At 40.6% G+C, this 144179-nt stretch overlaps 5 protein-coding genes across 20 annotated transcripts in view; 1 reads left to right on the plus strand and 4 right to left on the minus strand.

Annotated features, from left to right (window-relative positions):
• Positions 1-29412, minus strand: part of map2 (microtubule-associated protein 2) — a 133058-nt gene extending 103646 nt beyond the window's left edge. Inside the window, exon 1 of the mRNA XM_053626229.1 lies at positions 29314-29412. The gene's annotated coding sequence lies outside the window, so the exon portion shown is untranslated. The remainder of the gene's footprint in view (positions 1-29313) is intronic.
• Positions 29413-36389: 6977 nt separating this feature from the next.
• kansl1l (KAT8 regulatory NSL complex subunit 1-like) lies at positions 36390-59285 on the minus strand. 2 transcript variants are annotated; one of them, XR_008386085.1, is made up of 16 exons: positions 58954-59285; positions 56398-57532; positions 51857-51998; positions 50611-50784; positions 48974-49098; positions 47076-47271; positions 46487-46619; positions 43923-44045; positions 41435-41554; positions 41177-41280; positions 40908-41017; positions 39715-39775; positions 39379-39491; positions 38187-38277; positions 37381-37627; positions 36390-37275 (listed from the first exon to the last, which is right to left on the minus strand). XR_008386085.1 is itself a non-coding variant. In XM_053626232.1 (15 exons), the coding sequence occupies exons 2-15, from the start codon at positions 57462-57464 to the stop codon at positions 37511-37513; spliced, it is 2676 nt and encodes an 891-aa protein (XP_053482207.1). In that variant the 5' UTR covers positions 57465-57532; positions 58954-59285; the 3' UTR covers positions 36390-37510. The 2 variants fall into 2 exon arrangements, 1 of the variants encoding a protein (XP_053482207.1); XM_053626232.1 differs by having other exon boundaries at positions 36390-37627.
• A 3083-nt stretch (positions 59286-62368) lies between these two features.
• LOC128608495 (uncharacterized) lies at positions 62369-75710 on the minus strand. 6 transcript variants are annotated; one of them, XM_053626246.1, is made up of 16 exons: positions 74967-75708; positions 74104-74133; positions 73512-73556; positions 73368-73412; positions 73220-73264; positions 72786-72827; positions 72536-72586; positions 71763-71801; positions 70579-70623; positions 70355-70399; positions 68228-68353; positions 64784-64843; positions 64528-64650; positions 63655-63705; positions 63314-63562; positions 62370-62944 (listed from the first exon to the last, which is right to left on the minus strand). In XM_053626246.1, coding segments are annotated over exons 2-16 (987 nt in total). In that variant the 5' UTR covers positions 74123-74133; positions 74967-75708; the 3' UTR covers positions 62370-62942. The 6 variants fall into 6 exon arrangements, with proteins under 6 accessions (XP_053482223.1, XP_053482221.1, XP_053482220.1 ...); XM_053626245.1 differs by having other exon boundaries at positions 64528-64653; positions 74967-75707; XM_053626249.1 differs by having other exon boundaries at positions 62371-62944; positions 68267-68353; positions 74967-75706.
• A 2650-nt stretch (positions 75711-78360) lies between these two features.
• On the minus strand, positions 78361-105283 carry LOC128608492 (uncharacterized). 8 transcript variants are annotated; one of them, XM_053626240.1, is made up of 24 exons: positions 105030-105283; positions 95612-95835; positions 95387-95416; positions 93566-93610; positions 93317-93394; positions 93039-93188; positions 92902-92949; positions 92702-92794; positions 92326-92448; positions 89838-89987; positions 89701-89748; positions 89523-89600; positions 86181-86330; positions 86044-86091; positions 85859-85936; positions 85590-85628; positions 83557-83601; positions 83297-83380; positions 82481-82540; positions 82219-82341; positions 81301-81549; positions 80616-80765; positions 80479-80526; positions 78361-80371 (listed from the first exon to the last, which is right to left on the minus strand). In XM_053626240.1, exons 3-24 carry the CDS (start codon positions 95403-95405, stop codon positions 80319-80321), a joined length of 1959 nt encoding a protein of 652 aa, XP_053482215.1. In that variant the 5' UTR covers positions 95406-95416; positions 95612-95835; positions 105030-105283; the 3' UTR covers positions 78361-80318. The 8 variants fall into 8 exon arrangements, with proteins under 8 accessions (XP_053482215.1, XP_053482214.1, XP_053482213.1 ...); XM_053626239.1 differs by having other exon boundaries at positions 95540-95835; XM_053626238.1 differs by lacking the exon at positions 95612-95835.
• Positions 105284-108745: 3462 nt separating this feature from the next.
• On the plus strand, positions 108746-119221 carry LOC128608494 (uncharacterized). Of its 3 annotated transcripts, none has more exons than XM_053626242.1 (15): positions 108746-108840; positions 110213-110251; positions 110373-110408; positions 110538-110582; positions 111544-111591; positions 111690-111737; positions 112234-112287; positions 112985-113029; positions 113128-113181; positions 115231-115308; positions 115473-115580; positions 116262-116372; positions 116892-117017; positions 117866-117916; positions 118016-119221. In XM_053626242.1, the coding sequence occupies exons 2-15, from the start codon at positions 110230-110232 to the stop codon at positions 118306-118308; spliced, it is 1119 nt and encodes a 372-aa protein (XP_053482217.1). In that variant the 5' UTR covers positions 108746-108840; positions 110213-110229; the 3' UTR covers positions 118309-119221. The 3 variants fall into 3 exon arrangements, with proteins under 3 accessions (XP_053482217.1, XP_053482218.1, XP_053482219.1); XM_053626243.1 differs by having other exon boundaries at positions 108753-108840; positions 116895-117017; XM_053626244.1 differs by lacking the exon at positions 112234-112287 and having other exon boundaries at positions 108753-108840.
• Positions 119222-144179: the final 24958 nt, after the last annotated feature.

Below are 144179 nucleotides of genomic sequence, written 5' to 3' on the forward strand. Positions count from 1 at the left end.
TGCCCACATTTGCTTACAGCGCATGTCTTTGGACTGGTGGAGGGAACCCGAGGAAACCCCTGAAGCGCGGGGAGAACCTGCGCACACAGGGCGGAGACGGGATCCAGACCCCCAACCCTGGAGGTGCGAGGCGTACGTGCTAACCACTAAGCCACCGTGCCGCCCCGGAATCATAAATAACATCAAATCGAAATAAATAAGTGTTTCAAAATTGTGCGACAGATAAAAACGAGGCCGATAACCTGTCTCGTAAAACGAAGAAATGTTAAACCTGACCAAATACGAATCTTCTCGCCTTGGAGAAGAGCGTCATCTCCGTACGCGTCAGTGACTGCGGCTTCCTGTCACTTCCTGCTCCAAGGCGCAGGATGTATACATCAACCCACGACCCACCCATTACACACAAACAAAGACCTCCGTTGCAGCCAGGGAATACGAGCTGTCCTATAAGACACCTCTCACACACACACACACACACACACACACACACACAACCAGCAGCATCATCATATCCATCAAATGCCTTCGACCTCACTCAGCATGACATTTGTTTTGAATTATTCATTAGGAGAATTGATTTAGGACTGGATAATGATCGGGGAACAAAAGAAAGCGCTCCAGAGATCTAAAGCTTTGCAATTATAATCTAATTAACTGTTGATTTATTGTCACAGACAAATGAATCTATTAGGATGATCAGGTCTTATCGAGAGACTCACTATTTCTGAGCGAAGAGTTAAAAAATAAATAAACCACTCTACTGGCAGAGTAGTCCGGGGTTGTTCTTTTTCAAGCTTTCTCTCTCTCTGTGTGTGTGTGTGTGTGTGTGTGTGTGTGTGTGTGTGTGTGTTTTGGCCCAGTGACATGCTGACTAACTCCTTCCACTCTCTGCCTTCATGAAGAGGTTCTTCTGCCCAGAGCCGTGGGCGGCCGAACCTCTGTTACCACGGCAACACACCCGGAGTCAGTCTCCATAGCAACGAATAATAGCATCGGAGAGGTCTTCGGGGACTGGATGGAAATTAAAGATTAGCAATCAAGAAAAGAAAAAAAACACACTAAAAAACAAAAAAAACAAAGATAAGAGGTAGACGGTTGGAAAAGACAGACAGAGAGAGAGTGAGAGAGAGAGAGAGAGAGAGAGAGAGAGAGAGAGAGAGGATGGTGACAGTAAGAAAGAAAGAAAACAGGTGAACAGGAGAAGAGAAGCGAGAAGGAAATATAGACAGAAATCAATAAAAAATCCACAAAATAATCCACACTGAGAAAAGATTTGGAAACATCTAGAATTGAGTACAGACAGAACTGCAGCCCGGAGAGAGCAGGATGTGCCTGTACTGTAGCCGGTCCTCTACCGGGACCAGCCGTATTTCTGTCCTACACACTGCTCTGTGACTGTACACACATCATACAGCTCTCTGTGAAATCTCTCTCTCTCTCTCACACACACACACACACACACACACACACACTACTGCAGCAAAGATGTTTCTGATCTTATCTGAACAGCGTGAGCAGTCTCGTCTGACTCCTACGCTTATTTACACTACAGTGTGTGTGTGTGTGTGTGTGTGTGTGTAGTAGCACCGTATAGAAAACCTTAACACTCTCTAGCAGGACAGTGAGAAGTAAAGTCCCAGACGGCACACACACTGCGTGCTACTCATCTGCGACTCCACTGCGGCACAACCGTCGTTCTGATCACGCACGTGTTAATACTAATATTCCTAGCATTCCGGAAAACTTAAACATATTCCTGATACATTTTATACAGCTTTCAACAGCTTGGACGATTCAGTCATGCTGACAAGGGGGCAGTATCTTCTGGTCTGGGATAAGAGAAGATGTGTACGGTGGTATGTATTTAAAAAATATATATATATATATATATATATTTATATATTTTAAAAATAAAAATATAATAATAATAAAAAATAATAATAAATATAATAATAAATTTTTTTAAAAAAATATAATTATATATATATATATATAACCTCAGCAGAAAATAAATGTCCCTTTTTAGGAGATTGTATTTTAACGATAATTTTGTAAAAAAAAAAAAAAAAAAAAAAAAAGAAAGAAAGAAAGAAAAAGCTTTACAGATCTTTATCGGAAAGGACATAAAGAAATACATAATAGAAAGTAGTCGAGAAAGATAAAAGAGAGAATGCGATGAAAAGCTTGAGAGAAAAAAGAGAAGAGAAGAGAGAAACAGAGAAAGAAAGCAGTGAAAGGATAAAAGGGAGTGCGAATGTGAAATAGAACAGCAGAGAGAGAGAGAGAGAGAAAGAAAGAAAGGCTGAAAGAAATATATTGAGGGAAAACAAATGAAAATGACTGAGAAGATAGATAGAGCGTGAGATAGAAAGGAGGGGGGAAATGACGAAAGAAGGTGGGACACAATAGCAGAGAAGAGAAGAGAAGAAGAAAAGAGAAGAGAAAGTAATAGAGAATGATAGAGACAAGGCAAAAGATACAATGAGAGTGAGAGGGGGAAATAGAATGGCAGAAAAAGAAAGAAAGAAAGAAAGAAAGAAAGAAAGAAAGAAATGCTCAAACAAAAAGAGAAATATTGGGGGGGAAACAAAGGACTGAGAAGATAGAGAGACAGATAAAAAAGAAGAGAGGAGAAAGGAGAAAAGAAGAAGAAAACAATTTTGAAGAGAACAAAAGAGAATAAAAGAGTAGAGGAGAGGAGAGGAAAGAAGAGAAGAGGAGAGGAGAGGAGAGGAGAGATGAGAAGAGAAGAGGAGAGGAGAGGAGAGGAGAGGAGAGGAGAAGAGAGGAGAGGAGAGAAGAGGAAAGAAGAGATGAGAAGAGGAGAGGAGAGGAGAGGAAAGAAGAGAAGAGGAGGAGAGGAGAGGAGAGGAGGAGAGAAGAGGAGAGGAGAAGAGAGGGGAGGAGAGGAGAGGAGAAGAGGAGAGGAGAAGAGAGGAGAAGAGAGGAGAGGAGAGGAGAGGAGAGGAGAAGAGAGGAGAAGAGAGGAGAGGAGAGAAGAGGAGAGGAGAAGAGAGGAGAGGAGAGGAGAAGAGGAGAGGAGAGGAGAAGAGAGGAGAGGAGATAAGAGGAAAGGAGAGGAGAGGAGAGGAGAGAAGAGGAGGAGAGAGGAGAAGAGAGGAGAGAGGAGGAGAGAGGAGGAGAGAGGAGAGAGGAGGAGAGAGGAGGAGAGAGGAGAGAGGAGGAGAGAGGAGGAGAGAGGAGAGAGGAGGAGAGGAGAGGAGAAGACAGGAGAAGAGAGGAGAAGAGAGAAGAGGAGAAGAGATAAGAGGAAAGGAGAGGAGAGGAGAGGAGAGGAGAGAAGAGGAGGAGAGAGGAGAAGAGAGGAGAGAGGAGAGAGGAGGAGAGGAGAGGAGAGGAGAGAAGAGGAGAGGAGAAGAGAGGAGGAGCGGAGAGGAGAGGAGAGGAGAGGAGAAGAGAGGAGAGGAGAGGAGAAGAGAGGAGAGGAGAGGAGAGGAGAAGAGAGGAGAGGAGAAGAGGAGAGGAGAAGAGAGGAGAGGAGATAAGAGGAAAGGAGAGGAGAGGAGAGGAGAGAAGAGGAGGAGAGAGGAGAAGAGAGGAGAGAGGAGGAGAGAGGAGAAGAGAGGAGAGAGGAGGAGAGAGGAGAAGAGAGGAGAGAGGAGGAGAGAGGAGAAGAGAGGAGAGAGGAGAGAGGAGGAGAGAGGAGGAGAGAGGAGAGAGGAGGAGAGAGGAGAGAGGAGGAGAGAGGAGGAGAGAGGAGAGAGGAGGAGAGAGGAGAGAAAGAAACAGAATGATGGAGAGAAAGCAGAAGATAAGCTGCAGTGACTGGTGCACGTGCACTACTCGGGTATCTGGGTTTACACAGATGATGATGATCTTTACGGAACCAGAAACCAATCAGATTTGCAGAAACACGAATAATAAAAAAGTGCAGCACAAAGCCATCATATAATCGCTGACATCAGACAGAGATACTGCGCCTTGCTCCAGCGTGCTGACTTACTATCGAAGACGAAAAATGACCACGTTCTTCATCAAAACCTGACTTTATTTTTATGTTATTGCAATAATGTAAATTATTCATAAGGCATTCGTCGTGTGGAAATGAAGCGGAAACTCCGAGCTGCATGAAGTGACGACAAATCTTCCAGCCAGGATCACGAAAAGCTTCCAGAAAGTTTGTTCGGTCACAAAAGTCAAGTCTGACCCAGGGTGCTTCAGACGAGAGATCCTCTCACGCTCTCTCTCGCCATCCTCTCTCACTCTGTCTTGCTCTCTCTCGCTCTCTCACGCTCTCTCTCGCCATCCTCTCTCACTCTGTCTTGCTCTCTCTCTCGCTCTCTCTCACGATCCTCTCTTACTCTGTCTTGCTCTCTCTCTCGCTCTCTCTCTCACTCTCTCTCACGATCCTCTCTCACTCTGTCTTGCTCTCTCTCGCTCTCTCTCGCCATCCTCTCTCACTCTGTCTTGCTCTCTCTCTTGCTCTCTCTCTCACTCTCTCTCACACTCTCTCTCGCCATCCTCTCTCACTCTGTCTTGCTCTCTCTCTCGCTCTCTCTCTCACTCTCTCTCACACTCTCTCTCGCCATCCTCTCTCACTCTGTCTTGCTCTCTCTCTCGCTCTCTCTCTCACTCTCTCTCACACTCTCTCTTGCCATCCTCTCTCACTCTGTCTTGCTCTCTCTCTCTCACTCTCACTCTCGCTCTCTCTCACGATCCTCTCTCACTCTGTCTTGCTCTCTCTCTCGCTCTCTCTCTCACTCGCTCTCTCTCACGATCCTCTCTCACTCTGTCTTGCTCTCTCTCTCGCTCTCTCTCTCACTCTCTCTCTCACTCTCTCTCTCGCTCTCTCTCGCGATCCTCTCTCACTCTGTCTTGCTCTCTCTCTCGCTCTCTCACGCTCTCTCTCACTCTCTCTCACGATCCTCTCTCACTCTGTCTTGCTCTCTCTCTCGCTCCCTCTCTCTCACGATCCTCTCTTACTCTGTCTTGCTCTCTCTCTCGCTCTCTCTCTCACTCTCTCTCTCGCTCTCTCTCGCGATCCTCTCTCACTCTGTCTTGCTCTCTCTCTCGCTCTCTCATGCTCTCTCTCCCTCTCTCTCGCGATCCTCTCTCACTCTGTCTTGCTCTCTCTCTCGCTCCCTCTCTCGCTCTCGCTCTCTCCAAGCCTCTGGAACACACATGTTGATAACCATAGCCAGGAAAACACACTCAGCATGTCACAGATCCACTGGCAGAACAAACGTGCAATGGCTTTACCAGGATCCAAAACAAATGGGCTCAGTTTCAGTCTCTTCAAAGCTTTGAAAGCGCTTTAGGGGATGAGATTTTTTTTTTATTATTATTATTATTATTTAAAAGCTTTGAAATCCCACATTAAAAATACACTTTTCTTGGTAACTGGGAAAAAAATAAGAAAGGGAAATGCGCATAAACCTGGCATCAAAAAAAATGGTCCACTTTCATTAGGCATAACATGAAGGCCACGAGTCGCAGACGTCTACAGTTTTTCTTTTTTTTCTCGTGGTCGTATCCAGAGCGCTACGTTTGTCGGTCCTGAGAAATGCCAATCAAGCCCAAAAAACAAAAACACTGAGGATACTGTATAGTTCACAACTTAAGCATGAAATAATGACCTCCTATAAACACGAAGCATATTTTGACCGGGTGGCGCGGTGGTACAGCGGGAAGCCTCACAGCTCCAGGGTCTCGGGGTTGATCCTGAGATTGGCTTACTGACCGTCTGTTCATGTGGGTTCTCTGGTTCCTTCCCACGTCCGAAAAACATGCTGGTACGGTAGGTGGATCGGTTACGCCAAATTGCCTCTACTTCGGAATTGATCGGCGTCCCATCCAGAGTGTTCCTGCTTCACACCCAGGGTTCTCAGGATAGGCTCCGGATCCCTGGACACCCTGACCCGCATGGAGTACCGTTTTAATTTAGCACCAGTAAGACTTGCTAGACTTTTATCTGGACGGGAATCTGACTTGAAACCAGACGGCCTTCATCGTTTTCTTGTTCGATTTTTCCCATTAAAGCAAACCATGGATTAGGAAGGAAGTCGTTGCGCAACTATAAACTGGATCACTCGCACCAAATGACTGGTCTGAAGTATCTACTATAGCCACTTGAACATTCTGTTGTTTTTGCTAACTTATGACTAACTCATTCGTACAGCACTGACTACGTTTACACGGACAGCAGTGATCTAATTATTGACCTTATTCTGAATAAGACAATATTCTGATTAAGGTGTTTACATGAGTCGCTTTTAGAATACTCCTTTCGTGTTCCCGTTTTACACGTTATAGAATATAGATCGATTACGTCCCCGCGCCACGCCGTCCGACGTTCCCGCTAGAATTTAACGTATCGACGTACAGTTGGTCTTCGTTATGGGACCGTATACAGTGTTTTTATTTTTAATTTTTACGAAAGCTTCAAGTGCGGTTAATTATTTGTGCAATCAGACGACTGCTTGAAGCCGTGGGCTGCGTCCCAAACCGAATCCTCGTACTTACCTACTATGTAGTAGCTGAGATGCATGTATTTCGCCTACTATACAGCAGGTAAGTACGCGGTTTGGGACGCAGCCGCGCTGTCTTGTTTTGCCGTAAAACGGTCGAGCGCTGCCGTGTGTGTACGTGTCCTGTCGCACAACGCGGTGAAAAATCCCACACGACGTTAATAGTGTGATTAAGGTGTGTACGTGTCTGGAACGCACGTCGATAATGCGACCAAAACAGGAGTACTGCACACGTCTTAATTCCGTTTTGTGTTTACTTCGAGTACGGCTTTAGACGGATTAAGGTCATCGATAATCGCTGCTTACGTGCTAGTTTCTTAATCAGAGTATCGTCTTAACCGGGTTCATATCGGATTATTGTTGTCCGTGTAAACGTACTGACTGAGGAAATCTTAATTCCACTACTGAACTGCATGATTTCATGGGAAATCAACATTCGGCCGGGGTCGCTTGATGGTGAGAACTTGAGGTCAGAGTAAGAACACCGATCTAGCATCAGTTCATCTTGTCCATATAAAAGCTTTGGGCTCGGGATGGGCTCGAAAGTGCTCGTGTGACATTCACACCAGAACAGTAACGTAACCATAACAACGCTCTTACCAGTACTAGCTAACATCGGTGGATGTTACACATATCCTCGTGTTCATTCACTGACCAGACTGATTTTCCCCCCGACCGACACTTTTTCCTCCGTGTTGGTTTGTTTCCGCATTTAACCTCTAACTCGACACCCGATTGGTTGAGAGGTAAAACCACGCTTGACGTCATTTTCACGTTTGCAAGCTATGCTGAAAAAAAAAAAAAAAAAAAAAAACCACAGATAGAAGTGCTTTGGAATCAGATTATATATAATGCGTACAGGAAGAATAACGTGTGTGAAATCACACGTATTCGGCAATGAGAGACATAACCGATTCCAGATCAGCCAAAGACCAGCATTACTGAGCTGCTCCATCGTTTTTTGTCACGATCCAGAGTTTCTTCCTCCTAAAATGGTTCAATTGAACAACAAAACCTCGAGTGAGAAGATGCGATAAATCACAAAATATACTGCACACTTGGTATATCCAAGTCCAACAGTGTAAAGATGGTACGATCTTAAATATACAGTAAAACATGAAAGACAGGGAGATATGGCGCAGGCTAAAGTCATGTAGTGGATACATAAGTGGAATGGAATGTAGATTATATCTGTGGTAAATCTTACTAATCCCATTGTACCGCTATCTTTTGAATCTCTCCAGACGTGCATTTTAACCGAGACGCAAAGACTCCGAGGTTATTTTTTTTTCCACCGCCCATATGTTTTTTTTTTCCCCCTTCACTGTGTCTGATTCTGCTTTGAAAAGATGTTTTCGTTGAGCTTTGATGGGCATTCGTCCAATATGTATCCAAAATAATTTGACCAACGTTTTTAACTGGTTCTCATGACGGACACTATAAATGTGCACATCCATCTAAGATCACACGCACAGACATATTTTTTGCCAGTAAACTGTATTGTTCTATCTGCCCTGAAACTGCCGTCCTTTTCCAAGTCTATCCCTGAACATGCTTCGTCAGCATTGGTTAAATATAGGAACTGGCAGGAGGAGAGACGTCTTCCCAAAGCTTTTCTATCCTTGAAGCGTTTTGGCCTGACAGCGAGTGACGCCTAAAGAAACGTGGCTGAGTCAGTCACAACAGAAGGTCTCTTTTTTTCCCCCCCATGGAGGAAATTATGCGAAGGCAAAACAAAGAGGAACGGTTAGCGGCTTTTTAACAGACAAGCAGAGCGTTCCTCGAGAATTCTGAATCAAAAATACTGCTTAGAAATCGTTCCTCTGCAGCCAAGCCAGGATTTACTGATCTTTACTCAACTTTAAATCTACACGATACCACCGTGCTGTTGAGATCTGGGATCTGATTGGACAGAAGGTGTTGATTGATTTCATATAACAGCGCAGCTTTGGTCAAATTACTGTATTTTTTAAAGAGAGGAAGAAAACGCATGCTTCTTAGATGGAAGTTTCATGGTTCTCGACATGGCTCGTCATATGTAATTTTGTTTTGAGCACCGTCCAGTTCTCAGGAGGTGAAGGTTAGATACACCAAACCACGTCTTAACAGCAGATGGTTAGAGATCCATCCATCCATCCATCCATCCATCCATTCAGGGGAACCTGGAGCCTATCCTAGGGAGCATCGGGCACAAGGCAAGGTACACCCTGGACAGGGTGCCAATCCATCGTAGGAGTTAGAGATTACAATAGAAATTAAACTTCTAAACAAGCCAACTTTATTTTCTACTCGCCAACCGGTTCAGATCTTTCTGGCAAATGAAGAAGCCATCGGCACTTGTGCATGAGAGAGGAAGCATATAGACATGGTTCCTAGATGGTTCCAGACTTCTCTACATGGTTCTAACTAGAACCCCTGGGTGTTTCCCAGGAAGTAAAGGTTGGCTAAATCAGCCCCTTATTCGCAGAATGCTTCCAAGGTGGTTCCATGGACCTTTCCATGGTTCCCTATAAAATAATTTCGTTCTGATCATATCCCCATTCACAGATCGATGAGTTATATCAGCTCGCCACGTCACAGCAGATGCTTTGAGTCATAATGAGTCTATACAAGCCGAGGTAGTATTCAATTCACCACCAGGTCGTTAAGGAAGAACCAGGAGGAGCAATTTAGATAAAAGACGCAATTAGTCTTTGATCCTCAAACGTCATGGAGGCTTTTTTGAAGAGAGGAAGGACAGACATGATTGGCACATATCTCTGACAGCAAGGTGGAAATCAATCCAGACATACCACAATTTTCTCCCTAGGAGACTGAAAAGGCCAGATCCTGAATGATGGACATCTGACTAATAGCCTGCGCAAGAAGCGATGAGGTCCAGCGAGAGAGAATGATTAAAGAGAGATTTAAGATGAAGCTACAGATTCAGCCGGGAGTGGTTTTGTGTTTGTTTGATATTTCGCTATGAGTTCTGAGACCCAGTGGTTAAGAATAAGCGGGAGCTTTATCTTCAGATATCCGCAGTTATAACGCGTTGACGGAAGGATTAGCGGCCGAGATGTTTCTGAGACAGTAGGTCAGATTTTGGAAGATGGACGCTTCGCAAATACTATTAGTTCGAATTAGACAGTATCACATTTTCCGAATTTGAGACAAACTTACATTACGATCGCATTACAGGACATTAGACACAATACACCGAGGTTGCGTACTCTTCTAGAAATGGTATCTCCAGTGCTTTTTCAATGGCCAGTGGTTCTACCACTCGTCTACTTTTCCTGGAAGAAAATTTTCCTTTTAGATCCCACGGGAACACTTAAAGATGCTAAAAAAAAAATTCAGTTATAATAAACGCTCCTACTCTGAAAACTGTGAAATTACTACTCACATGGGGGTGTGAGATTATTATCTTTGCTGTGCTGACTACCAGTCAACTTGCCATGTTTCCATTTCTTTAAACCACCACCCGCCTCAGAGGACAATTCATACTTTGTTAGCGGCGTATAAAATTTTACGACGACTTTTTATTTTTTATTTTTACGGATTATTGAAACCCCTCTTAAGAGTGGGGGAGGGGCAAAAAGGGCAGGAAAGAAAAGGAAAGCAGTAGCTAAGCAACTAGAAAGAAAACAGAAAAAAAAAAAAACTCTTACGAAACGTGTTATTCGATAAATACATAAATAAATAAATAAATAAATAAATAAATAAATATGCCTATGGTGATCATAAAAATAATACAATATTTGTTGTTATAAAACATTATTCCATCATATACTCATTTTAACTACAACTTCAGGTTCTATTTCAAAATGGCTTCATTTCGGAGTTTTATATTTTATTTCACACGGAACGTTTTATATAATAATTACGCTTATTTAATCGTTTCATTTCGACTAAAATGGCACGTGCATGTGCTCATCAGTAAATCAAAAACGAACCTCGACAGCAAAACAGGAGCGAGTACATGGGGCGAAATTTTCAAAATAGAAGAAGAAAAACAAAAAACAGAGACAGAATGATACAACAAGGAGGGAGCTTTTTAAAGAGAGAGAAAATACTGTACAGCAAAAATGAAAAAAAAAAAATGACATGGACCTTCTTGAAACCATAGCTGAGCATTTTGCTCGATCTATAAAACTCGGATCATCCGACAAACACTTCCATAAGATTTCAGTAAAATAGATGGTAAAGGCAACCTGTTCCCGTCATGTACCTAAACAGCAAGAAATTTACCCCCCAAAAAATCATGAAGTGTCGTCGCTGCTGCGATGTCCTGCCAATCTACACCCCTACAGGAGCCTTCACAACCTTCATTAACTGCCAACTTTATATTTCTGAGAACAACACAGTGCTGGCGAATCAGAGACCTGTTACTCTTCTGCTCCAATACCGCAGCCACTTTTAGGTCCTTCAGCAGAGCGTTCGACTTCATTAAAGCAAATTGTATGTTTCTCTGGTTAGGACGCACTCCAGCTACTTGTGGTTTAGAGTGGAAAATAAATGTTGGAAGTGTTACATCATACGTTGCGGTTCACTGACTTTAGTGAGCACTAAACCTAAGCTGAAGCGTCTCAGATTTAAGTAAACGTCTAGCAGAAGTAAGTCAAGGTGACAGGAACGAGGTTCAACAAGGGCGTGTGGCAAAACACGAGTTGAGTCAGCACTGACGTACCGCTACTAGACTCGACGTTCAGAACGAGCTGGATGGTGAAAACCTTTTTAAAGCCTTTATAGCATTAGGATGATGTTCGCTTCCTTGACTGAAGTGTTTATATGTTCAAAATGGTTTGCCAAGCTTGGAGCTGAAGAACTCGAGTGTCGTGAACCGAGCCCTGACCTCAACCCCACGGAACACCTTCGAGATGAACTGGAACGCCGAATGCACCCCAGACGTCAGAGTCTGACCTCACTGAAGCTCTTTTGGACAAACGATCACAAATCCCCACAGCCACGCAACGAAATCTAGTGGAAAGCCTTCCCTGACGAACGGAGCTCATTGTAATAGCAAACGGGGACTAAATCTGGAAGGGGATGTTCGACAAGGGTGTGATGGGAGGTGTCGAGAAACTTTTGGTGGTATAGTTCAAAATAAAACCACGATCAAGGTCAACACTTCATATGTAATACTACTGTTTTGCTGACAGTACAGAGTCGGCTAAATGGGTCTATCGCACAAACGAGCATGTAAACAGGACTGGTTTATCTATATTAAAAGGATCACCTCAGGCTGTTCCTGAGTTCAAGGATTGTCTGATAATAATGAAGCACAGTGTCAGCACTTTTCCCTCTCAAACAGCCTTGTTTTCCGGCCCGCAAACGCTTCTCCGTACTCCCTCCTCTTAAAATACGGGCATTCCTGTAGCCTCAAATGCGAATCGCTTGGGAAAAGCAGACTAAATCCGAAACAGGATTTCTCTACTGTCCTACTTTTCTGCCCTACATACCACAGAAGCTGTCTGAAGGTTATTTCAGGTTCAGACACCGACGGACCCTCTTAAAAGAGACGGTGACGGAAAAATGAATAAATAACCGAAGCGCCGGTGCCGGTTTTCCGAAATTAAAAAAAAAAAAAAATGGCCGCTACCTCAACACGAAGATTAAGAAAGATAATGACGAGGTTCATTCTTTGGGAAATGGGTCAAACCTGCTCTCCTGAATGGATACTCTAATGAAAGTGAAATATTACCCGGCCTGTTCTCATGAGCGCACGCTTGTATAAACATGGACGGCAGACCAGACGGTACTCCTCGCCTTGTATTACGTTTGCTAACACTCTGTTTGTACGAAGAACGCGCTGTAATTGGTACCGTAATGTAAGTAAAGGATCAGCTGCTGATTGCGATCAGTGATCGTGTTTTTGAGAGGCTTTGAGGTGGAGACCTGGATTCGCCTGGATGCTCTCCAGCGTCGGATTCGGTAACAGAAGGCATATGATGTCCTTCCTGTTCTCTGTAGAGCAGAGAAATGTGTTTACTACAAAATGTCCGGGCCTATAAATGTAACAAGAGGCTCTCGCGAACCCGTTTTATTTTTTCAGCTCGCGTTTGGCCGATCGCGAGCTGGCCGAGGATTCACGAGCTGAGCGTGCGAAGGGTGAAAAGTGAGAAGTGCTTTCAGAGTTTTATTACGAATGCTACTGTTCTGCACAAGAACATACGGGGCTCTGCTTTCGAGCAAAAGTTCTGTTTTTCCTCCTATAATGTAACATCTGGCGAGCATGAGCATGCGATGGATTGGCACCCTGTCCAGGGTGTACCCCGCCTTGTGCCCGATGCTCCCTGGGATAGACTCCAGGTTCCCCGTGACCCTGAAGGAAGGATAAGCGGTATAGAAGATGGATGGATGGACAACAGCTAGAAGCTTTTTATGAATCATTTTACAGAGCTAATGACAAAAAAATTTAAAATACAGTATCTCCATGGTTAATCAAAATCAGGTCAAAGAATAAACCAATAGCAAACCCCGAAATCAGTCCGTACCTAAACCTTATACGGTGCATATAAAGTACACACGAGCGATTAAAAAGAACAAATACCGTATTGTTATTTTTGATGGCATTTCTATCACGTGATGAATCATGATATATAGGTAGTGCTGCATTAAAACAAACTTAGAAATAATAATAATAATAATAATAATACATTCGATTATTATTAATAAACATATGTATAATCCTGTTAATACTATTCACAATACTAAAATACTATTATAATACTAATAATACTATTCACGGGGAAAAAAAGAAAAAAGTTTTCTTCAGAAAATGTGAATCATTACGAATGCGAGATATTTTATAATATTTACAAATAATACTTATTTGGGGAGGGGGGGGGGGGGTAAATAGTTATGTACCTTGTCTGTTTTATTTTTCTTTCTTCGAATTAACCTTTGTGCCACAATAAACTGATAAAAATATTTCCCACATTGAAAGGTGCAAGGCAAATAGCAAACATTTCTTTAGAAATATACACTCACTGGCCACTTTATTAGGAACACCTGTATACATGCTCATTCATGCAGTTATCCAATCAGCCAATCATGCGGCAGCAGTGCATTGTATAAAATCATACACAGATACAAGTCGGGACCTTTAGTTCACCTTGATGTTCACATCAAACATCAGAACGGAGAAAAGTATGATCTCTGAATTTGACATCATCAGTGTGGGAATATGGGTCCGACTTGCCTCAAGTCAGCAGGTCAGACGGGTGAGGACGGTGCAATGTTTCTGGGGAAAGTTTTCTTTCGCGCCTTAATACCGCGGCACATCTGAGTACTGTTGCTTACCGTGTGCATCCTTTTATGGATACAAAAGGCCCGTCTTAAAACTTTCAGCAGTAGCCTCCTCAATCACCAGAGCTGAATCTATAATAATGCACTTTTTGGGATGTGGTAGAACGGGAGCATGATGCAATCACGTCAGCATGGACCAGAATCTCAAAGGAACGTTTCTAACACCGTGTGGAGGCCATGCTGTGAAGAATCGAGGCTGTCGGGTGGTATCCAATATCAGTGTGGCTTAGTGTTTCTAATAAAGTGGCCAACGAGTGTACATTTTTAAAGTCAATCGGTGACTTTTACGCATCAGACATCAAACAGGAGTGACAGGGAGAATGAGACCTGATACCCATGATACCCTGGGCACTGATGTAGCATCAAGTCAGTGTGTGATATCTTTCTTTCTTATTAGTAAAGTTATGAGTTTATACGTGTTTTTATACTATGGAAGTCCATGTCCATCACGGAGAAAAAAATTTAAGGGAAAAAAAAGAAAGGTAATTGCGACTTTATATCTCAATTGTGACTTTTTTCCTGGCAATTTCGAGTTGAAATCTCGCAATTCTGACTTTAATTCTCGCGATTTTGAATGGACATGTCGCAATTCGGATTTAATCGCCCCAGAATAGCGAATTTAAATCTCGCAAATTTGATTTTATTTCACACCAGTTTTAAGTGATTCTTTAAGTGATTCTTAGTGATTCGATTCTGAACTTCGTATCGCGTTCGTATTGAGTTCGTATCGCACAATTTGGACTGAATTTCACCCGATGACAATTTTACATCTCACGATGCTGACTTTTTTTTTTTTCCCCCTCGCAATTTAGACATCCACTTGACATTTAATGAGTTACAAAGAATGCACTAGGGATGCACCGAATATTTGGCAACCGAAATTATTATAAGTGAAAAGGCCGAATGACTCTGACTGAACAATGACGTGTTTGATGACGCGACCAAATAGCCTAGCAACCAGAGTGAGACGTGCGAATGTCACGACCTCCACTTCCGGCAGCGCGCTCGGAGCGATGAGGGGGCGCGCGCATACACGACCTACGTGCACAGCGAGCGCATGCTCTTCGGATGTTGACGACCGTGACATTGTTTACCGTGGACACGTGCGTTTGTTTGGTTTCTGTTCCGGAGTATTCTGTCACGTCGCGAGACGTAAGGGAGTAGAGTACGGAAGCAGGTAAAGACGTATTTATTTAAGGGCAGGCAGACAAATCCAAATCGTGCTCCAAAAAACGTAGTCAAGACAGGCAAAGGGTTATCGGGCGACCGGCAAACAGGCGTAAACGGGGCGAAGCAGGAATCAGAGTCGCGGTCACAGAAAACAGGGTCACAACACAAAACAAGAAACATGAACTAGTACTATGGACTGGGAGCGGAAACACCAGCGGGGACTAAATGAACTAATCTATAGTTTAAACTAACTAAATCTATCAAGGAACATAACATTAACAACGTATCTAACTATACTATATCTACTCAAATACTCGGCGAGGTGTACAGGGACGCGAGCGGTACATATCCCCAATATCATCAGCCCTATAGAACCCAATAGAACCATTTTCTGCACTCCTGTCAATGCACTTTTTAGTTGTAGGCTACAGAGTGTTCCACTCTTTCAGCAGTCAGTTACAGGCCTAACGTCGGCTATTCAAGGGGCTCAGAGATGACCACATCAAAATATTTTTATTTTACTCGTTTATTTATTTAAAGTTATATTGTGCCTTGTTGGTAACCTGTGCCTGCTGGAATGAAAAAAAAATGTTCAGTGTTAAATAAATATCTCGAAATTGTAGTTTTTGTAATTGATTTTTTTTCTTTGAAAAGCAAGACAAACTAGTAAAAAGCACGTTTTGAGTGTTTAATTTATGCGACGGTGGAAAAAAAAAGGCAAAATAAATGGAAAAAAACGCGGAAAAAAACGTGTTCGGTATTCGGCTTTCGGCCGAGTTTTTCATTATGTTCGGCTTCGGCTTCGGCCAAGAGTTTTCATTTCGGTGCGTTCTGAAAAAGAACTGTCAAAAATAAAGTCACGATTCTCGGATATAAATCTCAGTGACGTTTTGATTTTTCTTCTCCCTGTCAGAAACGTGCTTCCGCATTATACTTTAACTTGAGTGAAGAATATGAAGCTGTATTTCGACTTTCACCACAGGTTTTTCACTCTCTATATACAATATTACACGCTTTTTCCCCGTTGGTATTAGATCGATCTACTTGTGTGATATTGCAGAAACGTGTAGTCCGTCTGTGCTTGACTTTATGTGCGGCTGTAACGGATCAATTTCCCGCCAGAGATCAATAAAGTGTCATCTAATCCTCGCAATAAAGCGAAGCACACGAGCAACTCCACACACAAATCCCTGAGAAACACATCGGACAATACGTATCTTCACGTTCATGCAAACATGCTCACCAGACGGTGTTTATAAAACATTTCAGAAGCCATTCAAAGCTTTAATACGCCTAATTAAATGCACGATTCTCCATTAAACAGCCTGGGCTGTAATAAAGCACTGCAACTTTCCAGAGGAAAACTTTTGTAAGGAGTGTGTGTGAGTGTGTGAGAATGTGTGTGTGAGATGTGCAGCCTTAGAGGATTTGCTTTTGTGAGCAAACCAGTCATGATGTGTGTGTGTGTGGGTAAGACAGTCCTCCCTGTCAGATGGTTCAGTCCATCCTGCGGTACGGCTACAGCTTTAAAGCAGCAATTCAGCACAAAATATAACGTACACCATTCGTCACCCAAATATAATCAATCAGCCCAGATAGATATGGTGTTTTTATTTATTTACTTTATTTTCGCCCTGAAGCTACGAGGCGAACCCGTACGAGACGTCTATAGCTACCAGTTTAGCATCGTGCAAACTGCATACAATAAGAATTATCATTATAGTCTTCACTTATTAGGTGCATTTCTGTCCAAACTGTTCCTTTAATGCCGCACTTTATCAATACACACTCTGAAATCAAGCAGCGCACACACACACACACACACACACCTGCCTACGCAGAGTGGAGCTCTGGCTAATGGCACAATGACTCAGCAGTCACTCTGCATCCTTCAGGCTCTGAACACCTACACCTGCTCTCTCTCTCTCTCTCTCTCTCTCTCTCTCTCTCTCTCTCTCTCACACACACACACACACACACACACACCCTTGTAGCTCCATCATACACACATGTACAGTGTGTGCAATGTCAGTACACAAACTGCTTACAGTCTGCATATTATTCCACCCACACTCAGTCTCTCTCTCTCACATACACACACACACACACACTTAGTATATAACAGTTCCTTACAGCCCACTCATTAACTCCCCCAACCACACACACACACACACACACACAAACACACACTTCCTTAAAGCTCCAGCATACACACCTGCGCTGTGTAATATCAGTAAATAAACTGCTTACAGTCCGAATATTACTCTACCCACACACACGTACACTCTCTTTTTCATTCACATTCACACACACTCTCTCTCTCTCTCACTTTTTTCATTCACAATCACTCACACACACACACACACACAAACAGTATACAACAGTTCCTTACAGCCCACTCATTAACCCACACACACGCCGTGTCGAGCCCACGCACACTTCAGCTCCTCAGTACTCGCCCTCTTCCTGCTGCCTCCATCCCTCACCGCCCACACTACTGTCTTACACACCTGCAATACACACCAATGCTGACATGAGAGACAGACAGAGAGAGACAGACAGACAGACAGGCTAAGACAAGAGGTATTATAAATGACAGAGATTATTAAAGAGGCTATTATTATTATTACGTGTGTTATTTATTATATTATTTACATGACTTATAATGTAACATTTATATTATTGTTTTCGTCGGGTCATGAGGGATAAGTTGCTTCGCCTGTGATTAATCCAAATGTCAGTGATTTACACACTCGTAGCCCTAAAAACAGAAAAAGGCAAAAATGTATGTAAATGAGGTGTGATGATGTAAAGCAGGGATCCAGGACTTGAGTCCAGCTTTGAAATGACTTCTGTAATGACTTGGACTTTCCTCAAACTGTGGCATTTTTACTTGGACTTGTCTCAGTCTTGAGTATTGGCCTCTCGTATACTCTTGTACTTGAAAGAGAGTTTGTAAAAGTAACGGTTGGGTTTAATTTGCTTTCCGAATGCACAAAGAAGAAGAAGAAGAAGAAGCAGAAAGAGCATTATTGCCAAGTGCTATGTATTGCAGCTTTGTAAGGGGTATTGCACTTTACAACGTCAGTCTTGATTACAGCCGGTCTGTAAAGTGACGAATCCAGATGATTGGCTCGAATGTATCCTCGGAACAATTATCAATTTCCCACACATAGCTTTAGTTCCTACCTGGAATTAGTTCCCTCACACCTGGCTCGTTTGGAGTGTTTGTTTCAGAACCTGGTGCGTTTTCTCCTTCGGTTCGGGTCGGTTTAGACAAACAGTATATGAACACGGCAATCGCGCTCGTATCCGCACCAAAACAATCGGTCCGAGACCGCCTGAACGAGGAGTGGTTCGCTTGTGGCGAGAAAGCAAACCGAACCAACGGGCGAACCAACCAACCATATAGCAATGCATGATGGGAACTGCGTCAAGTTACGTGAAAAGCATGTTTCTTTTGGTTTTTGGTTGGACCAAAGATGGTGTAAAAGATGGCCTCGTTGGAAATTTGGACTATTCTAATTCTGGACAACTTTCAAAAATGCATAAGAGCACAGAGGTGTTGAGCGAGCGTCTCGTGGAAGTGGGCTTCAATCGCTCGGTGAAACTTCGATTCCCGCTCAAACCGATCAATTATAATAACTACAGCTAAAAAGAAAGCCGCAATAAGCCCGCGGAGCTGCCGGCTATCCATCTTGACCGCTATGAGCGTAATAGCGGGGACAGAATGAAGAAAATAACCACATAAAACCTATAATCGAATAGCAAAAATAAAGAATAAGAATAAATGTACACTAATAGTAGTATGAAAGTAATATATACGGTGCCCTCCACTAATATTGGCACCCTTGGTTGGTAAATACGATCAAAGAAGGCTGTGAAAAATTGTCTTTACGGTTTAACCTTTTAATCTGTTGTTCAAAAAATTCACAAAAATACTCTGCTCTAATGGATATCAACAAATTGCAACCACAACACAGGTTTATCAAAAAAAAAAAAAAAAAATCTTTGTTAAATATTTGCAAAATCCATCCTGAAAAGATTTGTTACGTTCATGTGGACTGTACATACATACAATGTATTGCCAAGGGAAAAAAAAATAAAAATCAAGCAAGCTCCACAGCTATAATTCCTTACAGAAAGACAGTTCATACAAAAACCTCACATGTACACTTCAATATAATAACATACACACGTATAGCTACGGTACCATAAACGCCAGCAAGATCTACAGTATATCGTGCGAAACAATACCTCATTCAATTCCTGGGAAATTCTTTAGGAGGCTCTTACAAGTTACTCTAGTTCTTGACATTAACCCTATTTCTATATGTTTATATTTACTCACTAAGTTTTAAATTGTCCCGTTCTATTGGCAGACAACGTTGCTAGAAATAAACATTTGTAATAAACGAAATAATCTGCCCAGAGAATAAGAATATTTCAAGCTTAAAATGAGCCAACGTGTCTCTAAATAGGCTTAATAAGCTAATAAAGAGAAAGAATAGTCGAATTTGGCCATGTTCAAGAGATTTTCACTGCTTTTTCGCAGTGCTTTTCCAGGAAAGAGGATGACGTCTTGATGACTGATGATCCCGTGAGGCACTGACACCTTCTGAATATGTCAGCAGGTAAATGTACTGTATCTCGAATAGCAACCGGTTTGCCGAACATTTCTCAAAATGGGACGACGATTAATAAAAGACGAAATGGTGAACCCTATTTTACCTTTCATTTCAAGTTTGACGTCGCCAATCTTTACGAATTTCACGTGCCTAGGACGACGCAAAATTATTAAATGATCTAACGAACGACCAGAACGATTTCAAGTGTGAAATTAGGGGGGGGGGGGATGGAACGTCTAGAAATAAGCTTAATCCTGCATCATAATCTTATTTTGAGATATACCGTATTAGACACATTCACGTGTATTCAATGTGTACTTTCCTACTTGATTTTTTTGTGAAGCTGCGAAGCGCGACGAATTTAAAGTGCGACGTAAAGGAAAATTCAATTTTCCCATTTGCGCTGAAGATAGGCTTCTTGCTTTCTCAGATGAATGGTACAGGATGACTTACGAGACGCGCACGATCGTTTACGAGATGTTAATCAGCAGCAAACTGAGAATAAAGCATAAATATACAAGCTGGAAATGACGCCAAATCTAATGAGGCCCCGTAATTTTCCTGTGTGAATCCGATTTGAAATAACAACGCTGACTTCTCATCGTGTAGTATCTTATTCCTCAGCGGTAATTCTGCATATAACGCGGTGTAATTCTTTAAAGCGTTCTTTAGCGTATAAATAATGCAGATTCGCCTCTGTGGAGCAAGAACCAGTCAATAATCAAAATAGTGTAACAACAAAATATTTCAATATAAAACGTCTCATCAACCAAGTTAAACACCGCATTAATTTTTGTCGTTGTTGTTGTTGTTTTGGCAGGCTCGGCTTTTCATCGCTTTACTTCCACATGGATAGATTCTCTGAAGAGGCTCCTTTTGTGTGTTACCCAGTCCTCATTACCCTGATCACATGACCACTGTTTCCATGGCAGGCGTTGCCGTGGTGAGGCAGATAGGTATGGATCGGGACACTAAATGCTCGCTGTGTTATGGCGCTCCAGAAAAAGAAAGAAAGAAGGAAAGAAAGAAAGAAAAGAGGCATACATACTGTATGTAATATAGCATCCGGTTATAAATATCTGAAACGTGTCGCATATTTTTACGAGTCATCTTTAAGCCAGAAATTTATCAATCTTTAGTACGTAAATAAGTCCCGATCTAGTTTTCAGATCCAATTTGCTATTTTTTTTCTACAAAAATGCAGAATTTTTCCATTGGCCACCAGTCTAGTACCAAAGGATCTAGTCAGATAGCTTTTGGGATCTGCTCAAGACACCAACAGAGCTTGATCTTCTGAGCGTTGGTCTTCCGAGTTCGATCTGAACCAGTATAAGCCAGTTAACCAAATGGCAGACAAAGGAGGAGTGTTAACCAAAAGCAATACAGGTATAAAAAAAAAAAATTAAAAACCAGCAATTTGTCATGCATGAGAAATATCTGATCTGGAAGTTCATCATCTTAGCAAAGTCATTGCTAAGATGATGGTGGAACACAGACTAAACCTAGAACCCTAACTAGAAACTAGACCTTCTCCTGTTTGGACTAGTTCTTAAGGAAACACCTTCTACTAGAAAGTCACGTCGGGTTGCTATCACCAACATCCATTGTATATTATGTATTTGGGCTTAACAGCTTGTTCGGGTGAGGAAAAGTTTTCCAGTGACAAATTCAAGGATAAACCAATATAAAGTGTGTTAGTAAGGTGTTACGCCACCATGACCCAACACCAAGCTTCGTTATACTAGATATACTCCAGAGTCTACAAGTCTCCGGAACTGTACTGGAGCGATGAACACTGTTCTTTTAGAAGATATTTGCTCAGATGGTGTTTTGATGCTGGCAGTGGACATCGCTGTCTAACACATCACTCCAAAATCTCCCACAGGTGTTCCACTGGGTTGAGATGGAGTAAGTGTGAAAGTCATAGCATATCATTTACATAATATTCATCCTCATCATACCGTGCGTTCAGGTCGGGCGACATGTGGACGGGGGTGGAGTCATCCTGGATGATACCGCGCCGATCAGACCGGCAACGTTTCATTGTCGGATAAAAATCACTCAGATAAGCTGCAGTATTGAAGTGGAGATGAACCATGGAGGCAAAATAAATAACTTCTCTGGTTGGGTTTAATAATTACGTATCAGGAACACAATAGCTTAGCTAAAGCCGTCAGGACTCCGGTCTGTCTTCTACATGGACGGGTTCTCTAAAGAGCCTTCTTTTGTGTTACATCCTTCCAGTACTGAAACCTTATCAGCTCTCCGTCAGGGAGATTTAATAATGTGCGTGAGCTTTTGTTTGAGGTGAACACATACTATGATACACAAGCTTTTAACATTAACATCCACGAGCTGGCAGTCCATTCACAGCAAAGCCCTCGTACGAGGCCGTGGCAGAGCAAAGTAGCCAATTAAAGCAGACTGAAGCTCGTACGCTGAGACTGTGCCGGCGCTTACATCCGAGGGGACGATAAAAGCTTCTAGGAAAAGAATATGAGAAAGCAAGAAAGTGCATCACAGACATCCACATGTTCCTCTGACCGATCTCTTCTTAAAGTTCAGAAAAGAAAGAAAGAAAAAAGAGCTTCTAAGCTTCTATCAGGACCACGTTCATGTCTACAGATTATCCAATGAGATGTCTGACAAAAACAATAATATGTTAGAAATACAACACGTGTACTGGGATGTGCGGTGATATTTTCTCCTTAAAATGTCCCCTTTCTATTCATATTTCACCCTCATACTGTCCCCTTTCTCTTCAAAGTTAGGAATAACTTTAATGTCCTCCATAAAATTGTCACCTTTATGTAAATACTCTCTCCTCATAATGTATTTCATCCTGAAAATGTCCAATTTTTATCGTCACATTGTGTCCTTTATCAAGTCCCCTTTATCTTCATAGTTTCTCCTCATACTGTCCGCTTTCTCTTCGCAATTTCTCCTCAAAATGTCCAATTTTTCTCATCACATTTTCTCCTCATACTGTCCGCTTTCTCTTCGCATTTTCTCCTTCACATTGTCCCCTTTTTCTCACCGTACTTTCACCTTCATACTGTCCTCTTTTTTAACCAGTTTCTCGTCCTAATGTATCGTTTTTCTTCATAATTTCTCCTCAAAATGTCCCTTTTCTCTTCACATTCTCTCCTAAAAAGGTCCAATTTATCTCATCACATTGTCGCCTTCATCCAGTCCCCTTTATCGTCATGGTTTCTTCTCAAAATGTCCCCATTTTCTCACCAGTTTCTCATCCTACAGTCCCCTTTCTCTTCGCATTTTCTCCTCAAAATGTCCAATTTTTCTCATCACATTATCTCCTCATGCTGTCCGCTTTCTCTTCGCATTTTCTCCTCAAAATGTCCAATTTTTCTCATCACATTATCTCCTCATGCTGTCCGCTTTCTCTTCGCATTTTCTCCTTCACATTGTCCCCTTTTTCTCACCGTACTTTCACCTTCATACTGTCCTCTTTTTTAACCAGTTTCTCGTCCTAATGTATCGTTTTTCTTCATAATTTCTCCTCAAAATGTCCCTTTTCTCTTCACATTCTCTCCTAAAAAGGTCCAATTTATCTCATCACATTGTCGCCTTCATCCAGTCCCCTTTATCGTCATGGTTTCTTCTCAAAATGTCCCCATTTTCTCACCAGTTTCTCATCCTACAGTCCCCTTTCTCTTCGCATTTTCTCCTCAAAATGTCCAATTTTTCTCTTCGCATTTTCTCCTTCACATTGTCCCCTTTTTCTCACCATAGTTTCTCCTCATACTGTCCTCTTTTTTAACCCGTTTCTCCTCCTAATGTATCGTTTTTCATCATAGTTTCTCCTCAAAATGTCCCTTTTCTCTTCACATTTTCTCCTAAAAAGGTCCAATTTATCTCATCACATTGAGTCCCCTTTATCTTCATGGTTTCTTCTCAAAATGTCCCCTTTTTCTCACCAGTTACTCATCCTACAGTCCCCTTCCTCTTCATGTTTTCTCCTCAAAAACGTTCCCTTTCTTTTCACATGCCCCTCCTCTTTCTCCCCATCCTTATGCATCTCCCTATGCTTCATCCTCATGCTGTCCCTTCTCTTCACAGTTTCTCCCTGACATGTCCTTTTCTTATATATCTTATCTCCTCTTTCCCCCTCTGTATTTCCCTACACTGTCCCCTCATCACCTCACCTCCCTCCCGTCCCTACACTGTCCTCTCTTTCTCCTCATACTGTCCCCTCTTTCCTTGAGCGTTCTAGGTCATGAAGATCCCGGCAGTGGCTCTCTGGCAGTCCTTGGATCTAAAACTTCCCGTCACACAGAACTTCAGCCTCGGAGCTCCAGCTGTCCTTCATGCGCAATCGTGCCACTCAGCCTTCAGCTCACACAGGAAATAACCCAGAGAGCAGGCAGTATATGCCAAAAAAAAAAAAAAGTCTCTATATGCTTTAGAGCAGATCCGCTCGTTAAAGCAGCGCTTCATGACGCTGTAATAAAATCCCAATCCGTGGAAAAGTTCTGGACGAGATTTAGAAATCGCACCGGCTCGGCTTTAGACGCTGTGAAATTTATGGAGTAATAACACAACGTTTTACTCGCTCCCTTTTTCACTCGCTCTGCCCGTGCGTTCAATATGTTATTGAAGAGACAGAAGAGACTCGATTACACACCACACACACACACACACACACACACACACACACACACAAACTGAGGTTCCTGGAACTCTCCACAGGCCACATCAACATAAACAAACACACACCCACACACAGTTGAGCTAATTAATGACCTCTCTGGAGAAGGAATCACAGATGAACTGGGTGTTAATAGAGCAGGGGGGTGCTTGTTAGATGTTTTTATTTATATCAATAAAAGAGGGATTAAAAACCATTCAAGGAAGCCACGGCCAAGACCACAAACAGCCGAAGCAGGCGATAAAGTAAACGCCCGAGTGTGTATACATGCACGTGTATACGTGATTCAGAGTAGAGGATCTGGGTTAAACATTCCGAATCAGTAACAGGAAGAAATCTTTTGTTATCATATCATCATTTGTACTTATTTTTTTTATTCTTCTTCTTATTATTATTATTAATTACTTAAATGATTCGTTTACTGGGGTGGCTTATTATGTTTGCATCGCACTTGTGGGGTTGGTGGTTCGAATCCTGCCAGAGATTGCATGTTCTCCCCGCGCTTCAGGGGTTTCCTTCCTCCCCCAGTCCAAAGACATGCTATGTAGGCTGATTGGCATGTCTAAATTGTCTGTAGTGTGTGAAGGGGTGTGTGAGTGCGTATGCGATTGTGCACTGCGATGTTTGGCACCCCGCCCAGGGGGTGTCCCCTATCTTGTGCCCCAAGTTCCCCGCGACCCTGTGTACAGAAAATGGATGGATGGATGGATGGATGGATGGATGACTCAAACCAATTTCTTCAAGTTGAAGCAGAAATGTTAATTTGGGGTGGGGGGGGGGGGGTTGGGGGGGGAGGATGTCAATCGAACACTGAAACCGATTTGACCTTTTTTAAAATCTGACCCCCTAATGTAAGTCTTTTTTTTAAATTATGAATTGTTTTATTTATCATTTCTTTCAATAAAACAATTATTTATTGTTTTATTTTTGTACTGTAACGATTGCAATTTGAATCTCGACTACGCCACAGCCATCTACGGTCAAGAGTCATGAGTCAAGAGAGCAAAACTGGCATGCTCTCAATCCCCTGTCAATCACAGCGACACTAGCCACTCGTGGGCGTCTGTCATTTTGAAAAACATCGCTCCGAATATCACCGAGTTTGTGAAATCACGGTGAGGTCATATTTCTTTTTAGATATTTACGACAAGTTAAATGTATGTGGAACATTGTTATATATCAATAGCACATCTATTCCGAACAGCTACGCTGTTGCATCTCCATTCAGCATATCAGGACTTCAGGACTGTTCCAGCTGTACTGCCACATGTCTGTGTGGTGAAGTGAGCTTTATTACAACACGCAGGTCTGGTCTGGGAAGTGACCTGTTTTCTGAATGAACACTGAGGTCATTGTGTTGTGGGTCCCCTCTTTATGCAAACGACCCCATTCTCCTAAAGAGTACCCCACCAAACACACACACGTTCTGTCCTCGCCGCTACCACAAACTTTGTAGTCATTACCCCATTTTCCTCTCCTTGCTCGTTCTGGATGTCTGCATGTAGACAAAAGCAAATCCATCTGGGAGCGAGCTCGGCCACGCAGAACGTTTCGAGAAGAATGTATACAACGCCGATGCCAAACCCAAAACTTCGGGGATCTGCAGAAAGATTCCAGAAGATGAGGTATATACTGGCAGGAAATATGCCGAACTGTACAGCGAGACTCTCGGTTTGTCCTGCACGTCTAATCTTAGCAGCAACGAGGGGCGTCCATCAAGCATGTCATTAAAAAAAAAAAAAAAAAAAAAACCTCAAGCCATGCCGACATGACGTGAAGGACTATCCGACCAGCCCTGCTGTCAGTACTCAGCCAGACACACTTAACTACAAGAGACAAGCTCCTCAGCCAAGCTATAGGCTTTTCCACTGCAGTACACCATTTTAAGCAACGTGGACTTTTAGTAAAAAACGTTTCTCTAGCCACGATTATTCAAAACGTGCAAACCTTGGACTAATTTATCTATGACTTGAGGCTCGATTGTGTGTCAATCCAGTCTGTCGAACAAGTCCACGAGTTCGACATCTCAGAATATCTGTACTGCTCACGCTACATATCACACTACTTATTATTATTATTATTATTATTTTAGCTCTGGATGACAGACTTGCATTCAGGATTTTCTGTAGGACTCTCATTGGCTGCTGCACGTCGGAAAGATGCTCGTACCACGTGATCCTTCACACGCGGCGAGGGGCCGTCGCAAATCCTCGATAACGTGCTGCGTTCCGACGAAAGGAACCGAAGAAAACGCGCCCCTCGACTAGGACGTCAGAAGGGCGTGCTCAAACCCAGGATCGGCATAAGAGGTCACGACAACGTGAACAGGAAATAAAATATCACTTCGCTACTTTAACGGCGTTTATAGAGGTATTTACTCCGGCTCGATCGACACAGACGGAGTAATTGCTTCAAATCCAGAAGACGGGTACACAACAGACGTTTCGATAGGGTTGAAGGCTACGCGGCTTTTAAAAATGCAAACGCTAAGTGTAATAGAAAAAGCGTAAAAGTACGTAAGGACGCGCTTTGATATACAACGTTTGTAGACGTTTGTGTAGTCAGCAGCGGACACAGTGTCACACGGTGTTTTAACTGCCACGACTATTTATGTTGCTATCGCATTACACCGGTCCATACAGGATCTTGTGACGTTTTTTTTTTCCCCAACAAAATTTGCACCATTTTTTTTGGTGATTTCTACTCTACTTGAATTGGCGAAAACACGATCGCACGAAATAGTCTTTCTCGGCGATGTTTGTTGGTAAACGAGACCTTTTAGACGTACGCGTGAATCGACGACAGCTTTGGCTGAACGCCATCATCCCGACGCGCCTCGGCCCAAACCTGCGGAAAATCTGGGGCGGTTCCGAAAAATTGCGAGCTCCTCGGAATCTTTCAGAGTATCCGCGATCTTCCGGTCCGTTTCCGCGACCGCAAGACACCCTGGAGGGACTCAAGACATGCAAAAGCGACGCTCCAAAACGACCGCAGGATAACACGCGTGTGTGTGCGACCTCGCGTGTGTGCGTAGACGTAATCAAAAGCTACTATAATTTTCAGCCTACGACAATGATAAAATACGCAATCGGCTTCGTTGAACGAATCTCAGCCTAACCTCACTTCTAACGTCTGCGTGTTACAGAGCAGGCTGGAGAAAGGCCGCAAGACTCCATCGATCCAGCCGACGTGACTCACGGGCATTTCATTACCGGTGCATCGGATGAACGTACAGCACCATCGCCCACAGGCTGTTTACAGCCGAGGGAAATCAATGCCCACGACGGCACACCGTGGGAATCTGATTACGCTTTGAGTACCTGTATTCCACTCAATCATACTCCCTCGCTTCCTCCCTCCCTCCCTCCCTCCCTTTCATCCTGCAGATACCGCACGACTGTTTCAATCATGATGGCTCGGCTCTAAAATGGAGGACAGACAAAAGAAACATCAACGCGAGACCACTTCACGAGGACCGAGAGCACGACGCAGAGAGGTACACTCCACACGAGGTGCAAAACCCCTGGACAACGGCATTCATGTCGGAAATGTCAGTGAAGTCGTAATCGTCCCTGGAGACCTGTTCAGCTTGTAATTACGTCCTTCTGACACGAATTCTATCAGACATTGCACATGGACTCTCCTGAGCTGAAGACGTGTACTGAAATGAAGGATGACTCAGCTGTGGGCTGGTGCTGGTGTTGGGGGGGGGGGGGGATTTGGGGTGTTGGGGGGGGGGCGCTATAACACTTCCTTATCTGATTTTGACCCGGTTGCTAGTTGAAGGACCAGCAGCATCATGAGATCGTGATCTGTACGAACATCAGGCGCCTCAAACTGTACGTCTGATCAACATCTCGCGCAGGCTGATCGTCTGAGGTGAATGGGGGCATCCAGTGACGCTGCAGAAATGTCTCACACACACACACACACACACACACACACACGCGGCTTCATCGAGGACCGAGCGCGTCGACAGCGTCTGATCTGTGGCTATCTGGCACTGCACAAAAGCATGCGCTTAACGTTTTAGACAGATCTACGGTACATGATCTATAGCCATCTTTCTTAATCAAAGAACAGCCGTGTTTGAGCAAACACCCGCCACCGTGCTTCTTTTAAACCGGACCACGAGGCACGCTTTTATGGCAAAACGATGAACAACAATGAAACTCTAATGGACTTCTGGTTGCTGTTTCAGCACCACTGATGCTGAACCTGAACGTTCGTTTTACCGGCTCTGCTCAACACACACACACACACGCACACACGCACACACACACACACATTTGTCTCACCATCCTTCCACTGAAATAATCATCACTGCAGCTATTTAATTCTTCAGCACACGTCCTAAACAAAGCCCTAACCGTAACCTTTTGTTTAGTAAAAGCTGACATTTTTTAAAAATATAAATAAATACATTTTGGTCCCCACTAGGATGTAAAAACATGCCAACACACATCCATACATACCCCCACCCACACCCCAAATCCCCACCCTACCTCCACCCACACCCCAAATCCCCACCGTACCTCCACCCACACCCCAAATCCCCACCGTACCTCCACCCACACCCCAAATCCCCACCGTACCCCCACCCACGCCCCAAATCCCCACCGTACTTCCATGTGATCATACCTAACCTCTTTACACAATAAAGCATACATACCTGTGTGAAGATCTGACTGTTCATTCAATGCATCTGTGATCATTATAGATCATCTTTAAACAAATTTAATTTAAAAATTATCATTTAAAATCTGGATGTATATACACACACACACACACACACACACACACACACACACACACTGCAGTCCATACTATCAATGCACACCCAATCCTAGGACATGTCTACTCCAGGGACATGAATGGATGGATGGGAATGTTCTGCTCACAAAGAGGCGCACTGCGTCCTGCAGGTGATTAGAGCTTCAGGAGGCGCAGGTCCGCTCAGAAGCACTGCAGTGTATGATTACTAGACGTGTGTAACTTGTGCTGATCATTTCCGCGTTTATAGCGCGCCTGAAGCCCCAGAAATGAATGAGGAATTGTGTCTTACCTGTTCACGGAGTCCGCTGCAGACTGCACGACTCTGAGCGCAGTGACATGCAGGAGGCGGGGCGTCTGAGATCCACAAACCACACCCACTCCGCCTACCTACCGTAAACCACCCAAAGAGGGAGCATCTGTATTTAGCGATTTCTAGAATGTTTCATAGAGCATAGAAACACTGCGACTACTACTACTACTATTACTACTACTACTATACTACTACTATTACTATATTACTACTACTACTACCAATGCTACTACTATTACTAATACTACTATACTAATACTACTACTACTATTACTAATACTACTATACTACTACTACTACTACCAATGCTACTACTATTACTAATACTACTATACTACTACTACTACTACTACTACTACCAATGCTATTACTATTACTACTACTACTACTACCAATGCTACTACTATTACTAATACTACTATACTAATACTACTACTACTATTACTAATACTACTATACTACTACTACTACTACCAATGTTACTACTATTACTAATACTACTATACTACTACTACTACTACTACTACTACCAATGCTATTACTATTACTACTACTAATGCTGCTATTACTACTACTACTACTAATGCTATTACTTCTACTATTGCTACTACTACTAATACTAATGCTATCACTACTACTACTACTACTAGTGCTACTGCTGCTATTACTACTACTAATGCTATCACTACTACTACTACTAGTGCTACTGCTGCTATTACTACTACTAATGCTATCACTACTACTACTAGTGCTACTGCTGCTATTACTACTACTAATGCTATCACTACTACTACTATTACTACTAGTGCTACTGCTGCTATTACTACTACTACTACTAATGCTATTACTTCTACTATTGCTACTACTACTAATACTAATGCTATCACTACTACTACTACTACTAGTGCTACTGCTGCTATTACTACTACTAGTGCTATCACTACTACTACTACTAGTGCTACTACTACTACTACTACTAGTGCTACTACTACTACTACTACTACTACTGCTACTTCTACTACTATTACTACTACTAACGCTATCATTACTACTACTACTGCTATTACTACTACTAGTAGTAGTACTGCTACTACTAATACTAATGCTATCACTACTACTACTACTACTACTAGTGCTACTGCTGCTATTACTACTACTAATGCTATCACTACTACTACTACTACTAGTGTTACTGCTGCTATTACTACTACTAATGCTATCACTACTACTACTACTACTACTAGTGCTACTGCTGCTATTACTACTACTAATGCTATCACTACTACTACTACTACTAGTGTTACTGCTGCTATTACTACTACTAATGCTATCACTACTACTACTAGTGCTACTGCTGCTATTAATACTACTAATGCTATCACTACTACTACTATTACTACTAGTGCTACTGCTGCTATTACTACTACTACTACTAATGCTATTACTTCTACTATTGCTACTACGACTAATACTAATGCTATCACTACTACTACTACTACTAGTGCTACTGCTGCTATTACTACTACTAGTGCTATCACTACTACTACTACTAGTGCTACTACTACTACTACTACTACTACTACTACTGCTACTTCTACTACTATTACTACTACCAACGCTATCACTACTACTACTACTGCTATTACTACTACTACTACTAATACTAATGCTATCACTACTACTACTACTATTACTACTACTACTGCTGCTAATGCTATTACTATTACTACTAATGCTTTTACTACTACAACTACTACTAATTCTATTACTACTACTAATGTGACTACTACTACTACTAAAAATAATAATAATAATAATAATAATAATAATAATAATAGCCTTACACTTTTATGAAACACTTTATTTCATATTCCAAAAGCCCAAATAAAATGAAATTAACCTTCAATCCTTTTTTTTTTTCATACCGCCTATCCCAGGGAACTCTAATGACAGAAACTGCAATTTACCTCTCTATGTCTAGAGTAAGAAGTGTTAACACATGTTAAGCTGCCTGTTTATTTCAAATGCTTTCACATATTTAAAAATGAACAAATAATAATAATCTAGTTTGGACAACTTGATTTTTAGATGCGGAACAACTTCAAAATTTGTGTTCATGATGACCATTATTAAGTTTATGCTACTGAAAACATGGGGTTGGACGAAATTCTACCTGCAGATGCCATAACTCAAAAAGCTATACATTTTATTTATTTATTTAGCTTTTTGTTATCGTCGTCGTTGTTGTTGTTGTCGACCTAGCGCTTTATTTTTTTTTTTAGATTGTTGTTACTACTAATTTTCAATGTTGTCAATTTAGTTGTTTAACGATTTATTTGTAATACTTTTTTTTGATGTACTTTCATTTTGAATATATTTGTTTGTTTGTTTATTTGTCTAAATAAATAGTGTATCAGTGCACGGAAGGCGAAATCTCCATTGAGAGGCCTATTCTCAGTGATTTACGGTAAGTAACCGCGCTAACGGGGCTTTATAGAAGCCGAAGCCCCGCCCCCTGGGAGCACGCGCTTCCTTTTCTTTTCACTTAATCAGTGTCGTACAGCGCACGCGCTTCTTGAGTCTTGAGTCACTGTGTATCTGTTCGGCTGTAAATCCATACAGTACTGTAGAAATTAACCTATAGTGACAGATTACTGATATATATATCAGTGTCAGTGTCCTCTCACATTCAACTGCTTTTATTTCCATCAAATTTCTTAACATGTGTAAATATTTGTATTAAAATAAAAACATTCAACAACTGAGACATTAACTGGAGAAGTTTCACAGACGTTTGAGGAACAGAAATGTTATAATGAGTCCCTGAACAAATAGGGGGTCAATATTAAAAGTAACAGTCAGTATGTGGTGGCCTCCAGCTGCTTTAAGTACTACAGAGCATCTCATCCTCATGGACTGCACCAGATTTGTCAGCTCTTACTGTGAGATGTTCCTCCACTCTTCCACCAAGGCATTTACAAGTTCTCGATCACGTCTGGGGGGGACACAGATGTAATTTTCCACTGCGAGGACGATAATCTGTCCTTCCTGTCTCGCTGTAGCACCGTCTTAGACGTCTAACATTACAGACGTTGCCGTTTATTGCTCTGGACACATCTGCGGTCCTCATGCCTCCCTGCAGCAGGACTATTGAAAGTTCACGCAGGTGAGCAGGAACCCTAGACATCTTTCTTCTGGTGTTTTTCAGAGTCAGTAGAAAGGTCTCTTTAGTGTTCGTGTCTTAAGGACTGTTCCACAGGTGCATGTGCAATAATCGTTCCTGGTTCATTGAACAAGCATGAAAAACATCGTTTAAACCCTTCCCAATAAACATCTGTAAAGCTTATTTGGATTTTTACAAAATTATCTTTAAAATACAGTCTCCTGAAAAAAAAAAAAAAAAAGGGGGGACATTTCTTTTTTTTTTTTGCTGATTATGTGTCTAAATCAGATTATATGCTAGGAAATATTCAGAATAAATGAATAGAAGAGAACAATATAACATAGCTAGAACAATATAGAATAGAAAAGAACTAGATGTGTTGGATAAATATAGAGAAGCCAAAGATAGGAGGAGTCACTTCTTTTGTCACAGTGAAAAAAAAAAACTCTCAGCACAAAACCTGCTATTGTCAGAAATTAATTAATTAATTATTTATTTATTTTATTAATCACACTCAACCAAAACACAAATCAAAATGTCAAAAGGTTTTTTCTTTCCTCCTGTACCGACGGCAAGTTAAAAATGGTCACATGACAAAAATCTGGTCCCTGATTGGACGGATTTCATCACTCGACAATTGCATAAGCAACGGAGCACAAAGTTCAGTTACAACCTTCAGTGTATGAAGTCTTTAAAGTCAAACATGACTTTATTGGCATGATTAATATTAGCATCACCGAAGCTTGGATACAGACTATGAGAACAGATCAGCAAAATAACATCGGTAATAAATAAATAAATAAGTAGATAGATAGATACAAATGTACGTACGTTCAAAAACAGTCAAAAAGGATGAAACACTAGTCGTGAACTCTTCGAGTCTACGATCATTGGGATTAAAACAGAATAAAAGTCTTCTTTATTCAGTTTGCACTACAGCTACAGTGCGAATTTAGCTCACGGGAAGGATTAACGCTGCCGGTATAGCAGGACGCAAACTGTGCGTTGAAATCATCACGCACTTGTCGAGCTGTTCAATACTTCAGATTGGCGGGAGGGGGAAAAAAACAAACAGTCGTAGCTCCATCTTGAAGCGGGAATGAATGTCTCCATCAGCAGATAATTTGGTGTCAGTCCACATCAGCATCAGCATCAGCATCAGGCAGGAGTCACGGATCAAAGTGCGAAGGTGAAATTGTACATTAGAAGACGCTGATACAGTTCAACCACGGGGTTGTGTGACGAAGTAGCACTACTGTCACGACCCAGAAGTTCATTTCCAATTCCAATTTCCACAACCTGAAGTGTTTTATTCCTCTTACACCACAGCAGTTTGATTTATTACGTCATACTACACGTCATACTTTTTTATCCATTTATAATATGGATAATATATTATATATATATATATATATTATATATATATATGGTTGAGGTCATAGCAACGGCTTGCTGAATCTCCAAAAAAATAACAGGGATCATAAAAATTGCATGTTTTTTAAAAAAAATAATTAAATTTAGTCCTGCCGTGATTAAGCTATTTCACATAACAGATGTTTACATAAAGTCCACAAGACACAATAATAACTGAATTTACACAAACGAACCGGTTCAAAAGTTTACACACGCTCGATTGTTAATACCGTGTGTCGTTACCTGGATGATCACCGACATGATGTGTTTACGTTTTGTGGGAGTTGTGCACGAGTCGCTTGTTTGTCCTGAGCAGGTAAACTACCCACTGTTCTTCAGAAAAATCCTCCAGGGCCTGCACATTCTTTACTTTTCCAGAACCTTCTGTATATTTGACGCCTTTCCAACAGCGGCTATATGATAATGAGTCTTTATTGATCACGTATACATTACAGCAGAGTGAAATTCTTTTCTTCGCATACCCCAGCATGTTAGGAAGTTGGGGTCAGAGCGCAGGATCAGCTATGATACAGCGCCCCCTGGAGCAGAGAGGGAGCAAGAGAGGCCTTGCTCAAGGGCCCAACAGTGGCAGCCTGGCAGCGCAGGGACTTGAACCCCCGACCTTCCGATCAGTAACTCAGAGCCTTAACCGCCAAGCCACCACTGCCCCACCATATGATGTCGAGATCCATCTTATCACATTGAGGATGACTGAGACTCGACTATTACAAAAAGGTGCAAACATTCACTGATGCTCAAGAAGGCAACACGATACATTAAGAGGCGGGTTCGTTGGGGGGGGGGCGGGGGGTGTGAACTTTTGAACAGGAATTGAATTGATCGGTGTCAATTGTTATAAGTTTGTCTTCTGGGAAACATGAACTGTATCAATAGTAAATAATTATTTCCTGTTCTCACTTATGCTATAGGAGCTATACACAGCTCTCAATGACAAAAAAAAAAAAAAATGCAGTTTGTCATGTGACCAAAAACAATTATTTTTTTTTAAAAAGTGAAAGATGTTGGAAAACTTCAACTTAAACATGGGAGACTCCTTCCATAAACTTTAAGCAAACATCTCCTTATGGAAAACTTCACTGATTATGCGTTTAAGTCGTTCCCTGTAAATGAGCTGTTACTATAGAAACGATAACGTATTCGAATGAGAGCATGAATATAAACCTGTGATTGGAATTACAGCCGGAGGTATTGACCGACCTGAGCCTAATGGTGTACGTTAAGGTGAGTGTATGTGTGATATAAGGTTAGATATAAGGTTTGTACGATGCATCAGACACCGAACCCGTCTTGGCTGATGGGTTCCATTAGGAGTGAGAGAGAAAATGGCGTACGTACTGTATCATGTTCCTTTTTGATGAGATACCGCGGTGTCTGTTCTTTTCTTCACACCTTCTGTTGTGCGTTCCTGTGATTCTCCTGCGATTTCTCAGAGGTGTTCGTGAAAAACCCTAGAGCTCAAACTCCATCAACGTTTCCCTCAAACGAGCAGGACGGAGACGGCTGCGTTGCCATAGAGATAAAGCCGAAGAGGTGAAGTGACTGAGTGAAGCATAGAACAAGTGAACTAGGTGAAGTGCGCATTTAACGCTCAAGCGCTCGCATCTTTACGTGCACCGCGTCCCTGAGAGTCAGAGAGGGGGAAGAGTCCGACTCATGTTCAGCAACATTCACAAGACACGAGTGTGTGTGCATGTGTGTGTGTGTGTGTGTGTGTGGGCTCTAACGTGTGGAGGAATGCAGCTCCCTGTCTTTCCCCTCATCAGCATTTCCTGTAGAGATGTACAGACAAAGCTTCACAACGGGAACCTAATCTCGTACATTCTCATGACATCACTGAGTAAAACATGCAGCCAGCTGCAGTCAGACCTCTTACACATTCATTCATTCATTCATCACACACACACACACACACACAGCGCCAGCTGCATCGGCACGACAGCATCACAAACAGCTTCATTACAGCAAACAGGTTTCGGGACATTTTCATCTATAACTCTCACGTCTTCAACATGTACAAAGAAATAGCCTATTATACATATAAATACTTATAGTATTTTTTAAATATATTATACCATCCATATATATATATATACATACTGTGTATACATATTATTTATGTATCTGAATGATTTTATGCACTGCACTGCTGCCGTGTCATTGGCCGATTGGGTAATCTGCATTAATATGCAGGTGTTCCTAATAAAGTGGCCGGCGAGAGTATATACAGTAGCTGTTAATTCATACTATGTGACTCAGCAGCGCTGCTCTGTGGCCACTGTACGTAACACGCTCATACACAAACTTTATTATGTATGTGTGTGTTTACAGTGTTGCTTTTGTCCTACATTTTATATCCAGATTCCCTTTTTCACTTTTTTTTTTTTATTCAAAATGGACGTTTTGCAGATTTTAGTAGGAATGTGTCAGCCTTAAGGTTATCTATCATCTAGTGAGCTCCAAAACAATTTAGAACCTATAGGCTACGCATTCGAACTGTACACTCTCTCTCTACCACGAGTACGGAGCAACAATTTCGATGACGTCATTCTGCGCTTCAGCTTCTCATCAGATTTTCTGTCCAATCAAATGCTCTCTAGAATCTGAAGTGTTACGAGCCGTTACTATAGAAACGCTGACGTGTTAATATTACCCCGCCGTTCACGTTACGGCTGGAGCCGTGTGCCAACGCGTAAATAATGCACACCTTCTAACCAATCAGATTTGAGAACATAGCGTCCTACAGTCCTGCTCTAGATCCATCATGCTGCTGCAGTGAGTAAAAGAACGGATCGTTTAATGAGTCGTTTAACGAGTCGTTTGTGACACTGGGGGGAAACAAAGTCATGCTGCAGTTTAAATTATAAGCACGTTAAAGTGTTTTCTGACCTCGGATGCATGTAAATCTACTGTACGGGACCTTTAAAACAAAATTAGGCACATTTCGAAACCATAATAGGTGCGCTTTAAAGTAGACTGTTACCGTACGTGTGTTTGGTTTTCTCCAATGATCAAGTCTGGAGTCTGCATTATTTTCTGAGATATGTCGATTTACTGTCCAACAGGAGGAAAACAGTCTGCAGTTTCTCCGCTGCAGACCAGTGCTGAGACTACAGCTTGTAAAAACCATACATACTTATATAAAAAATAAATATACTACGTTACGTTACATTAAAATGTGTTACGGAATGCATTAAAACCATGTATGTTAATAAAATATACAATAAAACCGTGTTAAAACTCGTATTAAAAAGCATCTCAAAGTATCGTTCAGTAACGATGGATTTACATCTGATTGTTGTCGGCAGTGTGATGTCACTTCCTGTAGTGCACAGATGAAAAGATGTCTGTGTGAACCAAAAAAAAAAAAAAGAAAGAAAGAAGAATTCCATCAAACTGAACCGCAAGGAGTTAAAAATTCATTAAATGAATTGTCCGTTTAACCCGCGTACCAGTGTGAATTGGTGTTGAAGTCATTCTGGGCTTGTTCCGTGTGCGTCCAGCAGGGGGAGGTGTGTGATCATAACCCAGAGATGAGGAGACAACGTTCTTACAGCTGCTGTCTGACAGACTCGATTCCATCTACTCGTTCTTTGACCAGACCGCGTCCTCGGCCTTAAGTGCGTCTTCGTGATGTCTCAGAGTATCCTCGTCAGGCTTAGACAGCGGGAACGTGCGTCTCTCCCAGGGCAGCTGAGGCTAGGTGGACACGGGAAACAAACACGTGAAAAAATATGCCTCCTCCCTCCCTCTCTCGTATTTCTTACACTTTCTCTACAAGCTTTCACCCTGAGCCTGAAGCTCTCAGACAGGGCAGTAAATCGTGGTGTCTGTAGCACAAGCTGTAGATCTGTGCGAGTCAGGGTATCTAGCACAAGCAGCTGACTTTCATGACAGGTGGAGGATTTGTGTGTGTGTGTGTGTGTGTGAGAGAGAGAGAGAGAGAGAGAGAAAGAGATGGCGTGGAGAGAAGCCATCACCTTTTGACATTTACTTCTGCATGACGGAGATAAAGGAGCTACAAAAATAGATCTGACACTACAGAGGCTGCAGGTGTGTGTGTGTGTGTGTGTGTGTGTGTGTGCACACTAGGCTCAGGGCAATCAAGCCAGCTCCTCAGAAAGATGCAACACAACCATCCACACTGCTGCTGAAGGGTTCCTCAGAGCTAACGTCTCACGACGATACACACCGCACACAATACTAAAGACACACTACTCCTAGAACTAGTATCCGTTAGCATTAGCACTGCTCTCACCTCTCTTTCCTCCACGTTGTCCTGTGGTGCATCTGTAGGTGCGCTGCACGCCCATGGCATCGGTTCACAACCAGACGGCACATCCGTACAGCTGGAAAACCAGTGTGACAGGAGTGGAGACACAGATATTAGTACACACCCTTAATAATCGTAATAATCTACCAAATTAAAGACAACAAATCAGAAAATTCTTAAATTCTTAAACATAAACTCAGAATGTAGGTTGCATCGTGGAAATCAGCATTTCTATTAATTATACAGCTACCGCAATTACACTGTTCGACCACCAGAGGTCCCGATCTGTACAACCCATAGAGTTCAAATAAATAGAGTGCACGCTAGTCACATGATCACATTCTTTTATGGACAGCCTGCGCCATTTCCGGGAATCGTCTGCACTCGTGACCGTTCACAACGTATAGGTTATACGGTTACGCAAGCATGTTAGAACAGTTAAAAAGAGCTCTTCGGTAGCTTTCAAACGACACGCAATTCAGGAAGTCGAACACAGAAGGCGGGCATTTTAGCCGACTTTGGAGCTCATTATGTTTCAGTTGATCATTTTCTCTGGGTCAGAGATTCTGTTTATTCAATCAAATATTTGTTAGAATTTATACATATATTTATTTATTTGCTTGTTGTTAAGATCTGAACCTGTAGGTCATTTTGTTTACAATATTAAATCCTAAACACATTTAGATTTTTTGCATTGTTTATTTCAGTTAGGTCAATTTTGGTCACAATATTCTGAGAATCGAATTCAATCGAACTGTGAAGCCAGTATCATGAATTGAATTGTGACTGGAGGATAGCATTATACTGCCATATATATATATATATATATATATATATATATATATATATATATATATATATATATATATAGAGAGAGAGAGAGAGAGAGAGAGAGAGAGAGAGAGAGATAGATATAGATATAGATATATTTTAACTGAAAAACTTACTACATATTTGTTTTTCTTGTTTGCCACGCACCCAACTTGCGACCTGATTGGTCAGGGGGTAAAAATAAATAAATAAATAAATACAAATGCTTCACATCACTCAGTGAAGCTCTGCTTTGTAAAAGAAAAGAAAAAACAGAAGGGAGCCGAGAATCTCATGTAAAACGCACCCTCAGTTGCTCTCTGCTTTGATTTCACACACACACACACACACACACGCACACACTGACCTAGTCCTGAGTGTGCATCTCCTGCCCTTTTCCCAGGAGCTCCAGCAGCGTTTCTCTCTGCGCTCATATCTCTGGTGTCGCCGAATAAACACCTCATCTGATAGCGACTCCACCTGAGACAGCGGAAAAGAAGAAGATACACTTCACCCGCAACCTTATATTATGATGAAGACCAACCGCAACGGACATCCGGATTACATGATTTGGCTCGGGATAATTTCCCCACCTTTAAACGTAGCTGATCACCAATTTTACAATCATTTCTGTCCCATAACAACGATTTTACAAAGCCTGCATTTAATACAGAGATCGAGTCAGGAAGATAACTGTCTGTACCTTATGGATATCCTCCTCCACCTCTTCCTTTACGAGCGGGGAAAGCTCCACTACCCTCCAGCTGAAGGAACACAGAGGAGATCAGTCATAATCCCAGTCTTGTATGAACTCCTTGTCCTGATTTTTATCTTTAAATGTTATACCGTTGTCATGCACTGCGCCTCGACTGGCACTCTTACACGTCTGCGCACTCAGTGATACCTTTGTGTAGTTACCGATGCATCCCTAATAAAGCTTGTCCATTTGGAAAGGCAGGATAAAGTCAGCTATGTCCTAATCTACCATTAGTTTATATTGACGTTAATGTATGATTCCAATCCTACAGACCATTGACAACTTCAAAGAAAGAGGAACACTGTATGGGGAAAAGTATGAGGACCATCATACCCATATGTTCTTGTTGAACATCTCATTCCAAATCCATGGGCATGGATAAGGAGGTCGCTGCTATAATAACCTACACTCATCTGAAAACGCTTTCTACTAGATTTTGGAGCGTGGTTGTGGGGATTTCCCCATTCCACCACAAGAGCTTTAGTGTCTGAGGTCAGGCTTGGCACGAAGTCAGCATTCCAGTTCATCCCAATGGCGTTCAGTGAGAGTTGAGGTCAGGGCTCTGTGCAGGACACTCGAGTCCTCCCGCTCCAACCTTGGCACACCATGTCTTCATGGAGCTTGCTTTGTGCACAGGTTTGGACCGGAAATTGTAACATTACAGCATACAGAAACATTCGAGACAGTTCCAACGTTGTGGAGAAGGTCCACATATGGGTGTGATGGTCAGGTGTCCGTATACTTTTTCATGGATTGGGGTCAATCGTCCCTTTAAAGTGAAGCATCAATGCAAACCAATACAATATAGTTCTTCTTTATCCTAAGATGAAGCATTTCTATCCTGATGGGCGTGGTCTCTTCACACAGCACATGAGGATAAATCAAGAATGATGTAAAACATACATTATGGTAGATTTTGGAGTGATGTGTTAGACAGCACTCTCCACCACCATCATCAATACACCAGGTTGGCGGGAAAAAATGGTTTCATTCATCGAGAACCGTTCCAGAGACGTGTAGAAGCACTGAAGCTGTCCTGGTGGCGACTTGACCAGTTACTAACACACTTTATTGTCTTGGTTTTCCCTTCTAATATGTCATTTATTTTTATAGTTGAATAATACTGTATACCATGATACCTGGGTGTGGGAATGTCCTTATACTGCAGCTTCTCCACTGTTGTAGAGGCAACCAGAGACATGTTGTTTATGTTATAGATGCTTTCGCCTTTTCTCCTTCGCAATGGAAACTGTGAGGAACAAACCACACAAGATTCATTTCCCCCCTGCACAACTGAATCACTTCACACTAGTGAAAAGTATGGGCGTGACCCATCGCCTAACCCATTACTCATTATAGCGTAGCTATAGGGTATAGTTCAGTAGTAGGAATGTTCACGAGTGTGTACCTGTGACTTTCTCTGGTGTGGCTTTGTGCGGTGGGGTGTGAGAACGTCCTCTGTACTGTCCTCAGCACTGGGAGAAAACATGCCAGACTGGGACAAACACATATCTGCAGAACAACAATACAACAATATGCAGCAGAATCATAGCTAGATTTGATGGAACTTGTATCAGCTATACCCACCATATCGATCCCCACTGCAAGGCGTATAATTACTGACAGTTTGATGCACAACGTTTCTGTAACGGAGAGTGAGTCGTACCGGCATCTTCCCGGCGCTGGCGTCGTCTTGTCACTGTCCGCCTGCAGGTCTGTCTGGGTGTCTCCCAAGTCGGTGTTCCTTTACAATGCGTCTGTGCAGCCTGGCGCTCATGTGTGCAATCTGCAACATATTTTCATTTCATACATATTAACCCAAACATAGTTTGGACGAGCAAATACCTCATCCAAAATCTATCTAGACTGACTAAAGAGATTTTTTTTTTAATCCAAATCATTCCTTTAAAACAGCTTAGAAACAATTAGCAGAGAAAAGCGTGCACAAGCACAAAAAACGCCTTTATGTTTTCATTCATGCAGTTCTCAGCATTCATCCAAAATTTCACTTAGTTGATATCACACCATACCACAGTGCTGCTGAATTATGGATTCTGATTGGTGTCGATTCGTTTCTTTTACACCGCAGCGCGCTCGAATGCTCGAATCTGATTGGTCAGAACGTGTGCTTTATTTTCGTATAATAGCACGGCTCGGAAAGTAGGTGAAGGTTTCCCTTATCGCGCTTGTTCTGATCTGTTCGTATCGTTTCTATAGTAACAGCTCATTTACAGGAACGTGTATATCTCAGATGCTCCACAGAAGACTAATAATAAATGGGTTTTTAAAATGTTGTTTATTTTATAACAAAGTAAAATGTATAATCGTTGATGTGGTGATGTTTTTTGTTTTGTTTTTTTTGTTAGGAGACATTATGGAAGGAGTCATGGTTGTAAGCACTTTGTAACAGGCGAAGTTAATCAGCTCAGGAAAGTCTCCAGGACAGAGGAGTTGACAAGCTGTGTTTTTTGAGAGAGAATGAGAGTGAGAGAGAGAGAGAGAGAGAGAGAGAGAGAGAGAGAGACTATAAACTGTGTATAAAATGTGTGACGTCATCCATTAATAAATAAGACATTGTACTCCTCGGCAAATTGTTGTGGTGCAAGCGAAATAACACACTCTAGACTCAACTGAGAGAGAGAGAGAGAGAGAGAGAGAGAGAGAACAGAGAGAGCCTGGTGAGGCATATATCACATAACAACTGGACACAGGAACTAATCTGACGTCTCACAACATTAACTCTAACTATAAACTGTTAAGATGTGCCATGTTTCACATGTTAATTCATTAAACATTGTCATCGTCGGCAAATCGCTGTGGTATAAGCAGAATGACACACTCCAGACCATGCTGTTACAGGAAAATAATCTACTTCGAGGGTAGCAGTGTGTGCGTCATGCTGCATCACACCCTCCCCCAAGCATAGATTATTTCTGTATAACACCATGGTCTGGAGTGTGTTATTCCTTACTTCTAACAGCAGCTCTGACAACAGTTTCATTTTTCTACCTGGTGTGTTGATTTAAGCCACACCCCCTGAGCTACTCAGCTTCACTCCTTTTCCCCGAATATGCATCTTGTGAGGTGTAAGTAGTTTCAACAAGCAAGGGACGGTTGACTAACAATATCTTCTTTTTTTTTTTTCTGGTCTTGTAATGGATGTCCAGGAATGTCTCTAGTCAGCTGATGCTCACTCGGCGTGCAGATGTGCTGCTAACTATTCACATCAAGGATATTTCTTTGGCTGTTTCTCTGGTTTAAAGATCATTAGACACCCCCCCCCATCAGAAACAGGCAATGATTCATGATTAATGATTACAGTGGCTGAATGAGTGACTGAGTGTGTGTTTAAATGTGTGAGTGCATGCGAGAGAGAGAGAGAGAGAGAGAAAGAGAGAGAGAGAGAGAGCGAGCGAGACGGAGATGTTTTCTTGGTGCGAGGCCAAAGAGAACAGCTGTAAAATCAGCTCGCATGTAAGAACCCAGTATTAACATAACACTGGGGTTATCTTGGCCTTAACACGTTTTTAGAGTCACATTTACCATACCTTATGGAGTATAAATGAACACTAATACATTAGATCTATTGAGAGAACGTTATCAACACCATATATAACTTGTATTAATGTTAATTACTGTTCTTGCTTGGTTCACATTATTTTAAAGTCATTTTAATTTCATGTCTTCATGATTCAAAACCAGTTCGAGCTCGTCCTCTTCGACCCTTGTAATGTACACGATTTCTTGTTATTCTTACCGCAGTCGACATATTCGGTGTCTGAATTTTTCCTTTTTTGTTCTTGGTTTCACTTGAGCCATAGCACTAATGTTGCTAACAAGTGAGGAATACTGTATTTTAGCTACCAAATCCACGTTGTAGAAAGTCAGGGGTGAACAGTGACAGGCAGGGGCAAAGCTCAGGAGGCTATAGCATACATACATACATACATACATTATGTAATATGAATAAAGCTTAAGGCCAGTTGATACTTAATACATGACTTTACATGCGTGACACACATCCGCTTGTGTATCACGTGTACTTCCTGAGGATAAAATTGGACGTTTGGTAGACGGCACGTCAGAGCCAAAACGTTCCTCTATACCTTTCTGTTGTCTTCGTGATCGTTTGCTTGATTTGTGCTGTTTCTTACTGAATATGGAGGATGCATGTTTCTCTGCAGCGGTGAAGCTGGGCGACAGAATGATGGATCGAGACCGATGGAACCAATCGTCTTTGAAGGAAGCCGTAGGGATCCAGTGGGACACTGTGCTCTCTGTGGAAAAGGATACAAACAGCAGAAACTCAACAGAAACACCAGGCACGATGTCCTGATAATAAAAGTAGTGCGGTTGCAATACAACAGGACGAGAAAACAACTTCAGTTTCTGGTATGGTCTGGGTGACACGTGCTATAACGCAAGTGTCATGATATAAAACTTGTGAAAAACTGCTATCCTTAAGAGATAAGTGTTAAATGTAAGTATGGAAAATATTCTCATTGGTCTCAGGCTCATGAATCAAATCCACGGCTTGATTAGAGACAATGGGCCCTTTGTTTCCATGATCATAACACAACCACAAACAAACAATACACAAAATCAATCACAGTAAGAGTGTGGAATTTACATTCTTTTTCATAGAGCAGCGCATTTGAAAAAATAATAAATAAATAAATAAAAGTGGGTGTGGTTTAAACCATCTCATCTTATTCCATTCAAAAACAGTGACACTGTCCTAATGAAACGTGATTAGATCTCATTTATAGATTTCACATCAAGATTTTAAAGGTAGATTAATTAATTTTTTTTTAAGAGTTGAGAGCTGTCTAAAAAATGTACAATATGCTTTCTGTCTTCCTGTTTGGTTTTCTGATGTTCAGTCACATATGTGAGCCTCTGTGATAAGAGGTGTAGTCAAGACCGCCATTGTCCAAAACCAAGTCCAAGACCGGGACTAGCCGAGATCGAGTCAAGACAGAATCCTATGGTCAGTGGAGGTCAAGTCAAGATCGAGAATAAAAGCAAGACTAAAAAAACAAAAATCAAATCTTTTTCTAGCCCAAGCCTTTACTTCACCCAGCTGGCTTCATTTCCACTTTGCGCCAATAATTAGACTTTAATAATTCGTTTTCTAGAAGAAGGAATTACTTCCTGTCAAACTATATACATATAAAAAGCCAAGAAAACATTATTAATATTATTATTATTATTTTTTACAAACTCTAAATCAAGACCGAGATCAATGCTCAAGACAAATCCAAGTCAATACAGGACTTGTTTCCTACACCTCTACTCTGTGACAGCTTTTATAAGTCCTCATCATCATCTCCAGTAATTAACAGAGTCTGGTATTTAATTCGTTGTATTAAGACGTCTAATTTGTCCTAATAATTCTAGAATATTCTCTGTATAACGACACGTTAACTGACATTTAATAGCTACAACTAAGCGATTTGTTCTTATTGAAGGGATTCCCAAACCAAGGGTCACGACCCCATGTTGGGTCGCTTGATTTACAAATGGGCTCACTCTCAAATCTCCCCTTTTGTTTCGTTCAATTATTCTACACATTAATATTAGGAATCTTGAAGACAGGTTTTATGTGCTAATATTTAGCCATTTTTAAATTTATATGTGCTATTTTATTTCTTTTTAATACATGCTATTTTTGTCATTTTGTAGGAAAAACTGAAATTTCCCTGCCCGTCGACCTCGTCTAAATATACTAGTGTTATGTCTCAAATCGCATACTTATGTACTATCCTAGACCGTTAGTGATTATTAACAGTAACCGGTTTTCCTATTACAGTTAGTCTTTGAATGGTAAAAGCATCTCATGTCACCTTCAGACCCACTAAATGATCTATTTTGCCTGCCTGTCTTTATTGTCTAGATTAGTAAATACTTTTGAATGTAAGGTTAAAGCTTTGTGATGCAGCCCATGACAACAATCATGACAACAGCGCAAATTTTTAAGAGTGACGGAACTCATCTAATGTTGCTGCTTAACGTCACTGTATATATAATAATAATAATAATAATAATAATAATTTGGCTTGCGTTACAGCTGCTGTTCTGCTTAAGTAGGAATTTTAACTAGTTAAAATCTTAAAGCAGTTTCTCAGGTCCTCGTTAAGATTCTGACTTTGTTCATTTTTAGTCTAACTGTTCCACGTTCAGCGTCTAATCTTTCACGTATTGAATCCTCATTGTTCACACGATCATTGTGTTTTCAACCGTTTGCACATTTGGTTCTGGATTAATGACTACGATGATTGAGGATCATCTTGAAGACGTGGTCCCACTCAGGTGTGCGGCTTCATCAGTTTTAGGTCTGTAAAGCCACTCGTCGTCGACGTGAAGTGCCGTCCTTACAGTGTTAGCCTGCTGGTTCCTGACTCCAGAGTCTGATGATTCAGTCACGTTAACACACGGAGGATCAAGTGCCTGTGAGTTTCCATCTTCTCAGCTGTCCAGTTGCACTAAGCCCGCTGAAGACCACTTTAATATGCGCATTTATTACCATTATGTTTAAGTGCGTCAAACTGTAACGAGAAATATTCTGATGCGGTTTTGACACACCCGTCACACCGTTAAAGCTCAATGGAAGTGAGTTCAACAGCAAGCAGGAGATAATTCAGGGGATAATCCCCAGGGGAAAATCCAAGGAAAACTTCCACTGTGATAATGTAACGTGAGCATAAATCAAACTCACTGCTTGGCTTGAGCATGCCGTGAAGTGTGTTGGCTGTACTATTTGTGCTTTTGGAGTGCACTAGGTCTGAACACACACTCATGGGATCACAGGAAACAGAGCTTGAGCGCCGGTAGGCTGAGGAGTCTGCACCCTAATAAGTTGAAAAAATGAGAGAGATCAAGAGAGAGAGAGAGAGAGAGAGAGAGAGAGAGAGAGAGAGAGGGAGTAAACATCAAAAGACAATAGAGTCTAGCTTTATGCTATACAATGATCAAAAATGGTTCAAAACGACTATGTGATTATTTAGACATGATTTAGACTTTGCACTATGCTAACTTTGCTGTACATTAACCACGTAGGTCCACAAAATAAACAAGCAAACTTCAGACACCAACCATGGCAAGAGTTAATTGTGTACCGTGCCGAACGTTCATTTTACGCTGTCTCACACTTCCTCAATTAAGAAGAAGGCGCGATATTCTCGGCTTTAGTCCTCAGAGACTTTTAGCGCCGAAGGTCGGTGAGGTTTCTGAGGGAAATGCATTTCACCAAGCCTTCTAGGTGATACCCACACAAAATACACACATATGGAGAAAATCTGTGTGACCTGCTGTGTGACTGGCGATTGGTCCATGATGAAGAGGCGGGGCTTGTGGTAAGTCACCAAAGGGCGTGTCCGTGCACACACAGGAGCGATGTCCACCTGAGACAGGAGCTGACCTCGGCGACACACACGCCTCTTCTTCTGAGCCGCCTTGCGCGCACACGTGGAACCGGTGTGCAAGAACACGTCTTTCACGTGGCTACACGAGCGAGAATGAGAGAAATAACAAATCCACAAAATCTATTGCTGATAACAAATGGATTCAAAGATGCATTGGTATTTAACAAATAAAATGTACAACGGTTAATATCCTGAAAGGAGACGTTTATATAACATTATTGAAGGACTGTGTAACAGTCAGTAACATTTACACGAGGTAACATGACAAGCCGAGTTTTTGTCTTAATAACTTCAGGAGAAATAAAAATAAATAAATAAGAAGAGAGGCTGGTGAGGGAATGACTATTTATAGCTGCTGTTTACGATGTGATAACAGGAACTAACTGACATCCATACCATGAAAATGCAATTATAAACGGATAAAAAAGTATTTAACAGCATGTTGTTAAACCCGGTTGTGTTTTTTTTCCCCCCTTACTTATAAAATCGTTATACAGTGTCTATGTAATACTGTATATGTACAGTGTTAATTATAATGTCCCAGAGCTTCAGCTGCCAGACGTCCTGTGTTTAGACCACACTGTTTACACTCAGCTTAGACAGTATAGGAGAACATCCAGTCCACTGAACTTGAGGAATTCCTTATCTCATATACACCTTCATGACTTCTCTCAGGAGTCTAAACGTAAGTGTCCCAGACACCAAATAAACCTTCTGACAACAAGAGAAAGAAACCGAAAGACATAATGACCCACGTCATTTCCTCATATGTTGTTTTTGTGGTGTTATTATTATTAATTCATATTATTAGCAGCAGTACTATCAGCATTAGTCTTATCACTGAGTTTGAATTTAAGATAAAAAGAGAATAAAATGGAGGAGAGAGAACCGAGTGCTAGAACCTAGAACACTCGACAACCATGAGCTCCTATAAGCAGCTGACTGAAGATCTGAAAAATTGATCAAGCGAACTGATCCCTACACGACAAAACAGCAAAACATCTCCAGCTCACAATTTCCACTGTCCGGGATTAAGAAATGGCAGTTAAGGGGAACTACGGAAGTCAAGGCGAGATCTGGAAGACCAAGAAGACTCTCAGATAGAACTGTGTGAATTCTGGGTGGAAAGGCAAAATCATTTATGACACTATGATCATAATATGACACTAAGGACCTGCAGGAAAGTTTGTGGTGCACTGCTAGAGTATGTAACTACTGTGCAGCATTGCTTAGACAAACATGACAAACATGATCTGCATGGAAGAGTCATCAGAAGGAAGATTTACCTGTGAGCTTATCTAAAAAAGTCAACGTCTGATGTATTCAAAACAACACCGAGGTATTTTCTGAAACAAGTGCTATGGACCGATGAAATAAAAATTTAACTCTTAGACCACAATTGCCAAAGGTATGTCTGGATAAAAAAAAAAGAAGGAGGATCATAACACCTTGCTGATTGTTAAGCATGAGGTTGGATCTATTATGCTTCGGGGGGAAACATTCCACAATAGATGGAAGAATGCATTTCAGTAAAAATCTGAAAATTCTGGAAGCAAATGTGACAGTCAGTCAAGAAACTGAAGCTGAAAAGAGACTGGCTTTTACAGCATGACATGATCCATAAGACGCCGCAAAATCCACCAGATACTACTGCCGGAAACCCAAGCTGAAGCTTTTGGAATAGCGCTCAGAGACCATTGACCTGAACACCATTTAAAAACCTGTGGGTGAATCTGAAACATGCTGAGTCACAGAGAGAGCAGAATGTCCAGAGTCCTGACCTGTTAAAAGGTCTTTTTCTTGAGCCTCTCCAGCACCTGCTGTCTCCTTTAGCTACAGGACAGCGTGAGGACGAGTCACTCAGAGGAACCATCAGACTGTTCACTATCTGACTCAGCTGGGCACTCTGCACACAAACACACACACACACACCACACTTAACACATTACAGCACAAGGCTGTAAAAACTGTTTATTTCATCAGCGATGAAATTGCGAATACATTCCTTATAAAATAACACAGTTGTGGACCTGTCGATCCTGAAGAGGTATAATGATTAGTCCCAGCAAGGAAGAGAGTAGAAATGCAGTAAACAGTACAAAAACATTTACATACACTATAGTCCTGTCACTTATCTAATCTGTCTCATAGAAAACATCATAGAAATGTCTCCACACGGCCAACATTTTCACATCTTTTCTTTCAGAAAAAGTTTGAGCCTTTTTTTTGGTTTTTCAGACAAAAACTAAAAGCGCCATTTTCAGCTTAATTTTTGGTGCCTGAATCCCTAAAACAGTTAACTGATGTTAGATCTTATATTTGTATGTTAGCCAAGTTGAACATACGCTGACTTGATTTCGCATTGATGAATCAAAACGTTCTCAGAGCGCCGTGTATCTGTCAAGCTCGAAAACCGAGTCAAGTCGAGTCGAGAGCACCAGCTAAAACCTCACTAATGTGAGGCGGGGGCGGGGCTTTGGCGAGTCCAAACACCTACGCAACTCTCAGGCATACCAGATTTGTATGTCAATTGGTTCGTCTGCCTGTTTTATCATAGGTCATAGGACTGGTCTTTTGGCGCATTTTTGAGAGGTAACTCATACTAGTATACTCCAAGTAAAAAAAAAATAAAAAAAAACGAACCCAGGGGATCATTTTACATAAACATGCATCCATGTATCTAGTCCGAAGTCCCCTAGAATATATCAATTCTGCTTAAAATCCAGCTTTATCTAGCTCAACATAAGATGTTGAGGGGAAAATAAGAACGCTTGTCAGTCTCAAATAATGCAAGGAGAGGACATCACAGGTTATACAATAGCTAATGACTTGATATCCTTTTGTCAAGGTCACAAACACGATGTGCTACATGATCATAACTTAGTTTGTATTAATGCACTTAACTTAAATTATGCATGTCAGGAAGCTGGGGTCAGAGTGCAGGGTCAGCCCTGATATAGCACCCCTGGACAGAGAGGGCCTTGCTCAAGGGCCCAACAGTGGCAGCCTGGCAGTGCAGGGGCTTGAACCCCCAACCTTCTGATCAGTAAACCAGAGCCTTAACCGCCAAGCCTCCACTGGACATACGCTATTAGGTTATGTTAGCTATGAGTTTTAGCCTCGTCAGTAAGGATTTCAGGCAACCAAAACATGGACCTGGGCAGCACACTGGAGCTTTCACTTGCCCAGTGGGTTAGCCAATGAGTTTATTATTTGTCCAACATTCAGACGTGCACAGAACTGAGGTATAGTGTACTAACCATGTGTTCATTATGCAAGGTTGACTACTGGGTAAATTGTCCATGCCCTCATGTGCACAAGGTCTCAAACTTCTCTTAATAAATATACCTCACAATAAAATATTTGTATGTTTTAACCTGTTTTGATATTAAAACCAGAATAAACGCCTAAATCTCACCTGTCTCTCGATGTTTCGGAGGAGGCATGTGGGGCTGCTAGGCTCCATGTCGAGCTCGGGGTGGAGATCGTGTGTGTGTCCCGCTGTTAACGTCAAACCGGCCGTCTCGGTGAGCAGAGTCTGCTGGATCTGCAGGTCTGTCAAAGGCTGAGCCTCGGCCAAAACAACACCTCCCTGCAGCAAGAGGCAGCGTTTAAAGCGGCGCTCACGCTGGACTTTCACCTGCCGATTTTGTTTACTGAGGTGCAACAGAATTGACGCCGTTATGAACGACACTGGAGTGGTGGAATTTTTGAGCGATCGGTTTAGGTTGGCTAGCTAGCATTGCACTTTTTTTTTTTTTTTTTTCCAGAAAAAGGAGAAAACGAAGTGATGCAAATATTAGCGGTCAGCCTCCATTTTGTTATTTCTTCTAGAAAAAGGAAAAAAAAAAATCTGAATATATGAGTGTACGGACCATTATAGAGCCTTTGAATGTCTCATTCAGATAACAGAACATTTTCACAGCTGGGTGGAGGAGGAGAAGGAGAAGAGGTGGAGACACGATGCTGCTACTCGTCGTCAGCCAGGCGAGCATTAGATTTTCATTTTTCTACACCAAGAATGAGATGTGTATGACAGCATGGCTGACAGACAAGCTATTGTGTATCTTGCTTTTTGTTGTTGTTCTTCTTCTTAGCAGTTGTCGCGACAGCCCTGAACAGTACCGCTCCCCACCTGCAGAGGTCAATATCTCCAGTGTTATAATCAGTTTTTAATTTCCTACTTGCATGCTTTGCTTTGTTTACCTGCTGGTTTTCTCAATACATACGCACATGCTCTTCAGTTTGTCTTCGTGAAGTCTTGACATTTTTTTATTTTAAATGTTATATAAGTTCTTAGCTGTGTTTTCTCTGATTCTGTGTTCTACCATTTTGTGACTCCATGTTGGATTGCCCTTTTGTTTGATGATTTGCCATATGTTGTTTTTTTTCTTCTTCTTCTTCTTCTTCTTCCTCCATTACTGTGTTTGTCCCTTCTTCTATCTAGTCTACGTCGTTATAGCAGTAAATCAATTCTTATTCATTAATTTTTTTCCTAATTAAAAACGGTCAGTAGAGTATACGAGGCGTTACAAACCTGTAGACAGATTGACTAAATGCACCCGAATCCGTGTTGGAAACCTGGCCTTGTTTTTTTAGGAGGACTGCAATCCTTCATATTTGAGCCACAGAATTAGGAGTGGAGATAGGATCTCTCTCTTTACCTTGCTGGCGAGGAGGTGCTGATGGAGCTGTGAAACCTGCTGAATCTGCAAACCCAGTTCAGACAGCCTGAGCTTCAGCCACGTCCACTGACTCGCCAGCTTCGCTCTCTCGCACTGAAACCTCCACTCGCATCCCAGACAGCTGAGAGAGAGAGAGAGAGAGAGAGTTACTCGTACATACAGCAGCTCGTTGATTCACTCGAAACAAGACGGATGGTTCATTTTCCCTCAACGGAGAAGACCTCGGGGGTATTCCATGAAGCGAGCTAATAAAAGCGGGGCTTATTTGTAATAGCCTGGCTTGATTTCCTACAACAGGTCAATCCAGGGTCGGTGAGGTCCATCAACGAAGTTCAAGTGCAACGTATGTACACAAAAAAACAAAAACAAATTCACTTTGTTGTGTGCACAACGGCAGAACAATTGTTCCTTAATATTGTTTCCGCCCGATGATACGACGCAAGCACGAGGCTTGGGTAATATTTAGCTAAACGAAGCTTTACGACTAACCTCACATGGAGCAGGTTTGTGAAACATCTACTGTCTATCTCAAAACTTGTGCCATGATATCCACGCGTTTTTAAATAAACATGCGGTTCATCTACCCGAGACTCCAGTGACTGACAGTGCCTCTTATATACGAAATGTTTGTTCGTGGAGTCAGGGTGCAAATGCGCAAACTTAGTGTGGTATTTATTTCATTCGTAAGGGCCATCCAAGGATCATTTTCACAGTCCATAGCAAGGTTCAATGTGGATGGAGGCAACATCACAGAAGTATACTCCATATCCAGAAATGATCATACAAGTCATAGAAACACCTGGCCAGACTCCGCACTGAAACACAGAACAGGTGAACACATTAGGGTAAAAAACCAATGATGAGACCGGGATGGAGACAGGACGGGACCCAAAACAAAGGCATGAATGAAATAGCGAGCGGAGACTTGTGACTCACACTGAGTAGTGGGAATGTGTAACAATACTATATCGAGCATTTTTCAGCTTGTTTAAATATTACGCTCAAATTTACACGTACTCCCACCAGGACATCAGTTTGATCGTACGGATACGGCAACGATGAATTCGAAGAAATTATCAGAGTAGATTTAAAACCTTGCCCATTGATTGCTATATTTGGGATTCCTGATGCCTCAGTTCCATTAAGCTCTGTACAAAAAGATCTTATCGCTTTCACATCCTTAATAGCAAGACGTTCCCTACTGTTGCATTGGAAGTATGATCACTATCCATCCATCTCCCAGTGGCTTAAGGACATGATGTATTTTTTTTTTTTTAACTCGACAACATAAAATATACGATGAGGGGATGTATTGACAGGTTTTTCTATAAATGGCAACCCTTTATTTCATATTTTATGGAGTTACAGGCACTTCCTACTTGAATTTTTTGCCTGTTGTGGAATTTTACAATATATAAACAACCGGATATTAGTTAGCCATGATGAGCCGGGGTGGGGGTTGTTTAGTTGATTGTACTCTTTAATACTGTTTTTCTTTTCTACACTCTTTTCTACAATAAAGGAAACTGTTGGTGGAATGTGCGTACTCTTGTTTAACGTTCAACATTCGATTGTATGCTATTCTGATGAACAGAATCATAGATATTAAGCCAAGAATTCTTGCCTCTCAAAGGCAAAACATTATGTGCTTTACTCTGTCTGAACCCTGTGACCCGCTCTTCCTGTTCAGTATATATACAACGAGTGAAGTCTCTCTTCAGACGGACTAGCTAATAGGAAAATTCCATGAATAGTTAGAGTGCAGTGGAGCAGCAATAAAAACAAACACACACACACACACACACACAGGGGAGGTAGGACTCTGATATCTCCTGCTGAGATACAAACCCTCCTGGTCATTGCCTAAACACACACACACACACAAAACATCTTCTCTGTGGGATAATAGGATATTTGTTCCTACATATTCTGTTTTTACTTTCATTTCTGTCCAATTCCTCCTGCCATATAATCACACACTGCATCTGGGTGTGCCTTTAAACACTTTTTTTTTCTTTTCCACGAGGTTTGCACACCACAACTAAACCACGATAAATTCTGAACACGTGTTAAACAGAAGCTGAACCGAGGACACGGCACGAGAGGCTGGTCAGATTTTTTCCACCAGTTATGAAACTGTTCTCGGGACAGTTCAACGTTTTCCTGCGTGTTTGGGCTTACATTGGCCTAAATGATGTCCCTGCTGGTATTCTCATTAAAACGTTAAAAACATTCAAACGCACCAGATCTGGATTTATGACGCTTACCAAAGCACGGGGAGATTATAACAGGTGATATATATATATATAACCAATCAGGCGGATTCTACTGCATGTTACTGCTTCTTCTGATACATTTTCTGTGCTCTTCTTATCTTCTTATAGTGTTCCACCTCAGTTTCCAGTTGTACGATTAAAGTACATCATAAATTTAACCGTTTATAGCTCCATTTAATATTCTGAAACACCCTTTAGACAAGTTACTTCTTGTTATCGCTTGTGTTATAGCAGCTCTAAAGAGTCGTTTTCTCACTAGCGGATCTTTTCATGTTACCCCGTAACGTTTACGTGTCGGACGCAGACACTGGAGACCCCTTCCTTAAATGTTTAATAAATAAATGCCTCCACACGGAAAACTCCACCATATTAAACGTCCTCGTTGCCATTTTGAAGCTCAATATATTCGGTACCGGACCTCTTTGTTACACAACGACATTTTTCAAAAATCATGTTTAAAAATAATTCGTGTTTATGTGGAGCTTCTGCTATACAAGTCTCCGTGAACGAGTCATTACTGTAGAAACGAAAGCGTATATATAATACGCACCTGGCCAGCTCTATTGCTCTAAAATTAATCAATGCCTTCTAATCGATCCCGGGTCTCAGAAAGAAATTGCAAACTGTGATATTCCTGGTATAAATGATATTTTAAAAGGGATCATACAAGTTTAACAAAAATTCTTACGCTATATCAAACGTAACCCACTCAGAGTGTGTGACGTAGCATATCCCTTTGATGCTACAAAAGAAGCTGAAACCACAAACCCCACCGACTTGACCCAAAAAGACACAAGTGACACAAAGACAACGTCCAAATACGCCGTCGAAACCTTGGAGTTTAGACACCGGGAGGCCATTTAGACACAGCTTGAGATGAAGGCTCTAACAAAGCCTGTCATTTACCCACAAGATCATGCTTCGGCCCTGCCAAAAAACAAATCATGGACATGCCCTACACACTTTTGTGTTCCTAGAGCTCATAAAGTGATGGGCTTTTGTCATTCTTCTCCTTCTTTATTGGAAAGTTCCGTCTGGAAGGGGTGGGGTGGGGGGGTGTACTGTGTACTTCCTTGCCTGTACACACACACACACACACACACACACACACCTTCCTCTTCCTGCATTCCATCTAAATCCAGGCATTAAAAATACTGTATTTTCATCGAGATTAGCTATCAAGATCCAGCTTTTTTTCTCTCTCTTTTTTTTTTTTTTTTACTTCAAACTTATCTTTATAGTCTGATCCATGTTCAAAAACTATTCAAGGCACGCCTTAGGTTTGAAGCTTGCGTCTTTCTTTAGTTTTTGCTACTACCAAGTACCGTAAGCTTTATTAGCGTGGGATTTCAAGTCGAAATCATCACACATTCATCTCAAACCTCCTCAAAAGTGTTCAAGATCGCCGTACGATACTGTTTCTCGTAAAAACAAACAAAAAGGACCAGTGGCTTCTGATTGGTTGGAATGAAAACCTGCGCCCACACCGGCCCTTTCCGAATAAGATCGGACACCCCTGGTCTAGACGCAATGCGTTGGCTACATCTCTGTGTTTTAATGCACATTTCTGTCTAGTTGCACGTTCATATACGGTTTAAAACCGAAGCAATTGCACACAAGTGCGATCATAGCTTAAGCGTCAACAAAATAATTATTTGTTTTTTTCCTTTTCCTTTGGGAAAGGATGGATCCAGGCAGGATTGTGACGGACATATAATCTTACCCAGTAGTAATAATAAAAGGAGATTTCGACTACATGTGTCCTGCTGAGATGTTAAAGCCATTACATTGGCATTTCCAGACAGTTGAACCCTAGCTCAAGGCAAAATAAGATTTTTTTTTTTTCTCGAAACAGTCCACGAGGTCTTATTTGTATCCAGAATTCAGAGGGACTTAAGAGCTCTTTCCGCCTTCTCTGATCTGCAGAAGACTGATGTTTATGTGCTCCGGGACAAGTTCCGGTCTCGACACGAATGGCGGTTCCTAATTATAAGACTTTGTGGACGGGACTAAGACTCTCACTGGACAGAATATACGCCTATGTGATTTGTCAGGACCGTCATTGATGAATGCTACGGTCATACTTTTTACAGACTGTTCGATTTTAGTTGTTAAGAGTATCCACAGCATGAGATGAGCTTTTGAGGCTCCAAAGATATATAGTGCATATATAGTACGAGTGTTGAATAAGTGTTAGTACTGTAATATATATATATATATAAATCACTTCTGTGTCACACTCACCCTGAGCTGGGTCTCTTTCCTCTGGTCTCTTCTTCCTTGGTCTCATCATCATCTGAGCTGCTTTCTGTAGCGTCTGAGTCCAAAGCCTGCTGTGCCTCGCGAAGTACTGCCTGTCCACACTGTACTAAACTCTGTACACATCTGATAAGCTGCACACTCTCAGAGCTTTTCTCCACTGAGGAGCATTCAGAGGAACTGCTAAGGGTGCCACTTCCCTGCTGCACTGCTGGACCACTCAACGTTGAGGATATCAGCCCGGAAGAGTGATCAGGAAGACAGTCGGCTTCCCCACGAGCCCCTAAAGCATTAGCACGTTCGTTTATTGCGGGACTGAGTGGATCAGGTTCGGTTTTGGCGGACGTGGGTGAGAGTTTCCTCCTCATTTCGTCAAGTTGCTCGGTGAAGTTCTGCAGGGCGTTTTCACCCAGCAGGGCATGGAGCCTCAGTTTCGCTCCGTCCATGCGAGTTGCTAATACACGGTGTTGAGACGCGAGTCGCGCTGTCTGAGAGTCCACTTCCTCCTGCACTGCGCTGTGAGCTGCTGAGAGCCATATTGGTCTTAAAGCATTGCTCTGGTTGCTGTTCCTGAATCCGCTTGATATTGCTGAAGAAAGAGGTTCGCTTCCTTTTTGGAAGCTCTGCAGAGGTGATAGAGTTCGCATTAAGTTCTGATGATCTTTCGAAGCACTCCCGGACTGTTCTTCGGCCGCGGTTTGTTCTTCGAAACCGGAGTCGTCGCGAAGCGACGGACAATCCGCACCACTTTCGTCAATGGACGCGCAGCCGAGCAATGATCCCAAGCTTGGCTGGAGCTCCATTTGATAAGATGCTGAGTTGTGAACCAGTGACTGTAGGGGTATCTCTGGTAGCTCCAGAGAACTTTTCATTCTACAGGAGTCTAGAACGGACAAGGAGGAGAGATCGAACCAAAACCTAGCATAGCTGTCGTTCATCGGTTTAATCTGAGCATCCATGTCTCTGCTGGAATTCACGTCTCGGGTTAAAATTGGCGACGAAACGTGAATCCTGCGGTCTTTCTCTAAAGTTTTGTCGAGGGCTGGCGGCATTATGAACAAAATTCTTTCTCGAATTTCCAAAATAAGGCCAGCGGATATGGGTTATTCGGTGTCTTGGGCTAGAAATAAGAACACAAATGAGTAACCTCATGTGCTGTAGACTGGAACGTAATGGCTCACCAAATTTATTATTTTAATCTATACTGTGAGCTGGAATTGCTGAATTAGATCCCAGTGATTTATTTTAACCATTAAATGAATGACTTTGAGTTCAAATATATCTACGAAATGTGCTATAAAATGATGATATATACTGTATATACACAGTATATCCTAAAATAAATACTAATTTAATACAAACTGCCATGGACATTGGTTAAACGATAATCCTGTGACATATTACATGAGTAATCCTGACAAACACTTTATATTCATTCTGGAAATGTTTACAAGACCCAAAGAATACAGCGTCTTGCATAAGTATTCACCCCCCTTGAGATGTTCGGTATTTTGTAACGTTATCACCCGGACTGACACCTGAATTTGGGATTATACAGTATGTCACGAATCTACACCCAACAACCAATTATTATAATAAAGCTGGAAGAAAGAATTTAGCTTGCAAAATGATTTCCATTTTTATAACTGATACTTTTCCAGAACTTTCTATCAGACTTGTACTTATGCGAGCCACTGTATGTTTGTTCGTGCATGCCTTTAAATGTTAACGTTAAAGCCTAATTTCTTAGTCTTTTTTTTTTTTTTTTGGTTGAAGAAGCCAGATATAAATCGCTTTACACTGTCTGTGAGACCTTGTTCATAATTCTGCAAGGCTGTAAAGACTTATCTTTTCCAAACACCTTCAAAAAGTGTAGTCAGTTTATACTTCTTCTTTTTAATATATATATATATATATATATATATATATATATATATATATATATATATATATACACATATATATATATATATATATATATATATATATATATATATATATGTGTGTGTGTGTGTGTGTGTGTGTGTGTGTGTGTGTGTAATCCTTTTGTTTGGTTTATTTTCATGTTTAAAACAGCTCTCTCTGTATATGGCAGGAATAGATAGTATACTATAAGAGAAGGTGGGAGGCTTCGTCCCAAACCGCGCACCACTAACGTAATAGGCCGCCTGCAGTAACCATAGTAACGGTTGTATGGGTAATTTCTGGCATCCTATTTAGTGCACTAGTGCTCGGTTTAGGACGGAGCCCAAGCCTGATCTTTTCCACACGTTTCAACTTCAAACTCGGCGTAGACTTGTCTAAATGAGGAGGAAGCCGTTTCACGTTAACCGTAGAAAAGGTTTACGGTAGCTAGTTACCGAGTTAGTTAACTTTGTAATTTTGTTGACAGAGGACTGTACAGCTGGGACATTCTTGTTACTCGGATCTCCTTAATAAATCGCAATAAATGTTTACGGGAATTATTTTAACCGACAGAAATATAAGCACTTCTTCAACAGAGTAACAACAACAACAACAAAAAAAATATAGTAAACTTACCAAAAATAGCGATTTCAGAAGGGGGGGGATCCGTTGAGATTGGTCAAATCTGTAAAACCGCCGTTAAACAAACCAGCGCGCGAGACAATCCGAGAGAATATCCTGACTGCGCTCGCGCGGCGCTGAGCAAACGGCTCGAGCAGAGGAGTCTCGCGCGCCGGAGCGAGTTCACCATGGCAACGTATCCTGAGTCAAGCGGTGTCCAAAAATCACACACTTCTTCTACACTAAACATTTACTCCCAAAGTGTGTCCACAATCACTCTGCTGAAAATCTATACAAAACAAATAGAAATGATCACAGATATTCTAATGGTTTCCACTACAAACACCATTACAAACCATCAGCTGTTTAACCATTAAAACCATTACTAAATGATTTCCATTACCTAGGACATATTAAGGACGTGGTTTCTTAATGGTATCCACTAGACATAACATGCCTCCAATAGAAGACAGCAAATTACCAGTAGAGACCCACAGGGACCATTACAGTTTCCATTAAATCCAATACAATTCCCATTATAACCATTAAAACCATTACAAGTTCGAGGAGGGTTTCTATTGTTTACTCCCAAAGTGTAGACAACAAATTACCAATAGAGACCCACAGGGACCTTTACAGTTTCCATTAAATCCAATAAAATTCCCATTACAACCATTACAAATTCGATGAGGGTTTCTATTGTTTACTACCAAAGTGTGTCCACAATCACTCTGCTGAATATATGTATATATATTATACATATAGAATAGAAACCATCACAGGTATTCTAATGGTTTCCACTACAAACACCATTACAAATCATCAGCTCTTTAACCATTAAAACCATTACTAAATGATTTCCATTACCTAGGACATATTAAGGACGTAGTTTCTTAATGGTATCAACTAGACATAACATGCCAGCAATAGAAGACAGCAAATTATCAGTAGAGACCCACAGGGACCATTACAGTTTCCATTAAGTCCAATACCATTCCCATTATAACCATTAAAATCCACTACAAATTCAAGGAGGGTTTCTACTGTTTACTCCCAAAGTGTGTCCACAATCACTCTGCTGAAAATCAATACAAAACAAATAGAAATGATCACAGATACTCTAATGGTTTCCACTACAAACACCATTACAAACCATCAGCTGCTTAACCATTACTAAATGATTTCCATTACCTAGGACATATTAAGGATGTAGTTTCTTAAATGGTATCCACTAGACATAACATGCCTCCAATAGAAGACAGCAAATTACCAGTAGAGACCCACAGGGACCATTACAGTTTCCATTAAATCCAATACAATTCCCATTATAACCATTAAAACCATTACAAATTCGATGAGGGTTTCTACTGTTTACTCCCAAAGTGTGTCAACAATCACACTTCTTCTACACTTAAAAACTCCAAAACAAAAGTGTGTAAACCGACAGTAGATTAAAACGAGACATTTAGCCATAATTTGCTTAATTAGCTACAACACTAATTAGCTCTGAATGTTTTGGAACGTTAAAATGGGTTCCTGTTATTATTTATCATTTGTGTTACAACATAAATGCTATAAACAATCCTCTGTTGTTGTTTTTTCCCCCTCTCTTGAAGTTAATAAGACAAAAAATGCTGCTTTGTTATGTTACCTAGAAACTGAAAACTCCTCTGTCCTCTGGGGAAACATTTATTTAACATTTATGGAAGGAGTCTCCAGTGTCAGCGCTTTTCGTATCGGTCAGAGGTAATACTGTAACTTTACGTTTTCCGACATGATAAAGTCTTCAGGATTGAAGACATTTGCCTCCGTGGCTTGTTTGTAAAATGACAAGCTGATTTTTTCGTCTTATTAACTTCAAGAGAGAGAAAAAAATCCAGAGCGGCCTATTGCCAGATAACTCGTTATTAAACAAAACACTTGAGGAGTGTTTTTTTTTTTTTTTTTTTTTAATTTACTAGAATTGTAACCTATTGAAAGATAACATTATTATCAGTAGAAATGACAGAAATATAGACAATTAGTAAGCAGTGACACACTCTGAGGCATGCTGTTAGAGAGAAACAATCAATGGCGGGGTGATGTAACGATACAGCACGAAGCAGAGTTGCCGTTACCATTTCCCTCCAGGATTTTGCATTTTTCTCTTACAGCATATCTAAATGTCATATTATTTTCATAAGTCATGTGTTTAGAAGCGTTAGTGCCAGTCAGAACATTAGGCCGGTACTGTACACACCAAGAGCTGTTACGTGCTCCTGTTGGAATGTGTGTAGACATCGTGTGTCGAAACTGTAAAAATCATGCAGCAACAAGCCCTCGTCCAAACTCTCAATCATGTTTATAACATCTGCGAGACATAAGTGATACTCACAGAGATGCAGATGGCAAAAATGAACCCCTGAGGGACACTTTTATTGGTACATCGTGAAGTCAATCCACAGAGAGAGAGAAAGAGAGAGAAATGGCATTTGGTAGACGGCCTTATCCAGAGTGACTTACATTGATCTCATTTCATGATGAACTGAGCATTTGAGGGTTAACGCCTTGCTCAAGGGCCCAGCAGTGGCAGCTTGGCAACGCTGAGATTTGAACTCACGACCTTCTGATCAGTAGAAATCTTTGAGAGGTAGTAGCTTTGCCAATTTGGAGCTCCAGGCTGCGAGTGAAGAATGACATCATGAGTCTGTCAGCAACATCCAATTTTTTCCCCTCACAGTCAGGTATGTTACCTGATTTAAAACTAAAGGGTTTCTTTATACCTCATCACGGCTTAATTCTGATTGATCAGAAGGTGTTGACTCATTTTCTATAAGCGCAGGTCTGAAAATAGCGCCAGCTGCATGTAAATGCATCTATGAATGGATAAAAAGTATGATTAATAAATGAGAAATTGTAAATGCTGCCAAATTGCTGGATTATAAGAGGAAGACAAACATTTCAGAGCATGCTGTTATTGGGGTACCAGGGTACAACACACCACCCTGTTGTTGATTATTTACCCATAGACGCATGCCCCCTGAATGTTTTATTACCTACGAAACTGTTTCTCATTGCCTACATTTCTGGCCAAGATAAAGCTTTACCCATCATAGGGTTTGCTCTAGATGTTAAACAGTTTCTTCACACGACAAATGACAAATAGTTTTGTACTTAAGATCAAGAGGATGATCATGTTGTGTAGTGCTGCCACCTGTTGGTAAGGAGAGCACAGTGACAACTGACAGAAGTAGAAATTGGAGAACGTTTTGATGAGTAGAGCTGCGCACATGACTGTAGAGCAAACTAAACAGCAAATAAACAAGTTTTTAAAAACACAATATGATCAGCCATCAACTGACTATTATATAGATATATTATAGTCAGTTGATGGCTGATCATAACGTTATAACCACAAAACAGCATTTTACTAAGATACAGATATTCAACACCACCATTTTTGTATTGTTGTTTTATTGATTTATTTATTTTTTTACATACAGTGGCCTCCACTAATATTGGCAGACTTGGTAAATATGAGCAAAGAAGGCTGTGAAAAATTGTCTTTACTGTTTAATCTTTTGTTAAAAAAATTGGATATAAGAGCAGCTAGATGGGTGGAGGTGCATCACTTAGCGTATTAGAGTCCGACTAATAAAGAGTTCAGTTGAACTTAGCTAAACAGGTAACATTTCTAAGAAGACCCACTGCTTAAATTATTTGCATAAAATAGACTTTGCTTGAAATGGAAATAGTTTGAGCTTGATTGTCAGCAATTTCTTTAAAAACATTATTTAAGAACCTGATATAAAAATTTCCCTTTTTTTTTTTTTTTAAACTTCATGTCAGAACTCACATCTTGGGTATAGAAAAATACATGTATGTAAAAAAAAAAAATAATAATAATAAAATAAGACAACAAACAACTTTAGATAAAAACATTGGACAAATGATGTGACCCGCTGATGTTCACTGATCGATGAAATCGAAGTGATGCGTCAGAGCTGGAATCTATTCGTTGATCTTCCTAAGCATAAACAAAACACATGACACTTTAACGGCAATGAAACGGAAAAATTATATTAGGGTCAGACTACTGAATATTCTGAAATATAAATCTAAATATTCTAATATAGTAATCTGAAGTTGATTGATTAAAGAGGCGCTAAGTTAGGTGAAAAATGGAATTTCCATAATTGTTATTTTATCACAAATAAGATGAGATCAGACAAGACTGATGGCTGGTGGCTGATTTTCTTTTTCCTCATGTTCTGATGTAACTTTAGGAGGCGGGGTCTGGGGGGCGGAGTAACACTAAAGTGCACCTATAAATTTATTTCATGGCATATAAATGACTGCTTTGTATTGTCGTTAAGGATGTTAAGTGTGTGCTCACAGTTGGTGTTGGCCAGGTCTTCCATGACATCGCTTGCGCAGCTCCACAAGGCTGTGACTAGAAACTTTGCACCATGTGTGCTGGTCGTGAACTCCAGAAGCTTCCTCATCCTCTCCTGATCTGTCCTCTCTGCTCGCACTATCGCTGCTTTTTCGTTGGTTAATTCGAGGCGATCAAGGATTTCAGGGACATTTTTTACCCCGTCGATTAACTTAACATTGTTTTTCCTTAGAAACAACAGGTTTTCATCTGTAATTTCGAAAAGGGTTTAAAAAAAAAAAACAGCTGAAATACAAGATTGTTAGTTTTTGTTTTATTTGGTAGGGATGAAGTGGAGGTACCTTGAATATTGTCGCTTCCAGTTTGAGAGTTGTCTATCTGATCTCTCTGTGCTGAAAAACAGAATAAAAAAGGAAATGTGAAATTTCTAGGAAAGACATTGTTGAGAACAGAAAACCCCACTGTTGAGAACAATAACAATTCTCAATCCTTAGAGAATTTACTGAGCCAAATTTAAGGCTAGATGGAATCATACACTGCTAGAGGGTGGGGCTAGGTGGAATCATACACAGCTAGAGGGTGGGGCTAGGTGGAATCATACACAGCTAGAGGGTGGGGCTAGGCGGAATCATACACAGCTAGAGGGTGGGGCTAGGCGGAATCATACACAGCTGGAGGGTGGGGCTAGGCGGAATCATACACGGCTAGAGGGTGGGGCTAGGCGGAATCATACACAGCTGGAGGGTGGGGCTAGGCAGAATCATACACGGCTGGAGGGTGGGGCTAGGCGGAATCATACACGGCTGGAGGGTGGGGCTAGTCGGAATCATACACAGCTAGAGGGTGGGGCTAGTCGGAATCATACACGGCTAGAGGGTGGGGCTAGTCGGAATCATACACGGCTAGAGGGTGGGGCTAGGCGGAATCATACACATCTAGAGAGTGGGGCTAGGCGGAATCATACACATCTAGAGGGTGGGGCTAGGCGGAATCATACACATCTAGAGAGTGGGGCTAGGCGGAATCATACACATCTAGAGAGTGGGGCTAGGCGGAATCATACACATCTAGAGAGTGGGGCTAGGCGGAATCATACACATCTAGAGAGTGGGGCTAGGCGGAATCATATACATCTAGAGAGTGGGGCTAGGTGGAATCATACACAGTTATGATTCTATTTTCTTACATGCTTAAATAGTAGGTGTAATATTTACCACACACTGCAGCATTGTTAGTAACTCCTTGGTTGATCGTGTCACCGTTATTAAATCGATTCGTTGGGCCACCTGAAGGCTGGCAAAAATCGCTCCTGCCAGATGTTTGAACCGTGAAGTTACCTGCTAATAGAGAAAACAATGTTACAATTTATACCCAACAATAATGTCTGGGCAACGTTTTATATACAACACTGTACTAAAATTAGATACATTTTCTCAAATGACCAATTTTTTGAAAGACTTAAGAACTGACCCACAGGAACCGCAACAACATGCACACTGGGTTGAGTTAGAGCTGGAACAGGCATGTTATCTGTAGGTAGAGAAAGAAATTTGATAAATTATGGGCAATAATACTGTCTGGGTAACTCTTTATTTGAAGGTCATCTTCTTAAGAATGAGTTTATTTATATACACACACACACACACACACTACTACATACTAAGACATAGCACATGTATACACATCATTGTACAAGCCATGTAAATATGTACACATCTTGTAACATGCAGTTGGAAGAGGCAGGATGCAAGTGCAGAAAACGTCTGGGTTACACATGTAACCCTGTTCCCTGAGAAGGGAATGAGACGTTGCGTGAGCTTCACGTGTTGGGAAGTGCCCTTGCGTGTGACCGATATCTGAAGTCTATGTGAAAGCACGCCTATTTATAGGCCTGCTGAGGTCAGGTGATGTGGCATTTTGTACGTTGTGTGATTATAAAATGGTGGCTGTAAACCATCCTCAGCCTCTATTATCTGAAGCAAAGACACGATTCATAGGCATGCCCCAGTATAACAAAACCACGCAACGTCTCGTTCCCTTCTCAGGGAACAGGGTTACATTCCTTTTCAAAGGGAACTCAACGTTGCGTGAGCCTGACGGTCACTGCAAGACACTCGAGCCTGGGGTGGAATCCATGTCCAAACTGTAAAATCAAATGGATGTGTGTGGCATAGACCACCCCGCCACAGCACACACATTCTCTAAGGGTACTCCTTTGGATAAAGCCTTTGAGGAGGCGACCCCCCAGATGGGGTGCCTGACAGACCTTCCAGGACCCCAGAAAGGTCCCAGGAAGGTATGCGTGGTCTGCAGATGGGCCTCAGCCGACTGACACCATGCATAAACCTCGATGTTAGATGTTGCCCCACAGAGGCTCCATCAATAGGGGTGTGGCTGGCCGAAATGGCTGCCACGTAGACCCTAATTTCAGAAGGAGCCAACTCTGTTGAGAAACGTCCCTGTAAGAACTCCAGTACTGTAGCTATCTTGCAGTTTACTGGGTTTAACTGACGTTCCTCACACCACAAAACAAAAAGTCGCCACTTGAGCGCATACAATTTCCGCGTGGATGGTGCTCAAGCATTCAATATGGTCTCTACGACCTCGGTTGAGAGACCAGAATCTATGAGCTGGTGCCCCTCAGGCGCCAGACCCACAGTTTCCATAGTTCCAGCCAAGGGTGATAAATCAACCCCCTGGCTTGAGACAGTAGATCCCTGTGAACAGGAATCTCCCAGGGAGTGCTGTTTAACAGGGACATAATGTCCAAGAACCATATTTGAGCTGGCCAGTAAGGTGCTACTAGCAGCAGACCAAGACGGTCTTTGCAAACTCTAGCTAGAACTTGTAGGAGCAGTTGCATTGTGGGAGCAGTGACATTGCACTCACTGACAAAAACTTTCCCTCCGTCCAGAGAAGAATTAGTTGCGCCTACCTGAACAGGGGGTGTGAACGTAACTCTGGTGCTTGATATGAGACCACCGCTGTATTGTCTGTCACAACTAACACATGGTGACCTCTCAACTGAGGAAGAAAGAATTTGAGTGCTAGGAATATGGCCCGCATTTCTAGGCGATTTATATGCCACTCTAGATGAGGGCAGCTCCAGAGACTGTGAGCTGGACGTCTGTCTAAGACCACACCCCAGCCCATGTGGGAGGTGTCCGTCATTACCATCTTGCGGTAAGGAGATGTCCCTAGTGTGTGACCAGAAGCTAGAAACTGGGGACACATTCCAATTCTCAGAGCACATAGGCATCGATACATGATGTTGATTACTCTCAGGGGTTTTGTCCTCGGATGAAACCCCGACTTTTCAGCCACCAGTGAAATGGTCTCGTGCAGTAGGCCCAACGGTATGACGATGGCTGCTGGTGCCATAAGCCCCAACAGTCTCTTGTAGAGCCTGAATGGGATGCCTAGACCCTGCTTTATATTACTCAATGATGACACCCTACGCGTGTTGGAGGTAAATACGCCGTCATCACTGTAGGATCCCATATAACCCCTAGAAAGGTCGTCCTTTGCACTGGAGAAAGCATAATTTTCTGGGGTTCAACCTGAGCCCCAAGCTCTTCATGTGGGCGAAAACATCATATCGATGTTGAATCACCAACGCCATGGATCGTGCTAGAATTAACCAGTCATCCATGTAGTTTAGTACACAGATGCCCTGGAGTCACAAGGGAGCCAGATCGGAATCCACGCACTTTGTGAAGGTGAGAGGGGACAAGGCTAGACCAAAGGGAAGAACCCGATATTGGTACGCATTGCCTCCAAACCGAAAAGTACAGTTCAGATGATTCAGATCTAAAATTCACCGCATACTCTCACCATTTTTTGCGGACCAGAAAATAACGACTGTAAAAACCTCCCTCTCTCAGTGAAAGGGGTACTTGTTCTATGGCCCCTTTGTCCAAGAGGGATCTTACTTCCTACACTAACTTCGGGCTCTGCTCTGTGTTCACTCTTGCTCTGAACTGGACCCGGTAACCCTTTTCTATGGTGGACAGAACCCATGGAGACACATTTGTCAGTAGTTTCCACGCTGCCAGATGGTCTTTTAGTGTCGTTAACTTTTCCACATTCTGTTGGAGGGAAAGAATCAGATTTTCATTGCCCTGTGACAGCTGGCTGACCAGAGAAGACTGAAAACTTGGGACAACATTGGCTAGGGGGGCCCTACAGTAATACTGGGGGCTATGTAATGACCCACAAGCGAGACCTGCTGCTGCATAGGCTTTGCCAAACAACGCCGAGGTGGCCTTACACGGCTTACCCTAAATTCCCTGCCGTCGATGGAGAGAGGTAGCTCGCAAGCGCTTCCTCCAACTTCGGCATAACCAAGTACCCGTACTGTTCATTCTACCAGATCCATACGGGATCCCTTCGGCTGAGAAGAGAGCAAGCAGAGAGCGGAGCTGCCTAATTGTGAAGCATTCACAGTGAGCGCAGTCAGCCTCCTCAGATGCTTCCGCCGCACGCTCCACTCCCGCACACTTCACACAAAAAGTATGTCCAGCGCCCCTGTAATAAAATGGGAGCAAGGTGTAGCACACTTCCTGAACTCTCTCTTACTCATACTTACAAAGAGGTGAGGGACAGAAAAGATTATATATAGGCATGATTTCACACAGACTTCAGATACCGGTCACGCACGAGGGTGCTTCCCAACACTGAGTTCCATTTGAAAGGGAACTCTATTTTCCCCCCTTGGTCTCCACAAAGTATCATCAGAAATACAGCCATGTGCTAAAGTGATCAATATTCCCTGCACTGCAGATGTTGTCAACAAAACGGTATGTAAATTCATTATTATCTATATGACCGAATCTTTCTGTACATATTTAGTAAATTTTTTTATTTTATTTATTTATTTTTTTTTTTACAAACAGCATTGGAATAAAGTATTGCCTTTATCGCACTTTTGTGAATCACTTAATCGGAACTGACTCATACAAACAGGAAGAATGGTCGGAGGAGATGCAACTGATCGCTGGACTTTAGGAAGAGCCGTCACGGACGTGCTTTGCATATTACCTAAAGTAGAAACAAAAACACATGTCAAAACATTCACTTGGGGTATGGGGTAATGGGGTATTTAATTGCCAAGTGCTTTTTAATCTGAAGATTCATCGGTAACTGACGATTTCATATCATCTCTGTGTCCTGTATTAAAGCTTTCCATTTGAAAATTTTTTAAATTCATTTAGTTATTTGTACCCCCATTTTGGTCATTTTGCCGATTCCAACCCACTAGCTAGCTTTCCCCTATCACACAACATCTAGCAACAGGGAGCTCCCTCAGAATTGTCATAATTTTGTTTAAAGATTTTATTTTTTTTTCATTTAGTACTGCCCTTCGAAGCTACATAACATATTTAGATGTTTCTCAAAAGACAAAATAAAAACAATTTACACCGATCATCCTGTTCAAAAGTTTACACCCCCCTGGCTCTTAATGTCTTAATGCCTTCTTGCACATCAGTGAATGTTTGCAACTTTTGTAATAGTTGTGTCCGAGTCCCTCAGATGTTCTCAGTGTGAAAAGATGGATCTCAATATCATATAGCCGCTGCTGGAAAGGACTCAAATATGCAGAAGATGCAGGAAAAGCAGAAACCGGGAGGATTTTTCTGAAGAACAGTGGGCAGTTTAACTGCTCAGGACAAACAAGGGACTCATGAACAACTCTCACAAAATATAAAAACCAGGTAAAAGCACACAGTATTAAGAATCAAGGCTATGTAAACTTTTGAACCGGTTCATTTGTGTAAATTCAGTTAGTATATATGTTGTTAACATCTGTTATGTGAAATAGCTTATTCAGGGAAGAATTAAATAAACACAAAACACATTTTTTATAAATCCTCTTATTTAAATTATTTATTTATTTTAATTTGGCAGATTTTGCAAGGTGTATGTAAACTTATGACCTCAACTGTACAACCTGGACTAAACACACACTAATACCATGAATAGGCTCTGTAAATAGCAAGTGTAAACATGATCTTTATGTCACATCTGTTAGAACAATTGAGCAACAGGACAGGACCTGTAGTCAACTTATTGTTAATAAATCTTATTTCATGCAAATTAAAGTGATAACATGTTATCTGCACTAGGGATGTCACGAGAACCGATACTTCGGTACCAGGTCGGTACCAACATTGTTAAAACGTGATGGTGCTTGTTTTTCGGCAGTAGCATAGGTACCTTTGGTAATGAAGGTACCGAGGTTGCAATTCTTTCGGAACTGAAGGGGGCAGCAAGTACACGTAAGTGTTTTAGTCGGTCCACAAGTGGTGAAGAAGAAGAAGAACAAGAAGATGGTGACGAGTTTAGCTCCGCCCCGACTCGTTGAGAGGAATGGTGGTAAGTGTCAAATATGGAAATACTTCGCATTCGAGGCGGATGACAACAAACATGTAATTGATGCTCAGAAGTCGGTGCGCAACCGATGCTATCGGTCATTTCAAACAAAGCGAGGAAACATCTGGAATTTGGTGAAGCACCTGAAAGACTGTCCTATATTATGTTTGTTTGAGGCAGCTGGCATTGTGGGCGTGAAACCAGCTAACGTTATGCTCCATGCAATGTTTGCGATAGCCGGTTATTTGTTAACGACGCTAACGCATTGAATGTTATAAACTAATGGGCACCGTTCGTCGCCATTCAGCCCGTGTCCTGTCATCAACATGTAGCCTAATGTCATTAATAATTATTCAAATGTTCATGCTTTTAATCTATATCAGTGAATTGAAACTAATGCTTGTATTCAGAGTATAAGGGATGTGTGTGTGTGTCTGTTTGATAACTAAAATATCCCCCCCCCCCCCTTTTATCAGTATCAGCCAGAGGAGGATGTCCTCCAGGAGAGATTGTAATGTTATTTTATTTTTTTAAAACCACACCATGGTATCGACTTAGGTATCGAGTATCGTGTACTTTTGATGGTATCGATACCGACTACTAGATTTTTGGTATCGTGACATCCCTAACCTGCACACAAATAATTATGAAAGTATGATGTATCCTCACATGCTGGAGACTTTCTCTTCTTTTTTGCTAGACTCTGGCCTTCTGCTGCATGAACAAAGAATGTAAGCTTTATATACAACATGCTGACATCAAATTTCTGGTTGAATAAACATACAACAATTAATTACATAAATTAATTAGTTACCAAGGCCTGGATTTCTAAATTCAATTTTGAGATAGTGCCGACATGCTTGTTATTTTTTCTTTCTTTCTTTCTGAAATACCTGGATTAGGATTTTTTCTCTTCTGCGGTCCCACCACTCTTTTCACTGTGTAAACAAAAAAATGCAAGTCTTAAAACACAATAATATTAAATATATCTGGACATATTTTACAGCGTTCAGCAATGGACATGACTGAGGCTGAGAATCACATCTTTAAGGTTTATCTAAAGAGACTAACAATTGAGCTAAAGGTACCAATAGTGGCACCTTGGTACTGGGGTACTGAGGTACTTAACTGCTGACACCCTGTTGTATCTCATCAGGTAAACCCACCTGCGTGAAGGTCCACCCCCCACCCCACCCCATGCAAAACGTCGGCAAAATAGTCTCAATCGTTTGTGCTGTAAAAATTTTCGTTTGTGCTACTTTGGTTCTGGAGATATTAAAATAATATTTATAGGTCATTCCGGGGTTCACTCAGCCCCCCCCACACGCTCCAAATTCACCCCAAATAGTCTCGTTTGTTTGTGCTCCGTTTGTGCCGATAAATGCTTCGTTTGTGCTGCTTCCCTTTTTAAAATATTAGACATTAATTTCTAGGCGATTACGTCACCAGCCCCCCACATGCTCCAAACGATTGAGACTATTTGGGATGAATCTGGAGCATTGGGGTTGTATGAGGGGGTTGGCTGAGTGACCTCAGAATGACCTATAAATATTCTTTTAATATCTCCAAATCCGAAGCAGCACAAATGGAGCACGAACGATTGAGACAATTTGGAGTGAACTTGGAGCTGTAACTAACCCCAAACCAGTGAAAAACGGTGGGTCGAATATCTGAGGAAAAAAAAAAAAAGAATTTCATCCGATTCTGTAAGAGACTTGCTTGTATTTTTGTACTGCTTCAATTTTGTATTGCTTCTTTTGTATTTATTGTACTACATCAATCAGACAGACAGATAAGACAGCAGATCGATCACACATACATATAGCGTAGCGCGGTGGTGCTGAAGAGACAGCTCCGCTTCAGCACCACCAATGTTTTGGACGGCCGGAGAGCACATGGTGGCAGTTCAACGCGCACACACACACACACTCACACCCCCTTCACAGACTGTCTGTAATAAAGATTTTCTCTACGGGAAACACTAAAACGGCCTCCTGTGTGTCTGTGCTCCTCCCACCACTGAATAAATTCCCTACTATATATATATTATCTTTAGTAATAAATGTAATATCCTGACCTGCACCAGCTTTTGGTTTGTTGTTTGTTGACTTCATTCCTACAATTCAAGCATTAGAATTAATCATGAAACACTAACAGAAGGTGATGTATGAAAAAAAAAAAAACAACAACCCAGAAAGAAATAGACATACAGCTTCTCCTAGAAGCACAAGCATCAGATGAATAAATATTCGTTCATTATTTGGCAAACTATACAGTGTAAGCCCTGAAAATGTTAATGGGTGAGAAAGATTCCAAAAAGAAAAGAGTGTATATAATGAATTAGTAACCGGATTTCTGACCTGCATCAGCTTTGGGCTTCTTGTTTGTTAAAATCTTTACTACAAATCAAACGTTGCAATATTCAACATTATACAATAACATGGTATAAATAAATGAATGATTGCATGAAGAGACACTTAAATATATTTTTTTATGACCATAAGAAAGATAAGTGCAATCATTTTGGATCTACAAAAAAATGCAGTTGTAAGCAAAAAGTTTGTACACCCTGACCAAAAATCACACATTTTGTTGATTTGTGAAGTCAAAAGAAGTTAATACAACAGCTGCAGACTATTTCATTTGTTTTCTGCAATTGTTAAAGCATACTTGCTTTATATTTGATGAAAGTAATTCGGACTAAACCGGACTAAAAGGGGCTGAAATGAGCTTTAATAAATATGGGAAAATACTAATTACAGAATGTGAGACAAATACTAGATTGGGATTGCAGATTCATTCATTCATTCAGTGGGAGGGATTTATTGAATGTAATAAGAGTTTTCTGACCTGTCTTTGGATTTGCTTTCATTTTGGGAGGTGCAGGCTTGTTTCCTTGAACTTTTCAAACAAAAAAGGGGGAGTAAAACAATCCAAGATTAACAATCAAATATATCAAATGGACAAGATTCATCAATCAATCAGTCGATCATAACTGTTTTGGATACAAATAAAACAAGCAATCAAGGACTATAATCTGCTGCAGTTTTTTATTATAATGTATATAGTACTACATATATAAAAATAGAAGCTTTCAGACCTGTAACTTTTTTTCCTTTTTTTGGTCCCTGATTCACTTTTACTGCATGAAAACAGAATTTGAACATTAACAGATGGCAAATATTTCCAATACAAATCACATCTATTAGTTATGTATGCTTGAATTACTAAATTAAATTTCTTCGTATACTGAGCCATCAGTGCCAAAAATGCCAATATGGCTCTGGGAAAGTGGGAAACATGTCTGTATTCCAGGGCAACAGAATGAAATGCATAATCAATAATCATAATCGAGATTCAGAAAATTGCAGAAATGGTAGAAATTTTCAGCATTGTTTCTATAACTAGAGGTCAGAATTTAAATACGATCTGATAAAATTTTTTCCTCAGGCAATAAAAAAAAAAAGAAAAAAAAGAAGCTGAACCAAACATAGACATGTATCTTTACTAAGAGTTTTTTGACCTGTAACTGACCTGGCTTTGTCTTCGTTTTCTTTCTCGAAGCTGATTTTGCTCCGACTGTATGAGTGAGGAATGCACATATTAAAACAACACTTTAACTATATTTGCGACATCTTTTAACCAGGTCTGGTCCTGATACACAGCACAAACAAATACTGACCTGTATTAGCCTTCGTTTTCTTTTTTGTAGCCGTTTTTGCTCTAGCTGTGTGAGTGAAGAATGCAGGCGTTAAAAATATGCAGCTATTTGGCGGCATCTTTCATCCAATTCTGAGCTGAAAATCCATTATTAAGAAACACCGACCTGTCTTAGCCTTCGTTTTCTTTTTTGCAGCCATTTTTCCTCCGACTGCGTGAAAGAAGAATGCAAGCAATTAAACAAGCACACAGTACAACCCTAACTATTTAGGCATCTTTTAACCAACTTTTTACTTCTAGTTCTAACCCTGGGTGATATGACAATATAATAATTAACTTTCCAATTTTGTGATTTAATCTAATATATAATCCTGTGTATAATCCTTCAATAAACACCATTTTTTTTTTAGTATTATTCTTTTGTTATGATTTTTTTAAAAAGCAATTTTGGCAGAGAATTAAAATGACAATATAAGATGTAAGATTGCACTGGTGCTTTTTACAATAATACACTTATGAATATATAAGTATATGCAGTATAATGTGCTATTGCTATGGTATCAACAAAAACGACACTATAAACGCTGTAAATAGAAATGATAGTGACTACTTGGCAACTCTGCTGACAGGATGTTACTGTAGAATTTACAAGGAAATGTTATCCATTGTGTGAACAGAACTATTCAAATTGTCATAAGGTGCGGAAAGCAGTTTGTTTGGTTGTTTTTTTTTTACACCAAAGATTATAATCTTCTCACCTGTCTTCTTCGGTGGCATAGTTTCAGTTTCTGCAAAGAACAAAATAATAAAGTGTTAAATAAATAGCAAGCACCAGGTTTTCGCCGAAAAACACCATCAAGATCGGCAACTGGATTAATTCGAATACACATCGCGGATTAAAAATATGAAACCATTTATTACCTGAACACCACATTGTTTTTATTTTGATTTTAATTGCTAGTTCAGAGCATTTCTCTCATGCCATGAACTCACCACATCATGGACTCCATTTCCCATCACCCACGGCCATGATGGCCTTCAGACTCACCTGAGTCTCTCTCACACACACACACACACAACCATAAACTTGGTGGAGTGGCTGGCCGCCTGATGTCCCAGTGAGCACTCATCTCTGTTTTACCTTCTGGCTTAACCATTACAGGACAATAATCTCTACCCCTCTATCTCTCTCTCTCCCCCTTTCTCTTTTCTGTCCAGCTACACATGATATTCCTGAGATGCCAGTGATCCTCACCCCTTCTGCTCTCCACACCTGCGAGTACAAAGTACAGGCGGTTAAAGATCTGGCGGCGCGCGTACAGTACGCGCGTACTCTGCTGATGGCGAAATCTGCGGCGCGCGTACAGTACGCGCGTACTCTGCTGATGACGAAATTTGCGTCACACGTACATTACGCGCGTACTCTGCTGATGTACGCTGTTCCTAGCGTATGCGTAAAACGTGAAGCTTGAGGCGTCCAGACTTTCCCGTACAAAAACCATGCTGCTCTCACTCTCACTAACCCTCTCTAGGGTCTGGATGCGTACCTCTAATGCTGCATTCTTCTCCTTCAGAGTGATAAGACAAGCTGAATGTTTGCCATATTGGGTGTTTAACGTACCTCAGTCGAAGATTTGTTGATATTATTCAGACGGATCCGACATGGGTGGACTCCACTTGCCGTCTTTAGTCAAAAAAACAAAAACAAAAGCGTTCTTCGAAAAAAAAAATGAAACTACAGCAGAAAGGAAAGTGAAACTACAAGAAATTAAAACGAAATTGTTAACGGATAAAGAAAGGAACGGAATAATTTAAACCTCGACACAAGCCAGAAGCTCCCGGCAAACGATTCGAAAACAGGAAATATGTTACTGGAACTAATACGCAAGCGGTTTTCCCATTGGCTAGCGCTCACTATCGGTGTTTTGACATCAGCAAATCAGTTTGGGACAACACATACAACGTGATTAATATTCATGAGCCCAACGCCCTACCAGGTATTAGCATAACAGATACTGGCCTGCTGACAGTTTGTAATCTATCTGAGGGAAGACGTGAGCAAGAAGAGAAGTCCCATCCATCCATCCATCTTCTATACCACTTATCCTTTTCAGGGTCGTGGGGGAACCTGGAGTCTATCCCAGGGAGCATCAGGCACAAGGTACACCCTGGACAGGGTGCCAATCCATCGCAGGGCACAATCACACACCCATTCATACACTACGGACACTTTAGACACGCCAATCAGCCTACCATGCGTGTCTTTGGACTGGGGGAGGAAACCGGAGTACCCGGAGGAAACCCCCGAAGCACGGGGAGAACATGCAAACTCCACACACACAGGACCACGGTGGGAATCGAACCCCCGACCCTGGAAGTGTGACGCGAACGTGCTAACCACTAAGACACCGTGTGCCCTAGTACTATTACTATTATACAATTTTAATCATACTATACAGTTTTAGGATTTGGGGGAAAATATTTAGGAAAACTGCATTCTTTAATGTTTCATTAAAAATGTAGCGTAAGATGTTAGCTTGTAAATATTACTATATTTCATAAATGTGACTGGTTTTATTGACCATTGGGATTTTGTGATGGTTCTTAATGGACATCATACCTGGCAACCCTGTTTATGGAAAAGCAGTATTTCGTTTTAGAATATATGCAAATAATGATATAGAATGATAATTCTACGTAGGTTTTCCGTTATATCTACTAATTTTTTTTTTGTGGTTTTCACTTAGGGTTACTTAATTATATTAATTATATAATTAATTATATTTAGTCAATTTTATGTGTCATGGTACTAAATGTAGTTATCCAGACCTACTTAAATTTTTTACTTATATTTACTCAGTTCACAAGGTATATTTCAATGATTTCACTGCTTTAAAGTATACTCTGTATTTTTTAGTGTAAAAATGTTTCACCAAAAAAATTGAATACACCATAGTTTAAGTTTTTAGGGGAGGCGGGATTCGAATCCCCGGCCCTAGAAGTGCGAGGCGAACGTGCTACCCACTAAAAGTCACCGCACTCCTGTACTTGCAACTGACAGACAATTTTAGTCTGAGTCATCACGTGCTGTAAGATGTCACAACTTTTTAGATACAGCTTCATTTTCAAGTCATCCAGTGAAAAATCATGAGCGTGAAATTATTCGCTCAATAACCAAGTTATACTGAGCATACTCAATGTAAAAATAACAAAATTACTAATCTACATTCGTAAGTACTGGGTGAAGCATCTTTAATATTAACAATGCTAAACTAATGCTTCCTGTGGTAATTTAATACACTTAGCATACTTAAAAAATAATAATAATTTTGCATCTTGTTATCTATTGAGTTGTTGTCATCTATACTATTTATTAAAGTATGGAAAGTAGATACTGCAAAATATGTAAGGGGGTGTGCTGCGATCGGAAAATAAACAATAAGCTGATTATTTCCCTATAACACATCACAAAGTGTTTCATTTTTCTTATACCACAGTGATTACCGTTTGAAAATGTTAATTAACATTATATATTTTATCCATTTATAGTTACATTTTGGCGGTGAGACAAGTTAGTTCTTCTTATCAGATTTTAGCAGCTATTAACAGTTGTTCCCTCAGCAGCCTCTCGTTTTTTTCCCCAATGTCTTCCAGTTAAAAAGAAAACACAGCTTGTCGTTTTACCGAGAAACTGCACAGTGCAAAATCTTAGCCTGTGGTGGAAATCTTACTATTACAAAATGCTGACATTTTGGAGACTCCTTCCATAAATGTTAAATAAACATCTCATTACAGAAATCTTCACCATACCAATGATAGATTTTTATTATTTTTTTTGCTAAATTACAGCAGGTTTTTTTTAATCAGTTTATTATTGAGTTTAGATTATGTGTTGCATCCGTTGTATAAGGCCCTGTGGTGTTGAAGATGAACAATATATATATATATATATATATATATATATATATATATATATATATATATATATATATATATATATATATATATATGCATACATAAACTAAAAGTTTAAGAATTATGGGATGATGGGATGCAAAGTTTGGTGAAGTTCAGTGTTTGCTTTACTAGCACTTACTTGACATGGAATATTATTTCCAATTTTGGATGGTTTCCAATTAGGCTATTAATTTAAGAAAATGATTCCATTAATACAGATTGTCTGAATCTTTTGATGATATTATGTACTGTAGATGATGAGATATTCCAAGTCTTCGCAATTTTACATTGAGGAACATTATTCTCAAATTGTTCCACAATTTGTAGATGCAGTTTTTCGCAGATTGCTGAACCTCTGCCCATCTTTACTTCTGGAGACTGCCTCTCTAAGATACTCTTTTTATACCCAATCATGTAACTGACCTGTTGCCAATTAACCTAATTAGTTGCAAAATGTTCCTCCAGCTGTTTCTTTGCAGCAACACTTACTTTTCCAGCCTTTTGTTGCCCCGTCCCAACTTTTTTGAGATGTGCTGCGGCCATCAAATTCAAAATGGCTTTTTTCTTAAAATGGTACATTTACTCAGTTTAAACATTTGATATGTTTTCTATGTTCTATTGTGAATAACATCTGGGTTTATGAGATTCGCAAATCATTGCATTCTGTTTTTATTTACACAGCGTCCCAACTTTTTTGGAAATTGATTTGTAAATATCTGTAAGGTCCAGCGGTGGCATCTTGAAAACATTCTAAAAAGTACTCGCTTTTACCTGGATACATTTGAAAGGCCAGTGTGCTGATCTGTAATTTGTCTCTAGGGTTTTTAAAATGAAACATGTAGTTGGTGTTCAGGTTGATTGTTCTACTGGTCTTGCCTTGAAAAACGCTAATTTTAAACAAGATAGATGACGCTGAGATTTCAGTGGTGGGTGGATTTTGTAAAAGCCTTTTTTACAGTACTTCATCGTTTTTACTGGCAGATTCCATCAAGCCATCCATTACCAATAAGTTTGCTTTGCTGGGGGAAATAGTTCGTCATCACACAAAGAATCGGGGATTCCTTGAAAAAAATTTTATATTTATTCTGGTCATCGATTCATCATACAGAGGTTGCAAACACACATATATAATAATAAAATTATTATAATAATAAAATACGATTTACCGTTATTACTTGTACCACATACAATACATGAAAAGGTTCATATTTTCCATTACAAAACACAAACAGAAACAACATTACATATATACATGAAAAGTCTTAATAATCATAAGGGAGAGTTGTGAAATCAGGTAATAAAGCAGGCTTATAAACCTTTTTTAACTGTGATTTATTTCTCAAATTAAATCACTTTTTATCTCGCACAGTTTGGTTAAGTGAGGTGATAAGTTGACTCGTTTGATCCGAATCGTTCACTCGCATGTCCACCAGCGATTTTAAATTGATAACTTCGGAATTGGTAGAATTTAAAGTAATGCCTTTAGCTTTCATAGTTGCGTTTCCTTTTACAGTTTTGTAACCCTAACTTTTTTGGACCTGCACTTACGAATTCTACGATTTGATCGCCATCATCTAGGTCGCTGTTAAGGCCACCAAAGTAATTGCTTAAAGGTGGCATTCAATTACCTTCCCTACTTTTAAAAATGACGCCGTCGGTGTCTGTGTACAAACAACACTGTTGCAATCGATCCATCAGATCGTACAATTCAAGTCTAGCATGTGTTATAGTGAAAATGCCAATGAATACATTAGCATTCAGCGGTTTAATCAGTCTCTTGTCTGTTTTCCACCCCAAGGTTGGTCAGACAATTTAGATGACTATTTCAGTGTTTTAATAATAATTATTATTTCACGTTTACTTTGAATGGCATTTTTGGGCATGGTTAGAAAAGAATGTAAAACGATGGCAACATTGACTAACTGAATGCGCCATGAAACATTGAGTGTATCGCCTCTAATTTCACCTGTGACAAAATCTTCAGATGAAATTAAATAATTAGCGATTTCAATCACACTGTTTAAATCATAATTATAAAATTCCACAAAGCTGTTGAAATTAGTGATTAGTGACATTAAGAAAAATTCACTCTTCTCCTAATCTCGGTGTTGAATCTGTCATTATTAATTATTCTAATATTAGGATCTATCCCATTACCATCTTGGATATTAGGTGATGGCATGTCTTCCATTTGCAAATCGTGGATATTAGGTGATGATATGTTTTCCATTGGAGGGACGTACTCATTATCATTTCCCAAATTTTGTGGAATATTGGCAGGGGGTTCGATTAAGTTAACCAGACTGTCATTTAACCTCATAGGACTTTCATTAAGTTCGTATAACAGACGAACATAAAAGGGTCTATGTTCCTGTGAGAGTTCTGGAGTTGAGAAGATATTGAAGTTGTGTTCAGGAGATAGTCAAATTTTCATTCAACTGGTTGACTGCGTCGATTAAATCAGGGTTTAATCGTACAGAATGTCCGTTTAGGCTATTCTGTAATCTTAACAGACTTTCGCTGAGTTCATAGAATATATCGTATTGGCTCACTGGTGTATTTGTTACATTGTGAGTGGAACTCTGACTAGGGCTCGGACTAACGAACTGGTGTGACGGAACTAAAATTTCATTCAGCTGGTTGATTGCATCAGATAAATATGGGTTCAGAGATGTGCACGGATCCCAACGTAAAAACTATTTAAAGAACTCTGGTTTGCACCATAGCAGAAATCATGAGGTGATGTCAGAGTATTTTCACTTTTCCTTTTTTTGGCATATGTAACTGAAATGTAAATCGGGCATTTCTGTGCCATATCTTTCATTGATTTTTTTTTAGCAAATTTATGTTCGCTGTGGCACAACTATTCATGGATTTGAGGGTACTATGCATTGATTGTACACAAACCCAACCTGGAGCATTCTGAGATATATTATCAAAATGTTCAAAGCTCTCCAATAAAGCAGCTTTTCTGTCTAAGAATTCTCTCACTGCGATGTTGATCTCTTCTAATCTGTTAATTTTCCGGAACGTCCTCCTCCGCTTGTCCTTTGTCAGCATCACTCACATCTAAAAGAGAACAGAAATCAAAGTAAATGTGAGAGAGAGATTTTTGCACTGAACGGATGGTGAAAATAGAATGAAATAGAAGGCAAATATACATTATACCATCTCACCTGATGCGCATGAATCATCATCACTGACTGTCAGGGTGTCCTCAACTTCTACATATGAAACAAACAGAATATAAATGCATATGATAAATAAAGGACTTTACAGTATGAAATATTAATATTTTTATGTTGTGACTTACGTGTAGTTTGCAAGATTGCGCTAGACTGCGGTGTTATAACAGCTACTGGTCTTTGGATAGCTTGGTTATGTTCCCGTGATCTTGGATTCAGCTGGCCTTGTGTGGACGTTTCAGGACACTCGTCATCAGAAATAACCACAAGGTCATTGTCTAAAAGAATCAATAAACAAATAAAATATTCTCTTACCAGTTACCTTTTTAGCTCACTACTCAGTTCTAAGAGATCTTCCTAAGCATAAACAATCAAGTGACGTTTTAACTTCAATGAAATGTTAGAACTTTAGCAAAAATTCATCTGGAAATTATTCATGCATTCTAAAGTAGATCATGGTTTAAAGTGGATAATATATACCACACCAGTTTACTGTATATATTAGGGTCAGACTACTGAATATTCTAAAATATAAATCTAAATATTCTAATATAGTAATCTGAAGTTGATTGATTAAAGAGGCGCTAAGTTAGGTGAAAAATGGAATTTCCATAATTGTTATTTTATCACAAATAAGATGAGATCAGACAAGACACGTTTGGTGGCTGATTTTCTTTTTCCTCATGTTCTGATGTAACTTTAGGAGGCGGGGTCTGGGGGGCGGAGTAACACTAAAGTGCACCTATAAATTTATTTCATGGCATATAAATGACTGCTTTGTATTGTCGTTAAGGATGTTAAGTGTGTGCTCACAGTTGGTGTTGGCCAGGTCTTCCATGACATCGCTTGCGCAGCTCCACAAGGCTGTGACTAGAAACTTTGCACCATGTGTGCTGGTCGTGAACTCCAGAAGCTTCCTCATCCTCTCCTGATCTGTCCTCTCTGCTCGCACTATCGCTGCTTTTTCGTTGGATAATTCGAGGCGATCAAGGATTTCAGGGACATTTTTTACCCCGTCGATTAACTTAACATTGTTTTTCCTTAGAAACAACAGGTTTTCATCTGTAATTTCGAAAAGGGTTTAAAAAAAAAAAAAACAGGTGAAACACAAGATTGTTAGTTTCTATTTTATTTGGTAGGGATGAAGTGGAGGTGCCTTGAATATTCTTGTTTCCAGTTTGAGAGTTGTCTATCTTATCTCTCTGTGCTGGAAAACATAATAAAAAAGGAAATGTGAAATTTCTAGGAAAGACATTGTTGAGAACAGAAAACCCCACTGTTGAGAACAATAACAATTCTCAATCCTTAGGATTGAGGTTAGGTTGACTCATACACAGCTGGTGGGTGGGGCTAGGTGGAATCATACACTGCTAAAGGGTGGGGCTAGGTGGAAACATACACAGCTAGAGGGTGGGGCTAGGTGGAATCATACACTGCTAGAGGGTGGGGCTAGGTGCAATCATACACTACTACAGGGTGTGGCTAGGTGGAATCATACACAGCTAGAGGGTGTGGCTAGGTGGAATCATGCACAGCTAGAGGGTGGGGCTAGGTGGAATCATACACAGCTGGAGGGTGGGCCTAGGTGGAATCATACACAGCTAGAGGGTGGGGCTGGGTGGAATCTTACATAGCTAGAGGGTGGGGCTAGGTGGAACCATACACAGCTGGAGGGTGGGGCAGCTGTAATTCTATTTTATTACTTGCTTGAATAGTAGGTGTAATATTTACCACACACTGCAGCATTGTTAGTCACTCTCTGGTTGATCGTGTCTTCGTTATTAAATCGATTCATTGGGCCACCTGAAGGCTGGCAAGAATCGCTCCTGCCAGATGTTTGAACCGTGATGTTACCTGTTAATAGATAAAGAAATGATACATTCCATACCTAATAATAATATCTGGGTAACATTTTATATGCAATACTGTACTACAATTAGATACATTTTCTCAAATGACCAATTATCATTTTATGAAAGACTTAAGAACTGACCCGCAGGAACCGCAACAAAAAGCACATTGGGTTGAATTAGAGCTAGAACAGGCATGTTATCTGTAGATAGAGAAAGAAATTTGATAAATTATGGGCAATAATACTGTCTGGGTATCTCCGTATTTTAAGGTTATCTTCTTAAGAATGAAGATTTATTCATATATACTACTATATACTAACACGTAGCACATGTATACACGTCATCATAGTACAAGTCATGGAAATATATACACATCTTGTAACATACAGTTACAAGAGGCATAACGCAAGTGCAGAAACTCTTTTTACCCTGATTTTTTGTTGGAAATGCCATGTTGAGGAACATTATTCTGAAATTGTTCCACAAATTGTAGACGCAGTTTTTCGCAGATTGGTGAACCTCTGCCCATCTTTACTTATGAAAGACTCTGCCTCTCTAAGATACTCTTTTTAATACCCAATCATCTTACTGACCTGTTTCCAATTAACCTCCAGCTCTTTCTTTTTAGTAACACTTACTTTTCCAGCCTTTTGTTCCAGCCTGTCCCAACTTTTTTGAGACGTGTTGCGGCCATTTCAAAATTACCTTATTTTTTCCTTAAAATGGTACATTTATTCAGTTTAAACATTTGATATGTTTTCTATGTTCTATTGGGAATAACATATGGGTTTATGAGATTTGCAAATCATTGCATTCTGTTTTTATTTACATTTTATACAGCGTCCCAACTTTGTAGAACAATCGAGCAATGTGACCTGATACACACTGACGGGGCCTATAGTCAGTTTATTGTTAGTAAATCTTTTTCTAAGCAAATTAAAGAGATAACATGTTACCTGCACACAAATAATTATGAAAATATGATGTATCCACACATGCTGGAGCCTTTCTCTTCTTTTTTGTTAGATTCTGGCCTTCTGCTGCATGAACAAAGAATGCAAGATTTATATACAACATGCTGACTTCAAATTTCTGGTTGAATAAACATACATCAATTAATTACATAAATGAATTAGTTACCAAGGCCTGGATTTCTAAATTCAATTTTGAGATAGTGCCGACATGCTTGTTATTTTTTTCTTTCTTTCTGAAATACCTGGATTAGGATTTTTTCTCTTCTTCGGTCCCACCACTCTTTTCACTGCATAAAAAAAATGCAAGTATTAAAAAACGTAATAACAAATATGTCTGGACATATTTTGCAGCGTTCAGCAATAGACAGGACTGAGACTGAGAATCACATCTTTAAGGCTACATTTACATTCATTCATCTGGCACATAACTTTATCCAAAGCGACTAACAATTGAGCTACAGTGAGGGAAAAAAGTATTTGATCCCCTGCTGATTTTGTACGTTTGCCCACTGACAAAGAAATGATCATTCTATAATTTTAATGGTAGATTTATTTGAACAGTGAGAGACAGAATAACAACAAAAAAAAAAAATCCAGAAAAACGCATGTCAAAAATGTTATAAATTGATTTGCATTTTAATGAGGGAAATATGTATTTGACCCCTCTGCAAAACATGACTTAGTACTTGGTGGCAAAACCCTTGTTGGCAATCACAGAGGTCAGACGTTTCTTGTAGTTGGCCACCAGGTTTGCACACATCTCAGGAGGGATTTTGTCCCACTCCTCTTTGCAGATCTTCTCCAAGTCATTAAGGTTTCGAGGCTGACGTATGGCAACTGGAACCTTCAGCTCCCTCCACAGATTTTCTATGGGATTAGGGTCTGGAGACTGGCTAGGCCACTCCAGGACCTTAATGTGCTTCTTCTTGAGCCACTCCTTTGTTGCCTTGGCCGTGTGTTTTGGGTCATTGTCATGCTGGAATACCCATCCACGACCCATTTTCAATGCCCTGGCTGAGGGAAGGAGGTTCTCACCCAAGATTTGACGGTACATGGCCCCGTCCATCGTCCCTTTGATGCGGTGAAGTTGTCCTGTCCCCTTAGCAGAAAAACACCCCCAAAGCATAATCTTTCCACCTCCATGTTTGATGGTGGGGATGGTGTTCTTGGGGTCATAGGCAGCATTCCTCCTCCTCCAAACACGGCGAGTTGAGTTGATGCCAAAGAGCTCCATTTTGGTCTCATCTGACCACAACACTTTCACCTAGTTGTCCTCTGAATCATTCAGATGTTCATTGGCAAACTTCAGATGGGCATGTATATGTGCTTTCTTGAGCAGGGGGACCTTGCGGGCGCTGCAGGATTTCAGTCCTTCACGGCGTAGTGTGTTACCAATTGTTTTTTTGGTGTCTATGGTCCCAGCTGCCTTGAGATCATTGACAAGATCCTCCCGTGTAGTTCTGGGCTGATTCCTCACTGTTCTCATGATCATTGCAACTCCACGAGGTGAGATCTTGCATGGAGCCCCAGGCCGAGGGAGATTGACAGTTCTTTTGTGTTTCTTCCATTTGCGAATAATCGCACCAACTGTTGTCACCTTCTCACCAAGCTGCTTGGCAATGGTCTTGTAGCCCATTCCAGACTTGTGTAGGTCTACAATCTTGTCCCTGACATCCTTGGAGAGCTCTTTGGTCTTGGCCATGGTGGAGAGTTTGGAATCTGATTGATTGATTGCTTCTGTGGACAGGTGTCTTTTATACAGGTAACAAGCTGAGATTAGGAGCACTCCCTTTAAGAGTGTGCTCCTAATCTCAGCTCGTTACCTGTATAAAAGACACCTGGGAGCCAGAAATCTTTCTGATTGAGAGGGGGTCAAATACTTAGTTCCCTCATTAAAATGCAAATCAATTTATAACATTTTTGACATGCGTTTTTCTGGATTTTCTTGTTGTTATTCTGTCTCTCACTGTTCAAATAAATCTACCATTAAAATTATAGAATGATCATTTCTTTGTCAGTGGGCAAACATACAAAATCAGCAGGGGATCAAATACTTTTTTCCCTCACTGCTAGTTTAAATCCTAGCAGTTACCACTTTTTAGCCCCTGACCCTTAACTCTTAATTGTTCCAGAGGGCCTGAACCACAGCTGACCCTGTGTTCTACAAACGCCTTACAAGCTGGGATCTGTAAAGAAATCATTTCCTAGTACTGTACATGAAAATATTATTATAAACTCCAAATTGCTTTCATAAAGAACAAGACTATTTGCTGACCTGGATTGGCTTTTGGTTTCTTGTTCATTGACTTCATTCCTACAATTCAAGCATTAGAATTAATCATGGAACACTAACAGAATGTGATGCATGAAAAAAAAAACCCAGAAAGAAATAGACATACACCTTTTGCTAGAAGCACAAGCATCAGTTGAATAAATATTCATTGGTTATTTGGCTGCAAACTATACAGTGTAAGCAAATAATGTGTATATATTTGAATTAGTACCTGGATTTCTGACTTTACATTGATGGTACATATTCCCTACCTGGACCATTTTGAAATGTATTATCAACATGTTCAAAGCCTTCCTCCTCCGCTTGTCCTTTGTCAGCATCACTCACATCTAAAAGAGAACAGAAATCAAAGTAAATGAGAGAGAGAGATTTTTGCACTGAACGGATGGTGAAAATAGAATGAAATAGAAGGCAAATATACATTATATCATCTCACCTGATGCGCATGAATCATCATCACTGACTGTCAGGGTGTCCTCAACTTCTACATATGAAACAAACAGAATATAAATGCATCTAATAAATAAAAGACTTTACAGTATGAAATATTAATATTTTTATATTGTGACTTACGTGTAGTTTGCAAGATTGCTCTAGACTGCGGTGTTATAACAGCTACTGGTCTTTGGATAGCTTGGTTATGTTCCCGTGATCTTGGATTCAGTTGGCCTTGTGTGGACATTTCAGGACACTCATCATCAGAAATAACCACAAGGTCATTGTCTAAAAGAATCAATAAACAAATAAAATATTCTCTTACCAGTTACCTTTTTAGCTCACTACTCAGTTCTAAGAGATCTTCCTAAGCATAAACAAACACGTGACATTTTTTACTTCAATGAAATGTTAGGAGTATTCTGATGCCCTCAGCTGCTAGCAGTTTAGACGCTGATCATGTCCACATATATACCGCGCGCCTCCCATCACACAACGCGGAAGATTATCATAGAGTTAGATTAGTTCGTATAGTAGTCATAGTCACGTTCCATGTTTAGAGTTAGTTCACGCTGGATTATCCGCTCCCAGTTCCTCGTCATAGTTCATGTTTCTCGTTTTGTTTATCGACCCTGTTTTCCGTGACCACGACCTTGATTCATGTTTAACCCTGTGTATGCCTGTTTGCCGATCGCCTGACCTGTGCCTGTTTTGGATTACGTTTTTGGATCACGTTTTGGATTTGTCTGCCTGTCTCTCTTTTAAAATAAACACTGTTCATACTGCATTTGCATCCGTCCTATCTCCACTCCGTCACGATACGTGACAGAATCTTCCGCCAAAATATGGATGCAGCAGGAGAACGGAGAAAACGCAGAACCCGGAAGTCGACGCCAACCGTCCCCGCTATGGACTCAGTCCAATTCCCACAATGGACATTTATGGAGCTTCCTGATCCATTTGACGGATTTTTCGGTGCCCCAGAATATTTTCTGGTAGACTGTCAATTCTATTTCTCCAGCCTGTTAGACCCTAAGCCAGAGGAGAAGCAATGGCTCCGATTCATGTGGTCCCGGTTCTTTGGACCGGCCCGTCAGTGGGTGCAGCTCCAACTGGATAAGCACTGTAGGAACCTGGACAGTGTAGAACAGTTTGTGGGGGAGTTCATGATGCGGTTCGGGAGTCCGGAGGTGAGGGTTGAGCTAGAACAACTTTTCGGGGGGGTAAGTCTGGCAGGCAAACCTGCCCTGTCGTTTACCCACTACTACAGGCAAACTCATGCAGAGCCCCAGCCGGAGGTTAACCTGGCGACCTCTGAGCTCGAACCTGAGACCCACGAGGTGGGCTCACCTGCCGAGCTCCAGCTAGAGGTCAACAGGGAGGCTCCAGCATCTGAGCCCCAGCCGGAGGTTAACCTAGCGACCTCTGAGCTCGAACCTGAGACCCACGAAGTGGGCTCACCTGCCGAGCTCCAGCTAGAGGTCAACAGGGCGGCCCCAGCATCAGAGCCCCAGCCGGAGGTTAACCTGGCGACCTCAGAGCTCAAACCTGAGACCCACGAGGTGGGCTCACCTGCCGAGCTCCAGCTAGAGGTCAACAGGGAGGCTCCAGCACCAGAGCTCAACCCTGAGGTCCAAGTCCAGTCTCCAGTCTCTGAAGTCCAAGTCAAGTCTCAAGTCCCTGAGGTCCAAGTCCAAGTCCAGTCTCCAGTCTCTGAAGTCCAAGTCAAGTCCCAAGTCTCTGAAATCCAAGTCAAGTCTCAAGTCCCTGAGGTCCAAGTCCAAGTCAAGTCTCCAGTCTCTGAAGTCCAAGTCAAGTCTCAAGTCCCTGAGGTCCAAGTCCAAGTCAAGTCTCAAGTCCCTGAGGTCCAAGTCAAGTCTCAAGTCTCTGAAATCCAAGTCAAGTCTCAAGTCCCTGAGGTCCAAGTCCAAGTCAAGTCTCAAGTCCCTGAGGTCCAAGTCAAGTCTCCAGTCTCTGAAGTCCAAGTCAAGTCTCCAGTCTCTGAAGTCCAAGTCAAATCTCAAGTCCCTGAGGTCCAAGTCCAAGTCAAGTCTCTAGTCTCTGAAGTCCAAGTCAAGTCTCAAGTCTCTGAAGTCCAAGTCAAGTCTCAAGTCTCTGAAATCCAAGTCAAGGCTGTGGTCGTTGCTCAGCCTGCCTGCCCGGCTGTGGTCGTCGCTCCGCTTTCATGCTCTGACGAGGACGTCGCCCTGCTTCCCTGCTCTGCTGAGTACAGCGCTCTGTTTCCCTGTTCAGCCGAAGACGTCGCTCTGCTTTCCTGCTCCGCCGAGGACGTCACTCTGCCTTCATGCTCCGCCAAGGACTTCGCTCAGTCTGCCTGCCCTGCTGTGAATGTCGTTCTGCTTCCCTGCTCCGCCGACGTCATCGCCCTGCCTTCATGCTCCGCCGAGGACTTCGCTCAGCCTGCCTGCCCGGCTGTGGTCGTCACTCCGCTTTCATGCTCCACCGAGGACTTCGCTCAGCCTGTCTGCCTGGCTGTGGTCGTTACTCTGCCTCCTGTTCAGCCAGGGACGTCGCTCCACTTCCCTGCGCCGCCAAGAACACCGTGCGGTTTCCTGGCTCTGCTTGGGACATTCAGCCCAGGGGGCCGGGGCCGCCAATGAAATGGGATGACTCATGGCACTCTGGGAGGAGTGCCTTTGTGGGGGGGTTCTGTCATGATTCCCCCTTGAAGCAGTGTGCTCTAAGTGCGAATGCGCGAGCACCTGCTTTTCCATTGTTGACAGTAGTGACATCTGGATATGTGTGTTTTGTTTATGTTTCTGTCATGTCTCCTCCCTGTTCTGTCATTGGCTGGGATTTCACATGTGTCTGTATTGCCCTCAGCTGCTAGCGGTTTAGACGCTGATCATGTCCACATATATACCGCGCGCCTCCCAGCACACAACGCGGAAGATTATCATAGAGTCAGATTAGTTCGTATAGTAGTCATAGTCACGTTCCATGTTTAGAGTTAGTTCACGCTGGATTATCCGCTCCCAGTTCCTCGTCATAGTTCATGTTTCTCGTTTTGTTTATCGACCTTGTTTTCCGTGACCACGACCTTGATTCATGTTTAACCCTGTGTATGCCTGTTTGCCGATCGCCTGACCTGTGCCTGTTTTGAATTACGTTTTTGGATCACGTTTTGGATTTGTCTGCCTGTCTCTCTTTTAAAATAAACACTATTCATACTGCATTTGCATACGTCCTATCTCCGCTCCGTCACGATACGTGACAACTAGATTCGTACAATTCAAGCATTAGAATTAATCATGGAACACTAACAGAGTGTGATGCATGAAAAGAAAAAAACAACCCAGAAAGAAATAGATATACACCTTCTGCTATAAGCACAAGCATCAGTTGGATAATATTCATTTGTTATTTGGCTGCAAACTATACAGTGTAAGCAAATACCGTGTATATATTTGAATTAGTACCTGGATTTCTGACTTTACATTGATGGTACATATTCCCTACCTGGACCATTTTGAAATGTGTTATCAACATGTTCAAAGCCTTCCTCCTCCGCTTGTCCTTCGTCAGCATCACTCACATCTAAAAGAGAACAGAAACCAAAATAAATGTGAGAGAGATTTTTGCACTGAACGGATGGTGAAAATAGAACGAAATAGAAGGCAAATATACATTATATCACCTGATGCGCATGAATCATCATCACTGACTGTCAGGGTGTCCTCAACTTCTACATATGAAACAAACAGAATATAAATGCATCTAATAAATAAAAGACTTTACAATATGAAATATTAATATTTTTATGTTGTGACTTACGTGTAGTTTGCAAGATTGCTCTAGATTGCGGTGTTATAACAGCTACTGGTCTTTGGATAGCTTGGTTAGGTCCCCGTGATCTTGGATTCAGTTGGCCTTGTGTGGACGTTTCAGGACACTCGTCATCAGAAATAACCACAACGTCATTGTCTAAAAGAATCAATAAACAAATAAAATATTCTCTTACCAGTTACCTTTTTAGCTCACTACTCAGTTCTAAGAGATCTTCCTAAGCATAAACATACAAGTGACATTTTTTACTTCAATGAAATGTTAGGAGTATTCTCATGAATATTCTCGTTTCCAGTTTGAGAGTTGTCTATCTTATCTCTCTGGGCTGCAAAACAGAATAAAAAAGGAAATGTGAAATTTCTAGGAAAGACATTGTTGAGAACAGTAACAATTATCAATCCTTAGAGAATTTACTGAGCCAAATTAAAAGTTAGGTGGATTCATACACAGCTAGAGGGTGGGGCTAAGTGGAATCATACACCGCTAGATTCCACTTAGCCCCACTTAGCCCCTAGGTGGGGCTAGGTGGAATCATGCACAGCTAGAGGGTGTGGCTAGGTGGAATCATGCACAGCTAGAGGGTGTGGCTAGGTGGAATCATGCACAGTAGAGGGTGTGGCTAGGTGGAATCATGCACAGATAGAGGGTGTGGCTAGGTGGAATCATGCACAACTAGAGGGTGTGGCTAGGTGGAATCATACACAGCTAGAGGGTGTGGCTAGTTGGAATCATGCACAGTAGAGGGTGTGGCTAGGTGGAATCATGCACAGCTAGAGGGTGTGTCTAGGTGGAATCATGCACAGCTAGAGGCTGTGGCTAGGTGGATTCATGCACAGCTAGAGGCTGTGGCTAGGTGGAATCATACACAGCTAGAGGGTGTGTCTAGGTGGAATCATGCACAGTAGAGGGTGTGCTAGGTGGAATCATGCACAGCTAGAGGGTGTGGCTAGGTGGAATCATGCACAACTAGAGGGTGTGGCTAGGTGGAATCATACACAGCTAGAGGGTGTGTCTAGGTGGAATCATGCACAGCTAGATTGTGTGGCTAGATGGAATCATGCACAGCTAGATTGTGTGGCTAGGTGGAATCATGCACAGCTAGAGGGTGTGGCTAGGTGGAATCATACACAGCTAGAGGGTGTGTCTAGGTGAAATCATGCACAGTAGAGGGTGTGGCTAGGTGGAATCATGCACAGCTAGAGGGTGTGGCTAGGTGGAACCATGCACAACTAGAGGGTGTGGCTAGGTGGAATCATACACAGCTAGAGGGTGTGTCTAGGTGGAATCATGCACAGTAGAGGGTGTGGCTAGGTGGAATCATGCACAGCTAGAGGGTGTGTCTAGGTGGAACCATGCACAACTAGAGGGTGTGGCTAGGTGGAATCATACACAGCTAGAGGGTGTGGCTAGGTGGAATCATACATAGCTAGAGGGTGTGGCTAGGTGGAATCATGCACAGCTAGAGGGTGTGGCTAGGTAGAATCATACACAGCTAGATTGTGTGGCTAGGTGGAATCATGCATAGCTAGAGGGTGTGGCTAGGTGGAATCATGCACAGCTAGAGGGTGTGGCTAGGTGGAATCATGCACAGTAGAGGGTGTGGCTAGGTGGAATCATGCACAGCTAGAGGGTGTGGCTAGGTAGAATCATGCAGAGCTAGAGGGTGTGGCTAGGTGGAATCATGCACAGCTAGATTGTGTGGCTAGGTGGAATCATGCACAGCTAGAGGGTATGGCTAGGTGGAATCATGCACAGCTAGATTGTGTGGCTAGATGGAATCATGCACAGCTAGAGGATGTGGCTAGGTGGAATCATACACAGTAGAGGGTGTGGCTAGGTGGAATCATGCACAGCTATATTGTGTGGCTAGATGGAATCATGCACAGCTAGAGGGTGTGGCTAGGTGGAATCATGCACAGCTAGAGGGTGTGGCTAGGTAGAATCATGCACAGATAGAGGGTGTGGCTAGGTGGAATCATGCACAGCTAGAGGGTGTGGCTAGGTGGAATCATGCACAGCTAGAGGCTGTAGCTAGGTGGAATCATACACAGCTAGAGGGTGTGTCTAGGTGGAATCATGCACAGTAGAGGGTGTGGCTAGGTGGAATCATGCACAGCTAGAGGGTGTGGCTAGGTGGAATCATGCACAACTAGAGGGTGTGGCTAGGTGGAATCATACACAGCTAGAGGGTGTGGCTAGGTGGAATCATACATAGCTAGAGGGTGTGGCTAGGTGGAATCATACACAGTAGAGGGTGTGGCTAGGTGGAATCATGCACAGCTAGAGGGTGTGTCTAGGTGGAATCATGCACAGCTAGAGGGTGTGGCTAGGTGGAATCATGCACAGCTAGATTGTGTGGCTAGGTGGAATCATGCACAGCTAGAGGGTGTGGCTAGGTGGAATCGTACACAGCTGGAGGGTGGGGCAGCTATAATTCTAATTTATTACATTTTTGAATAGTAGGTGTAATATTTACCACACACTGCAGCATTGTTAGTCGCTCTCTGGTTGATCGTGTCTTTGTTATTAAATCGATTCATTGGGCCACCTGAAGGCTGGCAAGAATCGCTCCTGCCAGATGTTTGAACCATGATGTTACCTGTTAATAGAGAAAGCAGTGTTACAATCTATACCTAACAATAATATCTGGCCAGCATTTTGTATGCAGTACTATACTACAATTAATTAACACAATGCACACTAGGTTGAATTGGAACTGGAACAGGCATGTGATCTGTATATAGAGAAAGAAATTTTATAAATTATAATACTGTTTGGGTAACTCCTTATTTGAAGGTCATCTTCTTATGGACAAGGATTTATATACTAACACATTGCACATGTATACACACCATCATAGTACAAGCCATGGACATATATATGTGCTAATCTGTTATTTTCCGCAACATCCTCCTCCGCTTGTCCTTCGTCAGCATCACTCACATCTAAAAGAGAACAGAAATCAAAGTAAATGAGAGAGAGAGATTTTTGCACTGAATGGATGGTGAAAAAAGAATGAAATAGAAGGCAAATATACATTATATCATCTCACCTGATGTGCATGAATCATCATCACTGACTGTCAGGGTGTCCTCAACTTCTACATATGAAACAAACAGAATATAAATGCATCTAATAAATAAAAGACTTTACAGTATGAAATATTAATATTTTTATGTTGTGACTTACGTGTAGTTTGCAAGATTGCTCTAGATTGCGGTGTTATAACAGCTACTGGTCTTTGGATAGCTTGATTATGTCCCCGTGATCTTGGATTTAGTTGGCCTTGTGTGGACGTTTCAGGACACTCGTCATCAGAAATAACCACAAGGTCATTGTCTAAAAGAATCAATAAACAAATAAAATATTCTCTTACCAGTTACCTTTTTAGCTTACTACTCAGTTCTAAGAGATCTTCCTAAGCATAAAAACATGCTGACATGAAATTTCTGGTTGAATGAACATACAACATTGGCACCCTGTCCAGGGTGTACCCCGCCTTATGCCCGATGCTCCCTGGGATAGGCTCCAGGTTCCCCGTGACCCTGAAAAGGAGTAAGCGGTAGAAGATGGATGGATGGATGGATAAACATACAACAATTAGTTACATGAATTTATTAGTTACGGGCTGGATTTCTAAGAAGTTAAGGTCCGGATTTCTAAATTCAATTGTGAGATGTGCTTGTTTTGATTTTTCTTCTTTCTTTCTGAAATACCTGGATTAGGATTTTTTCTCTTCTGTGGTCCCACCACTCTTTTCACTGCATAAACAAAGAATGCAAGTATTAAAACACACTAATAATAAATATGTCTGGACATATTTTTCAGTGTTCAGCAATGGACAGGACTGAGACTGAGAATCACATCTTTAAGGCTACATTTACATTCATTCATCTGGCACATAATTTTATCCAAAGCGACTAACAATTGAGGTAAAGGTACCAACAGTGGCACCTTGGTAGTGGGTTACTGAGGTACTTAACTGCTGACACCCTGGTGTAATTCATCAGCTAAACCCTGTGTTTAAATCCTAGCAGTTACCACTTTTTAGCCCCTGACCCTTAACCCTTAATTGTTCCAGAGGGCCTGAACCACAGCTGACCTTGTGCTCTACAAACGCCTTCCAAGCTGGGATCTGTAAAGAAATCATTTCCTAGTACTGTACATGAAAATATTATTATAAACTCCAAATTGCTTTCATAAAGAACAAGAATGTTTGTTGATCTGGATTGGCTTTTGGTTTCTTATTTATTGACGTCATTCCTACAATTCAAATGTTTCTAGATATATAAATAATTATAAAATACATGCATATAGGCATAACTTTTGCTTGCACAGCTGCACATCTACTACCTGTATCAAAACACTGCTGTTGTCCTGGTCTTTACAACAAATCAAATGTTGCAATATTCAACATTATACATTAACGTGGCATAAATAAATGAATGAATGCATGAAGTGACACTTAAAACTTTTTATGACCATAAGAAAGATCAGTACAGTCATTCTGGATCTACATGCAAAAAAATGCAGTTGTAAGCAAAAGTTTACACACCGTGACCAAAATGTTTTGGTCTGGTATTAGGCCAATATATGTGGCGAAGTATACCTTATATCTAAATATGTCATGTTTGATATCTGTATGTCAGTTATAACATTTCCAGAATGCTAGTGGACGGCAAATTTGAATAACTATGTTTTTGGGTGCCTCATAGTGCATTGATGGTTCGCTCAGGACAGCGTTTTTTTCGAAGCCATAATTTGCCTATCAAAGGCCATGAGTGTAATAACTTTCAGAATCAGTGCACAACCTCACCAAAAGTTTCGCTGGATGAATAAATTGGTTAGCTGCTGTTATTTGATTTTGGCAATATTTCCCTAAATTAAATTAAGATTCTTTGTGAGCTAAGGGTTCCCTATATGTATTGGTGGAGAATATAGGTAATTAATTTAACTATCTAAATTTTCCTTAAATACAGCGGTGGTGAAGTCAACAAATGAATCTAAACAGCTAATTTTCCCTACAAGTATTATTAACGTTATTGTAAAAAGAGGCACTAGGGCTGGGTGATATAATAATAACGATATTATATATGGGTGATATATTATATAACGATATAATAATTAACTTTCCAATTTTGTGATTTAATCTCATATATAATCCTTTGTAAAACCTTTTTTTCAGATTCTTTTGTTATGATTTTTTAAGACAATTTTGGCAAAGAATTAAAATGACAATATAAGATGTAAGATTGCAGTGATGCTTTTTATAGTAATATACTGTTATGAATATGTAGTCGTGCAAAAATATATTTTATACATTTAAAAATGCAGTATAATGTGCTATTGCTATGGTATAAAGAAAAACTACTATAAACGCTGTAAATAGAAATGATAGTGACTACTTGGCAACTCTGCTGACAGGACGTTACTGTAGAATTTACAAGGAAATGTTATCCATTGTGTGAACAGAACTATTCAAATTTTCAGGTGTAGAAAGCAGTTTTTCTTTTCTCAAAACATTACAATCTTCTCACCTGTCTTCTTTGGTGGCATCGTTTCAGTTTCTGCAAGAACAAAATAAAGTGTTAAATAAATAGTATTTCTTACTGTTCCTGGCAAGCAAGCATCAGGTTTTCGAATACACATCGCAGATTAAAAATATGAAACCGTTTAGGAACATTTATTACCTGAACACTACATTGTTTTGATTTTGAATTGAATTACTAGTTCAGAGCATTTCTGTCATGCCATGAACTCACCACAGCATCACAACATGGACGCCATTTCCCATCACCCACAGCCATGATGGCCTTCACACTCATTTGACTGACATTCTCACACACACATGTAGTACTCCTGAAAAGTAGTACAAGGTTAAGGAAAAGACGACGAGGGTGCTATAGCTTCCTCAATGTGGAGGACCAAACTTGGAAAGAGCAGTTTGGAAAGAAGAGAGCGTTGAGATGGAGGAAGTCATTCCATCCTGTTGGACAAAAAATGTTTTATTTGTCACACACACACACATATATACATACATATACATACATGTTTTATATATATAAAATGAGATCTCTCTCTCTCTCTCGCTCTCTCTCTCTCTATATATATATATTACTTTTTATAGATGCAATAAAAAGCATGGAATTAAACTACAGTCCTAAATGAATAATATATATTCTGGTGTGTGTATTGGGTTCTTTTCAGTCTTATATAATTGGACAAATGGTTGTGTAATGTTTTAGTCTTAAATTAATATTTGTAACACTCAGTGTGTGGATTTTAATTTTAAATAAATGGAAAAAAAATGGTACTGGAAATTTGCCCTGCGCCATCCGATTAATCGAAGAAAAAAAAAAAAAGAAAAAAAAATATTCGGCAAACTAGTCGATTGTGAAAATAATCGTTAGTTGCAGCCCTAGTGACAACCATGATTACCGAACAACTGCTATATTAAGCTGTGGAGAAGAGCCAATGAAGAATCTCGATAAGAGAAAACCAAAGAAGAAGATATATCCAGACTACAAAATTGGGAGGTATACTATTCTCACTCCGGGCACTGGTTAAACCCATTTATTTATTTATTTTAAATAACTTATAACGTTATATTATAGCAAAATGTGTTGATGTTTTGATCTTTTTTTACCATTATAATCGGAAATACGTTGTTCACGTTCGTTATTATTATTGTGTAATGTCTCACCGGTGAATGACACATGAGGTAATCTGAAAGTGTTGCACTCGCCTCCACCAACTCTGTGTGTTCATGTGTGGCGTGGCTTTGGAGAGAGAGCTCTGAAGGGAGAGTGGGATCTTATGCTTTCAAAGCTAGCTTGCAATTGCTACCCTTTCTGAAATTGCCTGCCCTAGCTTTAAACCAAATGAAACTGCCTCCTAAAAGTTTTGTAACCATGACAGCGGGACCACCTTGGCATGGAACAGCATGCTTTTGCCATTGGTTCGAAGGTGGAAAGGCAGCTAATATTTAAATTAATATAATCGTTTAGACGAGCATGTTGACCCATGTTGTAAAGTGTACTTGACGATTCAAGACCGTGTCACTCTCTGTCATCTAATTATTGGACCATGTCCTGCGGTGTTTTTGTTCCATTTATTATTCCATTTTTCTTGCCACTATGTATAATTTTTTAAAATTCTTTTTGGTGATACATGTTACTGTTTACAATTACTCAGACCAGTGGGAAGTCTCTCTGGCTACTTAGGGTGTACTCACACTGGGCAATCTGTACCATGCCCAAACATGTTTGACCCCTAAAGTTCGGTTCGTTTGACTGGTGTGATCGCTCCGTGCCGTGCCGAAGCACAGTGTGCTGAACCGTGCCCTGGCCCACTTGAAGAGGTGGTCTCAGGTACGGTACACGTCTAGTATGACAGCTAACCATGCCCAAGCATGGAACTTTACACATAATGTCAATGATGTGACTGTTTCATTCAAGAATCTTTTGGTTTTACCATGAACGGGAGTTGTAGTTGGTGAATAAAACTGTAAATTCCTCAACGTCAACTTCATCCATAAAAATCTTCAAATGGACTACACGCACCGCAAGTGAAAATCGCTGTTGCATAACTGATCAATTTATTAGGCATGTGAGAGGGCCTTAAGTTTCAGTGCCCTTTTAAAAGTTTCAAAATCTACAAGTTTTAATGGAACCAATAAAAATAACAGTTCCAAGTAACATCTGTAGTCTCTTTTGTGTTTTTGATTTCCAGAAGAAAGCACTCCAACTGTTGATGAAGATAAGGGATTCAATTAAAGTTGCTATAGGATCCACAGATGGGAGAGTATTTGAAATTAAGCCATCCAATACTCAAACATGTCAATCTACTGGGTAGGGACTTCATGTGTGTTTTACAGTTAAGGTTGATCTCCTCGCCTCAGGGAGTGACGGTGACTGATAACTCATCTTTGGGAACTCTGTTTGTCAAAGAAACAGCTCTGTGTTTACCAATGGTCCATGTATACTAAAGCTAGCACCTGTGCTCATTTGTTGACGATGGCACATGATAAGATGAAGGACAAATGTGTTGATTTTCTGTTATCTCACAACGGAAGTGCATGAAGGACATTTTAATTTTGAGAAAGAATGGTTTATGGTTATCCCAGAAAGCAAAGAGCTGTATCTAAAGGCAATATATTGGTGTGACACATTTTGTGCGTGTTTGGACAAATTAAACAGCACGCAGTTGCGTGTATTCTCTGTCCCAGGATCAGCGCCTCACGTCTCATTAGCCAAAATAAAGAAGGAACAGGAACCCACCTCCAACATATGGTACAGCCCAATACTAGGAGTCTATAAATTTTTTTTTCAAGAAACATGTAAGGTTAACCGGGATGTAATATGTAATGAGAAGGGAATGTTTCTGAACCTTGGGGCAAGCCCCACACCCTTAGAGACACACCCAAAACTGAAGGAGGTGCCTCTCGGGCTGTGGGCCCAAGGGAAACATGACGTAGGCCTAATTAGAAGTGCACCACCAGTCGTGATCATGCCCAAAACTGATTTCAGACCTAGACAATCTCAATAGCCTCTTAAATCAGAAGCTATTGAGGGAATTAGGCCAGTATTTAATTCACTGCTAAAAGCAGGGGTCATTGTTCCCTGCCCAGATTCACCGGTGCGTACCCCAATATTTCTGGTAAAAAAGGCAAGAGAACCCCCACAACCTGGTGAATGGTGATTTGTACAAGATTTGCAAGCAGTTAATGCCAGAGAACGCGGGGCTGCCGACACACACGGCTGTGGGCTAATCATCAGTGCGGCAATTCTCCACCATCCAGCAGCTGACGGGAGTGTATAAAAGGGCGATCCTCCGCGTGCAAAGGGAGAGAGAGCCCCCGAGGCGTGCGCGTTAATCTATCTTGTGTTTCTTGCAGAAGGATCAGAGGAAATGGAGGATTTCACCCTCGGGCTGCTCCCGCGGTGCTGGCTGACTGCAGAACGGGACCCCGGCTGCTTGGAAAGCCCCCAGCACAGCCCCGGCAGCCCCGTAGACGACACCGGCGTCCGAGCACTTCACTCCACTGCACCTCCATTGCACTTCACACTCTCACTGCACGTAAATAAATTTAGAAATTCACAGCCTCCTGTGTGCCTGTGCTCAGCCCACCACTATCTAGGCTCGCTACACTGGTGGAGGGTGCTGGCATGAGCATAGACCCACCCATATAAAAAAAAATAAATAAATAAAAAAAGAAGTTTCACTATTACTTTGCTGGAGAACTTCATAAACTACTGAAAAGTTAATGGATATTGTTATAATTCTGAAATAAAATCAGTGTGTACAAAAAAACCCCCCCAAAAAACATGGATTCCATGATGCAGTGCCTAATGGAGGCCAGCCTCCAGCAGTAGACTATGACATAGAAGCTCACCCAAAGCCTACAGGTCACGACCTGGGAGCTTCTGGCCCTGAAAGCAGTGACCCCTGTGGCCACCACACATCGCCCTGATCCCGGCAGAAAAGCCCGGCACCTTCTTCCCCACTTGACCCCAGAGGACGAGATCGAGGCCTACCTAGAAGCCTTCGAACAGGTGTCCCACCGAGAGAACTGGGGCATCGAAGAGTGGCCACGCATCCTCGGCCCACTGCTCTCCGGAGAGGCGCACACAGCGTATTATGCCCTTGCTCTGAAGGACGCAGGGGACTACGGAGAAGTAAAGAGGGAGATCCTAGAGTGGTGTGGGCGAAACCCCCTTTAGGCGGCGGCGGAGTTCCACTGGTGGAGCTACAGGCCGGGAGCCAAGCCACGTGGGCAGATGGACACCCTCCTGCACCTCACCAAGAGGTGGCTCCAGCCAGACCGGTACACTGCCACTGAGGTTATAGAAAAGATGGCCATGGATCGGTTCTTGAGGACTCTGCCGCCCACAGAATGCCAGGCCATGGGAATGCAAGCTCCCGGGACACCCAAGGAACTACTGAACACCCTGGTGCTCGGCAAGGACGGACAGCACCACCGAAGCCGCCCAGACTACAGGACGCCCAGGGACGGGCCCATGCCAATAGAGCTGGACCAGGGGACGCCGAAGAAGGCTCAGAAAACCTGGCCGGCAGAGTGTGTCCTCCCAATGCCAGACCAGCCAAAAACGCCTCTGCAAGAGAAGGAAGCACGAGTGCGGCAGGCCTACATGGCCCGAGGCGAGGAGGATGCCGGGACAGAACGTGAGCCACACACACACCCAAACAAAATCTCATCTGTGTTTCAGCAGGTGAACCGGCAGGGGAACTTCGGCCAAGAGCAGAAAGAGGACAGCCGCCTGAAGCATTGTTGGGCCCAGGTGCATCAGATCAAGGGGGTCAACCAGAGTCCGAACCAGAGACTCCCTTCCTCCTACTTTCTGGTCAGGGGAGGCCTACTGTACCACTGGACCAACTGCAGAGGGGAAAACGTGGACCTCCTGGTAGTCCCCAAGGCCAGAACGCAAACACTGATGCACCTGGCCCATGCCCATCTGCTCAGGGGTCAGCTGGGGGCACGAAACACCCTGGAGAAGCTGAAGGACCACTTTGTCTGGCCAGGCATGGACGCAGAGGTACGGAGCTTCTGCTGACAATGCCCCCAGTGCCAACGCACAGCCCCGAGGAAGCCCTTGCCGGCGCCCCTTATCCCGCTTCCCATCATAGGCGTCCCCTTGGAGAGGACCGTCATGGACCTCATCGAGCCGCTCCCAAAATCCGCCCGGGCTCATGAGTACATAGTACATGAGTACTGGTCATCATGGACTATGCCACCAGGTACCCCGAGGCTGTGCCACTACGTAAAGCCACCTCCCACAACGTCGCTAAGGAACTGGTGCTCCTGTTCAGCCACGTGGGGATCCCGAAAGACATCCTGACAGAACAATTGTACCCCTTTTGTCTCAAAGTTAATGTCTGATCTGTGTCGGCTGTTGCAGGCAAAACACCTAAAGGCCTCTGTCTACCACCCACAAACGGATGGGCTGGTCGAACGGTTTAACCAAACCTTGAAGCACATGTTGTCGTAGGCGAGGAAGGGAGGAACTGGAACCTCCTCCTGCCTTACGTCCTCTTTGCTGTCCAGGAGTGCCCCCAAGCGTCCATGTGCTTCACACCCTTCGAGCTCCTCTTCGGACGACGACCTCGAAGACTGCTGGACGTGGCACGGGAATCGTGGGAAGAACAGCCCTCCCCATTCCGCACGGTCATCGATTATGTACAGGAGATGCAGGAGAAGATCGACTGAGTGGCCCCGATCGTCCAGGAACATATGAGAGCCGCCCAGGAGGAACAGAATCGAGTGTACAACCATCCAGCGCAACCCAGCGAGATCCAGCCAGGCAATCTGGTACTCCTTCTAGTGCCGAACAGCGCCTGTAAGTTTCTAGCCTGGTAGCAGGGCCCATATACAGTACTCGAGAAGAAGGGCACTGTGAACTATCACCTGCAACTGTCCGGTAAGTGAGCAGAAACGAAAACATACCACGTGAACCTGCTGAAGAGGTGGATAGAGCCAGCACCAGTAGTGTCTACATTTGAGGCCCTAGACACAGATCACAATAAGGGCTCCTTGGTCCAACTGGACGAAGATCTCACCCCCACACAAAAACAGGAGCTAACAGAGTTGCGGGCCAATTCACTGATGTGTTCTCTACCTCCCTAGGAATGACGCAGCTGGTCCACCATGAGATTGAGACCCGCCCGGGAGTGGTGGTGCAGCAGCTGCCCTGTCATGTCCCGGAGGCCCGCCGCAAGGCTAACGAGGAGGAGGTCGGCCGGATGCTGCGGGTCAACATCATAGAGGAGTCCAACAGCCCCTGGTCCAGCCCCATCTTAATTTTGCTGATGCCCAACAGAAGTATCCGCCTCTGTAATAACTTCCGGAAGCTGATCCAGGTCTCTGAATTTGACAGCTATCCCCTCCCCCGAGTGGAGTGATTGGGGAGGGCCCGGTTCACATCCACCCTGGACCTAACCAAAGGCTACTGGCAAGTGATGCTGGCCCCAGAGATGAGACCGAAGATAGCCTTCAGCACGGCGAACAGCCACTGGCAGTACCGGGTTCTCCCCTTCGGGCTACACGGGGGTTCCCGCAACGTTTCAGCGGCTGATGGACATTGTCCTGTGACCCCATCGTGCCCTATGTGGATGATGTGGTCATACACTCCTCCATTTGGTCAGATCACCTGTTCCACCTGGGAAGGCAGGGCTGACTGCCAACCCCAAAAAAGTGCCACCTGGGGCTGACTGAGGCACAGTACCTTGGGTACCACATTGGCCAGGGCTTACTGAAGCCCCAGATAAAGAAAATTGAGGCAGTGAAGGACTATCCCATGGCCTACATCGAAAAAACAGGTACGTGCCTTCTTGGGGTTGGTGGGATACAACCGCAGGTTCGTGCCTAACTTCTCCTCTGTAGCCTCCCCCTCTCAGATCTCACAAAGAAGGGCCAGCCGGACCAGGTGAAATGGTCGGCAGAAGCTGAGCAGGCGTTCCAAGCCCTGAAAGAAGCCCTCACCAGCGACCCAGTGCTACGTAACCCGGACTTCGCACTTTCATTCACCGTGCACACAGATGCCTCCGAGACTGGGCTGGGTGCTGTTCTCTCACAGACCTTTGGCGGAGAGGAACACCCGGTCCTCTACATCAGCCGCAAGTTGTCCCCAGCTGAGAGGAGGTATGCACCCGTTGAAAGAGAGGCCCTGGCGATAAAGTGGGCCATCGAGGAGCTGCGATATTACCTGTCTGGTCGGCATTTCGTCCTGGTGACAGACCATGCCCCACTGCAGTGGATGGCCAAGGCCAAGGACACTAATGCCAGGGTAACAGGTCTCATTCCAGGTCCAGCACTGGGCGGGGACCCAACATGGGAATGCTGATGGCCTCTCACGATGTGATGCACTATGGGACCAACACACGACGGCAGTAGGCTCGGAGCTGGGGGGGTACTGTGGCAACAGGCCGGCGGCCAGCGCACAAGAAACAAAGATCACTCCTCCCGCGACTGCCGCTGTGGTGCTGAAGCGACAGCTCCGCTTCAGCACCCCCAATGTTTTGGACAGCCGGAGAGCGCGTGGCGGCAGATTCAGCAAGTATTCTCCTATGTTGTTCTAAATGTGAACTAGGTTATAACAAATATAAGTTATAATATAATTAAATGCACAACTGTGTACACAGTGAGTGAATAGGAAATTCAATTTAAAGTGTACTTAATGTTGAAACGTATGATGTTGAAATAACATCGGGATATCAACGTTGTTTCGATTTGCAAACTTGAAACGAAAATCAATGGTGATTCAATGCTGAAATGCTGGCTGGGTAGGGTTGCCTCCTTCAATACAGAAAAATAAGGGACACCTGCTGCAGCGGGGCCACACCTCTCGGGGCCACAGTGACCACAGGCCCGATGGCGTGCCAGTGGTGGTAAATCATAACTTAAAACATGTTTTCAGGGACGTATTAAGATTGATACCAATGGACATTATAATGAGCTATCTGCTATTGAAATCAGTGTGAACAGATGCACTCAGTCTCTCTCGGTCACAACTCAACAGACTTCTCTAGTGGTCATATTGTCAAAGTTGAATACACAAAGTGTGACAGTGAGACCACAAAAAAAAGGCTTTTGGAGGAAATTGTGAGATGTGAACCATATTTTATTAAATATTAATTAACAAACAATTTGATACTTTTGATACTCAAAAGATGTTACCTTTTGAGTACTGTGTGGTACACCTGCTATAACATAGAGGGGATGACTAGGATCAGAAATCGCTAATGAACTTGAGTAATTGTATAGGGTGGTGGTGGTGTGAACACAGATTTTGGCTAAAATATATATAACCTATCTACAAACATTTCAAAATGTAAGTACAACACAATTTTTATTATTGGTAAGTAGGCTAAATCTATTTATGTATTTATTTATGATCAGTTTCTATATAGCCTCTTGTTAATTCCATGGTATTGAAGGATGCAATTCTCTAGATTGGTTAAGCATAACACATAGTTGTTTATTTTCTTCACATAGGCACTATATTTTGATTATTAAATATGCATTAAATATATCTCTCTCTTATATATATATTTAATTTAATATCTTATTAAATTAATGCTTATGTGTCTGAATGTACCTTAATAACCTTAATAAACAAATCGTACTATAACGTAGGAATGTGGTTCATTTAGCTACACTGTAACATTATTTCTTAACAAATAGGCAGCATATGAAATTTAACATAGCCTAATCAATCGGAAAATTATTGAGGTGATTAAGAAATTGTCATTACACTATCTGCCTCGGGAGATGCTTGAGGTATGAAGAACTGTGAGACGGTGCTCTGATTTCTGTGAACTCTTGCATTGCGGCACTATTGCTTTCAAGAGGCATGCTGCACTCAGCGACAAATTGTGCAGTTGGCTTGATACCCATTTCCGCTGACTCTTTCCTGCCTAGTAATTGATTCCACTCACTCTCTTTTGCATCCGCTTTCATTTCCGCTCTTTAGTTTCAGCCTGGGGGCAGGGGGGTATCTGGGGTATCTGAAACTACCTCAGCAATTGTTTCAAACCGACTCCCTGCCAAGATACCCGCAATCCTCTGACTCTGATTGGCCCTGAACCTGACGGTATTAAACATCAAACCAACACCCCAGTCAGGGGTAGAATAGGACGAGTCCTCACAGAATGCCAGTGGGATGATTTGCATGGGCTGCTGCATTGAAGACAACTCAGTGGTAAATCAATTTGTTCAAGAAACCTGATCAAAACAGGTTACATGTAATAAAGGACATGATATTAATTAAAGCATTACAATTGTTAAATGGGTTGAACCAGGCAGAAAACCATTTTGGAAATGTTGTCATGGCAATACAAAACTCGAACATTGTCAAAAGATCTAACCCAGTTGTGCAGTAGATGTCACTTAGGGATCTCCTGAGTTAAAAGCTTTAAACCTTTAAGCTTTAAAAAGACTTTTCCAGATTATCGCCAGTATTTGTGACACCTAATCTATTTCTTTTTACAGACTATAAAAGGGGAATACACCCTTGGATTAAAGATGCAGTTCTGATCAGTTGAGAGATCTCCACCTCACTCACAGATATGATTTACTGGAAACGCGGAATCGAAAGTTAAACCACACCGAGCCAAAAAAAAAAAAAAAAAAACCCAAAGCAAAAGAAAGAGTACTCTACTTACACGTTTAATTATGAGAGTAATGCGCTGTGTGTAAAACTCTTCTCTGGCAGATTATTTGCTCTGCTGTTGTTCACATTTATTTATTTTGCAGACGCATTTTATTCAAACGATTTAGAAATGAGGAAATGTCGTTCGAGGATTAGACTTCTACTGCGTGTTCTACTGCGCATGCGCACAATTTCATGTTCCGATATAACACACGGACAACTACGAGGTCCAAACAAGCTAGCAAGCAAACAAACAAACAAACAAACAAACAAACAAATATCTAGCATCGCCTTGCATAACATATTGTTTTTATGTAGCCTAAATAGGTAGCTAGATATTTGAGGTAAATATATATATATATATATATATATATATATATATATATATATATATATATATATATATATATATATATATATTTATATATATAAAAGATATTTACCTTTTATTTTACGCCATTGTACAGGTTTTGACAAACAAACAAACAGACAAACAAACAGTCAAATCAATCAATAAATAAACTGGTTGATAAACAAACAAAAATAAACAAACAAGTAAATATGTTAATAAACAACAAACAAACACCAACATAGTCTATTTTTACCATGTTGTCAGGTGGTACAAACAAGTTAATAATAAATAATAATAATAATAAAGACAATATTAGACACACAAATAAAACATAAATAAGAACATAACCTTGCATAAAATATTTTACTGTTATTTTACACAGTCAGGTCTTGAGGGTTTGCAAAACAAGTAACCTGATTGCTAAACAAACAAACAAACAAACAAACAAACAAGTAGGCTAACTAAACAAAGAAGCAGATAAGCAAACCCCCACATAGCAATAAATATATTTCCTTTTATATTTTTATTCTGTTGTCAGTTGCTGATGGGTTCAATAAAGTTGATACATGTTAAGATGTAAATATAATGCCTTCATGTTAACAGTATTGGCATGTTATAGCATGTTATTACACTTTTACATGTCATGGTCGTGTTAACATGTTTTGGTCTTTCCATTCTTTGTGTTTAAGGGATGCCTTGGCAAAACACCTGGGTGTAACTGCGCTCATTCAACAGTGGCTTACTGCCACCAACTGGTGATAAATGAAGTGGCTTTGCAGCTCATGTTGTATTTTACTTCAATATCATGAGACAAATTCAGTTACTTTAACAGGTTGAGTATCGAGAAATAGGGATTTACATATTTTCGTCAAAAGTGAAAAAATGAAATGGGAAAATCCTGTCCTGGCATGTTCATTGCTTTTATAGCCTACTTAGTTTTTAGCCTTTGTTGGTTCTAGACCTGACAGTGTGACATGAGGAGTCCATTTCTCTGACCTCCTTAAATCAAACCTGAGGTCTCCAAGCAGCCCATTCAACTGATATACAATGCAGAATGGACAGTGTTCATTCCTGTGGGAATTCCCCAGAAAATTCCCTAATTTTCTACAAGTTTCCCTGTTTAAATATTCAAGGAATAATGAATAGTCTTACCTTGCTGAGGTGTTCCCGGTTGGGAGTCGTGCCTCTGGGCTCGAGTTGAAGTCCTGTTCCTTGAGTCAGGCTTATGTATTCTTGGATAAACGAGTCTTAATACAGAAGATTAAAGTTCTCGAATCACCCAAGATATGGGCTTCGTTTTATTGATTAAACAGGAGTCTTACAATTATCTTTGTATCAAATAAGGAATAAAAGAAAAGTAGCATACAATGATACTTCTAGGTAAGAGATAACAGTTAACAATCACTAAGGATGTTCTGGAACAAGAAATCAACAATGAAGATATCTTCACCCGAGATGTGGCAAAATTACAATGAACAGACAGGCAGTATATATACTCATATTCTGAGTGTATCTTATAAACAAAGTAAAGTACACTACAGGTAACCTTTTGAATACACTACACATTAGAGTGCACATCATAAAACATCGTAAAGTACACGCTTCCTAAGGCAGAATAGTAGCAGAATAAATACATTTTGTGCTTGTGCACTCCTTAGCTAGAGCGGTGGCACTTCCTTTTCGTAGTGCACTTAAAGGTGAAGATTTAACACACACACACACACACGCACACACCGGATATATGAACTTTACATCACCCTTTTTTTAGAGACATCCTGTTCTCTCACTGAGATGAGGATTAAATGGGTCCGAGCGATCCTTCAGGGTTGAGATTTCAAGGCCAAGTAACTTAACACAGGATTCTTCGATCTCTTCATGGATAGATTTACCTGGATTATCTACAGTAGAATTAGATTGAACAGCAAGGAAGATTTGTTCTGCCTCCAGTGCTCCATAGTGGCAGTAAATCGCCCTTTTGTGCGCTCTCATGCGCCTATCAACTTTATCATATTTTTTGCTTGCCTCTTTTCTCATCCCCTCCAGATTAGCATTCAACCTTAACATATTTACTTCGATTTGTTCAATGTCTTCAAACTGTTCTTCAATTGTGTGTAAAAGTCTGTGTGCATTTGCTAGGCGTTGGATATCAGCTTGCCTTTGCCTAGCACGGCTACAATCTGGTTCTCCCGCCGGTTGGCTGGTCTGGGAAGAAGAAGAAGGACGGACGGATTTGAGTCTTCTTTGTCTTCTTTCTTTTCTTCATTTCTCTCTTATTTTCACATCTTGAGTTTTGCTGTCGCTGAGCAACTTGAGGAGACATTGACTCTAAGTAATAATCACAAATGATAGTGCAGAGTATATGTAATACAGATATAATACTACTTGTATTGTTCGCTGCTTGATATATCGCTTTGCTTGTATTTTTCTCATTTGAAAGTCGCTTTTTTCATAAAAGCGTCTGCTAAGTGAATAAATGTAAATGTAAATAGGCATTCTTTGTAGGACATAATTTGCATAAAGTCAGGGAGTCTACAACAACAGGAACATTTTAAGGGGGTATTTTAAGTCAGAGTTCAACACAAAGCTAGCTTGTTATCCTTCCAGTCCTGGTCAGAGGAACATCCTGGGGTTAGCTGATCTGTGTCCCCTGCCTTGATTCCATCCAAAATCTGCCATATATGTTAAAATGTCATGTTACAAAACTTGAGTGCCACGGTTATAACTTACAAACGCAAACCTTTATTTTCTTATTTGAAACAATATATATATATATATATATATATATATATATATATATATATATATATATATATATATATATATATATATATATACACACACATATAAAAAGACTAAGAATTATGGGATGCAAAGTTTGGTGTTTATATATATATATATATATATATATATATATATATATATATATATATATATATATATATATATATATATTGTCGTTTTACTCATTGTTTGCATTGCAGCCAATTAACTACTCTCTGCTTCCACCTGGCATTGCGGGATGAATGTTGCTGTAAAATATTTTCTGTTAATCAAGTCTAGCCCTTATTTTACTTGGAATATTATTTCCAATTTTGGATGGTTTCCAATTAGACTATTAATTTCAATCCATGGATAGAAAACTCAGTAAGATATCACAGTTGCTAACATTAATTAATTATTAATTCATAACAGAATTAATGTACTGTTACATACAGTGTACGAGCTACTGTATGCCATGTGTGCGCATGCGCGACATTGGTGGACCACAAGCCTACGGAAACGGATTGAGGAACCAAAAGCCGTACCTCTCCATTAACTCAACCTGACAGCTGTTCGACGTTGTGCGCATGCGTAGTAGCACGCACAGGTTTCGTTTTTTGGGTCTGAGTCGCGAACAAGCAACAGCAGTGAAATCTATTACCGAAGAAGTGTTTTTTCCTGCATACAGTCCTTTACTGTTATAATTAAACGTGTAAGTAGCCTACTATACTCTTTCTTTCTTTTTTTTTAAAACTCGGTTTCCGTGCTATTACTTATAGTTAGTAAATCAGGTCTGTGAGTTGGGTAGAGAGATCTCTCAATTGATCAAAACTGCATCTTTAATCCAGTGGTGTATTTTATTCTCCACTCATATAGTCTGTAAAAAGTAGTAGACTAGGTGATACAGTTTTAATTTCAGTGTGAAATATGACTGAAACTTAGATCTATACCATAAAACCCTTACACACACACACACACACACACACACACACACACACACACACACACACACTACTGTGCAAAGTCTTAAGCCTGATTCACACTGCGGGCTGCACATTTAATATGCACTACCCAGGAATGAGAATAGTGCTATTTTTTTTGGCTTGGAGGTAGGCAACAGGTGCTCAGGTCACACCCAGGCTTTCTCACGTCCCATAAACTCAGCAAACCTTCCTAACAGTTAGAGTAGAGCTGAGTGCACACAACTGCTCATCAGTGGGTAATGAAAGGAAAAGATAATATTCAAAAAGTACTTTTCACACACTATATAAATTCACTTGTTCTTGTTTCTATAGTAACAACTTACACATTGGCTTGTACTGTATGAATGGACACATAATAATAATAATAATAATAATAATAATAATAATAATAATAATAACTAGAACAAAAACAACAACAAATATAATAATAATAATAATAATAATAATGATAATTATTATTATTATTATTATTACAGTTGTTATTATTATTATTTTACTATTTAATCAAATTAAACATGAATTATATTATGTTTAATTATATTAATCGGGGAATTACAACGGTAATTACATTGCTGTAATTTAAGGTGAGTTGCTCTAGGGTAAGTTTCCTGCAGACAGTGAATCTAAAGTACTTAATGGTCCTGGAAATCCACCCATGATCACTGAAACAGGTACGCCTCAAAGACGAAGGGTTTGATGTCTTATCAACAAATGTCCTAGAAATATGTTGTGTGTAAAAGGGAGTGAATAAAAAACCAAATTGAGAATAAAAAAGGTGAGGACTTTAGGCTACGGCAAGTAAAAATAAATAAATAAAAAGGTCAGCGGTGGGCTAAAACCCTCTCCTGACCTTTTATTTATTTATTTATTTTTTAATTAATTTTTACAGTTTCATTTTTTCCCTAAGCCTCGTTTATGTGGTCTTACTTCAGCAATGAACATTGCAGGCTTGATTCTGAATGAAGCTTGTTAAAACGTTCCAATTCTTGAATATACGGTTGTAAACCCATTCCTAAAATGGCTGCTTAATGTTTAATTGATTATACAACTTGTCCAGATATACCTACCTTGTATATTTTAGACATGTACATTGTTTTGCAGGTGCAGAAACGGAAAAGATGCCGAGACACAGTTCTAGAGGTTCAAAAATCTTTACTTCTTTCATTCAGAAAACGCATTTACTTTAATCATTAGTAAAACATTTTGAGTAAATTTGTACATTTAAACCAGAATGTTGTCACTTTTATGTTTGTTCGTGCAGGGAACTCCAGGATGCCCAGACAACAGGCTAATCAAGGTAAAAAAAAAAAAAAAAATGCTAATAATAATAATAAAATAAAAGTTATGCGGTAGTAATGTTTGGATTACAGGATCAGATGTGGCATAAAGATGTTAGCACATCTTTTTTTTATTTTTATTTATGCAGTCAGAACCCATATGCCTCCAAGAAACCGAATGAAGACTAATACAGGTAAGGATTTCTTTAAAAATAAATAATTTCACGAGAGATTAAAAAACACGTATAATAAAAACAACAATGCAGATCTACTTAGAACTCCTTCTCTGATAGGAAAATACATAAGTAAAAATCTATGAAGAATCTTCATATTCCCTCAGAGAGACTGTAACTTAGCTGTAAATAGGTCATATTTCTGTTTACCACTTCTTTCTAGAAACAAAGCTAAACTTGAAATAAGCTAAATTATTTGATCATAGAATAGAACAACCTACTTTCACACTTGAAATGAGTAAAGATATTTAGAAATAGGCATTAAAAGTGATCTAATGTAATCTAACAAAGAGAAATATTAGCAAAATATTAGTAAAATTAGTAAATATTATTTACATTTGCCTATATTTATAGATCTGATACAGCAAGTTCTCAGTGTTCGAAACAAAAATTGTATAGATATGTAAATCCCTGTAAGTTATGATTACACATACCCAAAAGTAAGGTGTGATGGGGCAAAAAAACAATGTCTGCAATAATGGGGGCATTTCCAATGATTCTAGACCAGGGGTGTCCAATCTTATCTGGAAAGGGCCGGTGTGGGTGCAGGTTTTCATTCTAACCAAGCAGAAGCCACACTTGAGTCTACTGAAAGCCAGGATCACCTGATTAAACAGGTGGGATCAGGTGTGGCTCCTGCTTCATTGGAATGAAAACCTTCACCCACACCGGCCCTTTGTGGATGAGATTGGACACCCCTGTCCTAGATGAAGGTTTCTAAAAAGTATAATAAAGTGCAACCTCCACGCCATCATGAAGGAATGGAAGAATACCTGAGGAGGCCTTCTCACACAAACACACATATGGGTTGGACTTCGGGAAACAATGATGACTAATTTTGTTTCAATCACATGTCATAGTTAGTACTGGTGTTTTCTTCTTATCACTAATGTTTTATATAATTGTCCTTTTTTCGTCCTAGGATTTAGAAGAAACGCGCATCACACAACAAGAACACGTCCTAATCCAGGTCAGAGGACTCTTTTATTTATTTATTTTCAATAGATCTGATCGCATTGAATTATTTCTCATTTATACACACTTTTTTTTTTAACACTATTGCCCAAGGTGTTAGAGGAAACTTCCATCACAAAAAGAGGACAAATCCTAATCCAGGTCAGATTTTCATTCATTTTTTTCATAAATCTAAGGACAATGTTTATTTTAAATGGTGATTATATAATATTGTCTCCCTGAACATCAGAGCAAACATAATCAGGGTTGTCAGGGTTATAATTTTATGCCAATTTTTCTTTTATTTAAAAAAAAAAAAAAAAAATTCTGCAGCCACTTTTTTAGTTAGCAAATATTCAAAATGAAGTCTAAGCAGTTTCTGGAAACACGGTCTGTGGCACACAAAGAGACCTGAGACCTGCCTGAGATGGTGCTTGACATCTGGATTTTCAACACATTAAGTCTTGGGATTTAAAACTTGTTATGAATATAACAAATCTGAACTTTTTGAATGAGTAGATCACATGAACTAGTGATTCTCGCTCACAGGCCAGACAGGCCTGAAGCACTGATTGTTGTAATAATCATTTTGGAGTATTGTGTATTGTAATCTGTATATATTTATTTTCGCATTTTTAATACTTGAATTTTTTTTTAGTTAATGCAGGGAACAGAGGGATACGGCCAAACCAAATTAGACATTCTAATCCAGGTATTTTAAAAAAAAAATTTAAAAAATAGTGAGGTAACAAAGCTACCAAAGTGTCCACATCTTTTGTATATTTAACATGTATATTTTGCCTGGAAATGAAAAATAGAGTATACCTTTAACAAATATTGTACGGTATATAATTGGTAATATCGCGAATGGCACCAAAACATGGAAGAAGAGATCATACCGTTGTGGATTTTTCTTTTTAAATAGAATACATGTATATATATATCATGATCAAAACAAATGCAGCATTATTAAAAGATAGTCTTGAGTTTAGTGTTTTCCTGATCTGATGTACAGATGTTTCAGGGTTTGAACCTGCATCAACTGACAGATTGGTAGATCTAATAGAGCAAGTTCTTTGTGTGTGTTTTTTTTTTTTTTTTTAACATAAATTGCGTAAATATGTAAATCCTTATAAGCAATGAGTACACATACCTAGAAGTAAGGTGTGATGGGGCAAAAAACCACTTCCAATGATTATAGATAAAGGTTCCTAAAAAGTTTAAGAAACTTCAGCCTTCTTGCCATCATGAAGGAATGAAACAATACCTAAAGAGACCGTCTCCTTTCACCTAACCACATACACACACATGGTCACAGTGTTAGTACTGGTGAAATTCAGGGATATGCATTCCCTGATATTTGATGTGATTATTTGATTTATTTGAATGTGTTACTATTTTTGTCCAAGGATTTAGAAGAAACACACATCACACAAGCACACATCCTAATTCAGGTCAGAAGACTCTTTTTTTTTTTTTCTTTTTCAGTAGATCTCTAGCACATTGAACTATTTCTCATTTATACTTGTATGTTTTAACACTGTTGCCCAAGGTGCCCAAGGAAGAGGAAAGTTCCATCATAAAAAGAGGACAAATCCTAATCCAGGTCAGATTTTCATTCCTTTTTTCCATATATCTAAGGACAATGTAGATTTTGGGTTTTAATTGGTTCTGGAACCTGGTTGTGGGTGGAACAAGTGTGGACTGTATTTTTTTGTTTGTTTTTGTTTTGTTACTTAAAAACAACAACAACCCCCCCCCCCCCTAAAAATATGGTTTTAAATAGTCTGTGATCACCATTTCAGTTTTAAAATAAATGTTTAGAATGAAATATAATTAATTTCTGAAACATGGTCTTTGGCAAACAAAGGAAAAGTGTAAGTGCAGACAGTGTTTCCACAATGTGCAGAACAATTTCTGTTATAAGATATATTGGGAAAAGTATGGATAATAACTGTACAAGGTACCATCGGCATACTGCAGAAACTGTAAATTAGAAATGCGTGTGCACTACAATGGACTTGTTTTGCATGCAAAGAATTCGAAAAATATATCTCCAGTACCCAAACTTTTTGGCCTAGTTTCTTGATATAATTTTGTCTGATTATTGAAATGTAGTTGAGGTAGAATTTTTTATTTTTTTTTGCTGAGATCTTGAAACCCTGAGGTAATCATGTCAAAGAGATCTCAGAATGTACAGTGGATATAAAAAGTCTACACACCCCTGTTAAAATGGCAGGTTTTTGTGATCTAAAAAAAATGAAGCCAAGATAAATCATGTCCGAACCAAAACTTTATTGTGAACTATTAATCTATTAATTAAATTGAAAAACAATAATGGTACATCTTGACTTAGCAAGATTTTGCCATTCTTCCTTGCAAAACAATTCTAACTGGTTTGGATTTAAGTCTAGACCAAAACCTTGTTTTGGTGAAGCCATTCCTTTGTTGATCTGGATGTTTGCTTTGGGTCGTTGTCATGCTGAAAGGTGAAACTCCTCTTCATCTTACACAGCAAAATCGTCAGTGTTGATTTCACACCCAGAGTGTTGAATTTACACCCTACAGTGTTTATATAAGTCCACTGGACTCAAATGAACACTCTGGGTGTTAATTCAGCACTAGGGATTTAACTGTGTATGTGGTTTAGCAGAAGTCTTAAGGTTTTGTACCAAAATTGACTGGTATTTGTAGCTATTCATTATTCCCTCCAGCCTGAGTAAAACCCCCTGTGATGCCGACACCACCATGCTTCCCCGTGGGTATGGTGTTCTTTTGGTGATGTACTGTGTTTTTTATGTTCCACATATTTTTTGGAATTATGGCCAAAAACTTTGGTCTCATCAGACCATAACACACTATTCCACATGGTTTTGGGAGAACTATTTATTTATTTATTGGTTAAAAAAGGCTTCTGTTTTGCCACCCTACCCCATAGCCCAGAGATTTGAAGAACTTTGGAGATTGTTGTCACATGTATGGAGCAACCAGTACTTGCCAGAGTTTACTGTAATTCCTTTTAATATTGTTGTAGGCCTCTTGGTATCCTCCCTGACCCTTCTTAGAGGGATGACCTTTTCGTAGTGGTGTCACTGTCGTGCTATATTTTCTCCACTTGTTAGTTAGTGTTCCATGGAATATCCAATACCTTGGAAATTCAACAGTGAGATCCTGTACCTGCTTTGTAAGCTCTTTGTGGCCCATGGCTTTTCTAGATTGATGTTACCAACAAGATGTCAAGAAAATCCTATAGCAACAGCTGTACTTTATTTGGGGTTAATCAGTCATTTTAATTGATGGCAAGTGTATACTAATTATTATTTAACATGAGTTTGAATGTAATTGGTTCATTCTGAACACTGCCACATTCCCAGTTATAAAAGGGTGTGCACACATTTTTAACCCCCCCCCCATTTAATTAATAGGTTATTATTTTACAGTGAAGGTAGAAAAGGTTCTGACATGATTTAGCTTGGTTTAATTATTATTATTATTATTATTATTATTATTACATCACAAACACCTGCCATTTTAACAGGGGTGTGTAGAGTTCTTATATCCAGTGTAACTTTGAAATTCAGGCCTTTATAATTATTCAAGTATGAAAGTTAATTACATCTGGTAGTTATTTATTAGCATGTCATTATTCATGCAGTGCAGAGACAGGCGCTGAACAAACTTATTCTTCAGGCAGTAAAGGGCCCAATGCCACCAGTCAGGAAACCCTTGTCAGGTCAGATGATTCTCTTTTCTCTATCTACACATCATCTCCAGATGCTAAACCAACTTTCATCATCTCCAGAGTTAACCAACATGTTAACCTTTCCTTGCTGTTTGATCTAACAATAAGTCAATAAGAGTGTTTTTTTTTTCTTTCTAATTATTTTCCTTATGCAGTGGTGGAGATGCTGAAAAAGAAACTGAAAGCTAATCGAGAGCTGGCGGTTCGTCCCAGAGTCCAAAGGACACGTACACCTGCTATGTCTGGTCTTCCTGTTCATAAGGGTCAATTGCTACCTAATCATGTGATAAGTTTGCATGTTACATATACTCAAATTCTTATCTAGAATCTAGTCATCTAACGAGGTTTCTCAGATACTGTATATTGAAGCTGGATAGATACTATAATATAGATATAGATACTATGATATAAATGCCTGTAAACATTTTTGACAAATGTGCCTGTAAAAGTGACAAATTTTCCAAGGATTCCAGAAGCACGTTTTTTTTTTTCTTCGTTTGTTTGTTTTTTAAACGGTTACAAAAAATGTCTGAGGAGACCTTCTCCTTTAACCTATCCACACACACTCAGATTGGAGATTAAAAACATTATTTTCCTAATATAACTTCTAACTCTGCATCAATCCTAGCTCCTGTTGTCACTACTGGTGGATGTTATAACTTTATTTAAAATATAAGTCATACTTTCAGGCATATGTACGATTCTTGCTATTTTTCCATCACCTGTATTTGATATTATTTTTTAACTCTCACCTATTTGTCCAAGGAGTTAGAAGAAACAGGATAAGAACACATTCAGGCCAGGAAACAGCTTCTTTTCAGTAAATCAATAAATCTGAGCATTGTAATATAATAGCTAGGTCCAAACTTATTGTTTACTCTAACAATAATTCTGTGTTTTTTTTTTGTTTTTTTTTTAATCAACTGGTTATTCTTTCTATGCAGCAGTGAAGCTGCTGAAACAGAAGCTGAAATCTAATCGAGAACTGATGATTCGTCCCAAAGTCCAAAGGACAATTACACCTGTTATGACTGTACATCCTGTACGTCCTATCGGTCAGTTGTTATTAAAGTGATTTATATTTCATATGAACGTATGGCAGTAGATGAAATGTTCCTCACTAGAGGTCTGATGCGAAGCAGAGTTACTGTTAGTATTTATTACCGTAGTTTAAAGTTACTATTAAAACCACTCACACAGTGTCATATCAGGAAGAAACACTAGATGGAGCTGTTTTATGTGTCAGAGGAGTTCGTTCTCACGTTGAATGTATAATCAGACTTTGCGTCTTTAAATTTTGTGAAGTTTGAGCGCCTCTTCATGACATAAAAAAATGCTAATATACTAAAAGCTTATGTTAGTATTCATATGATGATATTAGAGGATTTATAGAGTAAACAGCCTTGTGTTGAAATAATATGAAAGTTGTTTATTGCCACTTTAGATCGAGCTCATTTCTATACATGGCCAGTGCTTCTTACAACCTCTGTGTTACTTACGAAAGACAGCTTGCAATAAAGTGTTATCCCGATATTATTACCACCTATAAATGATTCAGTTGCTTTCTCTATCAGCAGCTAGTGTCTATGATCATACGCCTGCAAGTGCCGTTCCCTACCAACCACGACATCAAGTGCGTTACGATCATGGAAACATGACTCCACATTCCAGCCAGGTGGCCAGTGACTCTGCAGCTTCTGGTAAATATTATGCTTAATATTCAAGAATGTTCCAAAATATTATCGTGTTATATCAATCAGTAACGAAAGCCTTCCCATGACCACCACTAGGAATTCTGGGTTACACCTTAATGTATGAGTATAGAGAAAAAAAATCTAGTGGAAAGCCTTCCCGGAGTTTACATGTTCTCCCTGTGCTGCGGGGGTTTCCTCCGGGTACTCCGGTTTCCTCCCCCAGTCCAAAGACATGCATGGTAGGCTGATTGGCGTGTCCAAAGTGTCCGTAGTGTATGAATGGGTGTGTGAGTGTGTATGTGATTGTGCCCTGCGATGGATTGGCACCCTGTCCAGGGTGTACCCCGCCTCGTGCCCGATGCTCCCTGGGATAGGCTCCAGGTTCCCCCGTGACCCTGAAAAGGATAAACCGGTATAGAAGATGGATGGATGGATGGAAAGCCTTCCCAGAAGAGTGGCGCTTATTATAACAGCAATGTCCCTGGTTTTGGAATGGGATGTTCAACAAACACATATGGGTGTGATGGTCAGGTGTCCACATAATTTTTTAAACATATAGTGTATGCTACAGGTAAATCAGTGGTTTCAGGAAGATGATAGATAATAGGGATGGCGAGGGAGATTACTTATGAGCAAGTGCTTTCATGAAAGTGTTCGAATTCTTTGAAGTTAGTATGTGATCCCACCGAGGCCTGTCTTCCAGCTGTGTGGGTTTTTTTTTTTCTTTTTCAGTCTAACTCCATCCCCCCAAAATGAACCATGGATTGTTCAGGACAGGATCTTATCGATAGGCTTTCTGTAAACCTGTCCTCTATAGAAATTACAGTTTGTATTTTATTCCATCTGTTTTACAGCTCAGAGTCATAAGATAGAAAAGTCACCGGCTGATAATGAGAATATTACAGGTAGGTGTAGTAAATGCCTACCACATGAGCTAAAAATAACACGAAAACAGACACATCTTGTGCTCAAGTGTTATCACCCATGTTTTTCAACCCTTTTAGAAATCACAGACGAAAACCTGCTGTTCCTAAATGAACACCGAGCCGAGTTAATCGACAAAGTGAAAAACGTGGTCAGGATCTTAGATTACCTTGAGCTATCCAATGAAAACGCAGCAATTGTGCGAGCACAGTTGACGGACCAGGCCATGATGAGGAAACTTCTGGAATTTACAACCAGCAAACGTGCTGCAGAGCTTCTGATTAAAGTCTTGTTGGAAGAAGCAGGTGATGTCATAGAGGATCTTAAAGACTCCAGTGATGATGAGGATGATGCTGGGGATGATGTAGATTAGTGATTCCCCTGGTATTAAAGCTGCAGTACTGAATTTTTGCCTCTCTATCGCCATCTCTGATTGAAACATAAAACTGCAAGTTACTTGCGGAGTATTAAAAAAAAAGAGTTTTGAACACTGATTTTTTTTACATACTTGCTCAATAATTGATTTTTGTCAATTTTTATCCAAAAAAAGTTCAATACTGCGGCTTTAAATAAAATCTTAAATAAGTTAAGAATAATTTGTTAAGATCATGTTTTGATAATAGTTACTATAGATAGTGTAGAGTGCTTTGGCTGATATTTACTATAGATAGAACGATAGATATGTTGATTGATTAATTGTTTGATTAATTTTTGGCATTTTACTAAATTGACAATTTTTTAAAAGACAAATTAAAAGACAAATATTTTAATTTCTATTCTTTTTTTTATGATTTAGATTGAATTAATTAATGACTTTTTCCTCTGGTCCTGGAGAACCCTCTGTCCTACACATTTTAGTGCGTGTTTAGGGCTGATTATTTGAACACTAAAATGTGCCGGACCAGGGAAGTGAACATGTGAAAATCACTAGGTTTATCACTAGGGGGCGATGGCAGCTTAAGAATTGTGGGTCTGTATAGATATGACTTGGAAGTGAATGTGGACAGACAATTCTAGCATTAAAAAAAAAGACGGGATAGGATAGGATTACACACATGAGCCACTGTTAATGCTGTTAGATAATAAACTGGAGTCAGATGTCAGATGCTGAAATGTGATGGTCCTCTCACCACAAAATACCAACAGCGTCGAATTACATAAAAAAAATAATAAAATGAATTGCTAGCTCATTCTACAATAAAACAAATAGAAAACAGTGTCTTAATATTTAAACTGAATAAAGATTTGTGAGATCTAGGCCAAGCTCTAACCCATTGGCTCATTAACATTATCTCCTCGATATGGAAAAGAATATATATTACAACCCTACTTTTTCCAGTTTCAAATGGCTTGCTTTTCTCCCATAGACAGCTCTCTGGTCTTCATGTTGGTTTATCCTTTTTAACGGCAAATACATTCACAGGGGAAAACCAAGTCTCAAACCTAGAGGAGACATTCAGAGCTATTAATTGTTTAAACAATCAGTCTAACAGGGCACAGAATTGGCCTTGCCTTTCTAATATTTTCAGAGGAAACTATGACATATATATCCAATATATTCAATATATTTTTAAATAAAGCCGAAAAAGGGCCAATTTCATAGAATATTTGCATACATTCTAAAACGACATACTGCTTTTCCATAAACAGGGTTGCCAGGTAGGATGTCCATTAAAAACCATCATAAATCCCAATGGTCAATAAAACCAGACACATTTATGAAATATAATAATATTTACAAGCTAAAATCTTACACTACATTTTTAATGAAACATTAAAGAATGCAGTTTTCCTAAATATTTTCCCCCAAATCGTAAAACTGTATAGTATGATTAAAACTGTATAATAATAATAGTACTAGGGTGCACGGTGGCTTAGGGTTTGAGTCCCACCGTGGCCCTGTGTGTGCGGAGTTTGCATGTTCTCCCCGTGCTGCGGGGGTTTCCTCCGGGTACTCCGGTTTCCTCCCCCAGTCCAAAGACATGCATGGTAGGTTGATTGGCGTGTCTAAAGTGTCCGTAGTGTATGAATGGGTGTGTGAGTGTGTATGTGATTGTGCCCTGCGATGGATTGGCACCCTGTCCAGGGTGTACCCCGCCTTGTGCCCGATGCTCCCTGGGATAGACTGCAGGTTCCCCGTGACCCTGAAAAGGATAAGCGGTACAGAAGATGGATGGATGGATGGAGTAATAGTACTATAAAGCTATAACGTTAAGCTTTCCGACATGGGAAAGTCTTCAGAACAGAGGAGTTTTTAGGCTTTGTGGTTTCTTGGTAACATGACAAGACAATTGTTGTGTTTTTTTTTTTTTTTTTGCTTTCTAAACTTAAACAGAGAGAAAATAAAATAAAGGCTGGTGAAGGAATTACTTTTTTATAGCTGCTATAATGTATAAACTTACATGTTTCGTAGATATTCTACAACATGAAAAGCAACTACAAAAAGCTCAAATGTATGACATCATAATAAATGTAATCACTGGCAAATTGCTGTCCTATAAAAGTTATAAAACGCTTCAGAATGTGCTGCTATAGGGAAATAATCCACTTTGAAGCACCCACTTGTTGATTATTTTCCTATAACGACACACATCATCCTATTTTACTCCTCACATATAAAAATCCATGGTGATGTTGTATACCATAAATAAACCACACACACACAGGAGAACAAAACTACCAACACATGCAAGAAATGCATTAGTAATAGAGGCATGTGGGATTTGAAGTAGCAGCTAATAGTAAGGGTAACTTAATTAAAAAGACATAACAGCTTGCTTTAATCAGCGACGTGTTTGTTCAGCTGTAATGGACATCTGTTCTCACAGCACTTGAACTCTTAAAACAGCTTGTACCTACATGTCTGACTAAGCACTCACACTGGCTTTCCTGAAAGTGTTCAGAAAAATGTTCATACTGCATTTACTCGTTACAGTTATTTACATATATAAAAAATAAATAATTACAAAATAACTTCAGAGTTGTCAGGTTAATAGTTAATGCATCAGTACTTACTTGGTGTCTACTAATGTGGAGAATTTGGGGAAGTTTGTTATTTTGTAATTGTATATAAACTGTTATATATGTCATGTATATAACTGTTTATATATAATGCATGTAGCTGTTATGTCTATATATATATATATATATATGCACTATAAGGTACGTGTTTAATACACGTTGATCATTGTGTATTAATAAGTGAGAAGTACACTGACTTAGAAACACTGCTTCTATCACTGTTTGTATTTTTTTTGCTATGTTTTCACTCACTTTTTCGGATTTGATATAAATGTGCTAGCAGGGTTAACCCCTTTTGTCTAATCTATACTATCAGCATTATTTTTTAATAGGAGGTAACCACCTAACCGTCATGTTTTAAGTTCAAGCCTAGTTTAAGGATCTCATTTCAGCCATCGGAACACCAGAGACCTGAACTGACACTTCCTGAACGCCAAAGGTACGGAGGTTATCAAAGCAATCACAAGAAGAATTTTTTTCTTATTTAGCGTCAGAATGGATAATAATCTGTTAGAGAAATCTAGGTGCGTTGATTTGTTGTAGGCTTAGTGTTATTCCATTATAGACGTGTGTGTGTGTGTGTGTGTGTGTGTATTTTGGAGTCTTGGCCGTAGCTCATTTCCTCATTCTATCTACCTGATTGAAGTGGCCTCTCTGCAGGATATTTCTCTGTTGTGTGAGCAAAATGTGACACGCTAACAGGCACTTCTCAGCTCTCTCCCTTTCTCTCTCTCTCTCTCTCTCTCTCTCTCTCTCTCGCTCTCTCTCTCTCAGCAGACAGTGTGGCTGGTAAACAGAGCGAGAGCTATTTTGTCTCACTCAAGTGACTGATGAGTAACGGCTCTGTCTGAGTTACCTTTGCCTCTTGTACCTCGGGATGGTTGATAAAATCTGAAGCTGAGATGGGGAAAGCATGCCGGTAGACATACATTTCAACAGTCTGTGCTGAGCTAATTAAGTGCAGGAAGTTGGAGAGGGTAGAGAGGATCGGGGTTCGTTAGAAGGAAAATCTACCAGCTGGTAGCGAGGGTTAAAACACTTCAAAGACCAAATGTGAACAAAGCTCTGGTTCTCTGCTCTGTTCTTTCCCACAGTCTGTGTTGTATTTGTGTGACAGAGAAAAAGCAAATGAGTTTCAGTGAAAATAAGTGAGAAAATGAGGTGACAGGAAAAAGACATGTTTTGTCTTGATGTTTTAGGCGTGAGTTATTTCCTGCTTGAATGGCAGAATGCCGAGGCAACAACACGCTTCATCACACACACCAACATTCTTCGAAAAACACCATCACTCTCCGTCAAGCACCAACGATATCCATTTAAAACCAACATTCTCCATTAAATACCCAAATTCAATATTAAACACCCACATTCTCTATCAAGCACCAACATTCTCCAATAACATTCCTATTTTAATACCAACATTCTCCATTAAACACAAACATTCTTCAACCAACATCAACGTTTTCCTGCAAACACCAACATTCTCGTTCACTCATCATCATTCTTCATCACCAACATTCTTGCTCAAACACCAATATTCCCCAATATCACTCTTCATTCAACCACCAACATCATTAAACACAAACATTCTTCAATAAATAATATTTTCCATTAAACACCAACACTCTTGATAGGACACCACCGTTCTCCCATCATTAGCATTCTCTGCTTGAAACACCAAACTTCTCCATTAAACACAGTCTGTTTCAAACACCAAACATCTCCATTAAACACCATCTGCTTCAAACACTAAACATCTCCATTAAACACTGTCTACTCCAAACACCAAACATCTCCATTAAACACCGGTCTGCTTCAAACACCAAACATCTCCATTAAAGACCGGTCTGGTCCAACACCAAACTTCTTCATTAAACAGCGGTCTGCTTCAAACACCAAACATCTCCATTAAACACCGGTCTGCTTCAAACACCAAACATCTCCATTAAACACCGGTCTGCTTCAAACACCAAACTTCTCCATTAAACACCGTCTGCTTCAAACACTAAACGTCTCCATTAAAAACTAGTCTGCTCCAACACCAAACTTCTTCATTAAACACCGTCTACTCCAACACCAAACTTCTCCATTAAACACCGGTCTGCTTCAAACACCAACATTCCCTGTTAAACAGCATAAAATTGACATTCACCAACAAAAACAGATGTCTCCATAAAGCACCAATAAGCACTGATATCCACTTTGTCTTGGAACATGCTCTGAGATATTTAACACTGCTAGTCAAAGGTTTCATGGGTAAAAAAATTTCAATCTTGCATTACAAAACTGGCAGTGACTCTTGCATATAGTTTAGACAACTAAATTTATTTTAAATTCTTCTCATAGTGTCAGTAATAAAATGAGTGATCTACTGCGCTGAGAGAGAGAGAGAGAGAGAGAGAGAGAGAGAGAGAGAGAGAGAGAGAGAATTTCAGAGCCATGTGCTATGTGTGGCTACTTCTGTTAGCTACACCATTCCCACAATGCACTCCAGATTTTAAAGCACCCTAAATAGCAACACTGGGATTGTGAGAGCTCATATAGGTTTTTTTTTTTCCAGTAAACAAGGGCACCAGGGTGTCTCAGGTGTCAGGACACTTCCTATTTTTCCATGCCAGTGGTTTTCCCTTGGCACACAGTTTAATGGTAGATCAGTTTACAGTATTCCATAGGTCAGGGTCAGGGGACTCTACGTTGCTTGGTCCAAAGCTGCAGTGTGTGTGTGGGTGTATGCATGTGAGACAGTACTCAAACATGGCCTCTAAAACTGTTCATGATGATGCCTTTAGTATCACTAAATCATAACGATTGAAACTGACAGCCATTGCTGAACTCCTATGATATAGTCCTGGAGGGCTAAATGAAAGATACTTCCAACTTTACCACACTAAATTTGGTAGGTTAGTTCATTGTGAACCCCACAGTGTCATTGATGACCATTTCGCAACATACAGAAGGGTTGATGTTTACATTGGTCTTTGTGAGTTTTTATTTTATTTTTATGTTTTCGTCATTCTGAGAAACCCTGCCTGATACAAGTTACCGGAACTGACATTCCAATTACTGGGAAATTCAGCTTTACACTGTACTATGCAGTAGTTTCAGCCTGTTTTTGTTGTTGCAGACAAAATCTCCCATCTTTATATAATTCTTTGGTTATGAGTGATCAGAAGTCTTAATATTCATAAGGTGAGGTGCTCAATATGGTGCTAATGAGCCCAAAGGCAGCTGATGACAAAGTTCTGGCAGTTAGAGAAATTTTTATTGCGTGTGGGCGCACAGTGGCTTAGTGGTTAGCATGTTCACCTCACACCTCCAGGGTTGGGGGCCCGATTCCCGCTATGTCCCTGTGTGTGCGGAGCTTATGTGTTCCCCCTGTGCTGCGGGGGTTTCCTTCGGGTACTCCAGTTTCCTCCCCAACTCCAAAGACATGCATGGTAGGCTGATTGGCATGTCCAAAGTGTCCATAGTGTATGAATGGGTGTGTGAATGTGTGTGTGATTTTACCCTGCGATGGATTGGCACCCCACCTTGTTGCCAATGCTCCCTGGGATAGGTTCTAGGTTCCCCGCAACCCTGCAGGATAAGCGGTATAGAAAACGGATGGATGGACCTCAGAGTGCAAGTGCTGCTACAACGTTCATCTAAAAGCCACCAATAGGAGGACAGCATAGTATTATTTTGTTTAAAATGAGTCCAATAAAATCTTAGCTGAATTGTATAACAGACCGTCCAATAGCATGTCAGATTGTCCTCCATGTCAGATTATACAGTGAAGACCCATGCTAATGGACATTGAGATTATGTCCGTTAGCCTGTTTCTGTTTACATTTCGCCAGTGAAAACTACCATATTTACATTTAAGGCATTTGGCAGATTATCCAGAGTGACTTTGCAATTATCTAAATGGTAAATGGCGCACTTATATAGCGCTTTTATCCAAAGCACTTTACACTGAGTCTCATTCACCCATTCACACACACACACACACACACACACACACCAATGGTAGCAGAGCTGTCATGCAAGGCGCTAACTTGCCATCGGGAGCAACTCGGGGTTCAGTGTCTTGCCCAAGGACACTTCGGTATGTGGAGTCACGTGGGCCGGGAATCGAACTGCCAACCCTACGATTAGTGGACAACCCGCCCTACCACCTGATCCACAGCCACCCCATTAACTCTGAGCAGTTGAAGGTTAAGGTCGTTGCTCAAGGGTCCAACAGTAACAGCTTGGTGGTGCTAGGATTTGTACCTTTCAATCAGAAGTCCAACATCTTAACCACTGAGCTACAAATTCGGCTTTAGATGCAACAGCTTTAGGGATTAAGTTGTTCTAACTCAAAAGGAAATCCACTGAATGTCTTGATGATTCGTCCAAGAGTTGAACTAAACCTTCTAAACCAGGAGGAATGTTAAACTCAGAGCAAGGAAAGATAAGGAAGTTCTTTGTTATGTCTGAAATCTATATGGGCCAGAAAAGGTCGGTACCAGTTCTCAGAGTTCGGGGAGGGCAAGACATAAAGACAGGAAAGAGGCTAGCACAAACACAAGCATCTGTGAGATAGCGATAGCTGGCTGTCTAGATTCTACCCGAGGCACCTAACATGTGATAAGGCACCAAAAGCTGCTTCAGCTTTTTCAATTTGGCTTATTATTTTGTTGTTAGCTTATTTCAGACTCTCCCTAAGCAAGAATGTGCAAAAATGACTTCTGTTTTGTTCTGTTTTTGAAATAAAACAATGCTTAAAAGCTAAAAAAGTCTTTGCATTTGTATCTTTAAAGCAAACTTATGGCAAAACACTACAGGTAGAAATACTGGATAAATCTCACGTCGTCTTTGAAACAAAAAAATTTCAACAGCTAGCAGTAAAATGTAAAAAAAAAAAAACCCCAATCAAGTCATCCCTGAAAAAGCTTCTTGTAAGGCTTCTAAACTACACATCCTAGAGTGGACACTGGACTCATATGAAATCATATTGGATTTTTCCTCAAAAATCTCAGTTTCTAGACCTACATTTGTGAAATTGTACACGTGCGTTGCTATCCCTATTTAAAAGGACAAGACAGAGGAATGTCCCAAAATGTTATAAACTCCTGGATTCCTGTTGGATTTGATCCTAAATATGGTGTCAAATATGTTTAACAGTGTCGTGGTATTTTCCTGATTAAACAATAGACGAATGATTTTTCAGCAAACAATTCTGATAAAACTCTTATACTCCTATAAAGAGTGCCTTCACAGTGAAATAAGCATTTCCGTTCACACATCCTTCAAATACTTGATTTCTGGTCTTATTAACGATGCAAAAACCATGCAGAGTTCATAATGTGTTTTGAAGTTGTTGTTCTTTTGCCTAAACAATAAATGTATTGAATTTCTGCATATCACTTGGCAAAGATGCAGTGTTTTAAATATGAACCTGTAGTGTCTTGGCTTAAAGAAAAATCTAAATCCATGTTGAAGCAGAAGGAAAGCATCTGCAACACAAATACGCTACCTGAGAGGATGAAAGCAGCGCTAACAGATTCATGACCAGTTCTTCTTTCATTCAGCACACTCACGGGTCGTCCATTGGACATATCCAATACATCCATGACTGACTGGAACACCAGGGCTGCTTTCCCTCTCTCTGTTTTTTTTTCCCCTCCCTCTGATGGAATGTGATAGTGTGTTCATTTGGCTCTAAAAAAACCCGCAGCTGTTTAGCCTGTTGTGTCACTGGATTATCATGACCTCCCAGATGGTGCTTGGTTAGGGTTCATTATACACCAAAACTCCCAGTGTGCGGTTCAATTCTCATGTCTGTTTTTAAGCATATTTGGAAAATGCAGTGTTTAAATATGGCATTTTATTTCAATTTGATTCAGTTTTATTTGTATAGCGCTTTTAAAAAGAGCCGGACGCAATGCGGTCAATACTCGATCTAAAAAAGTGGAACTCTGAATTCCACTACTGTATCATGATGAAATGCGTCACCATAGAGATCTAGGAGATTTATGGATGATTCCTGTAAATAAATGACATGTTCGTTAATGCCATCTTCATTAATTCTCAAGCATTTTCTATTACTCGTGAATTCTGTTTGCACTCTTGTAAATTCTTATAAACATCGTAGTCCGTGTGGTTATGTCTGGAAATATACCACATCACAGTACTAGAACTTAATACGTTTTTAATTGAGTATTTTTTTTTTCTTATCTTATTAAAAAAATGTATAATGTTTTGTTTTTTTTGTTTTTTCCATATGATTAGTTTTTTAGGAAGGGCATTGCGATATGGAAAGAAGCCTTTGGCAAGATCCAGCTGTTCTCAAGGGGTGCTGAAAAATTTGGTGAGTAGATTCATTTGGGACCTTTACGAGATAGAAGCAAGGTTCTGGCAACATCTGGATTTTCCGTAAAAGTAATTTAAGGTTAATGAATGAATGAATTTTAGAATTAGAATTTTAAAAAGTACTCCACTGGCCATTTTGCCATATGAAATAGCATATGTTTGTAAAACTAACAAACTAAAATCAATTATGGTAACGATCCTCTGTCTTGTCTGTCTCATGCTACATGTCTAGTGCATGCAAAGACGTCATCTAAAATTTTGCCCCCATTATTTTCCACTGGGGAGTAGCAATATATATATATATATATATATATATATATATATATATATATATATATATATATATATATATATATATATATATGTTTTGAGCATTGAGAACTTCAGTCATGGTGTGGTGAGAAAAGCTGAGCTGGTTTCACCTTGTTTTGATGAACTAGATTAGACCTTCTTCCATTTTCAGTACACAGCCGTGTCTAAACAAATAGTTGCATCTGGACGACATGACTGAAAAAATTTATACACGCAGTGTTTGGTGTCTCCATCCTCTATGATCCAAAACATAATAAATACAAGGACATAAATAAACAAAATACCGCAGAGCACATTGAATGGATTGAATTCCCGCTTGTTGGATTGGATGCCTCTGTAAATCGACAAAAAAGAAATAACGGATATATTTCAAGTCCATCCATCCTTACGTTTTCTGTACCGCTTATCAACACAAGGGTCACAGGGAGCCTGGAGCCTATTCCGGGGAACTCGAGGCATGATGCGTGGGACACCCTGGATTGGGTGCCAACCCATTGCAGGGCACAGTCACGCACACACTACGGACAATTCGGAAATGCTTACAAATCAGCTTACACTGCATGCATTTGGACTGCGGAGGAAACCGGAGTACCCGGAGGAAACCCCGAAGCACTGGGACAATATGTAAGCTCCGCACGCATCAAACCCCAACCAAAACCCTAAACATGAATAATTGTTCATGTTAAAATTTAAAATGTACACCCGGAACATTGTCCTAATTTGCATGTGTGGTGAATCAGCATTATTGGCACATCAACCAATAATAAATAAAAGAATTTATTCAGTAAAGAAGATGATTTATTTGAAATCCACACGAGGCACTGGCAAAGAGAGAGGGAGACCTGACCTAAAATAGGTGGATGAATGGGAATTGTTAAAGTGTTTAAAACTCTACTGGGTCCATGCTGAGAACACCAGTGGTTATCTCTTTGATGCAGTGGCTGTATGGAGTATAGATTATACAAAATATGACCAAATGTTATTTTTGCTGGATTTCTTCATCACACGAGTCTGCAAATGACCAAAAGCATTGCCTTTCAAGTGACTGATCTATTACTAGGCGTAAGTATCCCATTCCAAACACCATCTGACTCACATTGGATATATTTTCTGATGATGTTGCTGCATTGGGCTTTATGTATAATGTAGTACATACAGAACGATGCTTATATATTATCTATACATGTCCGTCTATATATTTTGTAGTCATCATGTACCGAATTGAATACAGTGCATTCACATAAATGATGTCCATACAGCATGAAAATTTCAAGTAAACTTTAGGGATCCCATCAAACTAACATGACATCATTAATGTATCATGAAGTAACTGAAAAGGATTGTTAGAACAGATCGATCTGAGGGATTGGAACCAAGGGTACATACGATGTGACACACTTTGTATATTTAAGCACTATTGCACGAGCAAGAGTGTGGTTATATTGAATATCGAATGCGAGTGCGATATTGCTTTTATTGAACAGTTTTATAAATAAGAAATGAATATTGTGTAACTGACATTTCAGACACAATATGACCAAGTACGTTGTTTGTTTTAAAGTCTCACCGATGGCTGGCTAGCTAGCTCACCATGATTTGTACATTCCCGTTAAAGGTGCAACCAAAACTAAAAACTGGCTTCCCTTCTTCCTTTTCCTCTTCATAATTTTAGTCAGAAGTTATATTCATAAAACAAATATAATTTGCCATGTCTGCTGATGATGTTGCTAACTCTACTGTAGTAACAGTTTCAATCGGACTGTTGCTAGAATTGTATTCTTGGAACGCCGCTTGTCTGATCAAATTAGTGGACCGGAACTAACTGTTCTATAAAGAAATTTACACCTTTAGTCAAATAAGCAAAAGGGCACAATGATACTTTAGACTGTTTTGAATATCACTATTTAAACAAGCTGGGACATTCAAGGTGAAGTACGGTCAAAGTTTGTTTCGGCTGATTTGTAAGTCCTCAAATTCTAGTTCAAACGGACCCCAAGTACAGATCTGCAGTAGTTTCCAAGCTTCCATCCCAACTCCAGGTTTCTCTTATCTCACTAATCTTATGTAAGCGCTCTATCCTGGTCATGGTCTTGGAGGATCTGGAGTCTGCCCCTGGAACAATGGGAGTGAGGTGGGAATAAATACACCCTGGATGGAACACCAGTCCATCACAAGGCAACATGTACAAACACAAACAGGGAGAACGGAACTTCGAATATTCAATACAAATCTGATCCAAACTAAAAAAAATAATATGATAGGGTTAAATTCGCAGTTATATCCAAAATCAACTGGTGAAAAAATATTAGTATAGATAAACAACATCTACAGTGGATTGTAAGCCTCATTTACAAAACTCTGGCATAGCTGGATAATGAAGTCCCTTGTGTCTTTCATGCATGAAGTCAGTTCTACTACCAAAGCTCTAATATGATAATCAGGATATTTTCATAAGGCCTCTGTAAGGGCATTACCAAAATACATGCTGGTGTGTGCACATACTTTTGATCTTTCTAGGACCCAAAGAACAGCTTGACGACTCCAGAAGTGTCTTTCCTTGTTCCAGTTGCACAACTTGCAAAAGGACCGACATGAAAAAACGACATTTGTTCACTAACTCAAAGGCAACGTCCACTGAAATGCGATATATTTACACACTTGATTACGACATGTAAGACTAACAGACATATACACACACCAGAATTAATTAACCGTAGCATTTTCACAACACATATTAAACATTGGGGAAAGTAAGAGATGTAAATGATTGTCTACTATAAAGTGAAATGTAATACTGTGAAAAAGTATTTGTCCTGATTTCTTCTGTTTTTTTGTTTTTTTTTGTATATCTCACAAAACGAAACACACCATAAAACTAAAAGCAACCTGAGTAAACACACCGGTGCAGTAGTCTCTGGTTTTATGATAGAGTCAGTAGCTGTTACCCATGAACTGGTGTGGTCTGAAAGAAAACTTTGATCTCGTCTTGGTGTACAAACTCTTGGGTGATCTGCAGGGTTGTACTCGTTATGTTGTGGTGGTATGGCTTCTGGAACAGGTAGGATGTGTCTGCGATTCCTTCTGTAAACCTTCCCTTCTGATTCCACCAGGTACGATCTTGGTTCCTTGCAGATGTCTTGGATGGTTCCCATGTTGTTGTACCCTTGAAAGGTCTGTAATCTGACCACTTCACCTTTCAACAGTGGACTGAGAGGCTTGAGGTTTTGTCATAATAAAGTTTCTGATGGTAACACTTCTGGCCGAGTCGTTTCCTGATGCTGTTATGATTTTTGGTAGAGGGTATAAGCAACTTTGTATCAATTGGGCATGTCGTCCATGTTTGCCTTGACAGAAGCCTTGCTGCCAGTGATCTGAGAATCCCATCATGAGGCATGTTTCTCAAATTGAGCAGATCGACTGTTCCATCTCTCTTCGATTTTTCCATCAATTCTTTTGCACTATGCACTGCTCGTTTCACTAGTCCATTAGAAATCAGAATGTCGTCAGCATCGATGATTTATCTTCAAGAGAAATCTGCCAAAAAGAATTTTTTGTGACGAAGCCAAAAAAGACAGAGGAGTTTGGCATTCGAGATGAAACTTCTTCCACCATATGCATGGGGTGGTGCGGGGGTAGAAAGGCCTTACTGATGTCTCTTGGGTCGATGCATAACCTTATCTCCTCTGAATTCTTTTTGTGGGTGGCCACCATTGATGATACCCATTCAGTGGGCTCTGAGACTCGGGTAAGGACACCTATATTGACCATCCCTTGTAGTTCTGCATTGACTTTCTCCTGCATGGCTGCCGAGATTTTGCGTGTAGGTTTTACAACTGGGTGCACTGCTGGGTCCAGTTTCGTTGATGTTACTGGAAGCCTACCAATTTCATCCTTGAAAAGGTCTGCATATACGGAATGAATTTGGTTTGAAGAGCTTGAATCCTCATCTGCTGACACGTGGTGAATTTCTTTGCTAAATAAGATGAGTGTCATTTGTCCAACAGTCCGGTAGACCTATCGATGGTTGCACATTTCTCTTTACCACGTAGAATGATAGGTTGTATACTCTTTCTGATGAGTGGCAGGTGAATTTGGCAAGACCTGCTGTGGGAAGTTCTTCACCTCCATGATAATGATAATGAGTCTGTATTGGTCACGTATGCATTACAGCACAGTGAAATTCTTTTTTTCTCCACATATCCCAGCATGTTAGGAGGTTGGGGTCAAAGCGCAGGGTCAGCCATGATACGGCATTCCTGGAGCAGAGAGGCTTAAGGGCGTTGCTCAAGGGCCCAACTGTGGCAGCTTGAACCCCCGACCTTCCGATCAGTAACCCAGAGCCTTAACCGTCAAGCCACTACTGCCCTTAGGGTAGTGAACCTATTCCAAAGGCTATGAGCTTGGTGTTCTTTGATGAGCTTAATTCTTCTCTGTTTTTTACTTTTATGAATAAAGCTTCATTCAACTGAATATCCATCGATGTGCACAGTGCAGATCAGCTCAGTCTTTTGTGGAGATCCTGTCTCCACTGTTTGTACAGCAGTCTTTTCAATTGACACACCATCTACATGGTAGGACTCACCTGAATTATCTGTGGAATTTCCTTTTGGTTTGGCATAACTGACTTTTGCAGTTATGCCTTATTCTTTCCATTTTTTAAATTTTTTTATTTTATTTTGCAAACTATAGTGATTTTTCTCCAACTTCACTATGATAACACTACAAAATGTGGAAAAGTGGAAGAGGATGATTCTCATTTCCAATAGAGATCAGTATGATCTGATCCTTAAAATAAAGTAAGGTATCAACACTTATTGTCAAAGCACAGCAAACCAGTGACTACATTTCCCATCCCGCACTGCGGCCTACAAACATGGCCGCCATGGACTACACTTCCCACACACGTTCACCTTCTCCGGAATTCTAATCACACACATCTGTTGCCAATCTCACACTCACTCGCTCACTCCACGCTATATAAGAGACTTTTTGAACACCGTGACTTTGCGAAGTATTGAGTGTTATCACCATACCAAGCGTTTGTACGATGTTGCTCATTTTGATTCATGTTTCTAGTTTCTCGTTGCCTTGCCTCGTTTATGCCTGTTTGCAGATCGCCCGACCCATTGCCTGTTTTTGACCGCGCTCTTGTCTCATGATTTGGATTTGTCTGCCTGCCTCTCTCAAATAAAAGCCTTTAACTGCATTTGCATCCATCCTATCCTCCATTACGTGGATTACGTGACAATAATGCCTTTGATATTAAGCCTCCACCAGTTCAGCAGGAAACTTCCCTGATGCTACAGAATGAAAGGAAGTAGAATGGAAGTTTACATATGTTACTGTGGTACTACAACTGGGAGAAACTCTTGAAAAAGTATAAGAAAATTTCTTGTATCACTTTGTGCAGTGTATTTTTCTATGGTAAACAAGATCATGTTAGGGATGATGTTGTTTAAACTTTGTGGAGTGGAATTTAATCAAAAGTTGTTTTCGACATTTTAATCACAAGGGTCTTCCTATCGCCCATGAACAGCACTTTGCCTTGGGCTTTGTATGATCGTGAATACGCATAACAAGGCGTACAATTTTCAGGGTCATGTTATGCCTTTTGGAGAAGCCCAAATGAGATGTACTCATCTACATCAGGAGAAGGCAGAGCTCAGAGTGTTATTTAATTAGGAGAAATGACATTAGTTCCCTCATAAAGGACAAAGCTCTGACAGAGTTTTGCATGAGCTGGCCATGAGGAGAGATTTTTGTACTTTTAACATTTTTTTCCATGTGACAAAATTATGATTTTACTGGAGCAAATGGCCTCTGGTGACACCAGGGGCAGATGTTATACACCTGACTCAGCCTGTAAAGGGCTCGATAATTAGGTAATGACAAATCATGCGCATGCAAACAGGGAAATATTATGAACCGAGTTTCCTATAAGCATAACAGAACAATATTATTTGATAAATAGCAGAGCATGCATTATCTGAATGATGCTGCCTATCATACTTATAATAGGTAAGTTCTAGTGGTCTTATTTAAGCCTGGGATTTTAGCGATAGCCCTGTGATGAGAGAAAATGACTACGTTCTGTTCACATGATCAATCTGACTGATCTGGCTCGCATAAACAATCATTCTTCAATGTGAGCTTGAGGTGACTTGAGGATATTTCTCTGTCCATTAGCATTTTTGTTTACATTTAGTCATTGTCACTGCCTTATTTGTAGCTGTCTTGTGAGTTTTGCATCATCCGATGCTATCCTCCTGTTGAACACAGACTTGAGAGAAGACTCAAGAGGGTATAAATAGCCAAACGAACCCAAAACAGCTGGACACAATGAGGAGACATGCAAATGACAAAACAGGGGCAGAGACAGGACCAGGAACTAAAAACCAAAACATGCCACAACAAGGCCTGCTTAAAAAAACCCCCCAAAACAATAGAAACCTTGCAATGGTTTTGATTGTTATAGTGGGAATTGTATTGGTTTTAATGGTCACTGTGGGTCTCTACTGGTAATTTGTTATCTTCCACTGGTGGCATGCTACGTCTAGTGGATACCATTAAGGACAAATAGAACACCTTTGACATTCGGAAATGGTTTTAATGGTTAAGAGTTGATGGTGTGTAATGGTATTTGTAGTGGGAACCATTAAAATAGAACCATGAGAACATGTCACCCATAATTATTATTATTATTATTATTTTTTAAAGCAAATAATAAAAATACAGACTTTTATCATATCAGGCATATCTCTCATAGCATTAATCAGTAATTATTGTAATTAAGTAATTATGTTGGCAGAAATATGGGGAAATTTCCTAATGCATAAAGACAATTCATTGTTTGTTCATAAGACGTTGTATGGAATACTAGCATGCAAGCTTGATTATTTAGGATTTGTTTTTGAAAACAAATCTGTGCATATTGTAGTCCTTTATGAGAAACATACCACTTTATTTATAGCAAGGGTTCTCAAACCTTTTACAGTCAGGGACCCATTTGAACCCTTTGACTCCCATCAGTACAGATTTATTATTATTATTATTATTATTATTATTATTTTACAAATAAACTATTAAAAAAACAAAGCATATAATTTAACCATGGACAATAATATTCTTGGTAATAATAACGAATTGGATCCAGAGAGCTTTCTTTTTTTTCTGAACTTTCCATAAATAGAACCCATTTTTATTAAAACTGACATTAAAATTGGCCCCTGACATTACTTATAGGCAATAACTTTAATACTGGCGTTCCACCATTAGGGTCCCCAAGCTCCACTTTGAGACCCATGGTTCTAGAGCACATTTGTTGGTTCTCCAGGAACAGGGTTGGAAACTTGTGTTCTAGAGGAAGCCAGTGTGAAACTTTCACACCGGTGAAAATTTCCATGTTGACGAGATCTTTCGGATTGGCCCTGGTCCATACACCCCCAGTGTTCAGGAGAGGTTTATGTAATTTAGCATGCACTGCATCTCAGAGATGATTATGTAGTCTGTTTTCTGGCTTTGTCAAAGTAGAGTACAAACGAAAGCTCTATTTGCATTTGACATTGCGTTGCACTCAGCTGTTACTGTATTCCAGTATTTAACTCCTTTTTTTTAATTAATTTTTTTTGTTGCTACATACACTGAACTCTATGAGTTCACTCTGTGCCTCAGGCTACCATAAAGCCAAGTTTTTCCTTTGGTTCACATGGTTCAAAGTGAACTGCCTGGTCACAAAGATCACGTTCACAGACAAATCATTCTACCGCTGAGCATCCATCTCTCTTCTGGGAATCACGCATGGCTTCATATAGCTATAATGGATTTTTGAGCCATTATAAACGAAGTGTATATTAAAAAAAAAAAAAAATCAAATCAAAACAAAAAAAAAAACCTCTTCACTGTCACTGGTGCTATAACTGCATATGAGTGCTAAACTCCTCTTAATTTTATAATGACAGAAAAACAGCATGTTCTAATTCCAGAACATGTCAATTTGTCTGCTATTTCATATCATTTCAGACTCTTGAGTGTGCTCATTCATGTAGTTATCACAACAGGGTGTCCGCTACTGCGATGCACTTGTCTATATGTGAACGAACTAGGCTATGAACCAAAATCTATTAACACAAATAACCCCTTACTAAGCAGTACACACTGTGAATCAATTAAAAGAATAATCCATTTGCATTCCCACCATGATGAATGAGGTCGTACTTGAAGAGCTACCACGCCATTATGCACCGTTTGTTTGCAGCTATTTTGTTGATTTTTAAATCACAGTGGCATCGACAAACTGATTAATGATACTACAAGGCGCCCCAAAAGTCTCCGTGCATAGGGGAAATTAACACTTTTTAACAAAATGTCCTTGAAAATTTTTTATACTTAGTTTATATTAATATTATTTACATTTTTTTTTTTTCCAGTTAGTCTTTTTTAAAAAAAACAAAAGAACAAGAAGAACATATTGAAATCGTTCTCATGGCTGGATCGGGAAGCTGTCGCAAGGTTGCGATGGACTTTAACAGGAAACATGGCGAGCACGTCACGCACGATTATACACTGTTTCCAAACTTATTAACGAATTCAGAAAGACTGGAAGTGTTGCAGACCAACCGAGAAATGGACGTCCATGAACATCCACTGACGGAAGCACGACCGACATACATGCTTGCATACACAGACCCCTACAGTATATATGGAGACTTTTGGGGACCATGTATGGAGACCGCTCATACTGCAGAAGCGCAATGCATAAAATCATGCACCTACAAGACAAGGACGTCAGGTAAAGTTCCGATCGAACATCAGAATGGAGGAACGATGTCATCTCAGTGACTTTCTTTGTGACATGGTCAGAAAAATGCCGATCTCCTGGGATCTGATCTTCACACAACAGTCTCTGGAGTTTACATACAGTAGCATGGTGCAAAGAAAACCCCCCAAATATGATAGGGATGTTATTTCCTTCTTCAGTCCTCATTTTCTGGGTTTAAAGGATTATGTTTAAGTGGTTTAGGTGCTATTGAAAAACACATCTCTGATGCTTCTAGTCAGGAAATATCTTAGAGGCGCGAAGTACACACCGGTGATTTAAAACCATGTTGACGTTATGGTACTGCTCCGTAATAGCATCAATGCTCCAGCTCTATACAGTAGATTAGACCACACAGGCCCAAATAACAAGCTGACAGTCTATTTCATAGACTGGCAACAATGAACAGATATGACAGATAGGTACATCACTGTAGTTTGGCATGTCTTTCCACAGCAATGAGAGAAAAATCTACCTCTTTAAATTGTACTTTTGCTTAATTATTGTATACCAACTGGTAAAAATTGTGATTGGTAAGATTTGTTACACAGTTTGTCTTACAATCCCAGTCAAACATTTGCACAGATCGATAGGTGTATGTATGATCGTAAAGACATTCCGATCTAAATATATGCACTTCTAAATACAAAATGTGTTTCTAAGATGCATTTTAAACCCATAAATTAAAAACATTACTTTGAATTTAAATAGTTTTTACCAGAATAAAAGTAGTTTCAGGCCAACCTCAAGGTAGTGAGTGATTTTTAATTAACATTGTGAAATTGCGGGCATATAATACAGATAAAAGGCACATGACTCATGACGCCTGTAAAGTCCAACTCGAGCCATGATTCATATCTGTTCGAGACGTTATGAATAATTTCCATAAGATATTGTCCCTTTTAATCTGATAAGTACATGTCTCAGTCATAAATTCCCCGTGAAGATGTCTGGCATGAAGAACATAATGATTTCTTGCAGTCATATAATACACATTTCATTTTTGATAACCTCTGGTGTCTTTTGTGAAAATGACTAGATACTAGATCAGGAGTATGAGATATGCGCCATGTACAAGGTCGAAAGCTGCGGCTGTTCTGAGGCTTGTGGTACAAAAAACAATAAAGTGAGTATATTTATGTATATTGTATGGTAATCATGGTGAGATGTTTAAAGAAATGTTTGCATGTCCATCGTTTGTGGTTAATTAAATAACATGTTCCATGTTTAAAAAAAAAAAAAAAAAAAAAGTCGGCCCCGGTGGCTTGGAGAACTTCCGATGAAAAGAATTCTCCATCCAGCTTCTATACCGGTTTATCCTTTTCAGGGGCATGGGGAACCTGGAGCCTATCCCAGGAAGCATCGGGCACAAGGCGGGGTACACCCTGGACAGGGTGCCAATCCATCGCAGGGCACAATCACATACACACACCCAATCAAACACTACGGACACTTTAGACACACCAATCAGCCTACCATGCATGTCTTTGGACTGGGGGAGGAAACCAGAGTACCTAGAGGAAACCCCCGAAGCACAGGGAGAACATGCAAACTCCACACACACAGGGCCACGGTGGGAATCGAACCCCCGACCCTGGAGGCGTGAGGCGAACGTGCTAACCACTAAGCCACCGTGTGCCCTTGAAAAGGATTCTACCGCAGAAATTTTTTTATTGTGGTCTAATGTTAATGTGTATTCGTGTGTAATGTTTTACTAGGCTAATTTTGACACAATTATAGCATGTTTAGGTTTCATTTCTGGTCACTTCATTTCCTGTTTTTGCTTCATATATTGTGTTATATAACATATATAACTCTCTTGATCAGAGGTCTTCAATCTTATCCGAAAAAAACGTCCTGTGTGGCTGCAGGCTTTCATTCCAACCAAACTGTCCAGCTTGATATCCAAATTGACAGTTGAAAGACGGAGACAAAGATGAACTGATTAAACAAGTGAAATCAGGTATGCCTCCTGCTTGGTTGGAAACATTTGCCTCACACCTCCAGGGTTGGGGGTTAAATTTGCACCTTCACCCTGTGTGCGCAGAGTTTGCATGTTCTCCTGTGCTTCTGGGGTTTTCTTCGGGTACTCCGGTTTCCTCCATCAGTCCAAAGACATGCGTTGTAGGCTGATTGGCATCACTAAATTGTCCGTAGTGTGCAAATGGGTGTGTGAGTGTCTATGTGATTGTGCCCTGCGATGGACTGGCACCCCATCCATGGTGTCCCTACTTTGCGCCTCGAGTGTCCTGGGATAGGCTCCCAACGACCCTGTGTCTGATAAGCAGTATAGAAAATGGATGGATAGGTGGATATTGTGCAGCCCAAAATAGAAAGCCCCCAAAAATGCATATTTATATGGCTTGTTGTGGATAGCTGCTTTTTATGGCTACCTCTTCAGCCACTCCTCTGGAGGAGTACAGTTATGAGATAGATTCTATTAGGGTAAAATGACAACACAAAGTCTAATGATGGTCAAATATACTGTACTTTTCTAGTAATACCGGTAATAGTAGAACAAAGATACTTCCGTGCACTAGTGCAGCTCAGAATCAGAATTCGGGTAAAAACCCTCAGATGTTCTGCTTTGTCCTGTCACTATTTTTAAACCAATGCTTTTATTTAAAGGGCTTACTTTTTTTTTTTTTTCCTCTACTGGGAATGGAAATAGTAGCTCCAGATATGAAAGCATACTCATGACCTGAATACACACTGCACATACAGGGAATCGCCCACTTGAGTGAAAAGTAGAGATAATACTCACCAAGTGCAAAATTACTGTACAGTACCTACACATTCAGGAAAACAGCAGTGTCCAAACACATTCTGCTCTTAAAAAGTAAAGGCCCTGATCTCCATGGTTTTTGGTCTGGTTTTTTTTTTACCATCATGTCCACTATTCTCAGGGTAGATTTAAAGCCTTGCCCAGTGATTGCTGTATTTGGGATTCCTGATGACTCAGTTCCATTGAGCTTGATACAAAAGGATGTTATCGCTTTCACATCCCTTATAGCAAGACGGTCCCTACTGTTGCATTGGACGTCTGCTAAATACCCATCTATCTCCCAGTGGCTAAAGGACGTGATGTTTTTTCTAAGACTCGAGAAAATAAGGTATACGATGAAGGGTTGTACAGACAAGTTTTTTTGTTTTTTTTATAAATGGCATCCCTTTATCGTATACTTTATGGAGTTACAGACACTTCCCACTTAAATTTTTGTGCCTGTTGTCGGGTCTTACAATATGTATATAACCAGCGACAGTTATTGGGTAGCGGGGGGGGGGGGGGGGGGTTACTTATAATTTTGTTAGTATAAAAAGAAAACAAACCTGTGAATGTTTACTGCTGTGTGTTGCACAATTTGTTATTTTTCTCTTCTCAATGGAATATTTGGGAAAGGGAGGGGAGGAGAGAAGAAAAAGGTAATGTTCAGCAGACATGTTTGGTAGACGTGTTCAGCAGAAATGTTCAGCAGAAATGTTCAATAGAAATGAAACTGGAAGAAAAAAAAAAAGTAAAGGCTCAACATTTTGAGCCCACAAAAGGTTCTATTTACACCTCTGTTTATCCCAAAGGGTTCCAAGTAGTTCGCTTTTGTGGAAGCCAACAACCCATAATTATCGAATGAATAAGTAAAGAATTTGTGAAGAACCATTTTTCAATCTAAAAGTGTGCAAACAATGGTTCCTGACGTATTCTTTGGATAGTAGAGGGAGCTTTCACATGATGACACAGGTGCACTCGAGTTCACATACCGATCTGCATGAATTTGTACCTGAGTAATAAACCTCTCAAAGTTAAGATTTGAGGTCTACTTATATTAGTGGACTATTATACAGTACTTCTGTCTTTGCCGAGTGAATATTGTTGAATACAATGTAAAGCATATTGGGGCACAGAAACAGATCTATTACACATCTCTGTTCACTCTGGTTATATAGCTGAAGACATTACTCTTTATTGTACTTCCAAGATTATGTTGTTACTGGACGCATTTTGAAACTGAAACGTCCCAGTTTGCCGCCGAAAATGACATTTTGGGAAGACATAAAACTTTTTATAATGAAGGTGGAATTAGATTTGATCGTGTGCGATGTATTCTGCAGTATTTCTGCTACAAGATGTGAGAGAATGAAGCTCGCTTGTTTGCAGTGTTGCCAACTTGGAGACTTTGTCACTAGATTTGGTGATTCTCTACACCACATTTTTAATGAAAAAAAAAAAAAAAGAAGAGCATAGTGACAAATCTAGTAATTTTTTTTGAGCAGATGTTGGTAACTGTCCTGTACTTGGGGACAACTTATAACCTTGTCCTCCTCAGTCTTTTCTACTCCTATGACCTGCTGTTCATCCTCCTCTGTCCTCTTCCTCTATAAATATTGCAGGATGCTCATCTCTGTGTGAACATTTTGACTAACGTTACCATTAAATCGTTTATGGACACGTAGCAATGGCATACACATACAATTTTCTTGTGCTCGCTTGCAAACTCGTGCACATTTGACAGTCTCACGGGCTAAATAATGATTTCGACAACAAAATTGTCGATCAAAACCAGCAAACAATCAGCGATTTCATGGGCTGAAATAGCTACGATATTCTACCTCAAATACAAAGGGGTAAATCTTTCATCTATAACGTTAGTGTGCTCCAGAGCGTCTGAATGCTGCGTCATGACCGCCCTCACCTCAGGACGCGAGGTTTTTTTCTCCACGGATGGTCACGGAATATTCGGGACATCTCCAAATGAATCCATTCCGCTTTCATTGCGTAAGAGTAACCAGTTCTCTGAAAATCCATACCAGGTTTTGCTCGTTTCAGAGCAGTGACAGACACTTTGGTCTTGTCAAGCTTGGCAACAGGCAAACGGTTCAGCGAGCCCTAGCTACTCGAGACTGACCCCTGCGCTTATTATAGCGAAAGATTTAAAAGTTGCTTAATGGATGAATATGGAGGCTGTCCAACTCAGAGATCCTCAGAGACAGTCAGGCAATGCAAAATAAAATTTGAGATTAGGAAAAAGTGGAGAGATAAAACCTAGATTTTGAAATGTGAGGGGGGCATGTCCATGTATAATAGCTCCTAAGCCCATGCTGATCCCCATTGTTGTAATGGCATTTTCCTCAATAACTAATCACTGATCACCGTTGTTTCACAATGATCAATGACTGATCACTATTGTTTTGCGATGACCCATCACTGATAACCATTGTTTCCTAATGACTAGTAAATGGACCTTATTATCCCTAATGTCCAATCACTGGTCACCAATGTTCCCACCAACCAATCACTGATGACCATTTTTCCCAACTACCAATTACTGATCATCATTGTTCAAATCAGTAATCACCATTGCTCTGAATGACCAATTACTGATCACCGCTTACCAAACACTGCTCCACTGTTCATTGTTCCAATCACTGATCACCATTTTCCCATCCACCAATCATTGATTACCATTCTCAATGCCCCATCACTGATGTTTCCCAATGACCAATCACTGATCTCAATTGTATCTAATGACAAATCTCTGATGACCATTGTTCCCAACAGCCAATCACTGATCACCTTGCTTCCCATTGACCACTCACTGATCTTCATGGTTTCCGGTGACCCATCACTGATGATAATGGTTCATCATTGTTCATAATTGTTCCAATCACTGATCAGCACTGCTCTCAATGACCAATCACTGATAATTATCGTTCCACTGCTTCATTTTGCCGTTTAGAATTTTGTAACTATGTAAACAGTTAGTTTGTGGTGCCATGACCAAAGACGACTTTTTTTTTTTCAACATTTTTTTTTTTGTTTGTTTGTTTTATAAGAAATAAGTTATAATGGATTATTGTCACGATTGGAGGAGGAGGAGGAGATGGATGCAAGTGACTAGATTTTATTTAAATTCAACCAAAACAGTAGCTATAGAACTTGTGCAAAATACTAAGGCAAAGACTTACAGTGAAACAAAAAGCATAAACACAGCAACAGAGACAACAGCAAAGAAAGACAAAGGTAAGACAACCAGTGCAGTGCAAACTGCGGCTATGAATACCCGTAAGTGCTCGTTAACAAGAATGAAGTTCAGGTGTGGGTGGTCATGTGACATGATGGTGTGGTGCAGGGGCTGCTGGGAACTGTAGTCCAGAGTTCCTTCTCTGATATTACATGACAATTACCGTCTCTTGTATTCTATTCAATCTTCAGAAGAAATCTTCCTTCATAGAACACATTGTTGATATGTAAATTGATTATATACGAATTAATCTGACATGATGTGGTAACTGATAGAGACTTCTTGAGCATTCGTAAGCTACTTTCCCGTGAAAAGCGTTGGCAATGCTGCTGGTGTGCAGTGTGATGTTTTAAAGGGAAATTGACCGTTCATATGTTGGCAGGCTTCTGTAGATGCCGTTAGCGGGAGGGGGGAGGGGGGGTGGGGGGTGGACGGGCAAACATGCCCTCAATTTCAGTGTTAGCGACATAAGCAAACACATCCTCTATTTCCTGATAATTGATAGCATAGCCTTGATCTACTGCACCACCAAAACAGGATCAAACTGTCTGATCTGGAAAGAGGATTGCTTGTTGTTTCACACATAGGTTTGGCTGATATAAGTGAAATTAGCAGACTAGCAGAAATGACAGACTGTCTAGGAAGTGCGATGTGGAGCAGGAGGCTAAAATCTAGTGGGCCAGTGCTAAGATAACAATCTGGCTAACAGAATGAAGTAATGATTTTACATCAGCTCTGGTGTATAAATTAAGTTGATAGCTACAGTAAAGCTAATATAAATGTAACAAACAATACATGACACAGATTTGTAGTTTACTAACCAGTGGTGCAATGTAGTGTTTTAAATCAAGTAGATTAGCGCTAATAAACTCCATCAACTTATACACTGTACATTTAATCCATTAATAAACTGTTTCTCTGTTGGTTAAAAGATACTCAAGCAGGTTACTGGCCAACAAGAAGCAAGGACAAACTGTCTAGAGGCTCTTGTGGTTCGATATCATTTGCTAATAATGAAGTAATGAAGTTACATCAGCTAAGGTGTGTATAAATAGAGTTTACAGCTTTGGAAAAGCTAATATAAATGCAGTAAATCATAGAGTAGGTCATTTTTTTTTTTTTTAAGTATACTTATCTTTCTGTCTACAACAACTCGTAGTTAACATATAAAGAGATGAACAGACAATGATGTGATTATAACTATAATTAACATATATTTTAATGTATGGATGATGACCGAGGAAGTGAACACTGCCTTAAAAGCCATGCCGTTTTTATTCTTCTATTTCTCTCGGGTTAATCTTAGCATTTTTAGCTGGAACTTTTTATTCAGATTGCACTGTGTGGTATCAGTGGGTGGCCATGAGAGAGCACTCTGCTTAAGCAATACGAGTCTTGAGCCTCCCCATGAGCCACAAATTCATTCGTATGAATCATCCTGCAGTGTTCGAGATAATAAAAAAAAAGTATAAAAAAATAATAAATAAATTAATTCATTAAAAAACGACCCCGAGTTGCGAACTTGAGTTCAGAGATCAGTGGAAGTATCTATACAGGATGTGGTGATGCTAACGAGTCTCATTAAACCGGAATACGATTTCCAGCATTTGCTCGGAAAAGAAAAGGCTCTATATTTAGTAAAGCGTAAGAATGAAGTTGGATGGATGACCTTTGTGATGGGAATGTACTGTGAAGTGTGCTGATTCATAGCTGGCATTTCCTCTGGAGGTTGGAGGAGATATA

Source organism: Ictalurus furcatus, chromosome 6, assembly GCF_023375685.1.
Source record: "Ictalurus furcatus strain D&B chromosome 6, Billie_1.0, whole genome shotgun sequence".
In the NCBI taxonomy this organism is placed as follows: Eukaryota; Metazoa; Chordata; class Actinopteri; order Siluriformes; family Ictaluridae; genus Ictalurus; species Ictalurus furcatus.

Excerpts from the sequence above, each read along its gene's own strand:
- LOC128608495 (XM_053626245.1), bottom strand. Across the intron at positions 72,587-72,785 it reads AAAAGGAAAAAAAGTTACAG|TTCAAGGAAACAAGCCTGCA; the intron begins GTCTGAAAGCTT and ends TTGTTTGAAAAG. Across the intron at positions 71,802-72,535 it reads GAAAGCAAATCCAAAGACAG|GAATGAAGTCAACAAACAAC; the intron begins GTCAGAAAACTC and ends CTTGAATTGTAG.
- LOC128608494 (XM_053626242.1), top strand. The coding sequence starts at position 110,230 with ATGCCGAGACACAGTTCTAGAG. Across the intron at positions 113,030-113,127 it reads AAGCACACATCCTAATTCAG|GTGCCCAAGGAAGAGGAAAG; the intron begins GTCAGAAGACTC and ends CTGTTGCCCAAG. Across the intron at positions 117,917-118,015 it reads TGATAATGAGAATATTACAG|AAATCACAGACGAAAACCTG; the intron begins GTAGGTGTAGTA and ends CAACCCTTTTAG.
- LOC128608492 (XM_053626233.1), bottom strand. The coding sequence starts at position 95,498 with ATGTGTATTCGAAAACCTGATGCTTGCTTGCCAGGAACAGTAAGAAAT. Across the intron at positions 92,449-92,701 it reads CCATGGCTTGTACTATGATG|GTAACATCATGGTTCAAACA; the intron begins GTGTGTATACAT and ends CTCTATTAACAG. Across the intron at positions 80,372-80,478 it reads TGATGATTCATGCGCATCAG|ATGTGAGTGATGCTGACAAA; the intron begins GTGAGATGGTAT and ends GTTCTCTTTTAG.
- kansl1l (XM_053626232.1), bottom strand. The coding sequence starts at position 57,464 with ATGCCGCCAGCCCTCGACAAAACTTTAGAGAAAGACCGCAGGATTCAC. Across the intron at positions 38,278-39,378 it reads AGATGCACACTCAGGACTAG|CTGTACGGATGTGCCGTCTG; the intron begins GTCAGTGTGTGC and ends CTGGTTTTCCAG. Across the intron at positions 37,628-38,186 it reads ACAACGTGGAGGAAAGAGAG|CCTCAGCTGCCCTGGGAGAG; the intron begins GTGAGAGCAGTG and ends GTGTCCACCTAG.